Here is a 121,896-nt window from a genome sequence, read left to right as displayed (position 1 = left end):
AAATTAAATTATTTACCCCACCCCACCATTTTCCTTAAACACTTCTAGCTTCTGGGATTCAGGTTTTATGTCCATAAGGAAAGATGGCCTTGGGCCCACCCATCAGATTGCTACCTTATTTCACCAATTTTAAGGCACACATTTTCCACGCACGTTATCTCTGAAACTGAAATGCATCTTACAACTGATGGCGTATTATAGAGAGCACAGTTACTTTCTTTTAGTGGCACATAAGTGCACATGATACCATTAATGGAGTTTCAAATTTGAAGAGATACTGGTATCTTTTCTGCCCCAACTTGCCTCAAGGCCCCATTTTTTCTGAGTTGGAACTTAGCTGTATACAATAAAAGTAATCATGTGGTTTCTTCCTCCTTGTGGGCAATTGTGTGAAGTAAAAATGGAGTCCAGATAGTTTCTGTGGGTGCACCTCGAGCCATTGCCTTTCTAAACAGAGTCATTGGTAGGGCACTCCAGAACCTTACTTAAAAAATATATTTTTTTTGTAACCTGCTTTAGATTTGAGTAGACTGTCCTTTATCTCATCGAGCAGATATTTGTCATGGTATACGTTACTAGATTATGGTCACTCTACAGTTTTAATATAAAGACCCTATTTTTGGCTCTTTTGTTAAAAAATTTGGTGTGTTTCAAGTAATGTGCATTACTCTACCCTCTTTCCCAGAGAGTAACCATGAACTTTTTTTTTTTTTTTGGAAAAGTAACAATAAACACTAGATGTTGCTATTTCGATTTTGAAAGTAGTATAAGTAGCTCAAATGTTATTACTCTTATCAGTTTATAAAAATAACAGCTCTGGTATTTTTGCAGTCACAAGTGGCCAATGCTTAAATCAGTTAAGAACTCAGGAACTTTCAGATACTCTATATCCTTTGGTTGGGTGTGAAGAAATCAATCTTTTCTTAAAAAAACAAAACAAACAAAAAACTACCCAAGGTTGCAAAAAAAAATTAAAATTAAAAGACAAAAAGAGAGGCTGTCCTGTTCAGCACATATATATGCAAGCAGACTGATCATCATGAATGTAGGTTTATTTCATTAAAAAACAAAACAAACAGATCCATCCCCCAAGAGCACTGTGTCATTTAAAGCAGCAGCAGTCACAAGGCACTTCCAGCAAAAGAGAAATGCAACAGTGAGAAATACAGTGTGTAATTTAAAAAGACATTGAAGACCATTTGTTAATATGAACATAGGTTAGAAAAATGACTTTTGTACAATTTTATCCTTTACCATTAGTTAGCAAGAGGAGTGTAGAGTGTAGTACTTATGGGCTGCCTTGTGGCACATAGCACACAACTTTAAGCCATTTACCTTGGTTTGCCCGGGAAAAAAATATAGCTCAAGTACAGTTTAAAAATTTTATTTTTAGTGCTTTCACATCTTTTTTTAGATATTTGGAATTCATAAGCTTAAAAAAAAAACACCTCATTTTCCTTAGCCTGGTAGGTATATGTCCCTAGGCAAACCCACTGTACAAAAAAAGAATACATTCAAGATACCCTAAAATACCAAAGACATGATTTATAATTTGGAATCCTCACAATAACCCTCTTCCTAAAACAGATCAGAAGTCAACACATAATAAATGTAAAGATCAACTAAATATATTAAAATAGTATTTGATTTAAATTATTGCTCACTTTGGATGCATAATGAATATTCTCTGGTTAAGGATGCTAAGACTAGCTGTTAGAAATGGTCTAACATCAATATTTTGTGTATATAAAAATTCTTTTATAATGAAAAGTTTATAATAATCACACAAAAAGTGTTCCTTTATATATTAGCCACCATTTAGCTTCACATGATGAAGACTGGAAACTGGCTGAATCAAATCTTCAGTAATAAATCTTGTATCATATGTACTGACTTTAATGTTTCAAAGTCATTTTTACATGAACTAGGGTGTTAAGGAGTGCTTACAGCATCTTTACTATTGAAAGGGAGAGAAGAGACACTGAAGGTCCATTTTTAAACAATAACAAAAAAGAATATAAAATAGTAGTATAACAAAACATTTAAAGAGTACTAAATAGCACAATTTAAATACCACTTACGCACTGTCATTAGTTTTCCTCTTTAAAAAATCAGTTCCTGGGCTTTTAGCTACATTTTCTTTTTTTAGAAATAGTAAGCATCTTCCGCACAGTCACACATTTGGTCCGTATCCACACGGGAAACACCTACAAGCTCTCCTTTAGGTTCTCCGTGGCCAGCCTGAGGTCTCTGAGAAGCCCACACTCCACAGCAACACAGAGGGGTTCTGTTTCCTTGTGTGGAAGGCTTCCCATCAGGCCCTGAGACACAGCCTAAAGCAGAATGGCCTGGGCCACCTCTTTGATCGTGGCAGCGGCTTCCTCCAGTTCTTCTTCTGTTTGCTCCACTGTGACCACAACTCTAATACTGAGAAACAATAAAGGAGACAAAAAATTATCAAGTGAGAGCCTATGCCAAGGATCAGCAGCCTACTGCCCAAGGGCCACATCCAGCCCACCACTTGTTTTTGCCAATGAAGTTTGTTTGAACACAGCCCCACTCACTTGTTATATACCGTCTAAAGCTGTTTTCCCACCACAACGGCAGCACTGAGTGGTAGTGACAGGAACCCTACAGGCTGTAAGCCTACAACATTTGCCCTCTGGCCCTTCACATAAGAAGTTTACTGCTCCCTACCCTCTACCATTTGTATGTGTCTAGTCTAAGTATCCTGGTGGTGGGGCTCTGCTTATTTAGAGTAGCCCCAAAGCAGCAGTACCAGGCCTGAAGCAGGAGTTCAGCAGTTCTCAAATCAGGGAATAAGTGCTGGTTGTCCACACTTACAGTTTAATAAATAATGGGGAGGTTCCACAGTACTTTCAGGCAAGACAGAAAATTTCAAGCTTTTAGAAAGCTGAAGGGATAGCTTGACAGGGCAATACTACCTCTTACCACTTTCCCGTTCATTTGCAAACATCCTGTTCATCTACTGAGCTGGACTGAGCTAGGCATGGAGTACAGAGAGGCACAGAGCAAGCATGGCTCCTGTCCTCATGAATCTATGGTCTCACACTGGGGTTAAGTGCAATGAAAAATGAAAGGGGCGTCCCTGACAGAACACAACAGAGAGCAGAAGAAAAATGCAGAACAGAACTCAAAATCACGTAAAAGGACCAGACTTCATGGTCTGACAAAGACTGGAGGAACCCTAGAAACTATGGCCCCCGGATATACTGTTACCCCAGAACTGAAACCGTTCCTGAAGCCTACTATTCCGACAAAGATTAGACAGGACTATAAAACAAATACTACACGTGAGCAATGTGCTTCTTCTTAGTTCAATCGGATACATGAGACCAAATGGGCAGCTCCTGTCCAAAAGCAGGATGAGAAGGCAGGAAAGGACAGGAACTGGTTGAATGGACACAGGGAACCCAGGGTAGAAAGAGGGAGTGTGCTCTCACATTGTGGGGACTGCGACTAATGTCTCAAAATGATGTGTATAAATTTTTGTATGAGAGATTAACTTGAGCTGTAAACTTTCACCTAAACCACAATTAAAAAAAAAGAGAGGGGTGGAATCTGTAAGGCGCTTTCCAGAGCTGCCAGAGTGGTCTTCCAAAGTCCAAGACTGGCATTCTGACCGTGCACAACATTCACGCTCCTTAGTGGGTGCATCCCTGATGTGGCATCTGCTGCTTCTCCAGGCTCCCTCCCTCTGGTATCTTTGCAACTTGTGCTTTGGGTTTCCAAGATGCACGTGTAGGTCTTCAAACCATTGTAAGCCCCAGGGCAAAGCTCACAGCAGGCCATCTCTGGACGCTCACTGTGTGTCTGACAAACACACCCTTAGTTCTCAAGGGTCTGCTGAAGCGGCACCTGCCTCGGGAAGCCTGAGCATCCTCCCCGGCCAGAGCTAACCACACTTTCCTCCTCCTGTGGCTGTGCTGACCAGGGCTGTGCCCCAGACACTTCCTGGTTTGTGTGTCTACCTCCCCCGACTATGCTGTAAGCTCTCTGAAGTCAGAATCAAGTCTCCTTCAATAACTTCTACCTTCGTATGTTTTATTAAATGAATGCCAGCTTAAAATTGTGTGTGAATCAAGGCACGTTCTCACATTGGCCTTCTTGATAGACTTCCCCAGTGTTGCTTTGCTTTACTCTAGCTGTTTCAGTAAAAGTTTGCAGGATGAAGTACCACAAAGTGCTCTGGCCGGCAGAGGCGATGGTGGCTGCACAAGCTGCTGGCGTAACGTGCGGAACGTTAAGTACACGGGAGATATGTGCTGGCTGGAGCTTCAGTCTGACCCAGTGATTCTTAGGGTCCTGGACACTTCTTTAGGCTAAGTAGGAGGGCACATGCGAGGCCTGAGGGACTTTTCAGTTACAATCTGAAAACATCCAGTTTAAGAATAGAAAATAGGTGATATGCCGTATTTTAAGGAAACACTTATCCTGTGATAGTCTTGAAATTTTCCAAACATAATACATTTCATGCAGACTTTGTAAGAAAAAAAGGTTATATTTAATATCAACCAACCTCGGAGGAGGAAGCCACTTCTCTTCTCTCTCCAAGTAGCGCGCCTGAGTTAACGCGACACTCCTGTTCATGCACTGCATGAAGAAAAAAGGACACATTTACGACCCAAACGTCAGACACCGTGCTAATTAACACAGCAACATACACTGAAATGCTAGCCCTCGACGGCAGTTTTAACTCGTTTTTCCAATTATAACCGCTAGAAAACAAAACTAAAATACCGCAACATAATCTAGAGCAGCACAGGTCTCCAGAACTTTCTGCGACAATGGATGTGTTCATTCTGCTCGGTCCTATACAGGGGCCATTTGTCACATGTGGCTACTGAACACTGAGATGTGGCTAATGCAACCGAGAAGCTGAGTTTTTAATTTTCCTTACCTTTAATTAATTTAATTAGTGGCAGGTAGCTAGTGGCTACCTTACTAGACAGAGCAGCTTAGAACATGTGGAAACGGTATGAGCACAGCCCTCCCTGGAGGCTAACAAAACAAAGAGCTAAACAAAGCATAACATCTGCAGAACTACTACAGACAATTGTCAACTAGTCAAATGTAGGCAATAACTATTAAAAAATTCTCTAATTAAAAAAAACAACATAAAAATCAGAGCGAGGTACTGGGTATGGAGGTTTCTTTCTGCCATGATAAAAACATTCCGGAATCAGACACTGAGGGTTGCACAAACTTGTGAATATACTAAAAACCACTGAATTGCACACTTTTAAAAGGGTGAACCTATGGTATGTGAGTTATCTAAATTAAAAAAAAAATATATCAGAGCAAGGGATGGTAATAGCCTAAAAGGAGAAAACAATTATTCCAAGTCCCTTGGAATCCATTTTATAAACTGCAAAGCATGTTTTTCCCTTCTAGGAAGAGATGAAAAATAATGCCAGGCAATGATTACAGATTCCTGCTGATTATGGATTCTGGAACTGCACTTGGAAAAGCTAACTCTTTCTGAAAACATCTGTACTGGCTGTTTCTAGCCCTGGCTGGTTAAGAATCATTCTAAACCATAACTTAGAGTTTGTAAAAAGAGTGTTTTGTCAAGCAACTCAAGCTTGGCAAAACCTCTCAGTTCCACAAAGCTTAAACAGGAGTTACAGTACCGTAATTCTTTTCTCTTCCTCAAATATTGAGGGTAGGGGGTAGGGGAGAAGAACAAAAGAAAATAAGATTTTGAAGTTGCCAATAGTTATATTTAAGACAGAAGCTGTAACTATGCAAAGAAGTTATAAAATCTCTTTCCTTCTTAGACATTAAAAGTTTCCAAAACCATGTTTTGTTCCCTACCCAGACACCCTCACTTCTCACCAAACTCTCAAGATGATTTTGTTAAGTCAGTCAGTCTCCACGGGGGCCCATAGGTATAATTTTGGGATTTGTGAGTTCTCTGCAAGATTCTCATTTCCTTTTTGCTATGAGGATAATCTACTTAAGCAGAGCACATTATCATCAAGTCATTCATTCGCATACCCTATGTGTCTCTCACTGGAACAAAGCTGCAGTCAGGCTTTTAAATGTTGCTGTACAATGAAAACAGGACCAAGCTGGGTTTCATATGGAATGGATCCACTGGCATCTAGAGGAGCCGACACCACATGGCATGGAGTGTGTGTGGGTAACAGTCCTGAGATGGCTCAGTGGAGACTCAGGGAGAACGACACACGCATCTGACAGGGACGGCTCCACAACCATCAGACCCTAGTGGCAATCAATTTAAAAAAAAACGCACCTGTCACACTCAGGTAATATAATGAATTTGAATTTTACTGGCTTGCCCATTTAGTTTGTATTTAATTCACAAATTTGTTTTGGTATTATATTTCTGTGAGAAGTCTAATCACGAGAATACTATACTTTTATGTCTGTCCATATTTAAGTAACATAGCAATAAAAATAAAAAGACAGTCAAAGGGGTCTGTGGGACATGTTTTCCCTTTAAAGAGCATCTACCATTTTTCAAGTTTGCAAAGCTGTGCCTGAGGGGACATCTGTGACATTTCCTCACCCGACAGTACAAGAGTCATTCCTGATAATCCATAACTTGACATGTTTTTTTAAATTAGGAATCTCACATTCTGAGTTTGGTTTTATTCTTGTTTTTTTGATACAACTGACTCCAGGAGGCCACAGACTGCATGAAGTTCTCATGACTCTGCCATTGCAGATTATGTGGTTCAAACAGTGTAGGGTGTCTGAAGCAGGCTTGATGCCAGAGGCCAGCTCCATATGCTGGTCCCCAAACTAACAGCCATGTGTCCATGGACCAGGATGTCACCTCCCGCCTCCCCCCCCACCCCGGTCATGGAGCAGGCATGAAGTCTTGAGATGCTGTATGGATGAAGCCAGCACAAGCTGGACGTGGAGAAGGCACCAACAGGTGGCACCATCGTTATTACTACAGGACTCTAGCTGGCAGCCTGGAGTCGGAGCAGGAGCCTTTGGAAGGAATTGTTAGCAGGACAAGTAAGCAAAATGGTACGTATCTTCATTCTACAATACATGTGACATGCATTTTAGATTCAAGTAAAGGTGGTGTCATCGCTGGGGAGGCGTGTTTACAGTGGGCAGTACCACTTTCCATTTGCTAAAACTGCACAAAGTCAGAGGGGAGGACTCCAGGTGCAGCTCTACTGAACGGAAAGGGCACGTGGCTTTCCATGGCCACGCCCTTCTTAGTAACTCAGTTCTAACTAGTAGTAAAATCATTATCAGAAGATTAAAAAAAAATGCAGTAAACCTCTCATTTTAGGCATGTTAAAGAAGTGGTTCTAGCTTCCTCGCATCTTGATTACAAGAGTGCTCTGACTTCAGGACTCTCGCGTGCTGATACTTGAAGGGTAGCCGACAACCTGTTTCTGAGCCCTGCTGGGGTTAACTTCCGGATCAGGAGCTGTCCAGTAGTGCCCGTGATGGCTATGCACCCTGCCTTCCCAGCTACAATCTGTAACAGCTTGGTTTTGTGAATAGGTAGACAAATGAAATTTCTGTAGGCTAATTATTTGGGGTAGAAGCAAAGTTTACTTATTTAAATACAATGCCACACAGAATGCAACAACTTTGGTGGCCCAATCAGAGGAACTAGAGCCTGTCACTACAGACATGACATAAACCTAACTGGGCAGAGCAGACAGTAGGAAGGACCTCAAGCACCAGAAAAGGTCCATGTGAGAAGAGGGGCAACTGGCAACTTTCTCTGTATCTTACCTCTTGAGAAAGAGGTCTTTCTTAACAGTGATGTTTAAAAATTGCTTGAGGTGGAATAAAAGTAGGGTGGGGAGAGTCACTTAACCAACTAGATACTTACTTGATTTACAATTTCCTGAAGTAGTTTAACATCATCTTCTCGAGACCCAGTGCTGTTTTCTAGCTGTAGGTGAAATGCTGGAGAAAACGACTCCCCCACCACTTTTAATCCAGAAATGCTGAAGGAGGGAAATACACACAGGCATATAAATTCCTTCCAGGTGCAAAGATCTCTCACAAATAAATAATTCCAAAGAGTCTGCGCTAGAGAGGCCCACTGTATGTAACAGAAACTGTGACTTTTACTGGAAACATCAGAGTATCTGTGGTGGAATTCCAATTCTGACCAAAAAAAGGTAAAAATACATACTCGGGGATGAGCTAACATTACAAACACTGTATTCTGATCACCAGCAGTATGTTTAGATTTAAGTATTCTTTTTATTTGCATATTCAGTTTTAAATTTTACTTACGATTATTTTCTTTCTTATCTGCTTTTTTAGGGAAAACAAAGGTTTCTTTGGGGGTGGAGGTAGGGTGAAAGGTGATATTTTCAAATGAGTATTTCAGATGTCACAAGAACTATATGCCATATTATATAGTCAGGTTCTTTTAAAATCCATTTTATCCAAAAGTGAAAACAGTGTTTTGCTGTTTGATTTCTGACTTACCTCCTAGAACACAAATGATGTCACATGCCTATGTGACATTAAGCTAAGTAGACTGCCTTCATTTAGTTTGTTTCACCTGGAAAGACTTGCTTGTCCTTTAGAATGAAATCAGCACAAAACACATGACACAGCAAATCTGATTCCTCCCAGTTCAGCACTCAACAAGTTTTTACTGAATGACTACCCTGTGCCATGCCCTGTGCTAGGTGCTGGAAACTAACCTCATCTGATTCTCAAATCACCCATACCTAAACGCAAACCAAACCCGTTCCTGTAGAGTTGATTCCAACTCATAGTGACTCTACAGGACAGAGCAGAACTGCCCCACAGGTTTCCAAGGAATGGCTGGTGCATTTGAACTGCCAACCTTTAGTTAGCAGCTGTAGCTCTTAACCACTGTGCCACCAGGGCTCCAAACCACCCATAAGCATTATTAATTTGTGTGTCTTTCTTTAAATGTAGTATGTCATGTTAAGATTTCTCAGTAAACTGGCCTTCAGAATTGAATCATGGAATTTTCTGGAACCTTCTTGATTAAAAAAAAAAAAAAGATTAGTTTTTACTAATGTAGAAATAAGTCATATACTTTCAAAACTCATTTTCTATGTAATTTTTGGATGCATTAAACTTATAAAAAGTAAAACGTAATTTTTTTTTTTAAGGTCATATACTCTCAGAGGAGAACTTAAAAATTTGTTGATCAAATAGCAGTGCATATGACTCAAACGGCCTGGATTTTCCTTAGTAGACACAGGGCACCTGAAGCCCAGTCTAGCTTGTGCTTTGATCAGAGGGGCTCATCTCACAGGCTGGGGAGGGCAGGCCAGTGGGAGATGGAATGAAACAAAACGCCCTCTTTCTGCCTGGCTAGATTAAAATTTAAAACCAAATGGACACAAGAGTTTTAGCTCAAGTTCAGAAACTTAGAGCCAATTACACGCTATAAAGAAACATTTTGGAGAATACATATTATTTTATCCAAAAGGGTAAATATCAAGTACTGGGCTAGGTATTAGTGACAGAACAATCAACAACACAAACATGGTCTCCGTTCTTTTATGCTTACAGTCTAGGGAGAGTTAGACACAAACAATTATATTACACTTGGGGAATCTTTCTGTCAAACTACTATAGGCTTTTGACTTCCTCTCTCAAACTCAATCTTAGAGATGAGAAGTGAATTACTGATTAGAGGAAAATTTTAAAATTACTTAGACTAAACGTTGAAACTAATACCTGTGAAAATGTTTATATAAATTTAATGGAAAAAAAGAAATGAAAACGATAAGCAAAATTTATCTACACAAGAGGAAGAACACAAATGGAAAAGAGAGAAACAAAATAAAATGGGAAAATATAGACCCGAAAGAGATCATCATAGTCTGCCCCTCGACCCAAAGGCCTCGAGCCTAGAAAGCCGTCAAGGAGAGTCTGCACAGCTTTTAAGAAACAATGAAGCACTGCCTTATTCACCTGCTCCATACAACAGAAAGAGTGGAAAGAGTCCCCAGTTATTGAGGCTACTGTAACACTGCTGCTTATGTTACATAAGGTTGGTGTAACAAGAGATTATAGGCCCATTATAGGTAAAGGCCCATTTAAATTATAGGTAGAGATATTAAAATTCAAATAGTCACTAAACCAATGTAAACCTGTTGCCACTGAGACGATTCCAACCCATGGCGACCCCACGTGTTACAACTAGAACTGCTCCATAGGGTTTTTCTGGCTGTGATCCTTGCAGAAGCAGATAACAGGCCTTTCTTCTGTGGTGCCACTGGGTAGGCTCAAACTGCCAACCTTTAGGTCACCCGCCAAACGCAAACTGTGCCACTCAGGAGCCTTTAATGATAGATCAACTGTGGAAAAATATACTGTAATCAAGTAGGGATTATCTCAGGTTACTTAGTGAAGAAATGATTTTATCTTGGGAATAAGAGAAGGATGTCTGCTCTGACTACCATACAGTGCTGGAGACCTGGACCAATGCAATAAAAGAAGAAAACAAATAAGATGTATAAGAATTGAGAGAGGAAGAGAGCGAACCATAACTGCAGGTAACAGGATGTCTATGCACGTGATCATAACAGAACCAAATTACTAAGAGCTTAGAAAGGCTGCTGGATATAAGATCAGCTCAGAGAAATAAAAAATCCGCAACAGTCAAACAGAAAATATAAAAGACAAACCTTTTCACAATAGCAACAAAACCTATAGGATATCTAGAAATTTCCCTTAAAGGTCTCCTAAAGGTAAAAGGGTTTTGTGGAGAAAAATTTTAAATTCCATTAAAGGACACAAAAGAAGATTCAAGTAAGTCGGGAGACTGTGTTCATGGATTGTAAGTCCCTCCACACTCAGCAGAGAATTTAACGCAACTCCAATTAAAATTCCAGCAATATTTTTAAAGGAACTTGAAATTACTCCAAAACATACATGGTAATAGGAACACTACACACTAATAAGAACAGAGTCTGAAGTTTGACTGAATAAATCCACTGAAACAGAAGAGAGAGTTCAAAAACGGACCCAGGTATAAACGAGGAACTGATGGGTAACAGAGATGGCACCACAAAACAGCAGAAGAAACCATGTGGTGTCTGGATGGCGTTTAGAAACCGACCTCATTAGTCTTAAACCAGCCAAAAGGACCCTCTCTTGACCCCATTTCTTCCTCCAGCCACTGCCCCATTTCTCTGCTCCTCTTAATGGCAAACCTTGTAAAAATAGTCACCTAAGCTGTCTGGGTTTTAAGCTGTGTTCAATTCCTCTCTTCCCATGGCCTTGAACCTATTTCAGTGACCCTTTTGGCCCTACCCCTCTCCTGGAACCGCTCCTCAGGTCACCGATACCCCCATATAATGGAACCAAAGGTCACGTCTCAGTTCTCGGCAGCATCTGATATGCTGACCCCATAAGTACCTCCTTCACTTGGATCCCAGGACCCCAGACTCTTCTTCACTGGCCACCCCTTCCTTCTCAGTCTCCTTTGCTGGTTCCTAACCTCTTGATACTGAAATACTTGAAATATAACTTATCTCTAGCTCAGTGCTTTCCCTGGAACTTCACACTTGTAGATACAGCTGCCGCTACTCCCTACTTGCTGTCTGATGGACATTTCGTACGTAACACATCCAACAGTGGATTTCCCCCAAGAAGCCTGTCTCTTCCACAGTTCCACCCACCTCAGTCACTAGCAACTCCATCTTTTTAGTTGCTCAGACCAAAAGCCTTAGATCAGCCTTGAGTCTTCTCTTTCTCACTCACCCCACATATCAAGGCAGCTGGCTTTACCTTCATATCCAGAATCCAAACCCTTCTCGCTGCTACCACCAAGGTCAGAGTCACCATCACCTTTAGCCTGCATCATGGCAACAATCTCCTAACCTGTCTCCTTGCTTCTGTCCTTTCCACCACATAATCTAGTTTTCCACACTACGGCAAGAACAATTTTGCTAAGACATGACTTAAGTCACGTCATGTCACTCTTTTGCTCAAAATCATGCCATGGCTCCCCATCTGAGAGTAGAAGGCAAGGTCCCTGCCTTGGCCTATAAGGCCCTGAATGGTCTGGCCCTCATCTCACTGGATTCTCTCACTCTCGCGCCTCTTGCCACCTGGCCTCTGCTGTTTTGTCTGCTGTTCCGTCTAGATATCTAGATACTGCATGACTTGCTCCCACACATCTTTCAGTGTGTGTTTAGTGAGGTGACTGTGGAGTCATCCAAGTGTAGATTTGAGTGGGCAACTAAGTGTAAGACCTGGAGCCCCTGGGGACATAGCATACTGCAGGTGTCATGAAATGATCAGAGGCCCCAGGTGTGGAACAAGACAATTCTCTAAGAAGGTAACAGAGCAGGAAAGGGGATCAGGACTAAGCCCTGATGAGGGTGTTGAAAGAAAGCCTCCAAAGGAGACCAAGGTGAAGCAATCAAAAGAGGTAGATGAAAAACCAAAAGTGTGGTGTAACAGATTCCAAGTAAAGAGGTGCAAGAAGGAAAGAGTAGCCAGTGGTACTGACAGTGACCAATGGATTGAGCAAGGCCATAGTCACGGGTGACCCTACAGGAACAGTTTAGGTAAGGCATAAGAACAGAAGCTGGATTTCAGTCATTTTCAGTATAAATGAGAGATGAGGATGTAGAGAAAGCAAACACAGCTCTTGAGAAGACTACAAAGGAAAGCAGGGACATGGGGGCAGTTACTAGAGGGGGGTCATGGGAAAGAGGAACTTAAAATGAGAGAGGAGAGTGTACCTGAGTGCTAGTAAGTTGACCCTGGAGAGGGAAGAGACTGATACGAAGGAGAGGGGACAACCAAAAGCACAGAGTCCTTAAGAAGGAAGGTCATATGATGGTTGGAGGAACATTTCCTCAGCTATTATAGAAGGAAAGACTGGTTTAGACACCGTAGGTGTGTAGATTCGTTTGGGAAAAGGAGGGCATTCCCAAGTGATGGCATGAGGCAAGGACATCAGCACAAGTGGACGGAGTGAAGACAGGGGGTTAAGGACTGGAGGAAAGAAAATGTGTGAGATAGCTGGGGAAAGTGAAGACTGGACTTAAAAAATAAACACACTAACACTGCTGGACAGAGTGGAGGGTATTTGAGGCTGGTGGTCATGAATCTACAGCGACTCCCATGTGCCGGGCTGTGTCAGTATATTAATACTTCAGGCAACCAATGTAACTGGAACCAATACAAGTAATATGTCCCTACCACAAACTACGCAGGAACTTTTGTTACTACCACACAGACACACCCAGAACTTTGTTTTTGCCCCTCCTTTATCTGGAACAGCTGTGATCTACTCATTCATCGATTATTCTTTTCTTATTGTCAAGTCTCAAGAATCCATATCTGGTAGTAGAGAGAGGGGACTTTCATGACCAAAAAGGTATTTTCGACCTTAAGAAGGGAAAAAAGAAACACCTAGGGCAATGAGAGATATTTTCTGTCATATCACCAATCTCAAATCTCAACCAATCTCAAATTTTCTTCAACTCTAGAGGAATCTTAAAGAGCTAGTTTTTTATAGTTCAAAACAAAACAAACAACCCCCCCTCCCCAAACTTTTATAAGGTTCACATCAATTTCTCTTGTTTCTTTTTCTGGTATTAAGTTAAATAAAATAGAATCTAGTAATTTATTAAAATGTAACATGGAGAGCATGAATCCAGTTATTTATTTATATAATATGTAATTATGTCCCTTTATCTGTGTAGACTGGAGAGATTCTCCAGTGTTTACCCTGGTTATTTCTAGTGACTTGCTACTTCCATCTTTGTATCTTCTCTATTGCTATAATATTTTATTAATGCGCTTGTGTCATTCTTAGAAAAACAAAGTCAAGATTCCTTAAAATAATAGCAAAACAGATAGTTTGGTTTTACACAAATAGACCAATTTCAGTGAATCAAGTTTTTGGTTTCTTAGTTTCAAGTCAATCAAACTGACCTCAGCCTATCCAGTGTTCTCAGCACCAAAGAGGTTTTCACAAGCTCTTTAAATGCAGCGCAGACGAACTTTACATTGGCAGACAACAATAAAACTTACCCTTGTAATGCTTTATGAATTTGTTCACACTTTTCCTTCAACAACGCAAAAATACCTGAATGAAACAGAAAGCACTGATAGTACATTTGGAACATCTGATATTATTAATCTAAAAATATTCTTGAAGACCCCGCTCATCAATTTAAAATGTGGCAAATCCTTTTACATAATGAACAGAGAGCCAGTAACTGGCGCTCCTCTACAGGCCTGGGCTTTCGTCTCTGGCACGCACCTGGGAACCTGGTCCCTTCTCACCTTGTGCCCCACTTTCAGCAGAATCTGGAATAGGGGCTCTCCAAGCAGAACAGTGACTCGTGCTCTTATCAAGAGTCTACAGATAATCTAGCTAAGGTGGTCGGGAAAAAATGCTGCAAATCTATTTTACTTATCTCTGAACCCCAAACAACTCTGTAAAAAGTAGACACTACAGTAATTTTTATACTGTTTCCTTGATATTTTCCTTTTGTTCAAGGAAAATTAAAAAAAATCTAATACTATCTCCAAGGAGGCAGGAGTGTCAGGTCATCTGAAAGCAAGCATATGAATGTGCAGAAACACAGCCACACATTCTAGCTCCATGAATTAAAATCCACACTGAAAATTTAGAAAAAGAACTACCAGGTAAGGCCTGCTTCTCCCTTTATGTTTTCAGCTTTGGTAAGCTGACTTTATCACAGCTAAAGCCACATCTTTAATTCACAGTTGACTTTTCATTTTGTCAAAACAACCCCTGGGTTTAGAGTCATTATTTTACAGTCAAACTTTTATTTTAGCTGAGCAATTTTCAGAAAATTAATAGCTGGAAAGAATTCTTGTAAAAAATTTGTTCACAAGAAAAAGCTGGGCTTCAAACTGAATGTGTACTAAATGAACAGTAAAATGAAATCCTTTGAAAAGGGGCAAAATTTCTTCAAAGTTTAAATGTTTTGACTTTTTAAAAATTAAACATCAAGTTAAATTTTTTTCATTTCTTCAAAGATGGCTAGTATTGCCATACTCAAGGAAAAAGGAAAGAGGTAATTAGGAAACCCAGAAAAATTTTCTATTTAAAATCTTTTGTTGGCACAATGTGGGGAACATAGTGTCACTGAATTATAAACATAAAAATGGCTGAAATGACAAACGTTTTGCTGTATATGTTTCATCACAATTAAAAAAAAAAAACTTTTGTTAAGGAGGGAAGGGCAGAGGCAATGGGGAGCACACAATCTATCAGATTACACCCACTCTTCACTTATGGACATGGCTAGGTTCCAAAGATGAGGTGGTTATGTGAAAATGGAGGATGGCTACATCACATCACAACATGGAGGATGACTGCCAAAACACTGAGAATCGTGGCCCAGCCAAGTTGACACGCACCTTAACCACACAGCCAGCGTTACTCTTGCCTTGCACCTGAAGATTTGTTACTGCCACACATATGTCGTTAATGTGCAAAATAGCCGGACAGTAGATTTTTTGCTATCGTCATAACTGGGATAGTCGGTAAGTGAGGAGTGGATGTGCTTGTGCTGTGACAGCCTTTCTATCTACTTCATAAAGATCTAAGTTGTCTGCTGTAAAAGCAACATCGCTTGAGGGCAGCATCTTCTGTGAATTGGGATACGTGACTCTCGATTGCAGCTCTTTTGCCAGAGGTTTCCTGGGTTACCTCACCTTTCTGCTCCTTTATTTCCAAAGCATGGAACTACCTACTTCATGTTGTTTCGGTAAAGGTATTTTATCCTTTGGTGTTATGCTCGTAACTGGAATTCCTAAAGGAAATGAAACAGCACTTCCTCATGATGATTACTCAGTTGTCACACTCAAATATCTGACTTCTGAAAATACTTTGTTGTTTTCATATTTTTTTTGGTACAAATGAGATAGAAGCCTGTAAACCTCATTTCAATAAACCCCGTAACATAAGGGCCTGCTAAGAGCAGGACATGGGTGGGCCCATCAAGCAAGTTCTCTACTGGTGAACCAGGTCTGCCTTGATACCAAGTGATGCTCCAAAGGCTCAAGGGAAAGCCAGGCAACAGCTATAAAATTAAATATACCAAAAAGCAGCACACTTCACCTAGTTTCTCAACAAAGTATAAACCACATAATGAATGGGACATTTTTACAGGAATGGGAATGTTAGGAGGACACTCCTCCTTTCAGCATCTCCACACAGCAGACGGAGCCAGCCACGCTTGGGCTCCAGCTCTGAGAACAAGAGAGGTGCTCCAACCCGAATACCCGAGGCAGGAACAACTTCTTCTCTGACATACTTCCTATGGTGCCAGGTGATATAATTGAGAGCCAGAGTTTGGTCCGAAAAATAATCTCCTCTAGCTAGGTCCTGCAGAGACCAAGCTAGTAACATGACTAAAATAACCTGAGAGCTCTCTGATTTCCTGGTTTAAAAGAACATACCTGGATTCTCTTCCATGATGTTGAGAGCCTCAATCGCAGCGGCAGCTAACAGGGGAGGTAATGAAGCTGAGAAGCAGTAGCCCTGGCCAGAAAGTCGCTGAAAAGAAACAAGTTTGCAGCATAAATACCCTTCTCTGTTTTTTTGGGTAAGCATTCTCAGGCAGCGATCCCTGTACCACCTACTGAATAATGTGCACAAATGGTGATGTGGAAAGATCCAGGTATGGATCAAAGTCATACATGTAACAAAATTAAAACTTTATTTTAAAGGGAGGTAATTTCTAAATATAAATATTTCCAGTGATTTTTAAAAAGCAGACTTCTAAGTAAAAACTGTGTAATAAACTAGGTTAGAGTGAAATTTACAAGTTACATTTTGAGGTGACCAATGAAGCAGTTTCAGTTTATGGCCCTGTTATTGAAAGAAGCCTACCTGATGATCAATTACGAAGGACCTGCCACAACAGAAACCCCCGACAGAAGCAAGGGAGTTTTCCATGTTTGCACTGATAAGATCAATGTCGTCGATCTGCCAGAAAAGAGGGAGCCAGTGGTAGTTATTCCTCAATATAAAGAAAAAACGGTACCGTCAAGCATAGAGACAAAACCGGCACTTATCGTATCTATTGACATCTGGATTCAAACAAACTACTTATGTGAAAATCAAGGGCAAACCACACAGAATCTATTGCTAAAAGGATGGATGTTTCAAGACCTATCTCCGAAAATGTCTCACTTTATTTTATTTTTTTGCCATTTCATCAAGCACTGACACTTATACTTACAGTGGAAGAGAAAAATTCAAAGAAGATAAAATCCAAAACTGTTAACAGGTTTTACTGAAAAGGAAACAAAGCTGGCACCTCAGGGACAAAACGACCACATCTACTGGCTTCAAAATCACATGGCCACCAAAGTAACCCTAACCATCACCTCAGGGAGCAGACACCAGCGTTTAGGAGCCCCGCCGAGGTCACAGGACTACAGCTACACTGACGACCTGGTACACAGCAGCCACTCTGTGTTTTTTAATGGGTACTTGCTATAAACTCTTTAAGAAGAAAGGAATTAATGCGGGGTGCTGTACATCACTTTGTGTCCTAGGTATTCACATACATACTGAGATTTTCAGAAATGAAGGGGTATATTAAAAATATTCGCAAGTACCAAATAAGATTACTTTCTCACTAAAAACAGTGGTCTAGCTGGCCTATTCCGCAGAAGGTAACTGAGATAAATAAAAATAAATCTATCAAAAGCACTTTATTTCTATGTTCAATTTACCTTCCTTGCATCATTTCGTAAATGAAATTAAGTTATCCAAACATCATGTCAACTGAATCTATGGCCGAACTGGACCAACTGGGCACTGGATGAACCTAACCTGCCCTGTGGACTTCTGAGTTCCTATCTTCCCAACTCCCCAGCACTCCTTTGATCTACACCTTCTGCTCCAGCCCCCAGCATGTCTTAGGAGTCTGCTTAAATCTAACTTCATGTGATCTTCATTCGGCTGTTTGTCTGTAGAACTGATGGGGCGTGGGATGCAGATAATCTGTGGTGATTTTATGTTTTATAGTTCAACTCTGTAACACAGGTTGCAAACTTTCATGTGGGTGCTTTGGAGAAAAAGCTTCCTTCACCTCTACCACACCGCAGGGTGGCAGATGAAGACAGGCTCTCAGGACGGCCAACATGCTTCCCTCAGAGGCTCCGGGACATAATCCACAGGGAGCTGTGGGCTCTTTGGGTTCATTTCCCTTCAGCAAAGGAAAACAGGACAGACTCTCTCCAATAGTCTGTGACCCTGAAGGGCTTTGCTGAATCCACACCACTGATGTTTCTGAATAAATAAATATCAATCAACTTCTCTCTCCCTCCCTCCCCAGGTGGTGCATGCAAATGGTTAAGTGCTGGACTATTAACTGAAAGGCTGGTGGTTCAAATCCACCGAGAGACAACTTGGAAGTAAGGCCTGGCAATCTGCTTCTGAAAGTTCTGAAAACTCTATGGAGCAATTCTACTCTGTCACACAGGGTTACTGTGAGTCAGAATCAACTCAATAGCAACTAATAACATACATACATATATACGGCAGCAACTAGTTACTAACCATACACCCACAAACTGTGTACAGAATTTAGGTACTAGAAATAATATCCTTTCAATGTCATTATAAACACTTTTTAAAAGACTGTCTTGGGAATTCTTATTGATTTGAAGGAAAAAAAAAAAAAAAAAAGGAAGGCAGTGTAACTCTCTGGAGACATTAAAAGCCAAGACTGAATGCTACCAGTTGGAAAGAACATAAATTCCAAGATTAGCTGCTTTGGTTTCACAGGTTCAGAGGCAAGACGGGGGCCCTGGCCTGGCTGACCACCTGTAACCTGGGGTCAGTGAGGTGACAGATATGGCCTCCCATAGCGTCCCAAATCGATGATGAGCACTGACTTGTGCCTATAGAAATACGCTGATGGGAAGAGAACCCCAAGTGTTCTACATGTGGGAATGTTCCACAAAATGAGAACTTACATTGATTCCATAGTGTTCAGTGACTCCCCGGCCGTGCTCACCTAGAACTCCAAATGAAAGGCTTTCCTCCAGAAAGATTCTTGCTTTATATTTATATTTTAACTTAACCTGAGTGTTAAATAAAACAGAACTTAAAAATACTGATTAGCAGGACATACAACAGATTGAGAAGGAAAAAATTAACCTTAAAAAAGAGAAACAAACAAACATGTACTTTAGATGTTCTAAAATAATTTAGTTTAACTCAGGTAATGGAGGCAGTATAACTTGGGGAGAATTACACCTTTTCAACATAGACTATATTCCACCCATTAATACGAATGAGATACTACATAGTTTCTAGAAACCATTTAATAACATTACAACAGTATTGGTACCCAAATAGATAACTCAGTGAAAAAAACAGAGAAATCTCAGAGTCAAACCCTAATTTGTATCATGTAATCTTTATATACTCAATGCTTACGTGTATCTGACGTGTTCTTGCATTCTGATTTTGTTTCACTGCCCTGGCTGTATGTTTGCCCATCAGTACCTCACTGCTCTGTTATTGTAGACACAGAGTTCTAGTATCTTTTGGTCCACCTCCCCACATTATTCCCTTCTATGAATCTTTGCCACTCTTACAAAAACAGGAAGTGGAAAGCAAATACAGCTGATTTATGCTACTCATAGTAGGTATGTTCTATAGAGTCACCATGAATACTGAATTAATGAATACTGAATGTCCGCTCCTAGGGGAAATATAGGCTTAGGTTCCCGAGAACCTCTGGTCACAACATTTTTGTCAAATGATCAAACCTTGTTTTGCATATTTGTTTAAAAACCCTTTGTTTAACATATATTGTTGACTTATTATCATTGAACTCATGGACAGTACCGCTATAACTCATGCCTTCATGAAGCTTGTTTAACACACATAGTTTCTCCATAAGACACCTGGATGTTTCTTGTACCTAAGAACACTAGACACTTTAGCACTAGGCTTGGGGCCACTGCAAACAGCACAATCACTAATGAAAAGCACAAAAATGTGAACAGTGTGGTACTAAACAGACTGCAAAAAGGACACTTGCTTACAACATAAGGGCTGAAACAAGAAGGCAGAAATCAGTCTTGACCTTAGCTGGGAATGTGTGCACTGGGTGACTCAAATTTTCTGTTGCTCTGTACATGTATACAAACAACCACAAAAGCGCTCTGAGTATTGATTTGGGGGTTATAAATAAACGCTGGTGAGCAGGCACATTTGTAAATATGGAATTGTGAATTATGAGGATTGACAGTGTATCTTTTGTTAATAATTAGGCTGTATGTAGACTTCCTCAGGAAGTAGTGAAAATAATACATGAAATCCTTGCTTCGAACCCTTATTCAGTTCAGGGATGCAGAGCATCAGCTCTCAACGGTCAAATGCAAGGCTGGCTCAATATGCAAAAAGCAATCAAGGGAATGAAGGAAAATCACAAGATCATCTCGATGGCCAGAGATTAAAGCGTTTGAAAAAATCCAATAACCTTTCATGAAAACACTCAAAAAACTAGGTGTAGAAAGGAACTTCTTCAACCTAACACAGGGCAGGTACTTATAAAAAACCCACCGCTAACATCCTATGCAACGGTGAAAGTCTGAACAAGCCTTCTCCTTAAAGGGGAATAAGGAAATAAGACAAGGATGTCTACTTTTGCCACTTCAAGTCAACACTATACCAGAAGTTCTGGCCAGAGCAAATAGGCAAGAAAAAGAAATAAAAGGCATCCAAACTGGAAAATAAGAGGTACAACTACCTCCATTTGCAGATGATGTGATTTTACATATAGAAAAATCCTAAGAAATTTAACAAAAATACTATTAGATATAATAAATTCAGTAAAGTTGCACAATACAAGATCAATAAACAAATATCAGTTGTATTTCCATACACTAGCAAAAAGGAAACTAAGAAAATAATCCCATTTATAATAACATCAAAAAGAATAAAACACTCAGGAATAAATTTAACTACAGAGGTCCAAGAGTTTACACTGAAAACTACAAAATGTTGCTGAAAGAAATTAAAGAAAACCTAACAACAACAAAAAAAAGTTCATGGATTCAAGACCTAATACTAAGATGGCAATATTCTTCAAAGTGATCTACATATTCAATACAATCCCTACCAAAATCCCAATGGTCTGTGTGCAAAAATGGAAAAGCTGATCTTAAAAGTCATATATGCAATGTCAAGGGATCCCAGGAAGCCAAATCAATCTTGAAGAAAGAAGAGCAAATTTGGAAGACTCACCTTTCTAACTGCAAAACTTGTTACAAAGTTAACAGTATTAAAACAGTGTGGTACTGGTATAAAAATAGACATACGGACCAATGGAACAGAGCTGAAAGTTCATAAATACACCTTCATATGTGGTCAACTGACTTTTGACAAGGATGCCAAGACTATTCAATAGGGAAAGGACAGTCCTTTAACAAAGGGAGTGAAAAAGAATGATGTTGGACCCCTGCCTTACAACACGTACAAAAATCAACTCAAAATGGATCAATGACTTAAATATAAGAATTAAAACCATAAAACTTTAAAAAGAAAATATAGGAGGGTCTATCTTCATCTTTTGTACAGTTTTATATGAATGAAAGCATACAGTATATATTGTGTGAAACTCAGTGAAAGCAATATGCTGCCTTTAGAAAGTATAACCATAGTTTTTTTTTTAATTGAGGTGAAATTCATATAACATAAAATTTATCATTTTAAAGTGTACAGCTAAGTGACATTTAGTATGTTCACAGTATTGTGCAGCCGTCCACTCTTACCAAGTTCCAAAACCTTTCCATTGCTCCCAAAGGAAACCCTGTGCTCATTAGGTAGTTACTTCCCATTCCTCCGCTCCCCCAGCCCCTGGCAACCAGCAATCTGTTTTTTGTCTCTATGGATTTACTTATTCTGGACATTTCACGTGAAGGAATTATACAATAGGAGATCTTTTGTGTCTGGCTTCTCTCACTTAGCATAATGTTTTCAAGGTTCATCCACATTGTGGTGTGTCCTATGAATACTTCATCCCTTTTTATGGCTGAGTTTTTTTTTTTTTTAATCATCCACTGTATGCTAAGACCACATTTTATTCATTCATTTATCTGCTGATGGACATTTCGGTTGTTTCCACCTTTCGGCTGTTGTGACTAGTGCTGCTATGAACACTCATGTACAAGTACTGGAACACCTGTTGTCCATTCTCTTGGATATATTCAGGAGTACAGTTACTGGGTCACGTGGTAATTCTATGTTTATCTTATTGAGGAACTGACAAACTGTTCTCTGTAGCAGCTACGCCATTTTACGCTCCCAGCAGCAATGTCTAAGGGTTCCGGTTTGTCCACATTCTTGCCAAGACTTGTTATTTTTATTACAGCCATTCTAGTGAGTGAAGTGGTATCTCACTGCAGTGTGGATCTGCATTTCCCCAGTGACTAAGGCCAGTTGAGCATCTCTTCATATGCAAATTAGCCATTTGTGTATCTTCTTTGGAGAAATGTCTATTTAAGTCCTTTGCTCATTTTTTAATTGATTTGTTTGTCTTTTTGTTGTTGAGCTTGAGAATTCTTTATATATTCTGGATAGTAGACCTTATCAGAGAGATGGTTTGCAAATATTTTCTCCCATTCTGTCACTTTATTAATTATGTTCTTTGATGCACAAAAGTTTTTTATTTTCATGAAATCCGATTTATGTATTTTTTTCCTTTGTTGCTTGTGCTTTTGGTATCATATCTGAAAATCTACTACTTAATTCAAAGTCGTGAAGACAGACCCCTTATATTTTCTTTTAAAAGTTTTATGGTTTTAATGTTTATATTTAAGTCATTGATGGGTGAATACATCTGCTGAAACTTAGCAAACTGTATACTTAAAATAGGTGTATTTTATTACATGTCAATTATACTCCAGTAAAGTTGATTTTATAAAGCTGAATCTTAATTACTCTTTAAAGGCCAGAGCTGGTATTTAATGTTAATCTACTTCCCTGGTATGATCAAAAAGTGTTATGAATCTATTATTATGCAAAATGATACAGATGTTATATATCACAAGGGGAGTAAACAAAGCATATCTGCCAAATAGTCTAAATACTAAACTAATTAACAAATATTGTTGCTTACCAATTCTGGAAGAGGACAAATAGCTCCAGTATTCATATACAACCCTTCCACTACAATGAAACGTCGAGTTACACGAGCCTTGCGAGGATTCTTTAAAAGAAAAACAGACCCAGACATCTTAAATGTCAGTAACTCAAACATAAAACCGCTAGCTGTTCCTCAGCACTTTAACCATATGAGATTTATCAGTCAAAACACATAGAATCTAAATGAATTTAAAAATTATAAGTTTGGAATTCTGTTATTTTGAGATTAAGACAGTGCACCTTCTCTCAGGCACGTTTATCAGTCCACAAAACCGAGGTGACACCTCCCCCCCCCCAAAATTATTTAGGCACTCTCAGAGGATTCAAACACAAACACACAAAACCCGCCAACCCCAGAAGGATGGGGAAGGAGCCTGAGGGGACTTCCTGGAGGAGATGGGAATGTTTTACATAATGACAGGGTTTAGGATACCTGGTATCATACAGGTAGAATCCTTGGTCACAACTGTATGGATAATACTTCTGCATTTGAGTATCCACACATTTTAGCTAAAGTAAAAAGGATTGCAATGATGAAAACAATCACAGAGATGGGTGAGGAGCAGATGGAGGTATAGAGAATACAAGAACGGCAGGAAGCTGCGGTAATGAACTGTTAAATCTAGAAGGGTCTGAGGGCCTTCATTACACTACTATGTCTCCTCTGTACATGCCGGGAATTTTCCATAATGAAAAGTTAAATACCAGACAAACCCCGCTCTCCCTCATCTACCAAAAAACAAAGGAAACCCTCTTCCTTCCTTACTCCCCACCAATCTATCACTGGGGATCTTTTCATCTGGACAAAGTAAAACTGGATTCTGACCTGGTCCAGTGCTGTTCAAAGGTGGTGGTGTGGGAGGGGCATTTCAAACAACATGCACCCCCCCGCCCCCGCCAGGAAGGCAAGTCACTAATACACCACGCACATGTGGACATTTTGGTGGATGCCTCAGGTATGTCAGGCTGAAAAAAAAAACTGGGAATCGCAGATGTGTGGTAGTCAAAGTTCGCTGTCACTTTCCAACTCAAAGGCTTTTGGCCTCTAAACTTCTGCTATAATGAACAATTAGAAACTCAAATATGAGACCAATATTTCTAGGGGTGTTTTAGAGCCATGGTGCTAAAAAAAAAGTGTTGAAGCTTGCAAAAGCATGGATCATTGACATTGGTCAATCATCTTCACTCTTTCTGCCATTAACTCAAAAAACAAAACGACAACAAAACAAATGCTGTGGAGCTAACAATATAGATTTCTTAGGAACCATTGATGAAGACAGTGCCACCTTCATTTCAACATGGTGGGCATCTTGGCTTGCCTTGTGTTTCTTTAAATAAAGTCTTCTTGTTATTTCTACACTGAGCTTAAAATACTCCCAAGCTTAAAAACCTTGGGAAATCCAAAAGAATAAAAAAAATTTTTTTAATTAGCTATAGACATCATGCTTGAGGGTCATCGAAAAAGAGGAAGACCCTCAACGAGACAGACTAACACAGTGGCTGCAACAACGGGCTCACATATAATGATTGTGCGGATGGCGCAGGACCAGGAAGTGTTTTGTTCTGTTGTACATGGGGTGGCTATGAGTCAGAACTGGCTTGACAGCACCTAACAACAACACAGTCGCACCAAAAAAAAAAAAAAACCTCCAATGCTATCAAATCGATTCTGATTCATGGCAACCTCATGTATTACACCCCCCAAAAAACAAATTCACTGCTGTTGAGTCGATTCTGACTCATAACGACCCTACAGGACAGAGCAGAACTGCCCCAAAGGGTTTCCAAGGCTGTAATTCTTTATGGAAGCAGACTGCCATACCTTTCTCCTGTGGAGTGGCTGGTGAGTTTTAACTGCTGAATTTTCGGTAAGGCTGGGTACTAAATCACTGCGCCAGCAGGGCACCTTGTGTCATACCACATGGTGATAACTTCTGTCTTTCTTGTACATACATATATTTACAGATTAAAAAGAAAGAATGTTGCCATTTAGTCAACTCTGACTCCTGGCAACTCTGGGCACCCACAGAATTTTCAATGGCCTTTCTTCCAAGGTGCCTCTGTGTAGACTCAAACTTCCAACCTTTTGGATAGGAGCTGAGCATGTTAGCCATTCGCACCACCCAGGGACTCCATCTATAAGTTCATTCGCCCAAAACCAGGATTTTACTGTAAGTAGCTTTAAAATTCAGTTTTTTTGATGGGTCAAACAGTACTGTTTATAATCTTTTTTGTAAATTGTACTTACTTTGTTGTTGTTGAGAATAGACACAGCAAAACATACATCAACGGTTTCTACATGTACAATTTAGTGACAGTGACAACATTCTCCAAATAGCACAACCATTCTCACTTGCTTTTCTGAGTGGTTCCTCCCTCATTAACATGAATTCACTGCCCTCTAAAGTTCCTATCTAATCTTTCAAGTTGCTGTTGTCACTTTGATCCCATACAGATAGTTCTAAGAGCATAATGCTCATGACAGAGCCTTTTTTTTTTTTTTTTTTACTATTAAGCTAGGCTACTGTTTGGTTTTCAGATGGCTTAAGGGGGTATTTCTGGTTAAAGGTTTTAAGATTATCTCAGGGCAATAGTTTTAGGAGTTCATCCACCCTCCATGGCTCCAGGAAGTCTATAGTCCATGACAATTTGAAATTTTGTTCTATATTTTTCCCCTTTTGATTCTTCTATGGAATTTTTGATCATAATGTTCAGTAATGGTAGCCAGGAGCCATTCAGTTGTTCTGGTCTCATGGCAAGGGAGGTAGTTGTTCATGGAGGCAATTAGCCACACATTCCATGTCCTCCTCCTTTCTCTGTTGTTCCAGGTGAATAGAGACCAATTGTTGTGCATTGGATGGCTGCTTGCAAGCTTTTAAGACACCAGGCACTACACAATGAACTAGGAGGAGAACAGAAGCATTAAACACGTTATGAAGCCAATTAACTGGGATGTCCCATGGAACCAGGACCCTAAACCTCCAAACCAAGGAACCAAATCCCATGAGGTGTTTAGCTGTACATAAACAGCCTCAGCAACTACTCTTTTTTTTGTCATTGTAAATTTATCACGCAACTTTTACCAGTTCAAGTTAAAAAAAAAAAACAGCTGTATTTTCACATTACTTAATATTATTTACACCAGGATTTTAATGGGGATATAATATTCTAGCTTGTGGATAAACCATAAATTATTTAACTATTTCCTTAATGTTTGATTTAGGTTGTTTCTCTCATTTTGCTTTTTTTACCACACACAGTGATTATTCTTCAATCGTTGACACCGTGTCTCATTATTTTCTAAGGATATAGGTCAAAGAGTATGAATGCTTAAGGACCCTGGGATATGTCTGCCCATTTACCTTCTAGAAGGGCTGTGCCAATTTAAACTGTTCCCAGTGTTACAGGGCTATCTGCTGTGAAACCACACTTGCACTGTCACTGATTATCATTATTGAAAACGTTCCCTAATTTGACAGGCAAAAGCTTCTAGCCTACTTTCTTTCATCCTTAGTGAGGCTACTTTTTCATTTGTTTCATTTCACTATGTCATTTGTATTTCTTCTACGAATCATTGTACATATCGGCTGCCCAGTTTTTATGGGGATCTCAGTTATCTCACATGTTTGAATGCATTCTTCATATATTTAGAATATTAAATGTTACAAATATTCCTTTTCTCCCTTTTAGAAGAATTAATGTGCAACCACAGAACCAGGTATGAAAAGAGATGAAAAAACACCTATGAATCATAATACCTGGGAAGTTGGCAAAGTCAGTTCAATCCAAACCTAGACTAACTCCAATATTTAAATTTATTTTTGAAGGGAAGGAAAGTGTCCAAGTAGAAAACATTCCAAAAGTAACAATCAGACTTATTAATGTGAAAGAGAAGTGGAAAACAATATTTCAAAAAATTGAAATGTTATTTAGAAAGCCAACTATTGGCAGTAAAATAAGTTACAAATCAATTAGCAAAAAAGTAAAAACTATTACAGTAGAATACATTTCAAGACACTTAATTTTACTCCTTATTGTAATGCATAAAAAGTCTCGTGGATTATAATCTTGTAAAAAACACACACACAAAACTTGAATGTGATGCTTTCCACGTTTATATAATACTAACCCGACAATATAAACTTCAAAGCAGACTTGTTCACTGACTGGACTTTACAAGGCAGTAATTTTCAATCTGCCAGTTAACAACCTATTAATTAATTAGAGTAGGTATATCTTTCTATTTTTTTATATCTTTCTATAATTTGCAGAAAAAAATTAATTAGTGGAATGATCTCAGTTTTTTAGATTTTCCCTAGAGAATTTTCTAAATAGTTTAAAGACATTTGCCTAACCCAGAGCCTCGTATAAAGTGGTGAGCCTATGTATATTCATCTGAGAGGCTGACTATTCTTGGGGAGCTAGCTGCATTTAGGCTGAAACTGAAAAACAAAGACAGCAGGGTCCTAAATGAAAAAATGCAAGTATTTGGGAAAATGGAAGTTAACACAAAAGTAAGGACTGTGATAAGCACTTTTACCAGCTATTCTGGTTATGAATGAGTTGCATCAGCAAAGTCCACTCAAAAGTGGTGCTTGAGACAAAGGATGTGGTGACCAGGCTCCCAGCGAGGCCCATGAAGATTGGGGCCTGCTACAGAGCCATACACTGTAACTACTTCCTCAAACACGTTGTTGGGGGTTCGGGGGACGGGGGAGAAGGAAGTAGAATTCTAACCAGTGAAGCTTTGAACACATTTCCTTTGTTACTCTCTCTAATCACAACATCGAAGAGCTAGTTCCAGATAACCACCACCAGGGACTATGTAAGGCTCTTGAGAAGCAAGAAGTGAACACAGGGCAGCTGTAAGATGTAAGCAAACCATATCCGAGGCAGCAGCTTTCCGTAGTATCACCTGCTCAGAGCTCCAGGGTGGAGGAGGGGGTGGTAAGAAGAATATCACTTTGTTCGTAAATTCATAAATTCAGACCTGTCCCCACTGTTTCTTCCAGTTAATTAACATACAATTTATACTGATAAGAGGAAACCCTGGTGGTGCAGTGGTTAAGTGCTACGGCTGCTAACCAAAAGGTCAGCAGTTCGAATCCGCCAGGCGCTCCTTGGGAACTCTATGGGGCAGTTCTACTCTGTCCTATAGGGTCGCTATGAGTCAGAATCGACTCGAAGGCAGTGGGTTTGGTTTTATACTGATAAGAATACGTCTATTTTGAATTCAACAGGTACAGGTACATCTCTTTAAAGCCCTAATGAGTGTTGGTATTACCGTATATTTACACAAATAACATGTACTTTCTATGATTGTTTGCCAACTGTGCCCTCTGCTTGCGAGGTATTTTCATAAGCACTTATACTCCAATTTTTTTTTGACATGTTGCTGTAATAAAAAGATTAGCATAGTACACTTATGGAAATACCTCGTGGATGCAGGGCATGGCTGGCAAACAAATGTAGGTGCATTATCTGCATAAAAATACAGCATTACTAAATAGTTGACAGTGTACATCTCCCCTACTTCCCAAGCGCATGCTAATTTTTTTCTCTTTCTCTTTTAAAAAGCTGCCTGCGTTATCTTTCCCCAAATTTACCATATGCAGTTATGACACTGACAAGGCAATTACAATCAGACTTGGCTCTCTAACTTAGTGTATTTAATAAGCAGGAACACCCTTATTTAATATCAATATGTGACCCACAGGCAAGTTTTCATGACAAATTACCATTTCATAAATAATTTAGCTGGTTAGAAAGTACAAAAGAACTATATAATTTTCTTCAAAAGAATCATACCTTTTGATCTTCAATCTCTTGTTCTTTCAGCAGTCGCTCCAGGTCAGCCATATCATTATGTTTAAATAACTTAATGTCACTACGTGATGCCTGTAATCCTTTCTGAATAGCAAAGCAGGCAGCTTTATCTCTGCAAGGAAGAGAGACCCACCAAACTGGGGTTAAGTGGCCTTGTAAAACTCAGAAAAGGAATGCTCGCTTTTTTAAGCAGATTGATCTCCAATTTAGTTAACTTGAACATGGTATAAAAATAAAACATGCTTGAACATTTATACATCATTGCTTGTACCGCATCCTGCAAGTCCTTTTCACATAACATTAATAACCGTATTTAATCTGTTCTAAGAAGGATATTTTTACCTCTGAAATTAGCATGCATCTTACCACTGATGGCATATCAGTTTAACTCACAGCACTTTTCTCTTTCAAAGACATACTTAAAATAATGGTGCTTCTCACCATTAGTAGCTCTTCGATTTTACTGTCACATTACCCCACCATTACCTTTCCATGAGAAGCAATACTAAATACAATCCAAGGGACAACTCTGGGTCTTGAAGGTTAACCTTCAGTAAGATCTTCTGAATTGGGTTCGCCAGGGGAAATTTTTAAAAATTAAATTGCATTGTTTAAAAGTGTATGCAGGAGACTTAAAAAGCTGGCGTAGACGTCCCTTTCCCTGTTCTTTTCTGACGCTGTATATAAACCAAACACAGACTTGAAGCTGATGATACTGGCAAACTGGAAATGCCAACAGGAGTAGGAAAAAAAGCCCCAGCAAAATCCTCTCTTTCTAGCCAAGGGACCAGAAAAGGAGCAGCCTAGCAAGACAAAATCTTTTAGACAATACCATTCTACTGTAGTCAAACACTACCGAAAAACCCATAGCCCCACCTCCACCCATGCCAGCAAAGGCTGAGTGAGGAGCCTAGACTTCAACCCTTGTGAGGCTATAGTGAGGCACCCCAAAGCCCCTATCAGAGTGTTGCTGGGAAAGGTTGAGCAGTGACCTGGGAATTTTATCTAGATCAGCCAGTTACAAGCACCTGCCCCTCCCACACACTGGTGTCAGCGAAGACCACATGCAGAGCCTCAAAATTCCACCCCACCTGGCAGTGACAAGATACCTGCCCCGCCACCCGGATGGAGTGGTATGAGAAAAAGCTCAGTGCACAGTCGGGGCTACCATCGAAGCCCTGTGGTCATGGGAAAACCTGCGCTTCTACTTCTCTCTGGCAGCAGTGAGGAGTCAGTTCCCGTTCCCCTGTTGGAGCAGTGCCAGAGAAAGCCCGTTAAAAAAGGTTAAACGAGGTACAGGCTACTATAGCATAGTATGAAAATGTCCAGGTTGCCATAAAATATTTCTTGTGATACCAAGAACCAGGAAGATACCAAAAAAAAAAAGAAAGAAAAGAATTAACAGATGGCAAATCCAAGATGACAAAGATGTTAGGATTAACTGACCATTTTAAAGCAGCCATGATAAAAAGGTTTCAGTGAGCAATTATGGGCATGCTTGAAACAAAAAATCAGAAAGCTAAAGCAAAGAAATAGAAGATATAAACAGGACTCCAGTGGAAATCTTAAGAAGGGAAAAACACAATAACCATTTCCTGCCAAAAAAAAAAAAAAAAAAAAACCTTAGTGAATAAGCTCAATAGCAGAATGGAGACAGGAGGAAGTCAGTGAACTGAACAAGGTAACAACAGAAGTTATTCAAGCTGAACCAAACAGAGAAAACAGACTGCAGACTGGAAAGAAATAAACAGAGCCTCAGGGACCTACGGGACTATGACATAAGATCTAACATTAACGTCATCGGGTTCCAGAAGGACTGTGAGAGGGTGGGGAGAAAAAAATTACTTAAAAAAAAAAAAAACCCGCTAAAAACTCTTAAGATTTGGGAAGAGGTTTAAGCCTACAATTCAAGAACTTAAGTGATCTCCGGCAAGGTAAACATAAACAAATAAATGCCAAAATACATCACAGTCAAACTCCTAAAAACTCATGACAGAAAAAAAGTCTTGAAAGCACCCAGATAAAACTGACACTTTATCTACAGAGGAAAAACAATTTGGATGATAGCAAATTTCTCATTAGAAACCACGAAGGCCAGAAAAAAGTGGCACAATAATTTGGGATGTCTGGAAGAAAAGAACAGTCAACGAAAAGTCTTATGCTGCTGTTAGCTGCCAGTGAGTACATTCAAATTTATGGCAACCCCCACGTGTACAGAATAGTACTGCTCTATAGCGTTTTCAAAGATACGACCTTTTGGAAGATTTCCAGGTCTTAATTGAAAGCTTGGCGATTTGAACCCAACATCTGTTCCATAAAGATTGTCATTAGCTGTCAGGTGCTGTTGAGCTGGGTCTGACTCATAGCTACCCTATGTAAAACAGAATAAAACAACGCCCGCTCCTATGCAATCCTCACAATCATTGCTATGTTTGAGCCCATTGTTGCAGCCACTGTGTCAATCCATCTCATTAAGAGCCTTCCTCTTTTCTGCAGACCCTCTAACTTACAAGGATGACATCCTTCACCAGGGATCTGATAACAGGTCCAAGGTACCTGAGACAAAGTCTCGCCATTTTCCCTTCTAAGGAGTACTCTGGCTGTACTTCTTCCAAGACAGATTTGTTCATTCTTTTGGCAGTCCATGGTCTATATTCAATGTTCTTTGCCAACACCATAATTAAATGCTTCAACTCTTCTTTGGTCCTCCTTATTCACTGTGCAGCTTTCACACGCATATGAAAATACCACGGTTTTGGTCAGGTGCACCACAGTCCTCAATGTGACATCTTTGCTTTTCAACACTTTAAAGAGGTCTTTTGCAGCAGATTTGCCCACTGCAAAATGTCATTTGATTTCTTGACTGCTGCTTCCATGGGTGTTGACTGTGGATCCAAATAAAAGGAAATCCTTGACAACTTCACTCGTTTCTCCATTAATCATGACGTTGCTTATTGGTTCAGTTGTGAAGGTTTCTGTTTTATGTTGAGGTGTAATCCATACTGAAGGGTGTAGTCTTTGATCTTTATCACTAAGTACTTCAAGTCCTCTTCATTTTCAGCAAGCAATGTTGTGTCATCTGTATATCACAGGTTGTTAATGAGTCTTCCTCCAATCCTGATGCCCTGTTCTTCATATAGTCCAGCTTCTCAGATTATTTGCTCAGCATACAAATTGAGTAAGTAAGGTAAAAGGATACAACCCTGACTCATACCACTCCTGATTTTAAACCATACAATGTCCCTTTGTTCTGTTCGAACAACTGACTCTTGGTTTATGTACAGGTTCCACACGAACACAATTAGGTGTTCTGGAAGTCCCATTCTTCACAATGTTGTCCATAATTTGTTATTATCCACACAGTTGAATGCTTTTGCATAGTCAATAAAACACAGGTAAACACCTTTCTAGTACTCTCTGCTTTCAGTCAAGATCCATCTGACATGGAACAATGACATCCCTGGTTCCACATCCTCTTCTGAATTCGACTTGAATTTCTGGCAGTACCTTGCTGATATACTGCAATCATTTTTTAATGATCTTCAGCAAAATTTTACTTGTGTGTGATATTAATGATACTGTTCAATACTTTCCACACACTGTTGGACTACCTTCCTTTGGAATGGGCACAAATACAGATCTCTTCCAGTCGGCTGTCCAGGTAAGCCGTCTTCCAAATTTCTTGGTATAGATGAGTAAGCAGCTCCAGCACTGTGTTCATTTGTTGAAACATCTCAACCGGCATCCCGTCAATTCCTGGAGCTTTGTTTTTCCCCACTGCCTTCGGTGTACCTTGGACTTCTTCCTTCAGTACCATCGGTTCTTGTTCATATGCTACCACCTGAAATAGCTGAGCATTGACCAATTCTCTTTGGTACAGTGATTCTGTGTTTTTCCTCCATCTTCTTTTGCTGCTTCCTGTGTTGTTCAATATTTTTCCCACAGAATTCTTCAGTATTACAACTCGAGGCCTGAGTTTTTTCTTCAGGTTCTTTAAGCTTGAGAAATGCTGAAAGTGTTCTTCCCTTATGGTTTTCTAGCTCTACTTCTTTGCACATTTCATCACAATATTTACTCTGTCTTCTCAAGCTGCCCTCTAAAATCTTCTGTTCAGCATTTTTATTCATCATTTCTTCCGTTTGCTTTAGCTACTTGACATTCAAGAGCAAGTTTCAGAGTCTCTTCTAATATTCATTTTGATCTTCTTTTTTCCCCCTCTTTTTAATGTCCTTTTTCTTTCTTCATGTATGACGTCCTTTATGTCATCCAACAACTTGTCTGGTCTTCGGTCATCAGTGTTCAATGTGTCAAATCTGTTTTGAGATGGTCTCTAAATTCAGATGGGATATACTCAGGGTTGCACTTTGGCTCTCTTGGCCTTGTCCTAATGTTCTTCAGCTTCAGCTTGAACGTGCATATGAGCAATTGATGGTCTGTTCCATGGTCGGCCCCTGGCCCTGTTGTGACTCATGATATTGAGCTTCTCCATCATCTCTTTCCACAGATGTAGTCGATTTGATTCCTGTGTATTCCATCTGGCGAGATCCATGTGTACAGCCACTGTTTATGTTGTTGAAAAAAGATATTTGCAATGAATAGGAGTCTTGCAAAATTCTATCATGTGGTCTTTGGCATCATTTCTATCACCGATGCCGTATTTTTCAACTACTGATTCTTCTTGTTTCCGACTTTTGCATTCCAAACACCAGTAACTATCAATGCATCTTGATTACATGTTTCATCAATTTCAGACTGGAGAAGTTGGTAAAAATCTTCAGTTTCTTCATCTTCGGCACTAATGGTTCGTGCGTAAATTTGAATAATAGTCATATTAACTGGTTTTCCTTGTAGGTGTATGGATATTATTCTATCACTGACAGCACTGTATGTTAGGACTGATCTTCCGACTCAAAATGGCCAATACCAGTTCATTTCAGCTTACTAATGCCTAGGATATTTATACCGAAGCATTCCACTTCATTTTTGACAATTTCCAATTTTCCGAGATTCATATTTTGTACATTCCATATTCTGATTATTAACGGATGTTTGCAGCTATTTATTCTCATTTTGAGTCATGCCACATCAGCAGAAAAAAAGAAAAAGCTTACTCTGTCCACGTCATCAAGGTTGACTCTACTGTGAGGAGGCAGCTCTTCCCCAGTTGTATTCTGAGTGTCTTCTGACCTGAGGGGTTCGCCTTCCGCTACTATAGTAGACAATGTTCCACTGTTGTACAGAAGGTTTTCATCGGCTAATGTTTCCAGAAGGAGACCACCAGGTCCTTCTTCCTAGTCCATCTTAGACTGGAAGCTCTGCTTAAACCTGTCTTTCAAGGGCGATCCTGCTGGTACTGAAATACCGGTAGCACAGCTTCCAGCATCATAGCTGCATGCAAGCCACTACAGTACAATAGACAGATGAGTGGTGGCCGTAAAAATTACAGGCTAGGAAATCCTATGGAGCAGTTCTACTCCGTCCTGTAGGGTCACTATGAGTCAGAATTGACTCGATGGCAATGGGTGTGTCTTCCAAGGTGCTTCTGGGAGGATTCAAAGTGCCAACCTTCTGGCTGGTAGTTGAGCGCACAACTGTTTATACCACCCAGTGCCTCCAAGAATACTATACTTAGCAAAAATATCCTTCGGGAATAAAGGGGAAATCAAGACATTCTCAGTTGAGGAAAAACTAAGAGAATCTGTCACTAGCAAACCTATTCTAAAAAGAAGGCTAAAGGAAGTTCTCTAAAAAGAAAATAAACGATCCCAGCTCCCCCAAAAAGGAAAAAAAGAAAAAAAAAAGCACAATAGAAGGATTATTGCAGTTTTAGGAAGCATGAACACACAAGGAAAAATATGGACAAACACAATAGACTTTTCTTCCCTACAACAGTTTGATATGTTCCGCAATGTAAATAGTGGAAATATTTAAAACAATATGATTACAAAAGAGGGCAAAAAAGGATGTAAAGAAAGGAAAAGGTTTCTCTATTTCACTTGAACTAGTACCAGTAAACTATGATAACTTATGTATATATAAGGTAGTACTTAGAGCAATGTTTCAAAAAGCTATACAAAGAGAAACACTCAAAAGCACTATATATATAAAAGAAAATTCTAGAATTTCTTCAAGTAACCCACAGAAGGGCAGAAAAAAGAAAACAGAAACAATAAGGCAGAACAAACAGAAAACAAAAAATAAAACAACAGGCTTAAACCCTAATACATCAATGATTATAATAAATGTAAATAAACTAAATTATTCAATTTAACCCTTTCAGGACCGGCAGTATATATACCTACCACTTACTTTTGGTTCCTGTGGGGTTCATTGGGAAGTTACTGTCCCACTGATAATATGTGTTGAGGGCAGGTGGGGCCCTATATAACAGTTTGCAATGGAAAAAACAGGTGTGCACCACAAACTACTGTTTTTACAGGGTATTGTACGAGTTGATACTGAATCACTGAATTTTTCATAGGAAAAACATGAATTTTGAAACATTTTATTTGGGACACATATGTACCTTTGGACTCTGAGGGTACCATTTGTGGAATGAGGCATAAAACAAAAACCACTTTATCTACCGAAATTCAGATACACTGAATGATTAAGCATGCCCTCCATTACTGAAAACAGTATTAACAAAAAATTAAAAGAAAAAAACAACTGGGTCATGAAAGGGTTAAAGACAGAGCCTGAGTGAATTAATACAATTCAACTATATGCTGTCTATAAGAAACTCACTTCAAATATAATATATATTATAGGCAGGCTGAAAGTAAAAGGATGAGAGAACATGTACCAAGCATACATTAATCAAAGGAAAGCAGGAGTGGCTATACTGACCAACAAGTTGCCATTGAATTGGCTCCAACTCATGGCAACACTATGTGTGTGTCAAGAGAACAGTACTGCAAAAGGTTTTCAATGGCTGATTTTCTGGGAAGTAGATTGCCAGGCCTTTCTTCTCTGGTGCTTCTGGGTAGACTTGAACCTCTAACCTTTCTGTTAGCAGCCAAGGGCATTATCCGTTTACACCACTCAGGGACTCCAAAACCAAAAATAACCAAACCCATTGGCATCAAGTTGATTCCGACTCATAGCGATCCTACAGACCAGAGTAGAATGGCCCCACAGAGTTTCCAAGGAGCGGCTGGTGGATTCCAACTGCCGACCTTTTGATTAGCAGCCGTAGCACTTAACCACTATGCCACCAGGGTTTTCCAGGCACTCTAGTGCCTGTATTAATTTCGGGTAAGTTAACTTCAGGGCAAAGAAAATTACCAGAGACAGAAGCGGGCATTAGATAATGATGAATGGGTCAATCCACCAAGAAAACTTAGCAATCTTCCCAAATGTGTATGCACGAAATAACAGAGCTTCAAAATATATGAAGCAAAAACTTATAAAACTGAAAGGAGAAACAGACAAATCTGTAACAACAGTTGGAGACTTCACCACCTCTCTCAACAGCTGATAGAACAACTAGACAGAAAATAAGCAAGGACACGGAAGAACTCGGCAACATCACTGACGAACAATATGTGAGCAACACCTATAAAACACTCCACTCGCTGACAGCAGAATACACATTTTCTTTAAGTATCCATGGAACATAAACCAAGACAGACCACACCACGGGCTATAAAACAAGCCACAACAAACTGAAAGTCTCCGAACACTTGGAAACTAAACAACACACTTCTATGTAATCCACGGGTCAAAGAGAAAGTCTAAAGGCAAATAAAAAATACAATGAACTGAATGAAAATGAAAATACAATATCTTGCAATATGTGGGACACAGCTAACGCAGTGCTGAGGAGGAGATTTTTTTTTTTTAAATAATCTTTATTGTGCTTCAAGTTAAAGTCCACAAATCAAGTCAGTCTCCCACACAAAAACCCACATACACCCTGCTACATACTCCCAACTACTCTCCCCGCAATGAGACAGCCTGCTCTCTCCCTCCACCCTCTCTTCCTGTGTCCATTTCGCCAGCCTCCAACCCCCCCCACCCCCCCATCTCCCCTCCAGGCAGGAGATGCCAACATAGTCTCAAGTGTCCACCCAATCCAAGAAGCTCACTCCTCACCAGCATCCCTCTCCAACCCACCATCCAGTCCAATCCCTGTCTGAAGAGCTGGCTTCAGGAATGGTTCCTGTCCCAGGCCAACAGAAGGTCTGGGGGCCATAACCACCGGGGTCAAGAAGGAGATTCTTAGCATTAAACGCATACTTAGCACTAAATGCATATGTTAAAAACAGGAAAAGCCCCAAATCAATATTCTAAGCTCCCACCTCAAGAGCTGGGGTGGGGGAAGGGGGTGGGGACCAAAATAAACCGTAAATAAGCAGAAGGCAAAAATAATAAATAGCAGAAATCGATGAAATTGAAAATAAAAATACAACAGAGAAGTATCAATGAAACAGAGCTGATTCTTTGAAAAGATCAATAAAATTAACAAACCTCTAGCCAGAGTAACAAAGAAAAAAAAGACACAAATTACCATATCAGTAATGAAACAGTGAACATCGTTAGACTCTGCAGACATCAGAAGAATAAGGAAATACTAGGAACAAGTCTATTTAATTTGACAACTCAGGAGAAATGGACCAATTCCTTGAAAAACACAAACTACCTCAACTTACCTAACATGAAACAAATTTGAATAGCCCTGTAACTATTCCACAGAAACTGAATTCATAATTAAAATACTTCTAAAAAAGAAAGCTCCAGACCTAGATAGTTTCACTGGAGAAATGTTTACAAAATGAACAATTGTATATAATCTCCTTCAGAAAACAGAAGAGGATGGAATACTTTCCAATTCATTTTATAAAACTAGTATTAAGTTGATACCAAAATCAAAAAAGTGCAAAAAGAGAACAATATCCCTCACGAATACAGACATGAAAATCCTTAAGAAAATATCAGCAAGCAGAATTAAGCAATATATAAACCCCACGACCAAGTGAGGTTTATTCCAGTGATCTAAGACCGGTTAAATATTAGAAAATCAATCAACTTAATCCATCATATTAACAGACTAAAAAATAAAAACCATACAATCATGTCAATTGATGCAGAAAAACCATTTAAAAAATTCAACACCCATTTGTGATTAAAAACTCTTAAGAAACACAGGAATGGGGGTGAATATCCTTAACCTGACGAAGGGTGTCTACAAAAAACCTACAGCTAACGTTACACAGAATGGTAAAAGACTGAACGCTTTTCTCCCGTGATCAGAAATAGGCCAGGGTATCTGCTCTAACTACTCCTATTCCACACAATCTTGGCAGTTTTAGCCAGTGCAGTGAGGCAAGGAAAGGAAATAGAAGGCATACCGGTTGGAAAAGAAGAAATACATCTATGCCTACTTGCAGATGGTATGACTGTCCATGTAGAAAATCTTATCTTTAAAAAAACAAGAAAAAAAAAAAATCTCCTAGAACAAGCAAGTGAATTCAGTAAGGCCACGGGATACAAGATCAACATACAAAAATCGATTGTACTTCTCTGTACTAACAATGAACAACACGTGGACACCAAAACTAAAAAATACAATACCATTTACAATCATTCAAAAAAACGTTAAATCTAAGTCTAACGAAATACGTAGAGGACTTGTAAGCTAAAAACCAAAATATACTGATGAAAGAAAACAAGAAAGATCTAAACAAAGAGACATAATACCTTGTTCATGGATTAGAAAACTCAACGTAGAAAAGATGTCAATTTTCCCCAAATTAATATACAGTTTTAAGGCAATTCCTACCAAAATCTCAGCAACATCTTTTTATAGATACACACAAGATTATTTTAAAGTTCATATGGAAAGGCAAAGGAACTAAAACCATTTTGAAAAATAGTAATAATATGGGAAAAATCATTCTACCTGATTTCAAGACTTCTTATATATATAATTACAGTAATCAATATTACATGTACTGGCAGAGGGACAGACATGTTGATAAAGGAAACAGTATATATGCTGAGCAAATAATTCGAGAAGCTGGGCTGTATGAAGAAGAACATGGCATCAGGATTGGAGGAAGACTCATTAACAACCTGTATTATGCAGATGACACAACTTTGCCTGCTGAACGTGAAGAGGACTTGAAGCACTTACTGATGAAGATCAAAGACCACAGCCTTCAGCATGGATTACACCTCAACATAAAGAAAACAAAAATCCTCACAACTGGACCAATGAGCAACATTATGATAAACGGAGAAAAGACCGAAGTTGTCAAGGACTTCATCGTACTTGGATCCACAATCAATGCCTGTGGAAGCAGTAGTCAGGAAAACATACTGCATCGGGCAAATCTGCAAAAGACTTCTTTAAAGTGTTGAAAAGCAAAGATGTCACTTTGTGGGCTAATGTGTGCTTGATTCAAGCCATGGTATTTTCAATTGCCTCATATGCATGTGAAAGCTGGACAATGAATAAGGGAGACTAAGAAGAATTGATGCCTCTGAATTATGATGTTGGTGGAGAATACTGAATATACCATCAACTGTCAGAAGAATGAACAAATCTGTCTTGGAGGAAGGACAGCAAAAATGCTCCTTAGGAGCAAAGATGGTGAGACTTCATCTCCTGTACTTTGGACATGTTATCAGGAGGGACCAGTCCCTGAAGAAGGACATCATGCTTGGTAGAGGCTCAGTGAAAAAGAGGAAGACCCTCAATGCGATGGACTGACACAGTGGCTGCAACAATGGGTTCAAACATAAGGATTGTGAGGATGGCACAGGACCGGGCAGTGTTTCATTCTGTGTACACAGGGTCACTGTGAGACAGAGCCAACTCAATGGCAGCTAACAACGACAACAATATAAACCTACACAAATAAGCCAAACTCATTTTTGACAAAGTACAAAAGCAATCCAATGGAAGAAAGTGAGCCTTTTGAACAAAAGGTGCTGGAGAAAATGAACATCCACAGGCAAAAAAATAAACTTTGACGAGTCTCAAAACGTATACAAAAATTAACTCAAAATGGATCATGGATTTAAATGTAAAATGTAAAACTATAAAAACTTTTAGGAAAAAAACAGAGAAACTTTTCCAGATTTAAGGCTAGGCAAAGACTTCTTAGACTTGACACCAAAAGCATGATGTACAAAAGGAAAAACTGATAAACTGTACTTCATCCAAAAAAACAAAAAAACCTTTTCTTTTCCTTAGACTCTATTAAGAGGATGAAAAGACAAGTTACAGAGTGGGAGAAAATATTTGTATATCACATGTCTGTGGTTCGAACTCTCCAGCATCTCCATGGAATAAAAGACCTGGCAACCTGCTCTTAGAAAGACGACAGCCTAGGAAACCCTACGGGGCAATCCTACACTGTCCTAGAGGATCAGTGTGAGTTGGATTCAGCTCGACAGCACACAGCAACAACTGAATGGTAAGTGCTATCCTAAGCAACGGACTTCCAACAGGAAACAGAAGGAAATAATCACAGAAATATAAAATTATAAACTGTTGTAAAGGCTATAAAAGAAAAGCATAGTGTGAGGCAAGCGGAGCAAAGAGCCAGGAATGTGTGTGGCCTGAGAAGCAGAGTGACTCTGCCAAGTAGCGTAACTGCCTTTGTGGTCAGAAATTCACAAGGATACCAACCTCTCTGTAAGATTTTCTCCACGAACAGCAAGGAATCCTGACCTGGTTTGAGAAGTTGGGGAAAGCTTCTCTGTGGAGGTGACCTATGTGTAGGAATCTGAAGGAGGAGATGAGAGGAGGGACAACATTCTAGGCAAAGGGACTAGCATGTGCAAAGGGCCTGAGGTGGGAGGATATATACTAACATAAGGCTGGTGAGGCTGCAACACAACCATCTGAGGAAAAATGGTCAAGGTGAGCCTGAAAAGGTAGTCCGGAATACAAAGGATCATAGTGAGGACATGGGTTTTTATTTTAGGATCAATGGAAGCTGTGACATTATGTTTTATATTCTTTATATTCTTAAAAAAGATTACTCTGGCTATGGTGTTAAAAAAGGAAAGGAGGAAGCACCAGTAAATTTCAGGAGACCTAAACTTAAAAGGGTCACTCAAAAGATGACAGTAGCTTGAACTGGAGTGGTGGATGCTTGTGAATGGTGTCACCAGCTGCCTGTGATCCACGCTACTCTTGGCTCTTGTCCTTCATAGTCAACAGCAGTATCGGACATCCAGTGCAGATAGAGAACATTTGCAGATTGGGTTGTGGGAAGTTAAAGGAGTTCCCAACTCATGGCTTCCATTTTTTCAATAGGGTATAAAGCCAGATGAGCAGAGGGCAGACGTCTGAGAAGAGGAGAGTTGGAGAAGTGCAGTGACTTTGCCAGGTATTGTGAATGCCTGTGTGAGGTGCGACCATGGGCTCACAGGCACCAAACTGTCTGGCTCTAAGACCTTCTCCAGATTGATGGAACTGCACAGGGATGGGTGGTATGGCCTTCTAGACACCAACAAATTAAATAACAATGGCAGCCAACTGAGTACTAACACCTTTAAGCATTCATTTAATAAAGGTCTCACAGATTTTGTAGGATTACTTGGCTGGTACAACTACATAGTTATTGGAAAAAAATCAATATTGCTTGTCGCAGATAACCTTGTTACAGACTTGAATTGTGTCCCCCCAAAATATGTGTCGTAAATCCTAACATCTATACCTGTGGCTATAATTCTATTTGGGAATGGGTTGTCTTTGTTATGTTAATGAGAAAGGATCAGTGCAGATTGTGTCTTAAATCAATCTCTTCGGAGATGTAAAAGAGATCAAACAGGCAAGCTACAAGAGCAGAGATAAGGGAAGAAAGATGCCAAGACACAAGAAGATCACCCAGAAGCAGAAGCTCAGAAGAGACAAGAACCTTCCTTCAGAGCTGACAGAAACAGAACACCTTCCCCTAGAGCCAGTGCCCTGAATTCAGACTTCTGGCTTCCTAAACCACGAGAAAAGAAATCTGTTTGTTAAAGCCACCCACTTGTGGTATTTCTGTTACAGCAGCACTAGGTAACTACATTAACCTCTAGTAAAGGAATTCTCTAAGAGGGTCAATATTATTTCCAAAGGAATTTTGATTGGAAATTCAGGTAAAGGTTACTTACACAAACACAATGTCCCCCCTCTTCGAGTAGGCAGGAATAGCACTGGCAATTGTGGCAAATCCATACGAGTATAAAATGGCCTCTTCTGTCTTCATAAATTTTGCCAGGCGGTCTTCCAAATCCAAATGCACATCTATTTCAATGGGAAAATGTTACACAGTTAAATTGTCTTATAATTCTTTCCCCCCCACTAAAGAACAAAGAAAGTTTACTTGTTAATACTTTCACCTTATGATCAAAAATTGCTTTTAAATCATAAATTATATAAAATCTATTAAAAATAATTTGGGATCCAAACTACTTCTAAAACATATGAACTGACTGATGTCAGCAAACTAGGTGCTAAGAAAGCTGTCAACCAGCTTTTAATATGAGGGAAAAAAAGTGGTTAATTAAAAAACAAACAAAAACACCTATATATTCTACATGGAGACAGTGACACTTGCTTTGCGCTTTAGAGGTCAATCCTCTAACAGTCTGTTTCAGTCTTTAGCTGCAGCACCTGCCAGCACTCTGTAGAACTGGGTTTCTGTCTGCATTTCTTTCTAAGTGTACTGGGGGATTTAAATTAATAGTACAAAAAGAAATACAGCCCTGTTACAGAAGGAACTTCAGAAGAATACCGATATAATAGTGAGGATAAATCTGTAATTACTAATCTGATGCATTTTTATTTTCCTCTTCAGTCATGGTTTACCCTTTCACCCCCCTGGCTAAGCCATGAGGCCCTGGAACAGAGGCTAGTGATAACTAGGATAAACAGGCCAATGGCTGCCAATGAACCTTAAAGTCTAAAAGTGGCCTTAAAATGAGGCACTATCAAGGAGAGAAAAGGATTTAAAAAATTCCTTTAGCTCTCTTACCACAGTAGGAAAGATAACGGATTTTCCATGTGCCCTGTGCAAGGAGAACTCAGAATCTGAAATGGGAAGAATGACACCAGGCCCCTTTAGCCCTGAGGAATTGTGAGGAAAAGGGGAAACAGGAAGTCCAGGTGGTGGCAGGGGATCCAGACATTCCCAAGCTGGGGGGAGGCAGAAAGGGCCTATGAACTGGCAGAGCCCTCGGGTCCAGACACAGGGGCCCCAGGGGTAGGGGCACTGCTCCAAAAGGCCAGAGAGCACCCGCTGCACCTCAGCCCCAGCTCTCACTCCAGGGAACAAACAGCACTGCTCCTCTGCTGTTGAGACCAGGGACAATGCAGAACTCACTACCTACAGCTGCACTGGACACACCCGTCCCACGCCCAGAGGTCATCTTGGGGAGGAGGAGGAGGGACAGGTCTCAAAGGACTGAGATACATAACAGAGAGGACTTAAACCAGCTTGGGTACAAAGCTGGACTTTGGGTGGACTACATAATTACACTGTAAGGGGCAGAGATACAGTTAATTGTCAGGTGTAAGGTTTAAGTTTCCCTACTGCTTTCCTGGGACAGACAGGTAAGTAACATTAGTTTCACTATAGGAAACAAGCAATCTCTTAGCATATCTGAACCAAATGTGAAAAATGTGTAAACCCACTCACTGATTTATCAGACACATGCTAATCTTACTGTGGTGCTTTTTAACTAGTAAAAGGAAAAAATTCAGAATTATCAAAGTTATAACTCACAAAGAACTATATTCTAAAAGCAATTAGGTTGGAAGAGTGATCAAATTTTCAGTTAATTTACTTATTAGTCAAGCATTTAGGTATACCAAATACAGACCAGTTACTCTGACAAGCCCTGAATTGGGGCTTGACAAAGCGATACAAGTAAAATAGGGACACCACACAGCTATGATCACTCTTTCCCCGTGGAGGAGAAGTCCGGAGGGCAGGCAGAAGGCAAAGCTGAGCCACTAGTCTAACCAGTCTGAGTGCTTCGGGTCCTGCCTGCCCTCAGAACTAGAATGCACCCAGAGTAATTTCTGACTAAAGACAATACTTGGTTGTGAAACCAAGGCAGGGTGAGGGAAGCAGCTGCTGAGCAGGAGCTAGGACAGATGATTCAAACCCCTAATTTGATGGCAAGGTATGGTGAGGAACTGGAAAACTTTGTGATATCCAGAAAATAAAATAAACTGAGGCCCAGTTTACTTGCAGACTTCTGAAAGGATGTTCTAGAATTGTTAAAATGGACAATTTACCCCATCCCAATCAAGTAATGATAAAAATTAAACATGGTTCTTTGAACCATTTATAAATTACAGTGTATGCAAGCTTAATCTGTCATGATACCAAAAAAAAAAAAAACAAACAACACACGAAGTATCATCTGGTTTTCGTTATTGATCATATGTAGTCATTTTGTAGAAGTGATACTTCGATTACACCCACGACACAGAGTTTAGAAAGATGTTTCCCAGTTGATCAAAATGGTACCGAAAGGGTACTTAGCTAGCTCTTAAATATCTGGTCTGAGGCAGCGCTGGTCTCTTTTGTGATTCTTACCCAAATGTTCTAAGTTGTTCTAAACCTGAGAAACTGAGGCTCATGCTAAGGTCCCATGACTGGCAGGAAGAAGCGGCAGATCTAGGAACTGTATGGTCAAATGTTCTTCCTACTATATTATGCAATCATGGTTTATATAACACAGAAAGAAAATACTAACAAGTAAACAAATGAACAACTCTTTACGATTGGTTCTAGAATACAATTAAATATCCATTACTCTCACCATAAAAACATGGCCCTAATTATCTTGATCTAATTTAAGTTCAAGATCAGAGTCTACTAGGCAATACATATGCAAAGCAGATCCTGGTACACCAAGGACAAACAACAGGTAAACAAGATTTGAATGTTGTAATGGGTTGAATAGTGTCCCCCTACCCCCCCCCCCCCCGAATTCACGGATACCCAGGATCTGTGAATGTCACTTTATTTAGAAACAGGGTCTTTGTAGATGTAATCAAATTAAGGCGAGATCATACTGGATTAGGATGGACCTTAATTCTAATGACTGATTTCTTATAAGGAGAGGGAAACCTGGAGACACAGAGACACACAGGAGAAGATGGCCATGAGAAGAGAAGGCCAGAGGTGTGATGCATCTAAAGCCAAGGAACAACAAGGATTGCTGCCCACCACCAGAGCCTTCAGAGGGATCATGGCTCTGCCCACACATTGATTTCAGACTTCTTGCCTCCAGAGCTGAAAAGGAATAAATTCCATTGTTTTAAGCTACCCACTTTGTGATAATGTATTATGGCAGACACAGAAACTAAGACAATGTATTAAAAATTAAACAAACAAAAAGTTCAATAACAATCACAAATGCACAAGGATCCCAGCCTTAAAAAGGAAAGAAAGGCCCCACAACCTAATAAAAATTTGTTCAGTTCTAAAATACATATGAAAACAGTAAAATAAGACAGAGCTTCCAAGGAGCGCCTGGTGGATTCGATCTGCTGACCTTTTGCTTAGCAGCCATAGCACTTAATGACTACGCCACCAGGGTTTCCATAAAATAAGAATGTGAAAAAAATTCTGCTCCAATAGTCCTTAAAAGATTATTTTAAGAATTTGTTTAATTCTACCTCCCAGGTCTTTAAGAGCTTGCGGGGCGGCGGGGGTGGGGGGGGGGTGGGGGTGGTGGAACGGGACAACATTTAGCCCAAGAAATTAGAGGAATTTTAACTCATCTGTTCCTCAATTCTCTTTTTCTGAATTAGCCATCTATCTTATGTTGCTGTGAAGTAAAAAGAAAATGCTTTATTAAGGAAATTTACTTTTATAATAAATGATTTACATTCATTATCTAAAAAGTTAAGAAAAGAGCTTAAAGAGGGAGTGGGATTTGAAAACAGATACCTGAATGTAATATTTCCAGGAGAAATCAAATGGGACAAGATTAAAAGCAACCCTTTGGGGGCCCAGAGAAAGAGACCCTAAACCTCCAACTAAACTCTTCAAGAATACAGAAGCAAAGGGGTTCTCATGTCTGCTTATCGTTCAGTGCAAAGGTCAAATGTAACCTACATATTTAGAATAATTGTGCAGAGTATTTTGGAGATCTCTTTGCCTTAGCTGACCTCAAGTAGCTTCTCTGATTTTAGCAAATGAAACTTTATAAAATTTCAAGGTATCTTACTATAGCTACAATTATTCAAGCCAGTACTTCCAGCAAAAGTAACAACAAAAAAATCCTGTTGGAAAACCAAGATGTACAGTATGTTCAATGTACATATAAAGAAAGGGAAAAAGATCACAAGTAAACACGGGCAACTGCTAAGAAGGAAAGGGGAAAGTTTACCAGAACAACCAAGAACTGAAGAAAACATTATATCTAAGTTTTTTGCTGTCCTGTTATAAAACTGTAACAATGCAAATTAACTTGCAAGATGCTACAGACTTTTTGTTAAAATATTGTAGTTTTAGTGAAAGTACACATAGAAACAGTTTCCCCTTTAACAATTTCTACACATAGTGTTCAGTGCCATTTTAGCAGGTGGTATCTCATTGTAGTTTTGATTTGCATCTCTCAACTCGACAGCAGTGGGTTTTTTAATGGCTAATGACAGTGAATGCCTTTTCATGTGTTTGTTGCCCGATTCAATGCCCTCTTTGGTAAACTGTCTATTCATATCCTTTGCCCATTTTTTGACTGGATTATTTGTCCTTTTGTTGTTAAGCTGTAGAAATATCTCTATATGTTAGATAGTAGACCCTTATCGATTAGTGTTCTGAAGATTGTTTCTCAGACTGTAGGCTGTCTCTTTATTCTTTTGATAAAGTCTTTTGATAAGTGTATTTAATTTTTATGAAGTCCCAGTTATCTAATTTGTCTTCTGCTGTTCCTGCATTGGTAGTTGTATTTGATAATCTATCATTTAAAAAAATGAGGTTCCATACTTTTGCCCCTATGTTTTCTTCCAAGAACTTTATTCCCTTAGCTTTAACATTTAGGTCCTTGATCCCACTTTGAGTTAGTGTTTGTGTATTGTGTGAGGTATGTATCCTGTGTCATTTTTCTGCATGTGGATACCCAAATTTGCCAGCACCATTTTGTTGAAGAGACCGTTTCCTCTCCACTGTACGGACTTTGACCTCTTGTGGAAAATCAGGTATCCACAGATGGATGGATTTTTTCTGGATTTTCAATTTTACTCCCTTGGTCTGGGCGTCCATTGTTTAACCAGTACCAGGCTGTTTTGATTTCTGTAGCTATAGAATATGTTTTGAAATCAGGAAGTGTGAGGCTTCCTACTTTGTTCTTCAAGATTCCTTTTGGGGCCTTTCTCTATTCCATAAAGTTGGTGGTTAGTTTTTTCCATTTCAGTAAGGAATGCTGGTAGGATTTTGATAGGGGTTGTACTGTATCTATGGATTCCTTTGGAGTACTGACATTCTCACAATATTATGTCTTCCAATCTATGAGCACGGAATGTCCTTCCATTTATATAGGTCTTAGTCTCTTGCAGCAGTGTTTTATAGTTTTCATTGTATAAGTCCTTTACATCCTTGGTTAGGATTACTCCTAGGTATTTTACTTTCTCAGGTTCTATTGTAAAATGGTATTGTTTTCTTGATTTCCTTTTCAGATTTATCTTTGTTGGTGTAAAGAAACTCAATGAATTTTTGTGTTGACTTCAGACCTTACAATATCAATGAATTCATCTATTAGTTCCAGTAGCTTTCCTGTGGAATCTTTGGGGTTTTCTATGTACTGGATATGTCATCTGCAAATAGAGATAGTTTTACTTCTTTCTTTTCAACATTCTTTATTTCTTTTTCCTGCCTTACTGCTCTGGCTAGGACTTCTAGTACAATATTGAATAGAAGTTGATAGTGGGCATCCTTGTCTCGTTCCTAGTCTCAGGGTGAAGGCTCTCAGTCTTTCTCCACCGAGTATAATGCTGGCAGTTGGTTTTTCATATATACCCTTCATCATGTTAAGGAATTTTCCTTCCATATTTATATTGCTGAGAGCTCTTACCAGGACTGGGTGTTGGATTTTATCAAATTGCTTTTGTGCATCTATTGAGATGATCATGTGGTTTTTTACCTTTCTGGTCTATCACACAGACTGATTTTCTAATGTTGCATCATCCTCGAATAACTGGAATAAATCCCATTTGGTCATCGTATGTAATTCTTTCACTAGAATTTTGTTGAGCATTTTTGCATCTATATTCATGAGAGATATTGGTCTGTAATTTTCTTTTCTGATATCTTTGGTATCAGGGTAATGCTGGCCTCACAGGATGCATTAGGAAGTACTCTTTCTTCTTCTATGTTTGAAAGAGTCTGAGTAGGGTTGATATCAATTCTTCTCTGAATGTTTGGTAAAATTCCCCAGCAAAGCCATCTGGTCCAGGGCTTTTCTTGTTGGGAAGTTTTGATGACTGATTCAGTATTTTCTCTTGTTATGGGTCTGTACAGTGCAGCAGATTGCTTCATATGGTCCTTTTAGCCACAGTCTTTGTAAACCCCGTACAATGATTGGGTGGGACTATGCAAATAAGGTACTTGAGGCCCACCAAGGGGATTGGACAGCTTGCTGATAACACAAATAAGGTACTGGAACCCTCCAAGGGTAGAGTCATGCAAATAAGGTGTATAGAACCCTAACGAGGGAATTGGTCAGTTTAATCCTGCTACGCTTAAAAGAGAGCCAATCCCAGACAGTGGGAGACCTCACTACCACCAAGAACAAAAGCCATGAGTGGAGTGCATCCTTTGGACCTGGGGTCCCTATACTGAGAACGTCCTAGACCCAGGAGACAGAGAGAGCTATAAGATCAGAGATGGTGCAAGACGGTGACAAACAGCAGCAGGAGAACCAGGAGGCCAGCACGAGATGACATGGAGGGCTCTCCAGCCCACAGAGCAAGGTGGTTACAGTAGGATTGCTGACCCATAGAGCGAAAGAGCTGAGTGCCTTTGGGCAGGAGACTTCCTGATAGACTGGGGTGCCTCTGAACACTTATCAGGGAGCTAAACAGCTTTGAAGCACTTGTCCAAGCAGGACAGAGGCCAGCCCAAGGGGCTCAGGGGCCAAGGAGAGGCCTGCCTGCAGGTATGGCTGAGGAGCTGTTCTGACTGAAGGACTGTATCCTGAGTCATTTCTGATCCTGAATTATAACTGTTACTTCCCTAACAAACCCCATAATCATGAGTATGGTCTGTGAGAAATCTGTGGCCATCGCAATGAATTATAGAATCCAGCAGAGAAGTAGAGTGTGCTGTGGAAGGAACAGCTAGTGTCAGAATTGGTAGAAAGGTTGGAGAGAGGAGGCATGTTTGACCTCCGCCACATACCAATCAGCCTTGGGCTGATGCTGATGGTGATTCTCTCCTCTATCTCATGAAATCAGAGGAGATCATATGACCCTGACACCATTTTTACAATCTGTTTAGATTTTCTACCTCTATTTGCGTTAGGTTAGGTAGGTTATGTGTTTCTAGGAATTTGTTCATTTCACCTAAGTTTTCAAGTTTGTTGGAGTACAGTTTTTTCATAGTCTGTTATGACCTTTTTATCTTAGTTGGATCGGTTGTAATGTCTCCCATTTCATTTTTTATTTTGGCTATTTGCATCTTCTCACTTTTTTCATGTCAGTCTAGCCTGTGGTTTGTCTATTTTATTGATTCAAAGAACCAACTTCCTGTCTTGTTAATCCTTTTTTTCTGTTTTTCTACTCTTAATTTCATTCATTTCTGCTCTGATCTTTATTATTTCTTTCTTCTGGTACCTTTGATCTTCTTTTGCTCTTCCTTTTCTATTTCCTCAAGTTGTACAGTTAAACTATTTGGGATTTTTCTTCTTTTTAATGTAGGCATTTATTGCTATGAGTTTCCCTCTGAACACTGCTTTTACTGCATACCAAAAATTTGTATATTGTTTTCATTTTTATTTGATTCTAAATATTTTTTTAATTTCACTTTTGATTTCTTCTATAGGCTTTTTTTTTTTTTTAAGTTGTGTGTTATTTAATTTACAGGTATTTTTTCTTATTTTTCCTGTTACTGATTTCTAGCTTCTTTCCTCTATGGTCAGATAACATTCTTTGTATAATTGCAATCTTATAAAATTTTTTGAGATTTCCTTCTGGAGAATGAAATCTCAAAAAATTTTATAAGATTGCCAATTGGTTAACAGTGTTATTCAAATCATGTTTTTCTTTCCAGTTATTTGATCCATCATTAAAAGCGGTGTATTAAAGTCTCCTACAATTACTGCGGATCTATTTCTCTAATTCTGTCAGAATTTGCTTTATAAATTTTGGGGCTCTGTTAGGTGCATAGATATCTATATAACTGTTAAATTTTCTTGGTGAACTGACCCTTTTACCATTATATAGTGTCCTCTTTGTCTCTTATAGTGGATTCTGACTTAAAGTCTACTTTGTCAGGTATTACTACTACCATGCCATCTCTCTTTTGGTTACTGTTTGCTTGGAATTTTTTTTCCAACCTTTCACTTTTAATCAATTTATGTCTTTGTGTCTAAGGTGTGTTTTTTGTAGACAATATATGGATGGGTCATGTTTCCTTATCCGTTCTGTCACTCTCTGTCTCTTGACTGGAGCGTTTAATGAACTTACGTTCACTGTAATTATCAACAGAGAATTTACTTCAGCCATTGTATTATATTTTTTGGGGGAGATTAGTGGTTTCTTTGTTCTTCTTTACTTTCAGTGCTGAGTTCTGTTTAAATATAGATTGTATTTTCCTTTTAATTATTGTTTTTGTGATTGCTGAGTATTTTTGTTCCCCTTCTTTACTTTGGTGAGCAGTTTTATTTACTTTCTTTGTGGCTACCATGAAGATTACACTTAACATTTAAAACAACCTGTTACATCTTGAAACCGCCTTAACTTCCTCATCATACCAAAATTTTACATCTATACTAATCATCCCCCGTTTTATTTTGATGTTGACATCAATTCTAATTTTGTGTCTCGGTTTTCCTGCAATGTAAGTTTAAATTTATTTTATTGTTGTATGTATTCGGGGGTTGTTAAGCATCATTACTTTTCTTTCTGAAGGACTGCTTTCAGTATTTCTTGTAAAGCCGGCCTGGTAGTAACAAATTCTGTTTATTTTTGTTTATCTGGGAATGTTTTAATTTCACTCTTGTTCTTGAATAATTTTGCTGGATATGTTATTTCTGGCTGACAATTCTTTTCTTTCAGCACCTTACACATGTCGTCTCACTGCCTTCTTACTTGCATAGTTTCTGAAGAGAAGTTGGCACTTAACCTTACTGGGGTCTCCTTGTATGCAATAATTTGCTTTCCTTGTGCTGCTCTTAAAATTTTCTCCTTGTCCTCAGTTCTTGAGAGTTTGATTATGAGGTTCTTTTAGGATTCGTCCTGTATGGAGCTTGTTGCAGTTTCTGAATGGGAAAATTCCTGTCTTTCATGTTGTTTGGGAAGTTTTCTGAGATTATGTGATGATTCTTTTTGAGCCTACCTCTCTGTCATCTTGGTCTGGAAACTCCATTAAGCATAAATTACTCCTTTTAACGGACTCCCACATACCCCTTAGGGTTAATTTTTCTTCATTCTTATTTGTTTGCTTTTCAAACTGAGCAATCTCAGAGATCCTCTCTTCGAGTTGACTGGTCCTGTCTTATGTCATTTTAATTCTACTTCTGTGCCCTTCCATGGTGTTCATTTGTTACTTTATTTTTAAAAAAAAGTTCCAGTATTTCTAATAGTTTTTTCTTTTAAGATGTCTAATTTTCCATTGACTTTTTTTTTTTGATCTTGTATTGTTTTCCTGATTTCCTTTAGCTCTTTGACCGTGTCTTGCTTTATCTCTTTAAGCATTTTTTAGGACTAATACTTTGAAATACCTGTTGAGCAATTCTGTTTGTTTTTTCTTCAGGGATTATTTCTGACCCCTTGCTTTTTTTGTTTGTGTGTGCCATCCTTTTCTGTTTCTTCATGTGTCTTACAACTGTCTGTTGCCCATAAGACATTAAGATTCATTTACTTATTTAAAATTTTTAGAAGTTCAGGAACTTAGCTTCTTCCCCTTCTCTTTAGAATGCTCTTTTTGCTTATTACTATTACCAGGGTCCAAAGGGTCTCCTGTTCTAGTCCATAACTGTCCCACAGCATGCTCAGGTATTTTGGCAGGTGTTATTTCAAGCTCACTTCTCTGTGGCTGGGTGCTTCCAGCATTGGGGCAGAGTGTGTGTGATTTGGTATTGGGCTTGGGTGGGAGTGTCTGCAGTGCTGGGCTAGGATGAGGCATGGCAGCTACACTGGTCTGGGGCAGGCCACTTACTAAGGCACCGGTCGGTGGTATGGCTAGGTGTTGTATTGGACCAGGGGTGGGTTCTGTAGGCAGTGTGCAGGACCAGGGTCAAGGATGCTGGCTCTGCTTAGGTCAGAGGTGGTGCCTCAGGTACTGCGCCAGTCTGTATGGGACTCTGGGCATGACGCCAGTCCCAAGGTAGCACCACAGCTGTTATGCTGGCCCTGATCGGGTGCTTCAGGTTTCTGGGTGTGACGTGTGCTCCTGTGGGGTCAGGTTTGGGTGAGCATGTCCACAGCGTCTGGGCAGTTGGTCTTGGAGTGCTGGGTTGGATGGGCACATGTATAACATTAGGTTGGGAGGGTGTAGAGGGTTCAGCCAAGCTGGACACGAGCTGCCTGGGCAGTGTTCTTGCCACGGGAGTCCAGACAGAATTCCCACCTCAGGCTAGTCTGTTGCTGGTGGGGAGCTCGGCCTATGGGTGGCTCCCACCATAGATGGCTGGGGTAGCCTCTGATGGATGGCTGGGGAGCCATCTCCAGCAGAAGGGCTTCCTGGGTGATGTGTGTTCAAGAGGCTAATTCCTGATGATTACGCTTTGTTGTACTTCCCCCACCACCCCAGCCAGGGAAGCACAAACTCGTGCCACACTGCTGCACTTTCTCTTCCCGTCCCCCATGGTACTTGTTCCAGCCTTCCTGTTCCTGGTCTGGGATTTCCTATAGCTCAGTCCCTACTACTCTCCTCAGGCAGCACTCCCCGAGGATTCCTGGGATTTCACTCTACGCTACACCTGAGCCCCGCTCTCTCCCAAGTTGGCCCGGTCCTGGTGTGTGCCCTGCCTACCCTGTCACTCTGTTCCGGAGCCAATTTCTTAATTTCCTTGTCTCGGTCTGTTTTCTCTGCGTTGATCCCTCTGTTCGCTCTCTGCTCACAGGTTCCTCTCCTCTCTACCACAAGAGGGCAGCGATAAGCAGGGCTTCTGAGTCAGGTGTGTACAACTGGCCAAACTGCTTTCCCACTGCATATATTCTACCTTCCTCTTGATTCTGCCTTCTTTTTGGTTTTTCAACTTTTTAGCTGTTGTCTGAGGCTCTGAGATCTTTGGTTGTATCACTTCTTAGTTGTCTACTTCTGACATTGCTGCAGGGGGGCATGATTATGCAACCAGCTATGCTGTCATCTTGCCTCCTTTTGTCAGTCTGTTTTAACCTTCAACCACGATTTTAGGATAAGGATGACTCTGCAACCAATAAGGTAGTTTACAGAGAATCTGACACACAACTGTGTGTTCATTATGCTGTCTCTAGTGGCCCATTTAGACAGTTGAAAGATCAAACCCAATTTAAATTTAAAACACATTCACTTCAAAAGAAACAAAACAACGCATATGATATGCTACCATTTTATAAAAATAGCAAGCAAATACATATAGGGAAGTGGTATGCATATGCCAAAAAAGATCTCTGGAAGAATTAACAAGAAACTAATGATAGTAACTGTCTTTTCTGGGAGGTGAGATGGGGAATGGAAAGAGGATAGGAACAGCAGTTAGAAGACTTTTCTCTCTACCTCTATATACATTTTGAAGTTTACATCATGAACTGATTACCCAGTTGAAAAAGTTAATAAAAAAATAAAAACATTATAATCCAAAGACCCCATGTTTGAAAGCAATTAACATCCTATTATGCATATTAAATTTCAAGTGATTCAAATGGAAACTCAACTAGGATATTTTAACATTTCCACAGCTTTGGGAAAACTGGTCTTGCAGATTTGAAACTTTTTCCCCCCATGATCTGATTAAACAATAATCTCTATCTGTCTTCCCAGATTAACTCACAAGCTGGTACCAAGGTCACATATACAAATAAAACTCTCTAGAAAGAGAACCTTTTCAGAAAGCAGTTTCTTTACCAGGCAAGTAGGTCACAGAAAGATAGCCTTGTTGATCAGATTGCAACAAACCAAACCCACCGCCGTCAAGTTGATTCCAACCCATAGCGACTTGACAAGGACAGAGTAGAACTGCCCCATAGGGTTTCCAAGGCTTTGGTCTTTAGGGAAGAAGACTGCCACATCTTTCTCCTGCAAAGTGGCTGGTGGATTTGATCCACTGACCTTTTGGTTAGCAGCTGAGTGCTGTAACTACTGTGCCATGAGGGCTCTGGGTTACAACCAACCCTATTTAAAAAAAAAAAAAGAGAATTTGACCTGAGCACTTCTAAGTCTTTGATCTTGCCACCAAGACTGGAACTAAGGAGGGATACTTGGTTTCTAGGTTCAGTGTTGAAATTAATGAGCTGTGTGACTGTAAGTCACTTAACTTCTCTGGGCTTCCTGTATAGTTGGGATGTTGGAACATAAAATCTTTACGATTCTTTCCAGCTGTAGGAGTCTCGGGCATTAACTCTTCTCATCTGTTTCCAATACAAATAATTTAACCACCAAACAAGTAAAGAAATAAAAAAAGGTGCTCCCTTACATAAAAGTGTCATAGCTGTTAAAACAAAAAACCTAAAAGACCCAGAAATAAAAATGAAAATAGAAGATATAAGATACTTCCCTTTCTCTACTTTCTCTACACCCCTACATTTTTTAAAGCAGAATGTTATTTCCAGTAATATATTCACTTGAACAATTGTTTAATGACATTTTCAGAATAATAATAAACACTTAACAAATATAACCATAAAATGCCAAGGTCTTCTTTGTTGACTCTGAGTTAAGAGTTCACATTATTTGATATCACACACTCTAAAAATATTTAATTAGCCTGTCCCTGGGTCATACATACACAAGAAAGTCAATGATCCTTCAACTCCGTTTCCAAAAATAAAAAAAGCTATTAACTTATCCCCCTCCAAATGTGTCCTTGCTTTTCTAACCGGCACACGGCTGCCCAGTTATTTCCCACCCTCCTTTGTGGCTCAGCACAGCTGGGATTATGTCCCCACCAATAGAGTGGGAGCGGGAGAAATGTACGACGTCATCTTACCTGCCTAAGAGGATACTGCAACCCTGCATTTTTGTTCCTCCACACTTACCACCTGGCTTTGCCCATGCAAAGTATCCCTGGGATACTCAAACAATGTGGGAGAACTAGGTCACTGGAAGATTATGAAAAGCAGAGCCACCCACACCTGGACCCTTCACCTGAGAACTGTCAGGCATGACAGGAACAAATCTTCTCACTCCACTGTCTCTTGGGCATCTGCAACAGCAGCTCAGCTTCTGCCCTAATACAGCACAACCCGAGGTGTGTCTACAGTTCCCCTCTCCACAAGTTACATTCAACCCCACACCAACATATCCCCTAACAATGGTTTCAAACCACAAAATAATCTAAAAAGTTAGAAACGAATAGCACGCACCAGCTTAACAGCACAACTAATTAAAGATATTTTTTCCAAGGTGTTCTTAAATAGTAAAGTTAAATCTTAACTCTCCAAAGTAGTAGTATGAAAAATACAAGAGAAACTTACCAAATGTGCCATAAAATCCTCTAGGTCCACAAGCCCCCACGCCATACTTTTTTAGAGATGCTAAAGCTGCTGCCTTTATACAATTAAAAAAACTATACTTTAATAGTTTATCTTTAAGAGTACAAAACTGACATTTTCTATTCTTTAACCCACATAGCTTCTTTCTTTCTTAAAACTACAACAATTCTAACAGGATTTAAAGAAAAACAGATGTAAAGATTTAGATATACAACTTAAAATACGGGAAAGCTGTATAAGCTCGATTCTCAAAACCTGGTTAACCCAATGCCTTTGTGCTTTTTTTGCACTGTGGGCTTTATAGAGAAGTGTTCAATAGCTCACAATCACAGTAAGAAGTGGGGCAATCTCCTATGCATTTCTCAGACTTTTAACTGGTCTGGCTTGTGTTCCCTGGCTCTCACCAAACACTACGCTGCACTAGAAGCTCCCGCCTCCCCCTGCCCAAATCCAGATTACGATTCTGTACAGCAAACATGTATACAGGCCTTTCTGACATTCTGCCAATTCTCTCTTATTTTATATCCAGTTTAAGTTGGTAATGTTATCTGTCCATTTCAGCATTATGTGCTACTCACCTTTATCCTAGGGTTATCTAACAATCCAAGAAAATTAAATGAGGCAAAGTTTATACATTCTTTTCCATTCACCACAATGTTGTGGCTTGGAGGGCTAGGGATAAAAAGACAACAGTGGTATGGTTCAACACACATTCTTACTATATGGGACACACACATATCATATATTACACTACCCTGGTTTCAGGAATGATCTAGAAGTGATGCCACTCTACCCTATTTGCATAGTGATCTCTCTCTTTTATTTTGTGGTTTTAAAAAGTAAAATTAGAAAAGAGTGTATTAAAAATCAGTTACCCATCTATTAATTCTATTCTTAATAGGCAATCCTGTCCCATTTAAATAAAAAAGAAAAATGAGCTAGAATTCCAGTGGGTATGTAGCAAATACTTGCTTTGGTTTTAAAACTTGCTTGAGAAAACAGTAGCTAAATAAAGTACCTCAGAAAAAATCTGGAATAAGATACTCAGGAAGGAAAGATAAAAAGATTAAGACCCAAAGCGTAAATAGGGAGAACAAAACAAGATCTTACATAGCTCAGTGGTTTTATAATTTAAAAAAAAAAAAAATTTTTTTTTGTTTTTGTTTTTATAGGAAACCACTGGAAGAGTAAGTGGGATATGATCCCAATTTCTAAAGTTAATGCCAGAATGCTCTTTAACAGTGACTCTCCACCTAGAAGCCATTATCAACTACCTGTCACTCAAGGAGATAAACTAAGAGATTGATTACTCTTAACAAATCCCCACTGAAAGGTATAATAGAGAATATAGTTTAGAAAAAAAGGAATTTTAACTCCAAAGTTGTCATCTGGATAAACAAAAAACCAAACCCGTTGCTGTCAAGTTGATTCCAACTCAAAGTGACCCTACAGGACAGAGAACTGCCCCTTAGGGTTTCCAAGGAGCACCTGGTGGATTCAAACTGTCAACCTTTTGGTTAGCAGCTGTAACTCCCAAGCACTAAACCACCAGGGTTGGATAAATACCCAAAGGTCAGCAAAGAAACTGTTAGATATGTGAAAGTAAGGAAGTGGTGATTCTCAAAAACAACGATCCTAAGGGATGTAAAACATGCAGGACCTAAATACCATACAACATCATCATAAAGGACGGCAGAGGTGTGAGGGTGAGAAATGAGTGGAGTAGAACTACACCTACTTCTCACCAACAATCTCATTATTCAACATTTTGTATTTATGACAACAGTTAAAAATCTACCATGAGACTATTTCACGCATTAACGACATACGTCTGGCAGTAAAGAACGCCAAGGTATGAGGTGAGAGTAATGCTGGCCGTGATGGTTAAGGTATGTGTCAACTTGGCTAAGCCATGATTCTTAGTGGGCTGGCAGTTATGTGGTGACGTAATTTGGCAGTTATGTAATGATGTAGTCATCTTCCATTTTGTGACTGATATGGTCATCCCTCATTTTCACATAATGCCAATTTTCACGTAATGACCTTGTCTTGGGAACCTAACCACGTTGTTAAGTGAGGTGTGGGAGTAGTCTAGTAAGCCTATATTGCTCAATAAGGAGAGAGAGATTAAATTTTGACTGAAAATACATTAAACATTAAGGGAGAGGGAAGAATGATGTAAACAATTAAGAAAAACGAAGACCAAGTTACACAGAAAGCAAGAAAAAGAAATGAAAAAAGTAAAACCATAGTTTTTAGAAAAGAAAATAAGATTATAGAAATACTATCTATAACACATCTTCCCCTAACTATAATCCCTCAGATAACACAGAATTGTTGTTAGTTGCTGCTGAGTCGATTCTAACTGATTTTGACCCCACGTCATTCCTTGAAGTTGTCAAGGATTTCAATCTTGTCAGATCAACAATCGATGCCCATGGAAGTAGCAGTTCAAGAAATCAAACCATGTATTGCATTGGTTAAATCTGCTGCAAAAGGCTTCTTTAAAGTTCTAAAAAGCAAAGAAATCATTTTGATGACTAAGATGTACCTGACCGAAGCCATGGTCTTTTCAATTGCCTCATGTACCTGTGAAAGCTGGACAATGAAAAAGAAAGACAAAAAAATAATTGATGCATTTGAACTACAGTGTTGAAGAATAGTGAATACGCTAAGGACTGCCAGAAAAATGAACAAATGTGTCTTGGAAGAAATATAGCCTAAACGCTCCTTAGAAGAATGACGAGACTTTCTCACACATACTTTGGACATGCTGTCAGGATGGATGAGTCAGTCCATGGAGAAGGACATCGTGCTTGTTAAAGTACAGGGTCAGCGAAAAAGAGGAAGACCCTCAATGAGACAGATTGACACGGTGGCTGCAACAATGGGCTGAAGCATAACAACGATTGTGAAGATGGCGCAGGACCAGCCAGTGTTTTGTTCTGTTGTACACAGGGTCGCTAAGAGTTGGAACTGACTTGACAGCACCTAACAATAACAGTAACATCCTGAACAACAATAAATAAATAAAATTATATGTAACAAAGAAAAACGTACAAGAAAGGAAATGTAATCACACAGCATTGGCTGACTTCATGAATAATATTAATGTTGGCACAAACAAGTAAACATTAAATAATGTATATTTAAGGCACATTATGTTAGAACTGAACTCTCTTGGGAAGAAGCGAGGAACAAGGTCCTTGCATGTAGCTAAGCAGCCAGTTACCCGGGCGTCCTGCTGAGGGTGCAGAGGGAACTACACCACAGCTCAAGTGCCTTATCAGGTTGTCGCTTTTTCTGGAGGAAGGCACCTTTTCCAAATTCACTCAAAGGCACCATAGAGGCTACTGGGGACTGGACAAACCAAGTATTAGTGTGTTTTTAGACACCCAGCCCTTGACTCCTACAATTCATGGATAAAAAAAAAAAACTCAAGAAATAAGAGCATAAGCAAGTTCCTTAAAAAAAGTAAATACCAGAAAAAAGCTACAGAAATAATAGAAAGCAATTATTTCTAGAGAGTGGGGTGATGAGGAATGGCAAGGTGGATTGCAGTTTTCTGTCATAAAAATTTCAAGTTATGCACATTCGTAAGTATTTAAAAGGATCTATCAGTGTACTTTAGTCCAGTAACTGAGCAGAGGAGAAATGCTGTATGATCATCTCAGTAGAGGCAAAAACAGCATTTGATAAAATATCCTAACTTATAAAACAAACAAAAAAGATCCCTTAGCGAAGTAGGAAGAGAAAGGAATACCCATAACTGAGTAATGGCTCTCTCTTAAAAACCATCAGAGACAGGACTAGGAGGCCATTATTGCCCCTCCTGTTCAACACTGTACGGGAGTCACTGTATGCAGTGCAGTAAGACGAGGAAAAGGAATAAAAAAATTCCTCATAACAGAGACAAAAACTGTGAGGTACCTAGAAATGGATCTATTGAAAGATACACAGTCACTGTCAAGTTCCTGGCGGCAATATTGCGCTTCAATTACATGACATCACCACAGGAGGTAACTGGATGAAGGGTAGACGGGATTGCTCTGCATTATTCTTATGACTGCATGTGAATGTACAAATATTCCAAAATAAAGTAAAAAAAACCAAGATATGTGAAACTTTTATGGAGAATATTATACAGTTTTACAGTACTCAAGTATATGAGTGATATACTATGTGTGTGAGTGGTGAGTATCAGCAAGACACCAATTCTCTCAAATTAACCCATACACTCATTGCCTTTCTAATTAAAAAGCCAAATCCATTTTTCTGGGTCAAATTTGATCAGCTAAACCTAAACTCATAGTGAAGAATAAAGAATGGCCTAGACAATTTTGAACCACAGACAGTAGGAGCAATCATTCTAGTCAAGGATTTTTATAGAACTACAGTGTTTACATGAATAATGTTCTGGCACAGGGAAGGACAAACACACCAAGAGAGAAGAAATAAAAACCAAAACAGACCCTTGATAACAGAGCCTGGTATACAATAGAAGGGAATTTTCTAATCAGCAGGTAAAGAATGGGCTGTCCATGCATTCCCCAGAGACACGTGGGGGATGATTCTCAGCCCCTTGCCTTGTCAGAGCGTGACCCCCTGCTGCTACCTGATACCAGTACCTACACCAATCACCCCTGCCTCTCTAAGACTGTAGGACAGAGCCTGTACCACACACTTGATGATCAGCTACCTGGAAACCTGAGCTGAATTCATACAAGAAAACTGAATGGACTCCTAGACTGATATACCTGATAACACCTCTAGCCAGCTGGGGACAAGATGTCAGAGCTTCAAAGGCGAAAATAATCAAGCCAGCTCACTCAAGCAACCCATCTGGGTATATCAAAACAAAACAAAGCAAGAAGCTATGACACAGTAAGCAAGCATAAACTAATACAATACTCATAGAAGGTTCGGAGACAACAGTCAATCTCAAGTCACATAAAGAAACAAGCCATGATCACCTCAACAGGCTCTCAAAACAAAGAATCCAGGGATCTTCTAGATGAAAGTGCATTCCTGGAATTGCCAAAGCCAGAATACAAAAGATTAATATACAGAACCCTTTAAGACATCAGAAAGGAAATGAAGCAAAACACAGAACAAGCCAAGGAACACAGATAAAGCAACTGAAGAAATTAGAAACATTATTCAGGAACACAATGCAAAATTTAATAAGTTGGAAAAATCCATAGACAGACAGCAATCAAATTCGGAAGATGAACAATAAAATTACAGAAGTAGACAACTCAATAGAAAGTCAGAGGACAAGAACTGAGCAAGTGGAAGGCAGAATTTCTGAACTTGAAGATAAAGCATTTGGCACCAATATATTTGAAAAAAAATCAGATAAAAGAATTTAAAAAAATGAAGAAATCTTAAGGATCATCTGGGATTCTATCAAGAGAAATAACGTACGAGTGATTGGAGTACTAGAATGGGGAGGGATAACAGAAAATACAGAGAGAACTGCTGAAGATTTCTTGGCAGAAAACTCACCTGATATCATGAAAAATGAGAAGATATCTATCCAAGATGCTAATGAGGTACATTTTAAAAGAAAGTCACCAAGACATATTATAATCACACTTGCCAAAACAAAAGATAGAGAATTTTAAGAGCACCTAGGGATAAATAAAAAGTCACCTACAAAGGAGAGTCAATAAGAATAAACTTGGACTACTCAACAGAAATCATGCAGGTAAGAAGGCATGATTTCTGTTCAATGGGATGACTTATATAAAAAACTGAAGGAAAAAAACTGCCAGCCAAGAATCATATATCCAGCAAAACTGTCTCTCAAATATGAAGGTAAAATTAGGACATTTTCAGATAAACAGAAGTTTAGGGAATTCGTAAAAACCAAACCAAAATTACAAGAAATACTGAAGGGAATTCTTTGGTTAGAAAATCAATAATATCATGTATCAACCCAAGACTACAACACTGGGAAGAGCAATCAGGAGTCAACCCGGACAGGGAAATCACAAAAATAAATCAAGACAAAAAAATACTCAAAACAAGTAAACAGCAATGTTATCATGTAAAAGAAAACAACATTAAAACAATAAAGAGGGACTAAAAAATAGAAGTAACAGATCTTCCATATGGAGAGGAAGACAAGGCGATACAAAGAAATAAAAGTTAGGTTCAAATTTAGAAAAATAAATAAATAAATAAATAATAAGGTAATGACAAAGTAGACAAACTCTCCTACACATCAAAATAAAATACAAGAAAAAATAGAGACAGCAGAAACAAAATAAAGAACAAGTATGAAGAAAGGACAACATATATAATCTACTCAGCACATAAGTGGGGTAAAGGAATTGGTCAACACACAAAAAAAAAAAACATCAAAATGATGGCACTAAATTCATACCTAGCCATAAATATGCTGAATGTAAACGGACTAAATGCATCAATAAAGAGAGGGGCAGAATGGATTAAAAAACAAGATCTGTCTATATGCTGCCTACAAGAGACACACTTTAGACTTAGAGACACAAACAAACTAAAACTCAAAGGATGGAAAAAAATATATCAAGCAAAAAAAAATCAAAAAACAGCAGAAGTGGCAATATTAATTTCTGACAAAACAGACTTTAAAGTTAAATCCATCATAAAGGATACGGAAGGACACTATATAATGATCAAAGGAACAAAATACCAAGACGATATTAGCATATTAAATACTTATGTACCCAATGACAGGGCTGCAAGATACATAAAACAAACTCTATTAGCATTGAAAAGTGAGATAGTCAGCTCCACAATTACAGTAGGAGACTTTAATGTACCACTTTCGGTGAAGGACAGGACATCCAGAAAGAAGCTCGATAAAGACATGGAAGATCTAAATGCCACAATCAACCAACTTGATCTCACAGACACATACAGAACGGTCCACTGAACAGCAGCCAAGTATACTTTCTTTTCTAGTGCACATGGAACATTCTCTAAAATAGACCATGTATTAGGTCATAAAGCAAGCCTTAGCAGAATCCAAAACACTGAAATATTACAAAGCATGTTTTCTGACCATAAGGCCATAAAAGTGGAAATCAGTAACAGAAAAAGCTGGGAAAAAAAATCAAACACTTGGAAACTGAACAATACCCTACTCAAAAAACGACTGGGTTACAGAAGACATTAAGGATGGAATAAACAAATTCACAGAAACCAATGAGAATGAAAACTCTTCCTGTCAGAACCTTTGGGACACAGTGAAAACAGTGCTTAGAGATCAATTTATATCAATAAATGTACGTATACAAAAAGGGCAAAAATAAAATAATTATCCCTACAACTTGAACAAATATAAAGAGAGCAACAAAAGAAACCCTCAGGCACCAAGGAAAACAAACAATAATAATTGCAGCAGAACTAAATGAAACAGGAAACATAAAAGCAACTGAAAGAATCAACAAGACCAAAAGCTGGTTCTTTGAAAAAATCAACAAAATTGATAAACCGTTGGCCAAACTGACAAAAGAAAAACAAAAGAGGAAGTAAATAACCCAAATAAGAAATGAGATGGGTGATATTACAACATACCCAACTGAAATTAAAAGAATCATATCAGATTACTATGAAACATTGTACTCTAACAAATTTGAAAACCTATAAAAACAGATGAATTCCTAGAAACACATTACCTACCTAAACTAACACAAACAGAGGTAGAACAACTAAATATACCCATAACAAAAGAAGAGATTGAAAAGGTAATCGAAAAACTACCAACAAAAAAAAGCGCTGGTCTGGACAGCTTCAGTGCAGAGTTCTACCGAACTTTCAGAGAAATACCTACTACTAAAGGTATTTCAGAGCATAGAAAAGGACGGAATACTACCGAACTCATTCTATGAAGCCAGCATATCCCTGATACCAAAACCAGGCAAAGACACCACACACACACACAAAATTACAGACCTATAACCGTCATGAACTTAGATGCAAAAATCCTCAACAAAATTCTAGCCAATAGAAATCAAAAAAATAATTCACCATAACCAAGTGGGATTCATACTAGGTATGTAAAGATGGTTCAATAGTAGAAATAATCAATGTAATCCATCATATAAATAAAACAAAAGACAGGAATCACATGATCTTATCAACTGATGCAGAAAAGACATTTGACAAAGCTCATTCATGATAAAAACTCTCATCGAAATAGGAATAGAAGGAAAATTCCACAACATAATGAAGAGTATTTATACAAAGCCAATAGCCAACATCATCCTAAATGGAGAGAGCCTGAAAGCATTCCCATTGAGATCTGGAACCAGACAAGGATGCCCTTTATCACCACTTACTCAACATTGTGCTGGAGGTCCTAGCCAGAGCAATTAGGCTAGATAAAGAAATAAAGGGCATCCAGATTGGCAAGGAAGAAGTAAAAGTATCTCTATTTGTGGATGACATGACCTTATACACAGAAAACCCTAAGAAATCCTCCAGAAAACTACTGAAACTAATAGAAGAGTTCAGCAGAGTATCGGGACACAAGATAAAGACACAAAAATCAGTTGGATTCCTCTATACCAACAAAAAGAACATCCAAGAGGAAATCACCAAATCAATACCATTTACAGTAGCCCCCAAGAAAATCAAATACTTAGGAATAAATCTTACCAGAGATGTAAAAGACCTATACAAAGAAAACCACAAAATTCTTCTGCAAGAAACCAAGAGACCTACATAAGTGGAAAAACATACCTTGCTCATGGATAGAAAGACTTAACACTATAAAAATATCTACTGTACAAAAAGCGATCTGTAGATTTAATGCGATTCCAATCCAAATTCCAATGACATTTTTTAATGAGATGGAGAAACAAATCACAACTTCATATGGAAGGGAAAGAGGCCTCAGATAAGTAAGGCATTACTGAAAAAGAAGAACAAAGTGGGAGGCCTCACTCTACCTGATTTTAGAACCTATTATGCCGCCATAGTAGTCAAAACAGCCTGGTACTGGTACAACAACAGATACATAGGCCAATGGAACAGAATTGAGATTCCAGACATAAATCCATCCAGATATGGGCAGCTGATATTTGACAAAGGCCCAAAATCAGTTAAATGGGGAAAAGACCGTCTTTTTAACAAATGGTGCTGACCTAACTGGATATCCATCTGTAAAAAAAGGAAACAAGACCATACCTCACACCATGCACAAAAATGGGCTCAAAATGGATCAGAGACCTAAACATAAAATCTAAAACTATAAAGATCATGGAAGAAAAAAATAAGGACGTTAGGAGCCCTAATACACGGCATAAACAGTATATAAAACATTACAAACAATGCAGAAAAAAAACCAGATAACTCGGAGCTCCTAAAAATCAAACACCTACACTCATCCAAAGATTCACTAAAAGAGTAAAAAAGATTACCTACAGACTGGGAGAAAGCTTTTAGCTATGACATTTCCGACCAGCGCCTGATCTCTAAAATCTACATGATACTGCAAAAAAACAAATAACCCAATTAAAAAATGGGCAAAAGATATGAACAGACACTTCGCTAAAGAAGACATTCAGGTAGCTAACAGATACATGAGGAAATGCTCACGATCATTAGGCATCAGAGAAATGCAAATCAAAACTACAATGAGATTCCACCTCATTCCAACGAGGCTGGCCTTAATCCAAAAACGATAACTGTTGGAGAGGTTGTGGACAGACTGGAACACTTGCACACTGCTGGTGAGAATGTAAAGTAGTACAACCATTTTGGAAATCGATTTGACGCTTCCTTAAAAAGCTAGAAAGAGAACTACCATACGATCCAGCAATCTCACTCCTTGGAATATATCCTAGAGAAATAAGAGCCTTTACACCAACAGATATATGCACACCCATGTTCACTGCAGCACTGTTTACAATAGCAAAAAGCTGGAAGGAACCAAGATGCCCATCAACAGATGAATGGATAAATTATGGTACATTCACACAATGGAATATTTCACATCGATAAAGAACAGTGATGAATCTCTGAAACACTTCATAACATGGAGGAAACTGGAAGGCACTATGCTGAATGAAATTAGTTGCAAAAGGACAAATATTGTATAAGACCAATATTATAAGAACTCGAGAAAGTTTAATGGTTATGAGAGGGGGGAGGGAAGGACAGTGGGAGAGGGGTATTCACTAATTAGTAGGTAAGAGCTGCTTTAGATGACGAGAAAGACAACACACAATTCAGGCAAGGTCAGCATAATTGGACTAAACCAAAAGCGAAGAAGTTTCCTGAACAAACTGAATGCTTCAAAGGCCAACGTAGCAGGGGTGGGGTTTTGCGGACCATGGTTTCAGAGGACATCTAAGTCAACTGCCATAATAAAATCTATTAAGAAAACATTCTGCATCCCACTTTGGATGTGGTGTCTGGGGTCTTAAACACTAACAAGTGGCCATCTAAGATGCATCAATTGGTCTCAACTCACCTGGACCAATGGAGAATGAAGAACACCAATGACACAAGGTAATTACGAGCCTAAGAGACAGAAATGCCCACATAAACCAGAGACTACCTCAGCCTGAGCCCAGAAGAACTAGATGGTGCCCAGCTACAACTGATGAGTGCCCTGACAGGGAACACAACAGAGAACCCCTGAGGGAGCAGGAGAGTAATGGGCTGCAGACCCCAAATTCTCGTAAAAAGACCAGACTTAATGGTCTGACTGAGACTAGAAGGACCCTGGTGTTCATGGCCCCAGACCTTCTGTTGGCCCAGGACAGGAACCATTCCTAAAGCCAACTTTTCAGACAGAGATTGGAGTGGAGAGTGGGATGGAAAGGGAAGCTGGTAAGGCGTGAGCTTCTTGGATTAGGTGGACACTTGAGACTATGTTGGCTTCTCCTACCTGGAGAGGAGAGGGTAGAAGCAGTTAGAAACTGGCAAAATGGACAGGAAAAGAGAGAGTGAAGGGAGGAAGCGGGCTGTCTCATTGGAGGGAGAGCAACTAGGTGTATGTAGCAAGGTGTATATAATTTTTTTGTGAGAGAAACTGACTTGATTAGTAAACTTTCACTTAAAGCACAATTAAAAAAAAAAAAAAAAAAAGAATGGGCTGTCCAACTAATAATGCTAGCACAGCTGACCACCACAGGAAAACAGGACCTTTGGGACAGGGAAGGATTTAAGAATGGTATCTAACTCAGTTAACATATAAAACTTTTATAAGACTAAAGGCATCTGTAGAAGCTTCTCTTAGATCAGATCAGAAGTAGCAGATGGATACACTTAGAATATCCTGCACCACAGTAGTAACGATATAGTAATGATTTTAGAGGCTACAGGTATAGATGCTTAAAAGTTTAAATAAAAGCAAAGGGAAAACATCCACCAAGTTCAAGACAGTGGTTACCTTGTGTGAGAGGCAAGAGGAAGAGTTCCTTTAGCTATATTTGTGATGTAGTTCTTTTTAAAAATACATTCGATGTTAATATAGCAAAATGCTAATGCCTATTAATTCTGTTTGGCGGGCATGTGATATTTTCTATATACTTAAAATACATCTTAGTTTAAACAGTAACACATCCGGTAAAATGAAGATAATCGATAGAACTGAAAGCCAAAGTAGATCAGACATTGGGAATAGGAGGAAGGCAGCATAAGTGAGTTAAAAGTTCCAAAATTCATACGGTAGGGTTCAATGGGTGTTACCTATAGTAGACCATTCAAGAAACAAGAGTCTAAGCACATTATTAATATCCAGCTTTATGAGGGTAACCTATGACAAACCTAAAATCAGGAACAAATAAGGTGCGAAAAAAAGCTGTTGCTTTTCATTTTAAGTGTTTCCGACCATTTGAAATATTACTACACACATGCATTAATTAGTGAAAAAACAGCCTTTTATTGGCTAAAAAAAAAATTCCCAAATTGTGGACTTTAAAAAATGTCCATTCCCTTAAAGGAAATTTAATATTTGGAACTAAAGCAGTTAAGTTTCTGACCTGCAGACATTTCTAGATGTTTTATTTCAATTAAAAAGAAATACTGTACGAACCACTATATACTTTGGCAAATATACCTACAGAAAAGCAAATACAAGTCCTTTGAGCATCGAAATTGATTTACCCTGAAACAATGTTGTAGTTCAGAGCAGGATGGTCTTTGGAGATAGGAGGAACAAGAGGTTCTGGTTGCCACTCTTCAATCAACTCTTCCCTTTCCTATGGGAGAAAAGAATTACAATGCAGCACAGAGCCAGCCCTCTGCATCCATCCAGCAGGGTAGAAGAGGAGTTACAATGTAGCACAGAGCCAGCCCTCTGCATTGGATCCAGCAGGGTAGAAGAGGAGTTACAATGTAGCACAGAGCCAACCCTCTGCATCCATCCAGCAGGGTAGAAGAGGAGTTACAATGTAGCACAGAGCCAGCCCTCTACATCAGATCCGGCAGGGTAGAAGAGGAGTTACAATGTAGCACAGAGCCAGCCCTCTACATCAGATCCGGCAGGGTAGAAGAGGAGTTACAATGTAGCACAGAGCCAGCCCTCTACATCAGATCCGGCAGGGTAGAAGAGGAGTTACAATGTAGCACAGAGTCAGCCCTCTGCATCCTATCCAACAGGGTAGAAGGAGTTACAATGTAGCAGAGCCAGCCCTCTGCAGACTATCCAGCAGGGTAGAAAAGGAGTTACAATGTAGCACAGATCCAGCAGGGTAGAAAAGGAGTTACAATGTAGCACAGAGCCACCCCTCTGCATCAGATCCAGCAGGGTAGAAGAGGAGTTACAATGTAGCACAGAGCGAGCACTCTGCATCCACTCCAGCAGATATCTCAACTGACTACAGTAATGGAGACATAACGAATATGCGTTAGAAATGCTCTGTCTAGCTGTCGTGGCTAGAAAGGAAACAGAATCAATATTGAGTTTTATGAATGAACACCCTCACCTCTTTCTTATAACATGCTAAAGAGTTATTTTCCATGTAGAGTTTTGTGGGTAACTTGAAAGTTGGAGAAAATTTTATTATTTTTATGTTCAGGAGTTTTCAGTGTGGGAAGCAGGACATGTAACTGCTACTGATAGTAAGAAAAGAGAAAATCCGAAACACAAAGGTAAGAAGCCTGGCTTCAGGTCAGTGAGCTCAGCCTCTATTCCCAGCTACTACAGATACATCACAGCCTAAGTTCTTACAGCAGTGACTGTTAGGTGAAGGGCTAGGCCAGATCACAAAGCCCCGTTTCTATAAGCCATCTTCAGGGATTTGGAAGTAGCTGAAATATGGAAAAAGGCTCTTTTATAATAATTATTGCAATGGGATTTAGTTGTTTTGAAATTTATCATGAAACATCCACCATTTTATACTCTTTACCTTTACGCATTACACGTATCTTGACTATTTTTTTCTTATGCTTTCTTGAACAAATCAGAGAAAAACCTTTGAAAATGTCCTCTGAATATATAGAGTAAGATGAAGCAACTAAATTAACTTGACAGCCACAGCAACTTTTACCTTATAGATATGATTGCTCCTTAGAGTTCTAGTTCAATATTTCTGTGAAATGCTTAAGTGCAATTTTTCTCCTGATGGGTTCCTCCAGGGCAGGACCAAGAATGTAATCACCTGCCACTCAGGCACTCAAAAATATCTGTTGAATAAATCAACCAATACATTTTTCCATCTGCTTCTACCAATAACTCCATGAAGAAAACCAGGAGCCCACAGAAGGCCAGGAAAACAATGAGGCACATCAATACTGGCTACTATGAAGACAGCTGTTAAAATCAATTCAAAACCCCCTGACATTCAAGGGACTCTAGAGGCCTATAAAATTCAGAAGGGCATTTCTTCTATGCTGCTACAAAGATAAGCTTTAAAAACAATAAGTTTTTTTTTTCTTCTGCAGCTTTTAGGGTAAGGGGTCAGTGATTACTCAGTCCTGCTCTGTGTTTTGCTTTCAGAGATTATTCTAAAATTATGTTTAGATATCATCCCTTTAAAATGTGCCTAGGTGTGGAATGATAAGTTTAAACTCAAACTGAGCATATTAGGAATGATCAACCCCTTAAAAAGCTGGGCTAGGACTCTGTTTTATGACTACATAATCACTTACGAGTTCCTAAATGTGAAGAAAGAAAAGTAGAGACAGGATTTCTGGCATGGACGGCCCAACCCTACTGCCATGCTACTGAGAGTGTTCCATGGCATGTTCATCCCACAAGGTGTTCATCATCATAGAAAAAAAAGAGAAGAATTTATGGACAAGTTTAGGGCATTCCTCCAGGCAGAGACTCAAATGTCCATGAAGTATTAAACGCTACAAGAAAATCGTACAATAAGAAATCTGTTTCACTCTATTTTACCCAGATTTCCAAAATTTATTTGCCCCAAGAACCATTTTGCTGTATAATTACTACTAACATAGACCCCAAGGGGACACTGCCCTACTGTTTAATGATTAATATAATGATCAGGACAGCAGTGGCCGCACTCAGTGAAGCCCTGGAACCAAGGACCTATAGTAATTATGTCCCATTTGCACTATCTCCTGTGAATACTCCAGGAGGTAAAGAAAACCCAGTGCTCCACCTCTGTGCCACACTCAGTGCTGCCTTGTGTTCCAAAAAACATCTCTTGCAGTCCCTTCCTCCCTAAGGATTCTGTCGCAATGCTATGGGGGCTGGAAAACGAAACAATCCAAGCCAGAGACACCACACTGTAGTCAAACTGCTCCTTCCTCCCTGTACCTGGGGCAGTTGCTGGACAGGGCTAAGCGTTTCTAACCTAGTGAGCTGACAGGCTTCTTTCCCAGAAGGCTTCTCACCCCCTCACACTAACAGATCCCAGGCAGGTGGCTCCACAGACTCCTCCAGCCACTTCTGCTTCCTAACAGAACACATTGACACTCAATTTGGGGGTTGGGGAAGGATTCTTTCAAACCCCGAACCTCCTTTATGAAGTCCATGGGGAAAATTTTCCCTCAGGCATAAGCAACAGCTGTGCTTTCCCCAAGCAACTCAAATAATCTCACATACTGGCATTCTAAATCCAGGAGTTGTTCAGGCTGTTTACCCCTAGCAAAGGACCACAGGATCATAATATGGCTTTCACGTAGGTAGGTATTTACTTTATCCCTGGCTTCACTTTGTTTTGCCTACCCTCATACTTCATTCCCCTTAATTTCCTCACATTATAAAAAAACATTTTAAGGTATATAATTGAGCCACCACAAGTCCTTTTTTGGAAAGACATAGCAACTGTAATCATACATCAAATAAAAGAGAAACTTGATTTCTTACCTTGACTGTAAGATCCGATCGTTCTTGTAACTTGTAAGTTTTAGAGAAAAGAAGTCTAATTATCCAGAGTATTAGAATTCCTTCCAAAATAAGATGATAAGCAGGAGCCTAAAAGTGAGTCGAAAACAAAACAAGAAATGCAACAAACACTTCCAAAACCTGCACATAAACTCAGTGCACCTGCACATACTCCCTCCTGCGCCTTTTGACCTCTTAATTCTCACAATTTACTCTCAAAGTTCCTTTCATTTCTACTCATTCCTTTCCCCATTTCTAATGGTAGATGATTTCTCCTGTGTAAGAAAAGCCTCCAACACTGCAGTTTAAAAACCTTTCAGGAATTAAAAAAAAAAAATTTTTTTTAACGAAATCTGACACAAAATCCCAGCATCTAAAACAAAAGCAACTACCAGATCTTTCCAGTAATTTAAATTTTTACTGGTGGGAAATGACTGTAACAAAATGTTTCACTGCTTAATAAGCCTTCTACCATCCAATTTACTCTTAGATGAGTTAAGAGAGTTATTTGGAAACCAGTTTCTATAATTCTTAAATAATTTTAGGCATTTTACTATACTTTCTGTATCCTTAGTAAGCAAGCTTCTTTAAATCCCTCTTGGAACATGTCAGAGAAAAAAAGACTTTAAAGGAATAGCAGACCTCTTACCTACCGTGTTTTCTAAAAGTATGTAGTGTTTTCTATGACAATAGGCGTAATATCCATCTCAGGTCTTATTTTCAAGTGGAAGTTTCCAAGCTGAAAGCCATGCTGATTTTTATGTTTTGTACAACTAGACACAGCAAGTGCTTCGGGAAGATACCACATATCAACTAAAACCCCAGCCAGTCAGTTAGGGGGTGCTTTACTCCTGGTGGCGTACTGGTTAAGTGCTACAGCTGCTAACCAAAGGGTCGGCAGTTTGAATCCGCTAGGCGTTTCTTGGAAACTCTGGGGGGCAGTTCTACTCTGTCCTATAGGGTTGTTATGAGTCGAAATCGACTCAACGGCACTGCGTTTGGTTTTTGGTTTTTGTTACTCCAGTGGGTTGTCACTGGAAGGTCATTTAAAGACGTCTTGAGAAATTTAAGCACAAATTATATTCAAACACTACACTGAAACAAGGTGATGACGATTCACCATAGTTTAAAAAACATCCAGAATTTGGAGGCTTAAGGAAACTGCCGACAAATTCATATGCTAACTTTCAAGTCAATGCAGAAAAAACCTTAAAACTACACTACGCGTCACATACACGCATGCACACACACAAACAGCTATTCTTTTCCGAGTATACTGTGCTGTGGTACATAATAAGACTCCTTAAAATCTACAGAATTTGGGAACAAGAACAGAAAGCTCTTTAATATGATTTGTGCCTGATTCCCCTTGAATGTAATTCACTTAGGACTAAGGACTCTGGTCTAAACACCCTTTTGGTTTTCTCATAAACTGAGATTCTAGCAGGCAAATATCTGCCCGGTCACTAGCTAAACACTACTCTGAACAAAGAAATCATCCAAGGGAAGGCTAAGAGACTACTTCTTTAGTAAATTATTAAAAACCACAAATGCTGCTCCTTTTCCTCATCAGGAACTGTTACCTACGGGAGGACTTCTCAGAAGTCTCACTCTTGGTTGGTTTCATTGTATCATAAACTACATCAGTCTTCAAAAAGCGAGTGAACATTCCAGAAAATGAACGGAAAATTAAAAAAAAAAAATCATTTGATTTTAGTGGCTCTTATCTTACTCAATATAATTAACCTAACGTCGGAGATCACTTTAACAATACAGGCAGGTAGGAGAGAGCCTTATCTTCTCTCTCAACCATTTTTCAAGAAAAAATTCTTGCAATAGAGGACACCATCATTATCCCTGCCAGTAAACAGCAAATTAACTTCTAAAAAACTTGTCACAAAAAAGTGAAATTCCCTTTGACTGAGGGTAAGCTCTGTAAGCACAGGGACTTCTGCATGTTTTTTCATTGTCCTATCCCTAGAGTCTATATCTGTGTTGTCCATATCCTGGCAGCAGTCACACGTGCCTGTTTAAATCTACCTTTAAATAAAATTAAAACTTCAATTGCTCAGTTCCACTAGCCACATTTCAAGTGTCTAACAGACACAAGGAAACGCCGGTGGCATAGTGGTTAAGTACTACAGCTGCTAACCAAAAGGTCGGCCGGTCGAACCCACCAGGCACTTCTTGGAAACTCAATGGGGCAGTGCCACTTTGTCTTATAGGGTCAATTTGAGTAGGAAATGACTCCATGGCAACGGGTTTGGTTTAATAGACACATGTAGTTAGTGGCTACTGTAATGAACAGTTCAGATACATAAAGGCAGACACTGTCTAGTACAAAACAGAATTTCAGCAAGTGTATGTTAAATGAATGAACACTCTCTATGACGGACGTTTTGATTTCATATTAACTTACACACCTGAAATACTGAGCCTTTCAAAAAAGTTTTAACTACTCTTCCTTTAAAAATCTACAGAAACAGTTGTATCACAAGATAGAAAACGGGACGTGTGCGGAAGAAGGACAAACTATTCCATATCCGTAAATAATACGGTTTCTTTTCTAACCCGCACCCCCGACAAAAGACTCCGATTTATTATAATTCTTCCCACTATTCACTACTGGAAACCCTGGTGGCGTAATGGTTAAAAGCTATGGCTGCTAACCAAAAGTTCGGCAGTTCGAATCCACCAGGCGCTCCTTGGAAACCTTATGGGGCAGTTCTACTCTGACCTTTAGGGTCGCTATCAGTTGGAATCCACTCGACGGCAACGGCTTTGGTTTGGTTTCGGTATTAACTACCACACAGTTTCAAGACCCTGATTTCCCTAAGGCCTCCCCAGACTGGGATTTTCCACTCAATTTTCACCATCTCGTCTTACCGCAAGTCCCACTCTAGTTTTTGAGTACCAGCCTCTCTCCTGCGCCCAGAGAGGGCAAGGGCCCTTTCCGTTTCCCCCGTAAACTCGCCGCTGGGCCTGGGCGCACCCGGGAGCCCTTCCAGAGAGGCACGCCGAGTCCGGGCGTGACCGAGCCAGCCCTGCCGAGGCCTCAGACCGCACTTTCGCACGAGCCACCACACCCACGTGTGGCCGTGGGCCGCACGAGCCGCGCAGCTCACCTCGTACAGCGCCTGTACCATTTCCACGAGCACCCACTGCTCCGTGGCGGTCGCCATAGTCGCCGGCGGGGGCTCCTTCCGTAAGGCGGGTTACGGAAACGTCAAATTGTGCGCGGCGCCGCCCAGTGACGTCTTCGCGCTTGCGGGGACGGGACGTCCGAGGGGTGGGCACCGCCTCCTCGCGCTTGCGCACTGAACCGCTAGCGGCCTCGGCGGGAAGGAAAAGGTCAGGGGCTCTAATAGGGCGTCTATTTGAAAAAAAAAGGGTTGGAGAGAGTGAGAGTGAACGGGCGGGGTCGTCCCACTCTTATTTACCACTCATCCATTAGTTGCTAGGTCGCGTGCTGGACTTCGGGATGGAGAGATTAGTAATAAATAGAAGGAAGTGTTTTTAAGGTAATTATTTACTCTTAAATTACATAACTAATCCATGAATGTGCTACCATAAAAAAACACAAAAATAGCCCACTCGTATAGCACTTACTATGTGTCAGGTATAGTCTAAGCCTTCACAGGATTTTAAATCATTTAGCAGCCTGGTGTGGAACTTTATAGAAACTCCTGTGCATGCAAATATATATGGAGGTGCACACATTTATTTGGATGGATTTCTTAAAAATAATTGAGCATAGGAACAGTACTGTTCTACAACTTGCTTTTCTCAATTACTTTTATTTGTAGGCTTTTTTTCTGTCTACACATGCTGTATTTTTTTGAGTGGCTGAAAACTACTTCTTGGAATGGTTTGTTATATATATTTCTTGTTCCATTTTATTTAAACATTTCCCCATTAACGAACACTTATGTTGTTTCCACTTTTCCCCCTATTACAAACAATGCTGCCATACACACCCATATGTATCTTTCTGTCAGTATTGAAGTATTTCTGACTGCTTTTCTCAGAGAGGAATTTTATTCAAAGGTGAGCTAAATACTGCCATTACCTTTGAGTCCATTCTGACTCATAGCAACCCTGTAGCATAGAGTAGAACTGCCCCACAGGATTTCCAAGGAACTGCTGACCTTTTGGTTAGCAGCATAGTAGCTCTTAACCGCTATACCACCAGGGTTTCCAAATACTGCCATCCTGTTCTCCAAAACACCTCAAACAATTCAAGTTGTATGAAAGCTTATCCACACTGTAGCTAATGGAGGATATTATCAATTAAAAAAATTTTTTGCCAATTTATTGGAAATAAAATGATCAATTAGTTTTATTGTCCATGCTTCTGATTACTGATGAGGTTGAGCAACTAACATGTTTTTTGGCACTTGCACTCCTTCTATGAATCACCAAATCATATTATTTGCTCATTTTTCTTTTGGTTATTTTTTCTTTTTTTTACAGCATCTATACATTCTGAATATATTTTGTTGTTTGTATGTGATGATTATTTTTGTCCAGTTTCTGTCTAGTTTATGTTATTTTTTTGTCTGATCCACATTTTAATTTTTATGTCATCTATCTGTTTATTGACTCCGGTTTGCCATGTATATCACAGGGTTATATAGCACCTATGTTTTCCTCCAAAACTTGCATAGGTTCATTGTTGTTTACAGTTAACTCTAATTATTCTGGGAATTATATTTTTCTGTGAGAGAACTGAATCTTAATTATTTTTTTTCTGAAAGGATAACAAGTTTTCCCAAAACCATGTGTATGACTGAATAGCCCTGATTGTCCCTGATAATGTGAATCAGCACCAGTACTATGTGTTATATTTCCATGTAGAATTGGCACTATCTAGCAAATGATGTCAGTGCTCTGCCCACATTCTCCTGGCTCCATTACTATGCACATGTCCTCCCCTGGTTCTTTCTTTCCCAACAGCTTGCACCTGCGTTTTTCAGAGGCTTATCTTCAGGCTGCTGGAAGCCATTTTTCCTGCTCTCATGGAGAGTTAGAAGTGTCCGAGAATTTATATTCTGTCCTGGGCTGGGCAGCCCTTAGCCAGACATGACTGATGGTCGTTGGGATATATATATTGTACCTCCCTAGCTGTTGGCTGAGTACCTCTCTCAGTTCTTAGAGGCCACTGTCAGGTCCTTGCCATGTGGCTCTGTCCTCTCACAACTTGGTAGCTTGCTTCTCGAAGATGAGCAGGAGAGTGTCGTTGGTTTTGAATTTTTCTCTTTAGGAAGGGCCCAGTTTTAAGAGTTCACCTGATGAGGTCAGGCCCACCCAGGATAATCTCCCTCAAACTCACAGTCCACTAATTGGTAGCCTAATCATGGAAGTGAAATACAGTCAAATTCATAGGTTCCACCAGCACACATGAGAAGGAGATTATAAAGGACATGTACATCGGGAGGCATGGATTTTAGGATTCTGCCTCCCACACAGCTTTGTAGATAAGTTTATTTATTTTTATTGTACTTTAGATGAAGGTTTATAGAACAAACTAGTTTCTTATTAAACAGCTAGTACACATATTGTTTTATGACATTGGTTAACAACCCCACGACAAGTCAACACTCTCTTGACCTTGGGTGCCCTATTACCAGCTTTCCTGTCCTCTTCTCTCTTCTTGTCCTTGCCGGTGGGCTGTTGTGCCCTTTAGTCTCATTTTATGGGCCTGTCTAATCTCTGGCTGAAGGGTGAACCTTGGGAGTGACTTCATTACTGAGCTAAAAGGGTGTGTGGGGGCCATACTCTCCGGGTTTCTCTAGTCTCTGTCGGGCCAGTAAGTCTAATCTTTTTTTGTGTGAGTTAGAATTTTGTTCTACAGTTTTCTCCAGCTGTCTGGAACCCTCTATTGTGATCCCTGTCAGAGCAGTCAGTGGTGGTAGCTGGGCACCATCTAGTTGCGCTATACCTAATATGCTGGAGGCCGTGTAGTTGTGGTCCATTAGACCTTTGGACTAATCTTTCCCTTGTATGCTCAGTTTTCTTCATTATTCCTTGCTCCCGAAGGGAAGAGACCAGTGGATTATCTTAGATAGCCACTCATAGGCATTTAAGACCCCAGACGCTACTCATCAAAGTAGAATATAGAACATTTTCTTTATAAACTATGTTATGCCAATTGAGCTAGATTTTTCCCAAGACCATGGTCCCTACAGCCCTCAGTCCAGCAATTCGGTCCATCAGGGAGTTTGGATGTGTCTATGGAGCTTCCATGACCTTGCCTTGTACAAGTTGTGCTGGCTTTCCCAGCATTGTGTACTGTCTTACCCTTTACCAAAGTTGCCACTTACGTAGACAAGTTGTTTTTTTCCCCGCTATTTATGGATAAAGATTCTTAGATATCTGCTTATCCTTGGCAATCTGAAATTAGGATATTTCTAGATGTGAGGACTTTTCATTTATCCTGCTGTGTACAGATAATTCCTGACTTATGACATATTCAAGTTATGAGGACCACACTTAAAGCCTTCTATGGAACAGCTCATACATGATGAGGAAGGGACATTGACAGATCAGAACTTAATGAATTTTGAAGAGGAAGGAAATATTGAAGAAGAAGGAAATAAAGAGGAAGGAGAGAATTTGTCAAAAAAGTTTTACAGTGACAGGATTAGCTGGAGTTTTTTCTAAATTAAATCTGGGGTTTCAATTGCTTGAAAACATGGACCCAAATGCTGATAGCTTTGCTAAATTCGATAGGCAGATTTGGGAAGCAGTGAGATGTTACTCAGAAATACATGAAGAAAAAAAAGGACCATACAGATAACTCTCATTAATTTTCTAACAGAAACTCCATCCCCATTCCCAGGGATAATTCAGATGATCCAGAATCTTCCACAAGTGGAGTTATTACTGAAACTGACCAAATGCCAACATTGTCCAATTCTTCTTCATTGTCAGAGTAAATTTTTATGATTTGTGTATTTTTTTATGTGTACAAAAAAACAAAAACAAATTATATCGTTAACGTTTCCAACCCCCAAAGACAAATTAAGATTGGATTTATGAGGATACTGATAATAAAATACAATAATAATGAAAACTACAAGTTTTTTATAGATATCTGTTTGGGCTGCAAGAATCCATGGAGAGACAGCAAACAGAAATCCAGAAGATTAACAATAAAATTTCAGAATTAGACAACTCAAAAGAAAGTCGTTGGAGCAGAACTGAGGCAATGAAAGTCAGAATTAGTGAAATTGAAGGTAAAGCACTTGACACCAACTTATTTGAGTAAAAGCAAAAAAAGAGTTGAAAAAAAAAAGAAGAAACTTAAGAATTATGTGGGACTCTATCAAGAGGAATAACCTAGGAGTGATTGGAGTGCCAGAATAAGGGGGGATAGCAGAAGATATAGAGAGAATTGTTGAAGAGTTGTTTGCAGAAAAATGCCCTGATATCGTGAAAGATGTTGTTAGGTGCTGTAGAATCGTATCCGACTCGTAATGACCCTATGCAAAACAGAACAAAACACTGCCCGGTCCTGAGCCATCCTTAAAATTGTTGTTATGCTTGAGCTCATTGTTGCAGCCACTGTGTCAGTCCACCTCGTTGAGGGTCTTCCTCTTTTCTGCTGACCCTGTACTCTACCAAGCATGATGTCCTCCTCCAGGGACTGATCCCTCCTGACAACATGTCCGAAGTATGTAAGACACAGTCTCACCATCCTTGCTTCTAAGGAGCATTCTGGTTGTACTTCTTCTAAGACAGGTTTGTCCATTCTTTTGGCAGTCCATGGTATATTCAGTATTCTTTGCCAGTACCACAATTCAGAGGCATCAGTTCTTCTTTTGTCTTCCTTATTCATTGTCCAGCTTTCACATGCATATGATGTGATTGAAAATACCATGGCTTGGATCAGGCACACATTAGTCTTCAAGGTGCCATCTTTACTCTTCAACACTTTAAAGAGGTCCTTTGCAGCAGATTTCTATGAGTTGGAATTGACTTGATGGCACTGGGTTTGGTTTTTTGGTTTTTTGCAGGAGATTTACCCAATGCAACGCGTCTTTTGATTTCTTGACTGCTGCTTCCATGGGTGTTGATTGTGGATCCAAGTAAAATGAAATCCTTGACAACTTCAGTCTTTTCTCCATTTATCATGATGTTGCTCATTGGTCCAGTTGTGAAGATTTTTGTTTTCTTTACTGAAGGCTGTGGTCTTTGATCTTCATTATTAAGTGCTTCAAGTCCTTTTCACTTTCAGCAAGCAAGGTTGTGTCATCTGCATAACACAGGTTGTTAATGACTCTTCCTCCAATCCTGATGCCCTGTTCTTCTTCATATAGTCCAGCTTCTTGTATTATTTGCTCAGCATACAGATTGAATAGGTATGGTGAAAGAATACAACCCTGATGCACACCTTTCCTGACTTTAAACCACTCAGTATCCCCTTGTTCTGTCTGAACAACAGCCTCTTGATCTATGCACAGATTCCTCATGAGCACAATTAAGTGTTCTGAAATTCCCATTCTTTGCAATGTTATCCATAATTTGTTATGATCCACACATTCGAATGCCTCTGCTTTCAGCCAGGATCCATCTGACATCAGCAATGATATCCCTGGTTCCATGTCCTCTTCTGAAACTGGCCTGAATTTCTGGCAGTTCCCTGTCGGTATACTGCTGCAGCCATTTTTGAATGATCTTCAGCAAAATTTTGCTTGTGTGTGATAGTAATGATATTGTTCTATAATTTCCACATTTGGTTGGATCACCTTTCTTGGGAATAGGCATAAATATGAATCTCTGCCAGTCAGTTGGCCAGGAAACTGTCTTCCATATTTGTTGGCATAGACGAGTGAGCACCTCCAGCCCTGCATCTGTTTGTTGAAACATCTCAATTGATATTCCATCAGTTCCTGAAGCCTAGTTTTTTGCCAATGCCTTCAGAGCAGCTTGGACTTCTTCCTTCAGTACCGTCGGTTTCTGATCATATGCCACCTCTTGAAACGGTTGAATATCGACGAATTCTTTTTGGTATAATGACTCTGTGTATTCTTTCTATCTTCTTTTGACGCTTCCTGCATTGTTTAATGTTTTCCCCATAGAATCCTTCACGATTACAACTGGAGGCTTGAATTTTTTCTTCAGTTCTTTCAGCTTGAGAAATGCCGAGCGTGTTCTTCCCTCTTGGTTTTCTATCTCCAGCTCTTTGCACATGTCATTATAATACTTTGTCTTCTTGAGAGGCCCTTTGAAATCTTCTGTTCAGTTCTTTTACTTCATCAGTTCTTCCTTTTGTTTTAGCTGCTTGGCGTTCAAGAGCAAGTTTCAGAGTCTCCTCTGACATCCATTTTGGTCTTTTCTTTCTTTCCTGTCTTTTCAATGACATCTTGCTTTCTTCATGGATGATGTCCTTGATGTCATTCCACAACTCGTCTGGTCTTTGGTCAGTAGTGTTCAATGCATCAAATCTATTCTTCAGATGATCTCTAAATTCAGGTGGGATGTACTGAAGGTCATGTTTTGGCTCTCGTGGACTTGCTCTGATTTTCTTCAGTTTCACCTTGAGCTTGCATATGAGCAATTGATGGTATGATCCACAGTCAGCCCCGGCCTTTTTCTGACTGATGATATTGAGCTTTTCCATTGTCTCTTTCCACAGATGTAGTCAATTTGATTTCTGTGTGTTCCATCTGGCGAGGTGCGTGTGTATAGTTGCCGCTTATGTTGGTGAAAGATGAGAAGATATATATCCAAGATGCTCATAGAACCCCATACAAGGTAAATCCCAAAATAAAGTCACCGAGGCATAATCAAACTTGCCAAAACCAAAGATAAAGAGAGAATTTTAAGAGTGGCTAGAGATAAACAAAAAGTTATCTACAAACAAGAGTCAGTAAGACAGGTTGGACTACTCAGCAGAAACCATGCAGGCAAGAAGGCAATGGGATGATATATATAAAGCCTTGAAGGAAAAAAATTGCCACCCAAGAATTATATATCCAGCACAACTGTCTCTCCAATAGGATGATGAAATTCCCAGAGACACAAAAGTTTAGCGAGTTTGCAAAAACCAAACCAAAATAACAAGAAATACTAAAGGGAGTTCTCCAGTTAGAAATCAATAACATGAGGTAACAACCCAAGACTAGAACACAGGACAGAGCAACCAGATACTAACCCAGGTAGGGAAATCACAAAAATAAAGCTAAAACACTGATAATAGGGAAACAGAGACGTCAATATGTAAAAAATGACAACATTAACATAAAAAAGAGGCACTAAAAAAAAAGGTAGTCATATGGAGAGGATGTGAAGACGATATAAAAAAATAAAAGTTTGCTTTAAACTTAGAAAAATCAGGGTAAATTTTAAGGTAACCACAAAGGAAACTAACAATCCTGCACATCAAAATAAAAAACAAGGAAAACATAACCACTCAGCAAATACAAAATCAACAACAATGAAAAAGATGGAAAAAATACATAAAGAAAAACAACTCAGCACAGAAAACTACATGGAACAAACTGTGAACAACCCACACAAAAAGATATCAGTAATACAGCACTAAACTCATACCTATCCATAATTATGCTGAATGTAAACGGACTAAATGCACCAATAAAGAGACAGAGACAGAATCGATAAAAAAGTGCAATCCATCTATATTCTGCCTACAGGAGACACACCTTAGGCTTAAAGGCACAAACTAAAACTCAAAGGATGGAAAAAAATATCTAAAGCAAACAACAATCAAAAAAGCAGGAGCTTTTTAGCAACATTAATTTCTGGCAAAATAGACTTTAAAGTAAGATCTACCATAAAGGATAAGGAAGGACACTATATAATGATTAAAGGGTGAATACAGCAGAAGGACATAACCATAATAAATATTACACACCCAATGACAGGGCTCCAAAATACATAAAGCAAACTCTGACAGCACTGAAAAGAGAGACAGCTCCACAGTAATAGTTGGAGACTTCAACAGACCACTTTCGGTGAAGGACAGAACATTCAGAAAGAAGCTCAATAAAGACATGGAAGATCTAAATGCCACAATCAACCAACTCGTCCTTATAGGCATATACAGAACACTCTACCCAATAGCATCCGTATATACTTTCTTTTCCGGTGCACATGAACATTCTCCAGAATAGACCACATATTAGACCGTAAAGGAAGCCTTAACAGAATCTAAAACATCACAAAGCATCTTTTGTGACCATAAAACCATAAAAGTTGAAATCAATAACGGAAAAAGGAAGGGAAAAAAAAAAAAAAAACAAGACATGAAAACTGAACAACAGCTTGCTCATCTCCACAGCAACTGGTTTAGTTAGACATCCAAATGGGGATGTCCCACAGGCAGTTGGATGTGTGAATCTGAAGTCTAGAGGAGAGGCCAGGAATAGGAATAGAAAGTTGATAGTCCAGTGTAGTCACCAGATGATATTTTATACCATCAGAAAATGAGCGTAGATACAGGAGAGTAGATACAAGAGAGAAGAAGTATGAAAACTGTGCCCTGGAGTACTTTCTGAGTGTATTAATAATATTTACTTTAAAATTGTCCTCTGTGTTTTCTATGAACACATTTTCTCATATTATTTTTGTTTGATCATATTAAAATATTAATTTCTAGTTATAATACAATAGTACAGAAAAGAAACAGAATTTCTAAAATTTTAAAATTTAATTTCTTTTTCTTAGTCTGTTCCCCTAAGAGAGAGTGAATAAGGTCAACTTTAATATAGTAACAGATTTATGTATATAATCTCTAGAAAGACTTTATTGAAGCTCTTTAAAAACTTACTTAAATTATCGGGATTTTACTAACTCTTAAATGTGAATGGTCATCTGAGAGTCACCACAGAGTTGAGGAAAACCTCTAACATGAAAGACAAGGACCAACACAAGCACAGAATAAATAGAACTTGGCAACATTGGCTTATTAGTTGTGAAAAATGTACCATATTAACATAAGATGTTGATAATAATCCCATAAATTTACTACGGCCTGTGAAATATATGTATTGGAACTCTGCACTCTCTTCACAAGTTTTCTGTAATTCTAAAACTATTTTAAAATTAAAAGAAAAGAACTTGGGGAAACTGTTAATGCAAAGACAAGGAAAAATATATAATTAAAATTATCAGCAAAAAGAATATATTCCGTTCATGAGACAAGAGCTATATATTATAAAAAAGAACATCTAGATAACAAAAAAGAGCTCTTGAGAATTAAAAATACGGGAATGGAAAAGAAAAAAAAAATGCATTAAAATCTCAGAAGGCAAAGTTAAATCTCCCAGAAAGTAGCACAAAAATAAAGACAAAATAGGGAGAAAAGAAGCTAATGTGAGACAATCAGCTCATGAATTGCAAGATTCAAATACTGAAGTTCCAGAAAGAGAGTGTGTAGGAGAAAGTGGTGAGGAAGTTATCTAAGAAACAATATGAGAAAATTCACAGAAGGACATGAGTTTCCAGATTCAGAGGCTCCACGAAGTGCCTATTGTTGTTAGGAGCCGTAAAGTTGGTGTTGACTCATGGCCACCCTATGTACAACAGAATGAAACACTACTGGTCCTGTGCCATCCTCACAATCGTTGCTGTGATTGAGCCCATTGTTGCAGCCACTGTGTCAGTCCATCTTGTTGAGGGTCTTCCTCTTTTTTGCCGACCCTCTACTTTACCAAGCATGATGTCCTTCTCTGGGGACTGATCCCTCCCGATAACATGTCCAAAGTACACAAGATGAAGTCTGTCCATCCCTGCTTTTAAGAAGCATTCTGGCTTTGCTTCTTCCAAGACAGATTTGTTCATTTTCTGGAAGTCCATAGTATATCGAATATTCTCTGTCAACACCGTAATTCAAATGCATCAGTTCTTCTTTAGTCTTCCTTATTCATTGTCCAGCTTTCGCATGCATATAAGGCAATTGAAAATACCATGGCTTGGGTCAGGCACACATTAGTCTTCAGGGTGACATCTTTGCTTTTCAACACTTTAAAGAGGTCCTTTGCAGTAGATTTTCCCAATGCAATGTGTCGTTTGATTTCTTGACTGCTGCTTCCATGGGCGTCAGTTGCGGAGCCAAGTAAAATAAAGTCCTGTACAACTTAAGTCTTTTCTCTGTTTATCATGATATTACTTATTGGTCCAGTTGTGAGGATTTTTGTTTTCTTTATGTTGAGGTGTAATCCATACTGAAGGCGGTAGCCTTTGATCTTCATCGGTAAGCTCTTCAAGTCCTCATTACTTTAAGCAAGTAAGGTTGTGTTATTTGCATAAGCCGGTTGTTAGAGCCTTCCTCCAGTCTTGATGCTGCATTCTTCTTCATATAGTCCAGCTTCTCAATTTATTTGCTCAGTGTACAGACTGAATAAGTACGGTGAAAGGATACAACCCTAACGCACACTTTTCCTGATGTGAAAACACGCAGTATCCCCTTGTTCTGTTGGAATGACTGTCTGTCTCTTTGTCTATGTATAGGTTCCACATGAGCATAGTTAAGTGTTCTGGAATTCCCATTCTTCATGTTATCCATAATTTGCTATGATCCACACAGTCAAATGCCTTTGCATAGTCAATAAAACACAGGCAAACACCTTTCTGCTATTCTCTGCCTGCAGCCAAGGTCCCTCTGACATCAGCAATGATACCCCTGGTTCCGCATCCTCTTCTGAATCTGATTTGAATTTCTGGCAGTTTTCTGTCAATGTACTGCTATTGTTTTTGAATTCTCTTCAGCAAAATTTTACATATGTGTGATATTAATGATATTCAATAATTTCTATGTTCTGTTGGATCACCTTTCTTTGGAATGGGCAGAAATACGAATCACTTCCAGTTGTTTGCCCAGATAGCTAGCTTCCAAATTTCTTGGCCAAAGCAAGTGAGCACTTCCAGCATTGTGTCCATTTGTTGAAACGTCTCAGCTGGTATTCCGTCAATCCCTGAAGCCTTGTTTTTCACGAAGTGCAGCTTGAACCTCTTCTTTCAATACCATCGGTTCTTAACCATATGCTACCTCCTGGATTGGTTGGACGTCAACCGATTCCTTTTGGTGCAGTGACTATGTGTATTTCTTCCATCTTCTTTTGATGCTTCCTGCATCATTAAATATTTTGCCCATAGAATCCTTCAATTTTGCAGCTCAAGGCTTGAATTTTTTCTTCAGTTCTTTCACTTTGAGAAATGCCAAGTATGTTCTTCCCTTTTGTTTTTCTAACTTCAGGTCTCTGCAGATGTCATTGTAATACTTTACTTTGTCTTCTTGTGCCACCCTTTGAAATCTTCTGTTTGGCTCTTTTACTTCAGTGAAGTGCCTAACACAGTATAAAAAGTCCACACTAGTTACACATATAAGGTTAAAGAATAATGGGAAGAAAGAAACCTTCCAACACTTTCAACAGGGGGAGAAAAACGGATGCGTTACAAAAAAAAAAAAAAGACAACCAGATAGAATAATGGCATCAAACTTCTCATTAGCAGTATTAGAAGTCAGATGGTGGGCAATACCTTTAGACATCTCATGGAAGTTGTTTCCAACCAAGGATTCTATACCTAACTATCAATCAGTAATGAAAGTAAATAATGACATGCAATGCATATATAGAACAGGTTAGGTTAAGCCACCATAACAACCAACCTGCAAATCTTTGTAGCTTATAACAATAAAAGCTTATTTCTTGCTTATACTGACACTGCGAATTTGGGGGGGAGGTTCTACAACATGTCTCCCTTTTTCATAACCGAGATGCAGTGCTATTAATTACTTTTGTGTGTGGCTTTTCTAGCCATGGCCCTGTAACTCCCACCCAGGTGATTGTGTGATAGGGTAATCGTGGCCTACTAGGGGGATTGGTCAGTTTTGCCCTGAAAGAGAGCCAATTCCAGAGCAGGGAGGAGCCCACCAACACCAAAGAAGGAGAGACCAGCAGGAGAGCCCAGCAGCTGGAGATAGCGCAGTGGACTTCCCAGCCCACGGAAAGAGAAAGCTGAGTGCCTTTGGGCCGAGACTGAGGGCCAGGAAGAGACATGGCTGAGAGCGCAGCTGGGGAGAGGCTATCCTGAGGGAAGAGCTGTATCCTTAGTGTTCTTGAGCCTGAATTGTAACTGTTACTTCCCTAATAAACCCCATAATTGTGAGTATGGTGTGTGAGTTCTGTGTGACTATTGCAATGAATTATTGAACCCAGTAGAGAGTGCAATGGGAGGGATATTTGGTATCAGAGTTAGTAGAGATGGAGAGAGAAGGTGTGTCAGACCTCCACCTCATAGGAATCAGCCTAGGGCTCTTGATCTTGGTTCTCCTTCCCCCTTGTGGGGTCGGAGGAGGTCAGACACCTACCCCATGCCATTTTTACATCAGGCTAACAAAACATCCACCATCTTGATTATTACCTATCGTGTGTCAGAGAGAAAGCTCTGTGGAGTGTCACTCTGGCAATTAAGTGCTCTGGTATGGAAGTGACATGTCACTTCTACTTAACGTGGCCAAGAAGTGTAATCTTATCCCATGCCTGGAAAACAGAGTCATAAATATTGGTGAATAGCACTAATGGCTCCCACACAAGTTTTTAAAATTTTATCTTCCATGCACCCTTTTTCCAGAAACCCCTGGGTTATGTGCTGCTTCTATATAAGTAAGCAAAACAAAAAAGAAGTTGGCGTGGGAGACCTCACACAGAAAGGAAGGGAAGGGATGACAGCTGTGGAGCAAAGCTAAAGTGTGACCAGGCCAATTGGATTACGGGTGTGGAGGGCTCCATAAGGAGTGGTCCTAAGCAGGGGAGAATGGTACTGATAGATCACGTGATAGGTTCAAGTGCATAGAAAATTGGATTGAGAGAGATTTGAAAATTTGCGTGAAGACCTAGCCAGAGATTCAAGGAAAACCAAGCATATTTAAAAAAAAAAAACAAAAAAACAAGGCGGTTAAATCCAGGAGAAAAATTACTGATAGGCAATGCAATCACTATTTTTCTCTACAGTAAATAGCACTTATACAAAGTCATAATAATTAAAGTACTAGAAATGGACTTAATTAAAAATTTTTGTTAGGACTGTATTGAGAGAATGGGAGGAGGGAAAATGTGTGTAAGATGCCTAAAACTTTATCTTCTGTAGTAAGTTATTAATGAACAATAGCTAAAACTAAACATTGTAAACAGCACTGTAGCACGCTGTTTAAAAATAGGAAATTATCAGAAGAAATAACTAAAAAAAGATTGTCTTTTGGAAATGGCAATCTGGCATGGGGGAAAGTGGGCCAGGGATTGATTTTTTCTCATAAGCTTGTACTGTAACATGTTATAAACATCTCAAACTGTAAATATGTATTACTTGGATAAAAATTAAAATTAAACCAAAGCTGTATCTTTAATTGCCCAATTATATTTTACTAAAACGTTTAGCATTCTTTGCCAGCCTCCTGTTCTTAGTGGTTTACATATGGAGTAGCGTCTTATTGTGGGGTGGGAAAGGATTTCTGTTTGGATTTAAAGTCAACTCATCAGTTTAATAAAATTGACTCTGAAAAAATTTTAAATTGCCCATAAAACATATAGTTTTGTTACGCACTCTTGAATCCACCCCTGCATCTCTTCCTTAGATAATGTTTCTTAAGGGCCCTCAACTCATTATCTTTTTATGTTAAAAAAAAAAAAAAGAACAATCTCGCTGCCATCAAGATGATCCCGACTCATAACCATCCCATGGGACAGAGTAGAACTGCCGTATAGGGTTTCCAGGGAGCAGCTGGTGGATTTGAACTGCTGATCTTTTGGTTAGCAGCCAAGCTCTTAGCCACTGTGCCACCAGGGCTCCTTTTATGTTTTAAGGGTATAAAATTGAGTTACTCAGATTCCTAAGTTTATAAATCATTTATAGTTCATCCGTCCATCCGTCCATCCATCTATCTATCTGTCCATCTGTCCATCCATCCATCCACCCATCCATTCATCCATTCATTACTCCTTTTTGTCCAAGGTCCTCACTGCCATTCTCATCCCTTGAGCCTCTGGGCACCCATTCTAATGTTTGTGAGCATACTTGTAGCCTTGGGAAGTATGCAGCGACACTCATCATTCACATCATTTGTGTAAGGTTTGAAAAGTGAGGTTCACTTCATCCCTTTTTGTCTCCAGTCCTGTGGTTCAACAAAAGCCATTGAAGATCCTGGTTATTTTGAGATCTTTGCTCAGCTGCCCAGATTATCAACTTCCTTTTAAGGCCAATATTAAGATCACTTTAAGACCAATATTCTTTACTAGTCATAAAACAGCAGCCGTTGGTAATCAATTCTGCATGGTTCAATGTTCATGTCCAGGCTAAGAGGGAGACTGGCTTCCTGAGGGTTGTCCTTTAAGAGCAAGGAAACAACTTGCTCAGAGGCCCTTAGCAACTCTCTGCTCGAGTCTCATTGGCCCTAAGTGGCTTGAGCCTGCCCATTCCTGATTCAGTCAGCATAAAGGGGAGATGGAATGACCATAACAAGGTCCACTCTTGAACTGTGGTCTATCACTTAGACCCCATTGTTGCTACACAGTGGGTGGGACAGAATGGGTCCTGGGGAGTTATCCACAATCCTCTATAGCCACCTAACTGGGCTCCTCCTTTTTATTTGTTTTCTTCCAGTCTATTCAACATCACCCTGGTGGCACGGTGATTAAGAACATGGCTACTAACCAAAAGATTGGCAGTTCAAATCTACCAGCCACTCCTTGGAAACCCTATGGGATAGTTCTTCTCTGCTATGAGTTGGAATCAACTCAACAGCAATGGGTTTGTTTTGTTTGGTTATTCAACATTGCAACCATCTGACTCATCCCAGGCCTTTCTTCCGAGTCAGGAGTCAAGGTAAAAAACAAACAAACAAAAAAACCCAAACCCATTGCCGTTGAGTTGATTCCAACTCATAGCGACCCTATAGGGCAGAGTAGAGCTGTCCCACAGAGTTCCCAAGGAGTGCCTACTGGATTTGAACTGCCAGCCTTTTGGTTAACAGCCATAGCACTGAACCACTACAGCACCAGGGTTTCCATGGAGTCGAGGTAGAGTCTATCAAATGTGAAATGGGTAGAGAGCAAAGTAAGAACCAATCATCAGCATTTGTGTTAGTGGTACAACTGGGAAGGTTCCCAAACTCCTCCCAAACTATAACACCAGCGAGTCCCTCCTTGATCCAAAGCCTGGACCCATCGCTGAGTAGGATTACATTTGATTTTTAAGATGAAACTTTCTCTCTCCCTATTGTGCTTTAGATGAAGGTTTATACAGCAAATTAGTTTCTCATTAAACACTTAGTACACATATTATTTTGTGACATTGGTTGCCAACCCCATGACATATCAAAACTCTCCCCTTCTTGACCTTGGCCTCCCCATTTCCATTTGTCCAGCTTTCCTGTCCCCTCCTGCCTTCTCATCCTTGCCCCTGGGCTAGTGTGCCCATTTAGTCTCTTATACATGGTTGAGCTTTGTGTATTATTGTTTGTTTTATGGGCTTGTCTAATCTTTGGCTGAAGGGCGAACCTCAGGAGTGACTTCAGTACTGACCTAAAAGGGTGCCCAGGGGCCATACTCTCAGGGTTTCTCCAGTCTCTGTCAGACCAGTAAGTCTGATCTATTTTTGTGTGTGTGTGAGTTTGTGTTTTGTTCTACATTTTTCTTCAGCTCTGTCCGGGACCTTCTGTTGTGATCCCTGTCAGAGTAGTTGGTGGTGATAACCCTTCATCATCTAGTTGTACTGGACTCAGTCTGGTGGAGGCTGTGGTAGTTGTGGCCCATTAGTCCTTTGGACTAATCTTTCTCTTGTGTTTTCTTCATTCTCCCTTGCTCCAGATGAGGTGGGGGCAGTGGAGTATCTTAGATGTCCGCTCACAATATTTTAAGACCCCAGATGCCTACTCACCAAAGTAGGAAAACATGAAACTCTCTCGTGCTTCTCATCTGAAACCTCAAACTCTCAAACAGTGTCACTGGTTTTTATGGCACAGACTGCAGGGCATTAACAACCACTCTTTCTGCATTACAAATGTGTGAGTGTGCAGGTGTGTGGCAATGCTAGTCCTGAACCTACGTGACAGCGTGTTGTTTGCGTGGGAAAAGGTGAATGTGCCAAGAAATATTGGGAGCCTCATGTATCTTCTTGAAGGGTTTCTGGAGTAAAAACATTCAGGATTTACAAGAAGCAGGACGAGTTTGACAACATCCCCTTCTCCTTTGCTGTGTTCCCTTGAGCTGAGTTTCCTAATAGCAGGTTTACGTCATAGTGTTTCGGAGGTTTACAAGGCTACCCATTCTAACACTGTGTTCCCTTTTTTATCCCTGTGATTAAATATGCATTTAAATCCTGGATCTCCCCAATCCCAACAATGAGTTCAGACACATGAGTTCTAAAATATTTTAGAATTCCAATGGGAATGAGCAGGTAGTTAGAAATTTACTGACCAAAGTGTCCAACACACTTTTGCATGCCCTGTAAGGAAAATCAGCAACGTAATCACTGTAAAGATAACTACAGCAAAATGTCTTTCACATCTTTGCTACTTGTGGTTATGTTTGTATTGTGTAAGTAAGGCCTGAGTGCACCCTTGCTGTAAGTGATACATGGAATACTTAAATATATAGATGAAAATTCACAAGCCCTTTTCGCCCACTCACCTAGCCTTACTTCCCTTCCCATCAGAGGTGAACACTTAAAATTTGGTGTGTATTTTTCTGGACCTTTTTCAGTGTATTGACATTCATATATTTACATACATACACATACACACGTGGCTTTTAGAAAGCATTAGTGTGCATTGCCACATTCTTTTATTTGTTCATTCAGAAACGTGACACAGACTGTAAGGAAAATAAAAGTAAACAAAACCATATCTGGTTCTCATGAAACTGTCTTGGGCGAAAGAGAGCTATTAATCCAATATTTGCACAAATATATATAAGATCTTACCCCTGGCATGTGCTGTGAAGGAGTAGAGGGGAGCGTGCTGGGGCAGAGGGAATAACATGTGCAAAGGCATTTCAAGGAACTGAAGCCAACAGGTGTGAGCAGAGCAGAGGGCACAGGGCAAGGTGTGGAAGGAAATGTTCTGTGACTCCCTTGTTAAAGGTTAAAAAGTCTTAGAGATACTTCCTTGTCAGTATTTATACAATAGATCATTTAGATGTCCTGTTCACAGACAAAAACTGCACAGAGGAATTTTGCAAACAGTGAGTTATACTGGAAAATTAAGCAGATGCTGTATGCATTGGAGATGTGTGTGTGTAAGGGTGTGAGCATGTATGTTTGCGTGTGATGAGCACACCCTGTGGAATGACGCAGGGTGGAAAGTGGAAATTATTCGTTCATTTGTTCGGTAAGTATTTACTGAGCACCTACTACCTGCTAGGCGCTGTTTTAGGTCGTGGGGTACAGAACTAATTAGAGAGAGGAGTCAAGGTCTCCACTCTCACAAAGCTTGTTTTTAAGGGTAGGAGACAATTACTAGAAGAGGCAAAATGAATGAGGGCATAATACAATCCAGAGTTGATAAGTAGTACTGGAGGTGATTGCTATTCCTACGAGCCACCTGCACTTTTTTTCTTTAGGTAACTCAAATCTGGGCTGAGGAAAAGAGGTAAATGAATGTACTGGCCTCAGGGAGCAGAAAAATCCAAGATCTGGCAACAATGTGCTGGATGAGGTCATTAAAACCAAGTTTTCCTTATTCTTTATTATCAGCGTTACCTGATTCTTGAGCCTCGTCTTGGACTTCATCAGCATCTCTGTTGTAGCAAGCCAGCCAGGGGATTCTGTTTGAGGACTACTGCCCTAGTGCCCCTTGGTGGTCCTCCAACACTGAAGAAAGGCTTGGGAGTGCATGTGCGTGTGTGCGTGTGTGCGTGTGTGTAGGGACTCTTAAAAGACGCCAGAAGGTTAGAGAGAGGGCTGGGGAGGAGATTTTGAGTTCGAATGCTCACGTTTCAGAAGAGATGTGAATACACATTGGACTTGCTGTTTGCTTGCTTCGCCTTTGCCTTCCATGCGCTCCATGACTTGGCAACCAGGCTGCCCTCACTAAGACTGAATGGATTTGTACTTCCATCCCTAGAATCTGAAATGCCTGTTACACAGAATGCACGCCTACACTGAGTATTTTGCTGGTCTGATGCTAGAGAAATGATGCATCATGGTAGATTTAATTGATTTTTCCCCATTTAGTAGTGAGATGGGAATCCCTGGGTAGAACAAACAGTTAACACTGAAAGTTTGGAAGTTCGAACCTACTCAGATGTGCCTTCAATGACAGACCTGGCGATCTGGTTCTGAAAGATCACAGCCTTCAGAACCCTCTGGAGCAGTTCAACTCTGCACATATGGCGTGACCATGAGTCAGACTTGACTCGAGGGCAACTAACAACAGCAGCAGTGAGACAGAGCATGTTTCTGCTTATTACCCATTTGTATGATATCTTCCCATCACTCCTCTGCCAGTCCGTTGTACCGTGGTGGCTTGAATGTTGCTGTGACACTGGAAGCTATGCCACTGGTATTTTAAATACCAGCAGGGTAACCCATGGCGGACAGGTTTCAGCGAGCTTCCAAACTAAGACAGACTAGGAAGAAAGGCCTCGCCATCTTATTCTGGAAATCAGCCGGTGAAACCCCTATGGATCACAACAGGATATTGCCTGATACAGTGCTGGAAGATGAGGCCCCTAGGTGGGAAGGTGCTCAAAATACACCGTGGCCACAGGAATGGACTTGAGTATCCCAATGACCGTGAAAATGGCATAGCAGCAGGTGATGTTTCATTGTGTTATACATGGGGTTGCCATTAAGTCAGAGCCAACTCAACGCAACTAACAGTAAAAATGAGAACAACAACTAAATGTCTTCAGTAAATTGTTTTTAAAATACCTTTTGCCCATTTTTCCATAGTTATTTTTCTTTTTTGCATTCGCTGTATATATTTTGTACTTTTATTTCTTTATATATATATATATAATGTATATTCTCTTTCATGGTGTCACTTTTTTTTTTAGTTTTATTTTAGTATCTATTATTATACATCATTTGAAATTTTTTATGTACTCAAATCTGCCATTTTCCCCCATTTTGAGCCCTTGAGTTTGTGTCTTGCAAAGAAAGCCTTTCTTCAAACTTAAATTGAAAAAAATCCTGTGTTTTCTTAAAATATTTCTATAGTATTTATGTTTGTTTTTAACTGGAATTTATTAAATTTATTTTTGTGTGCAGTGTGAAGGAAGGATCTAGCTCTTTTCTTTCTCCTGCAAATACCTGAATAGTTAATAAGGATAAGCAATTCTCTTGTCATCAGAGGAATGAATTCTGGACAACAGAGGGATACCAACTTTCTCCCGACAGGTGGTTAGAAAGCGGAGTGGACGCTCTGAAGTGCTGGTGATGGTGTGGGCAAGCAGGAGGTCAGTGTGGGGAAGGATGGGCATTCCTGCCTCTCTTCTCTAGAGCTGCCTGCCTGCACTTGGTGAAACGCCGTGCTTACCTCCCTCAGATCACGCAGTTCTACTCCTGAGTACATATGCTTGCTGGAAATTTCTCATACAAGGCCATAGGGGACACACATGATGATAGCCAATAGATTATTTGCAGTCTATTTGAAGGGAAATAAATGAGTAAAGCCTGGTGGTTGTGGTAGCAGAAGCTGTCTGTGCCCCCTGTGCCACCATGCCCCCAGGACCTACCCTTTCTGTGTCAGCACCTGCAGCTCTTTGCCAGAAGCCTTTTTGGGCTGCTGGAGCCCCTTTGCCTGTATCCCAGGCAGGCCAGACGTGCCACAGAAGAAACTGGCTGCCCACATACCCTCACTGGCTCCTTCTCTCTCCTGTCCCTTTCCCCCCAACTTAGGTAATTTCTAAAATGAACTACTTGCACTCATGACCTTGCTCGGGGTTTCCCTCTCTAGGGGTCTCAAATAAAGCAGCATACTCCGTGGAGTGCCAGGCAGCTACAAAAAGCAACTTAAACACACACACATATACTCACACACACTCACCCATCAGCATGGATAGAGCTTTAAAGTAAAGAACTTAATGGCAAAAGTTGGAAACAGAATGAGATTTGAAAATATATGCCATTTATGTCAATAAAAATTGCATACATATAGATAAAATAACAGGATCTATTTTATGAGTATACACGTAAAACTAAGGAGCCCTAGTGGAGCAGTGGTTAAGAGCTCAGCTGCTAATTAAAAGGTCAGCAGTTCAAATCCACCAGCTGCTCCTTGGGAACTATATGGAGCAATTCCACTCTGTCCTGTAGGGTTGCTATGAGTCAGAATTGACCTGTAAACAATCGGTTTGGTTTGTTGTGGGTTTTTTTGTAAAACTAAAGACATACACATGGAACAGATTAGAGGAAGAAAAGGGAGTGAAAAAAGAGGGATAAAGTGTAAATAATAACACGCTGTGAACTGAGGCTTATGGCTTTATATGTATTTACATATATATGTATATATTTATATCATGTACTAATATATAAACATATTTTACTTTTTTAAGAGAGATAAAAGTGAAAGAGAAAACAATACCTTCTGTCATTTTTGGGGCTTTTCATTCTCAGCCTGCTGTTCCAATCTGACCCTTGATGTCCATTTCTTAAGAGGGTTGCATCATGACAGTTTTAGTTGTGAATTGTACAGCCTGCCAGCACTGCGCTCCTCAGCCTTCCTCCTCCTCATCCCTCACCTCTACACTGTGTTCACACTCACAGAGTTCTAGACCTGTAGACATCTGGGACTCTGGCTCAGCTCCCATATTACCAGTGAGAAAATCGGGGTCATAAGTTAACGGTTATACCTATTCACGTTCTCACTTGGTGTTAAGTCTCTCAGAGGGGGCCTGCTCTCAGAGTCTAAATGAGGAATAAGTGAGAGTGGACGTTGTCATTGGGGGTCATCTCAGGTGTGAGCACGGGCAGCGGGCTGTCTTGCCTCCAGGACCTGCCCATGAAAGTGTATAGACACACACCTGCCTCTCGGCCTGCCTGTCGCAGGAGATGTGGTTTCTTCAAGGAAATAATTCCAGGAAAGAAAGCTCACCAGCAGAGACCTGGGGAGCCCGTGTAGGGAATATCTGATGATAACGTCTGATTATTACTTAACATGGAGTAGAAAACAGAAAAAAAACTTGGCTGACAAATCCTTCTGAGAGTTTCTGCCCTCGGTGTTCTGTACTTTCACCTGCTGCCTGACGAGGAATGAGTGTTCCCGTGTATTTAATCAGGAATTCACCTGGAACCTTCAGATGCAGCCAGCCTGCAGCAGAAGGCCCTGAGTGAACTCAGAATTATAGCTGTGAGTCTGCTCCTTTTGTGACTGGATGATAGTTGTGTAGAAATGTGGTGGGTGGCAGGTTGATACATTTCCTTTTTCCCCTTTTTCTTTCTTGTGTTTGATATGCTTTAGAGCATTTAGACATGTAAGGTGCTTGTAAAGTCTAAAGAATCCCTGGTGGCACAGTGGTTAAGTGCTCAGCTGCTAACTGAAAGGTCAGTGGTTCGAACCCACCAGCCACTCAGCAGGAGAAAGATGTGGCAGTCTGATTCTGTAAAAATTACAACCTTGGAAATCCTACAGGGCAGTTCTCCTCTGTCCTACAGGGTTGCTGTGAGTTGGAGTCAACTCAACAACAAAGGGAACCAGCCCATTGACCCATTGCTGTCAAGTTGATTCCAACTTACAGGAACCCCACAGGACAGAGTAGAACAGCCCCCTTAGGGTTTCCAAAGCTGTAAATCTTTAAGGAAGTGGACTGCCACATCTTTCTCCCATGAAAGGGAACCAAGGGAACCGGTGAGCTTTGTGCGCCACCTAGTGGCCCACTGTGAGACCAGGTCTTTGATCTAGCGCTAAACGGGGAAACCCAGAAATGCCGAGAAAGAAGTTTCGCAAACTCGGAAAAGCAGCAGGACAAAACGAACACTAACAATTGGACAGTCTTTAGAACACCTGTGTGAATCCCGTCCGAAAATTTATTTTAGTTTTTATTATTTTAAAAATTTGTTGTCAGGTGCCCTTGAGTCGGCTCTGACTCATAGAAAACCCACTGGCCTCGAGTCGGCTCTGACTCATAGAGATCCCACATACAACAAATACAGCAGAACGGAATATTGCCTGGTCCTGCATCATCCTCACAATCGTTGCTGCACTTGAGCCCATTGTTGCAGCCACTGTGTCAGTCCATCTCATTGAGGATCTTCCTCTTTTTCGCTGACCCACTACCAAGCGTGATGTCCTTCTCCAGGGACTGGTCTCTCCTGGTAACATCCAAAGTAGGCAAGACCAAGTCTCATCCTCCTTGCTTCCAAGGAGCATTCTCTCTGTGTTTCTTCCGAGACAGATTTGTTTGTTCTTCTGGCAGACAGTGGTATATTCAGTATTCTTCACCAGCACCACAGTTCAAATGCATCAATTCTTCTGCCTTCCTTTTTCCTTAGAGGTACTTTGGTCAGGCACACCTTAGTCCTTAAAGTGACGTTTTTGGTTTTTAGCACTTTAAAGAGGTCTTTTGCAGCATATTTGCCCAATGTAATACATCATTTGATTTCTTGACTGCTGCTTTCATGGGCATTGATTGTTGATCCAAGAAGAATGAGATCCTTGACAACTTGACAATTTCGATTTCTTCATCATTTATCATAATGTTTTTTATTGGTCCAGTTGTGATTTTTTTGCTTTCTTTATATAGAGATGTAATCCATACTGAAGGCTGTGGTCTTTGATCTTCATCAGTAAGTGCTTTAAGTCCTCTTCATTTTTTTCAAGCAAGATTGTGTCATCTACATGTCACAGGTGTTAATTTGTCTTCCTCCAATCCTGATGCCACGTTCTTCTTCACGTGCCCTAGCTTCTTGGATTATTTACTCAGCATACAGATTGAATAAGTAAAGCAAAAGGATACAACCCTGCTGTACACCTTTTCTGATTTTAAATTGCTATTTTGATCACTTGCTGGAGCCATCTTTTCCTGCTTTTTTATATGTTTTGATAATTTCTACTGTCTCCAAGGCAGTAAGGTATTATTTTCTTTATTGATGTTGTTTGTTTCATCCTGCTTCTTTGTTTTCTTTTGATATGTCAGGGCAGGTGGGCCCGGTGTGTTTGCTGCTTGTGGGCATGATGGCTTTCACCATTTGTGGGTGGGGCAGCAGCAGGCAGGGCGAGCCCACTTTGCTGTACACTGGTTTGTCAAGGTGGCTGAGGGCAGACTGGTTGAGCACTGCCTGCCTCCTGATATTGGTCCAGTGGTATGGGAGAATTCACAGCCCTTCACCTGATATAGGTGTGGATGTCAGATGAGGAGTGGTGCAGGAGGGGAGGTGCTACAGGTCTGAGCACTGGGGACGCTCTAGCTGTGGCAGGATGGTGAGGGCCAGTGGGAAGGGGTGGTAGTGTATGAGGCTAGGTGGGAGGTAGAAGGAAAAAGAAAATAAAAAGTAAAAATAAAATAAATGGCATGGTGAGGGCTGGTGGGAAGTAGGGGGAGGTGGTGTACAGGGCTAGGTGGGAGGTAGAAAGAAAAGTAAGAAAGGAAAAAAGAAAAAAATGGTGGCACTGTGGGGACAAGTGAGTGGGAGCAGGGCAGACCCAGGGCCTGGTGGAAAGAAAGGGAGGTGGTGTACAGGGCCAGGTGGGAGAGAGAAAGAAAAGGAAAAAAAGAGAAAAGAAAAAAAAGGGGGGCGTGGTGGGAGCTGGCATGTGGGGGTGGGGCTGGTCCAGGGTGGTGGTGGGGTGGTGGCTCTGTAGCTGCCGCTGTGGTGCAGTGGGGGCTGTTGAAAAGGGGTGGAGGTGGTGTATAGGGCAGGGGGGGGGAAGAAAAGGAAGAAGGGAAATAAAGAAAAAAAATGGCACGGGGGAGCTGGAGGTGGGGCAGGGTGGCCTCAGGGCAGCAGCGGACTGGTGGCCCTCTAGGCACAGCAGTGTGCAGGGTCCGGGGGCTGGGGGGTGAGGTGGTATATGGAGCTAGGTGCCAGGGAGAAAGAAAAGGAAGAAGGAGGGGGAAACTTGTTGCTCAACAGGGGCCAGTGAGTGGGGGTTGGGCAGACCCAGTGGCTTGTTGGAGGGAGGGGAAATGATGTGCAGGTCTAGATGGGAGGGAGAAAGAAAAGAAAGTAGATAAACAAAAAAAGCAAAGATAAATGGCAGTGCTGCAGGAACTGGCAGGTGAGGGCGGGGCAGACTTGGGGTGGCAGCTGGCTGCTGGCTCTCTACCCAGGGTGGTGCGGCATGGCCTGGTGGGAAGAGGTGGAGGTGGTGTGCAGGGTGGAAGGGTGAGGGATGGGAAAGTGTGTTTCTTTGGTTACCGGGTGCTCTGTCTCCTGTTGGGAACTCCAAGTTGCCTTCCTGTACTCCCTGTCTGGGGTTGTTGCTGGCTGTGCTCTAAGATGGCATGTTAGTTGGCAGGGGATCTCCGCTCCATAACTCTCCTCGTTCTCTGTTTTTCTTCAGTTTCTTCTTCCTTTTGGTGTTTGATCTAGTTCTTTATTCTTTCATTTGATGCTTAGAGTTCCAGGATTGATGTTTGTATCCGTTTTGCTTAGTTTTTCAGGTCTTTCCTGCAGGGAATGACATGGTGCATCTGTCTTGGGTGCCATGGTGGCTTCACCTCTCTATTCTTGTATTTTTGGTTACTTGGCTCTCTTTTCTGAATGCCTAGTACATTACATTTTTATTAATTATCAGATACTATATATATAAATACAGAGATTCTGGATGATATTGTTTTTTCTCCAGAGAGGATTTTCTCCTGGTAGGAAAATAGAATCAGGATACAAAACAAAACAAAAAAATTCAAACCTATTGCCAATGAGTCAGTTCCTATTCATAGCTACACTATAGGACAGAGAAGAACTGACTAATAGAGTTTCCAAGGGTGTATATATTTTTTTCCTTTTTTTGAATTGTGCTTTAGGGAAACTTTACAGAGCAAATCAGTTTCTCATTCAAAAATTTATACACAAATTGTTTTGTGACATTGGTTGCAATCCTCATGATGTGTCAACACTCTGCCCTTACACACTTCAATTCCCTGTTTGCATCTGTCCATTTTTCCTGTCCCTTCCTGCCTTCTTGTCATTGCTTTTGGGCAAGTATTGCACTTTTAGTCTCACATAGATGATTGAACTAAGAAGCATATTTCTAACCTGTGTTATTATTTGTTTTATAGACCTGTCTAATCTTTGGCTGAAGGGTGAACTTCGAGAGTGACTTCAATTCTGAGTCGAGGGGGTGTTCAGTGGCCATAGTCTCAGGAGTTCTTCTAGTCATGGTCAGACCAGTAAGTCTGGTGTTCTGGTGTTTTGTTTTGTGTGTGTGTCTGTGTGTGTGTGAATTTGAATTTTGTTCTACATTTTTCTCTCACTCTGTCTGGGACCCATTATCATGATGCCTGTCAGAATGGTTGTTGGTGGTAGCCGGGCACCATCTAGTTCTTCTGGGCTCAGGCTGGTGGAAGCTGTGGTTCACATGGTCCATTTGTCCTTTAGACTAATATTTCACTTGTGTCTTTGGTTTTCTTCATTCTGTTTTGTTTTGGCCCAGAAGGGACCAGTAGATATATCTTAGATGACTGCTCAAAAGCTTTTAACAGGTTTTGTAGTAGTGGTCTCATACACTATTTGTCCTTAAACCAAAAATATTCCCTGAAGTCTTCTTAAAACTGAACAATAGTTTAGCTTAACTAGTAAAAAAAAAAAAAAAAAGTCTGCCTTGAGCATTATGCTCTTTAAGAACTATCTATATAGGATCAAAGTGAAATGACTGAACCAACTCCTACTTTCAACAAGCTGTTCATCACAATCACCTTCGCTTGCTGCAGGTGCAGCTTTTAAATTGACTTATTTCACTCAGCATAATGCCCTCCAGATTCATCATTGTTCTTTATCATTGTGTAGTATCCCACTATGCGTGTGTACCATAGTTTGTTTATCCATCTGTTGATGGGCGCTTAGGTTGTTTCCATCTTTTTGCTGTTGTGAATAATGCTGCAATGAGCATGGGTATGCATATGTCTATTCGTGTGATGGCTCTTATTTCTCTAGGATATATTCCTAGGGGTGGGATTTCTGGATTGTATAGCCAGAGTAATTAGGACAGAAAAAGAAAGAAAAGGTATCCAAATTGGAAAAGAAGAGGTAAAATCATCTCTATTTGCAGATGACGTGATCCTGTACATAGAAAATCCTAAAGGATCTACCAAAAAGCCTTTAGAACCAACAGAGTAATTTAGCAAAGTTGCAGGATACAAGGTTGGATTTCTATACATCAGCAATGAGAAATATAAAAAGGAGATTAAGAACACAACTCTACTTACAATAGCATCTAAGAGAATAAAATATCTAAGAATAAGTTGACTTAGGGATGTGGAAGACTTATAAAGAGAAAATTATAAAACACTGCTGAAAGAGCCTAAAGAAGATCTAAATAGATGGAAAGAGGTCCCATGCTCATGGATGGGAAGCCTTAATATAGTCAAGATGTCAATCCTACCTGAAGAGACCCACAGATATAATGCAATTCCAATCAAAATTTCAACAGCATACTTTACAGAAATGGAAAAAGTAATCCTCAGTTTTATACAGAAAAACAAGAGACCCCAAATAGCCAAAGCAATTCTGAAGAAGAACAAAGTAGGTTGTAAGATGTTTCGGGAACTCACTTTTCTTTATCGCGGAATAATATTCTGTTGTATGTATATACTATATTTTACTCCGCGATAAAGAAAAGTGAGTTCCCGAAACATCTTACAACCTGGAGGACATTATGTTGAGGAAATAAGTCAAGCACAAAAAAGCAAATACTGTTATGTTTTCACTTTTATGAAATTACATGAATAGGTAAATAATATACAGATACTAATGTTCACTAGTGATTGCGGGGGTGAGGGAAGAAGGAGAAGTACCCTCTAGGCAGTAGTCACTTGTTGTTTATAGAAACGGGAAAGGTGGCGCCTAATATAGGTGAAGTTCGCACAGCATGATCGATGTAACTGATAAGCTGTACCAAGGGAAAAGTGAAGAGTGGGCAGATGCTAGGTTGTATATGGTTTTGCAACAATAACAACAACTTTAAAGGAGGAAGCTACAGATGCTGATACTAATAAGACATAACCAATCACCTCATGGGATTAGCTTTCTTGGTTTGGGGATTTAGGGCTATGGCCTCATGGAACAATCCAGTCAATTGGCATAACATACTTTCTAAAGTTTACATTCTACCTCTCGGGATAATAAGTAGTGCTTGGGGCCTTAAAAGCTTATGAGCAGCCACCTAAGATACAACTATTTATATTTATTCATCTGGAATAAAAGGGAAATAAGGAAACCCAAGAATCAGAGACGGAACTGGACTACAGGACTAATTGTCTTCATGAACCACTGCCTCCTTCACCTTGAGACCAGAAGAACTAGAATAGTGTCTGGCTACCACTACTGAACGTTCTGATCAGGAACACAATAGACGTATCCTAGTAAAAAAGAAGAAAAATGTGGAACAGAATATCAAATTCTTAAGGAATCCAGACTTACTGGACCTTTTGAGGCTGGAGGAGTCCCCAAGACTATGACCCTGAGTTGCTCTTCAAACCTTGAATTGAAACTATTCCCTGACGTCACCCTTAAACTAAACAACAGTTCAGCCTAAAGAGTAAAGATTGTCAGTCTTGAGTAGTGTATTTAGTTTTGTTTTGTTTTTAATTATCTATATAAGACCAATAAGACCAAAGGGTCAACAGCTATCTTAAAGCGTAGATGAGAAGATTGGGGGGCAGGGAGATGACAGAAACAGAAGTGAAACAACTAGAACAGAAAAAATGAGACTACTGAGACAAAGTCAAGGTTGTAAGCGTTGGTCATTATGTTTAGAAACTGTGCAATGGGACCAGGTTTTGCTGTGTATATTTTCACCCAAAACAAAATTGCAGAGCAAAAAGAATTCAGTGAAATTGAATAGAAAAGTAGAGAAAATGAATGAAACAAAAATAGGTTCTTTGAAAAGATCAGTAGAATCAACAAACTTCTAGTAAAACTGACCAAAAATGACATAAATTACTAATATCAGTAATGAAACAGAAGATAGCACAACAGACTTTGCAGACACAGAAAGACAATAAGAGAATACTGGGACAAACCTGCACAAATATAAATGAAGCCCTGGTGGCACAGTGTTTAAGCATTTGGCTGCTAACAAAAGGTCAGCGGTTCGAACCCAACAGCCACACCATGGGACAAAGATGTGGCAGTCTGGTTCAGTAAGGATACACAGACCTGGAAACCCTGTGGGACAGCTCTACAGACCAATTCCTCAAAAAGTACAAGCTGAGAGAGAGGCAGGGCTGAGACTGTGGAATAGTCAGACGCTGCCTGTCCTATCTCTTAACAACAAAGATCTGAAAAAACAAGTGAATCGATTATAGGACAATCTAGGAACCCTAATCATCAAAGACAAAGCTGAAGAATCAGACTGAGCAGCAGGGGGAAGGAGAGACAATTCAAAAGCAGCAGAGAAGTACAGATGGCCAGATTGCCAGTGCCCTGCTAGCTGAGTCTGTGCAGCACACATGAGCTAAGGCACCAGCAGCCTTCAAAGATGAGCCCCAGCACAATAGGGTGCAGCCAAGCAGCAGAGAATCTGCATGCACCTCCAGAACCAAGTAAGAGCGACACCAGACCTGCGAAAGTTAAGTGCAAGCTTCTAACCTATGGCAGGGGTGAAATAACCCCTCCACCTCCCAGACTTTCACAGTGAAAAAGCGTCTCCTTTCTCTCACCCACCCCCCACCTTGCTCTTCTCAGACACCAGTCCAGCAGCATTCAACAACACCATGCCCCCAAAGCCAGGAACTCAGGGCTCTCCACTCCCACATCAGTCTCACAGTATTCAAATATACCACACACCCTAAGCTGGGAACTCAGGGCTCTTTGCTCCCACACCAGTCTGGCAGCATTCAAAAACACCAAGCCCCCTAAGCCAGGAACTCAGGGCCCTCCACTCTGATACAGGTCTCACGCCATTCAAAAACACCACGTCCCCTAAGCCAGGAACTCAGGGCTGGTCAGGAGGCCTAGCCTGGAGGCCCCACCACTGCCATAAGGGGTCCATGGACTTGCAGCGCCCTTTGCCCCTGCCCAGACCTGTGTGGGCCGAGTCAACACCACATATCCTCATTAGCATAAAAGAGCAGAACCTGAAGCCCATTTTCAACTGCAGCAGCCAAGGGAGAGCTGTATATTCATGACATTAGACACTGCCCTGCCCCCTAAGCAGGAGCCTCTCCCACCCACACCAGGGGGCTTGAGGGCTGGCAGTACAACCCACTCCATCTAGCCACCCACAATAGGGGTCTGAGAATATGCAGTGCCTCCCAGTCCCTAGAGCCAACACCACTGGGTGCCCAAGGACCTGCTGCAATACACCCCCACTATGTACTCTAGGGGACAGGGACACGCCCTCCATCCAGGCACCCAGGGGTAGCCGTCAGCTCCCTGCCTTGCCTCACACGTAGCTCCCCACTGCAGCCAGATACTTGTGCTTGCTCTGAACACCCATAAGCAGCCCTGACTGTCTAGGACTGTAGGTGAGAGTCTGCACCACATACTCGGTGATCAATGACCTGGACACCTGAGCTTTATCCGCACAAGAAAAGTGAAGAGACTCCTGAGCTCACATACTTAGTAGCTGCTCTGATCGCCTAGAGACAGGATGTGAGAACTTCAGAGATGCCAACAACCAAATTAGCTTACGTACCCAGCCTACTTTTGCATATCAAAACAAAATAAAACAAAAAGTCAGGAAGCAGTAACAAGAATACAATAAATAACTATAATAACTTATTGATGCCTCAGAGACAACAGTCAATATCAATTCACATAAAGAAGCAGGTCAAGATGGCTCCAGCAAGAGACCAAAATAAAGAACAAGGAAACTTTCTAGGAGAAGATAAAGCAATGTAACTAACAGAGAAAGAATTTGAAAGAATAATATACAGAGCTCTCAAGAGATCAGGAAGGAGATCAGCCAAAACTCAGACCAAAGAGGTGGGGCCGAGATGGCAGAGTAGTCAGATGCTTCCGGTGTGGTTCCTCTTACAACAAAGACCTGAAAAAACAAGTGAATTGATAATATATGACAATCTAGGAGCCCTGAACCTCAAAGACAAAATTGAGGAGTCAGGGTGAGCAGCAGAGGGAGGAAGGGACAGTTCAGAAGCAGCAAGGATTTGCCAGACCTGACCTGGCCAGCACCCTGCAGGATGAAGCAAGCAGTAGCACTTGGGGTGCAATTTCCACAATGGGAGAGATCGAGTAGCTGAGAGTCTATACAGGCCTCCAGAACCAGGGAGAAGTAACACTGAGTCTGCAAAAATTAAGTGCAACAATGTAACCTACCGAGCGAGATAAAAAAAAAAACCCTACCCCACTCTGAGAAGTACCTCTCTACAATTTACATGCCCCCTCCCCACTCTGCTCCAGACCCAGTCTGGCTTCAGTGATTGCTGTGCCCTTTGGGCGGGAAGTGGGACCTGTTGCATGCTCCGAGCCATTCTCCCAGCTTTGGAGAGTGAACAAATTTTCAAATAGGAAAAAATAATCTGCCAATTCCCCTAAGTGGAAACTCAGGGCAGACACAGCCCCTTTGCCTAGACACAGGCATAAGGGGTCCACAGACTTTGAATGTCTTTCACCCCTGCATAGACCTGTGTCGGCCCATTTCAACAGCACAGGCACTCATTAGCACAGTACAACAGGATATTTATCTAATGCCTATTTTCAACAGCAACAACTAAGGAGCAGTGTCAGGTTTTGATATTTGACACCACCCTACCCATTAAGCAGGGTCTTCATCTACCCACATCAGGGACTTGAGGACTAGTGGCTCCACCCACTCCACCTAGCTACCCACAACATTAGTCTGAGAATTAGTGGTGCCTCCCAGTCCTCACAGCCAACAGCACTGGGTACTGAAAGTCCAGCTGCAAAACCCACCCACCTGTGTGTTCTAGGGAACAGGGAAATGCCTTCCACTCAGGTACTCCAGTGCAGCCATCAGGCCCCTACCTTCCTCAGCACATAACCTACTACTGCAGCCAGATAGCTGTGACTACTCCAATCACCCCTACATAGACCTGTCCTTCTAGGGCTGTAGGTGAGAGCCTGCACCACACACTTGGTGACCAATGACCTGGACACCTGGCCTGAATCCACACAAGAAACGTAAATGGACTCCCAGGCTCACGTACCTAGTATGGCTCTAACCACCTGGTGACAGGACATGAGAGCTAAAAAGACACCAATAATCAAAGTAGCTCACATGACCAGCCTATTTGGGCATATTAAAACAAAACAAAACAAGAAGCTAGGACACAATAAGCAAACATAAAATAAATAAATATAATAACTTATTGATGGCTTGGAGACAGTCAACATCAAATCACATAAAGAGGCAGACCATGATGGCTTCAGCAAGCCAACAAAACAAAAAACCCAAAAACTTCCTGGAGGAATAGAAGTTCTTGGAGTTACCAGAGGTAGAATTCAAAAGATTAATATACAGACCTCTTCAAGAGATCAGGAAGGAGATCAGGCAAAATGTAGACTAAGTCAAGGAACACACAAAGGAACAGAGGAACTTAAGAATGTTACACAATAGCATAATGACAAACTTAACAGATTGCAAGAAGTCATAGAGACACAGCAAACAGAAATCCAAAAGATTAACAATAGAATGTCAGAATTAGACAATAGAAAGTCATAGGGGCAGAATTGAAGCTATGGAAGTCAGAATTAGTGAGACTGAAGACAAAGCACTTGACAACAATTTATTTGAGGAAAAAGCAGACAAAAATTTTTTAAAACTAAGAAAACTTAAGAATTATGTGGGACTCTATCAAGAAGAATAACCTACAAGTGACCAGAGTATCAGAACAGGGACAAATAACAGAAAATACAGAGAAAACTGCTGAGGATTTCTTGGTAGAAAACTTCCCTGATATCATGAAAGACGATACAGTATCTATGAAGAAGTTCAACAAAACCCACACAGGGTAGATCCCAAAAGAAAGTCACAAAGACATATAATCAAATTGCCAAAACCAAAGATAAAGACAGAATCTTAAGAGTGGATATGGATAAACAGAAAGTCATCTACAAAGGAGAGTCAATAAGACTAAGCACTGACTATTCACGAGAAACCACGCAGGCAAGAAAGCAATGGGTTGACATATATAAAGCCTTGAAGGAAAAAAATTGCCAGCCAACAATTACATACCCAGCAAAACTGTCTCTCAAATATGATGGTGAAATTAGGGCATTTCCAGATAAAAAGAAGTTAAGGGAATTTGTAAAAACCAAACCAAAATTTAAAAAAATATTAAAGGAAGTCCTTTGGTTAGAAAATCAATAACATCAGTAACAACCTAAGACTAGAATACAGCACAGAACAACCAAATTTCAACCCAGATAGGGAAGTCACAAAAATAAAACAAAGCTAAAACACTGAAAATAGGGAAACAGAGATGTCAATATGTAAAAGATGACAACACTAAAACAAAAAAGAGGGACTAAATAATGTAGCCATAGAACTTTCATATGGAGAGGAAGTCAAGGCAATATTAATAATAGATGGGCTTAAACTTAGAAAAACAGAGGCAAATATTAAGGTAACCACAAAGGAAACTAAAAATCCCACACATCAAAAAAATAAATAAATAAAGACTCAGCAAATGCAAAATCAACAACCATAAAAAAGATGAAAAGAAAATACAGGAAAAACAACTCAGCACAGAAAATTAAGTGGAACAAAGAAATTGTCAACAACACATACACACAAAAAAATGCATCACAGTGATAGTACTAAGCTCATAAATACCTATCAATAATTACGATAAATGTAAATGGACTAAATGCACCAATAAAGAGACAGAGTGACAGAATGGATTAAAAAACATGATCTGTCTATATTCTGCCTATAAAAGGCACACTTAGACTTACAGACACAAACAAACTAAAACTCATAGGATGGAAAAAATATATATCAAGCAAGCAACAATCAAAAAAGAGCAGGAGTGGCAATATTAATTTCAGATGAAGTAGACATCGAAGTAAAATCCAACACAAAGGATAAGGAAAAAAAAAAGAAGGACACTATATAATGATTAATGGGTCAATATACCAGTAGGATATAACCATAATAAATATTTACACACCCAATGACAGGGCTCCAAAATAAAATAAACTCCAACAGCATTGAAAAGAGAGATAGACAGCTCCACAATAATAGTAGGAGACTTCAACACACCAGTTTCGGTGAAGGACAAAACATCTAGAATGAAGTTTAATAAAGACACGGAAGATCTAAATGCCACAATCAACCAACTTGACCTCATATACATATACAGAACCCTCTACCAAACAGCAGCCAAGTATACTTTCTTTTCCGACGCACATGGAACATTCTCAGAATTGACCACATATTAGACCACAAAGCAAACCATAACAGAATCCAAAACATCAAAATATTATAAAGCATCTTTTCTGACAATAGAGCCATAAAAGTACAAATCAATAACAGAAAAAGCAAGGAAAAAAAATCAAACAAATGGAAACTGAACAACACCTTGCTCAAAAACTACTAGGTAATAGAAGAAATTAAGGCCAGAATAAAGAGATTCATATAATAAAATGAGAATGAAAACACTTCCTACCAGAACCTTTGGGACACAGCGAAAGCACTGCTCAGAGGTCAATTTAGAGCAAAAAATGCACACATCCAAAAAGAAGAAAAGGCCAAAATCAAAGAATTATCCATATAACTCAAACAAAAAAAAGAGAGCAGCAAAATAAGCCCTCAGGAGCCATAAGAAAGTAAATAATAAACATTGGAGCAGAATTAAATGAAATAAAGAACAGAAAAACAATTGAAAGAGTTAACAAGACCAAAAGCTACTTCTTTGAAAAGATCAAGAAAAGAAAGAAACCACTGGCCAAAATGACAAAAGAAAAACAGGAGAGGAAGCAAATAACCTGAATAAGAAATGAGACGGGCGATATCACAACAGACCTAATTGAAATTAAAAGAATAATAACAGAATAGTATGAAAAATTGTACTCTAACAAATTTGAAACCTAGAGGAAATGGAGAAATTTCTAGAGGCATACTACCCACCTAAACTAACACAACACAGAACAACTAAATTAACCCATAACAAAAGAAGAGATTGAAAAGGCAATTTTAAAACTCCCAGGAAAAAAAAAAAAAAAAAAAAAAGCCCTGGCCCTGATGACTTCACTGGAAAATTCTACCAAACTTTCAGAGAAAAGTTAACACCACTACTACTAAAGGTATTTCAGAGCATAGAAAAGGATAGAATACTCCCAAACTCATTCTATGAAGCCAGCATAACCCTGATATCAAAACCAGGTAAAGACACCACAAAAAAAAAGAAAATTACAGACCAATATCCCTCATGAACTTAGAAGCAAAATCCTCAACAAAATTCGAGCCAACAGAATTCAAGAACATATCAAAAAAATAATTCACCATGACCAAGTGGGATGCATACTAGGTTTGCAAGGATGGTTTGACATTAGAAAAACAATGTAATCCATCACATAAATAAAACAAAAGAAAAGAACCACATGATGCAGAAAAGGCATTTGACTAAATCCAACACCGATTCCTGATAAAAACTCTCAGCAAAATAAGAATAGAAGGGAAATTTCTCAACATAATAAAGGCCATTTATACAAAGCCAACACCAACGTCATCCTAAATATAAAACAATAAAGATCACAGAAGAAAAATCAGGGAAGACACTAGAAGCCTTAATACATGCCATAAACAGAATACAAAACATAACAATGCACAAACACCAGAAGAGAAACTAGATAACTGGGAGCTCCTTAAAGTCAAACACTTATGCTCATCAAAAGACTTCACCAGAAGACAATCTACAGACCAGGAAAAAAATTTTGGCTATGATATATTGATAAGGGTCTAATCTCTAAAACCTACAAGATACTGCAAAACTTCAACAACAAATAACCCTGATAAACAATGAGCAAAGGATATGAACAGTCACTTCACCAAAGAAGACACTCAGGTGGCTAACAGATACATGAGGAAATGCTCACAACCATTAGCCATTACAGAAATGGAAATAAAAACTACAATGAGATACCACCTCACCCCAATAACATTAACTCAAAAACTACAAAATAATAAATGTTGATGAGGTTGTAGAGAGACTGGAACACTTATACACTGCTGGTGGGAATGTAAAATGGTACAATTACTTTGGAAAATGATATGGTGCATCCTCAAAAAGTTAGAAATAGAAATATCATTGAAAAAAACCAAACCCATTGCCATCAAGTCGATTCCGACTTATAGCGACCCAATAGGACAGAGTAGAACTGCCCCATAGGGTTTCCAAGGAGTGCCTGGCGGCTTCGAACTGCCAATCTTTTGGTTAGCAGCTGTAGCTCTTAACCACTATGCCCCCAGGGTTTCCAGAAGTATCATATGATCCAGCAATCCCACTCCTTGGAATATATCCTAGAAAAATAAGAGCTGTCACATGAATAGATATGTGCACACCCATGTTCACTGCAGCACTGATCACAATAGCAAAAAGATGGAAACAACCTAGGTGCTTATCAACAGACAAATGGATAAACAAATTATGGTATATTCACACAATGGAATATTATACAGTGATAAAGAACAATGATGAATCTGTGAAACATCTCACAACATGGATGAATCTAGAAGGCATTAAGCTGAGTGAAATCAGTCAGTCGCAAAAGTAAAAATATTGTATGAGACCACTATTATAAGAACTCGAGATAAGCTTTAAGCACAGAAGAAAACATTCTTTGATGGTTATGAGGGTGGTGTGGGAGGGAGAGGGAAATGCATTCACTAGATAGCAGACAAGAACTATCTTAGGTGAAGGAAAGGATAACACACAACACAGGTGAAGTTGGCACAACTGGGCTAAACCAAAAGCTAAGAAGTTTTCTGAACTCAACCAAACACTTTGAGGGACAGAGTAGAAGGGCACGAGTCTGGGTACCATGGTTTCAGGAAACATCTAGGTCAATTGGTATAACAAAGTTTATTAAGAAAATGTTCTGCCTCCCACTTTGGTGAGTGGTGTCTGGGGACTTAAACCCTAGCAAGTGGCCATCTAAGATGCATCAATTGGTCCCAACCTACCTGGAGCAAAGGAGAATGAAGAATACCAACGACACATAGAAAATATTAGTGCAGGAGACAAAAGGGCCACATAAACCTGAAACTTCATCAGCCTGAGATCAGCTGAACTGGATGGTGCCCATCTACCATTAATGACCGGCCTGACAGGGAACACAACAGAGAATCCTTTGACAGAGCAGGAGAAAAGTGGGATGCGGAACTCAAATTCACATAAAAAGGCCAGGCTTAATGGTCTGACTGAGTCTAGAGGAACCCCAGAAGACATGGCCCCCAGACTCTCTGTTAACCCAGATCTAAAACCATTCCAGAAACCAACTCTTCAGACAAGGATTAGATGGGACCATAAAACATAAACTAATACTCATGAAGAATGTGCTTCTTAGTTGAAGTAGATATGTGAGACTAAATGAGCAGCTCCTGTCCAACAGGCGAGATGAGAAGGCAGAAGGGTATAGAAGCTGGCTGAATGGACACAGGAAACCCAGGGTGGAAAGGGGGAGGGTGCTGTCACATTACAGGCATTGCAACTGGGGTCACATAAAATATGTGTATAAATTTTTGTATGAGAAATTAACTTGAGCTGTAAACTTTCATCTAAAGCACAGTGGGAAAAAAAGAACTCAGACCAAGCCGAAGAACACAAAGACAGAAAAAATAGAATTCAGGAAAACAATACAAGAACAAAATGACAGAATAAACAGGCTACTAGAAACCATACAGAGGCAGCAACTAGATATCCAAAATATTAACAATAAAATTTCAGAAGTAGAAAACTCAACAGAAAGTCATAGGAGCAAAATTGAGACAATGAAAGTCAGGATTAGTTAGATTGAAGATAAATCCCTTCACATCAATTTATTCATGGAAAATCAGAAAAAAGAATTAAAAAAAAAAAAATGAAGAAAGCCTAAGAATTATGTGGGATACTATAAAGAGGAAAAACCTACAAGTGATTGGAGTACCAGCACAGGGGAGCATAACAGAAAACACAGAGAGAATTGTTGAAGATTTGCTGGCAGAAAACTACCCTAATATCATGAAAGACAAGAAAATATCTATCCAAGAAGCTCAATGAACCTCATATAGGTTAGACCCCAAAAGAAAGTCACCAAGATGTACCATAATCAAACTTGCCAAAACCAAAGGCAAAGACAGAATCTTGAAAGTGACTTGGGAGAAACGAAAAGTTGCCTACAAAGGAGAACCAACAAGACTAAACTCTGACTACTCAGCAGAAACCATATAGGAAAGAAGGCAATGGGATGACATATATGAAGCCTCAATGGAAAAAACTGCCAAACAAGAATTATATATCCAGCAAAATTGTCTTTCAAAAATGATGGCAAAATTAGGTCATTTCCAGATAAACAAAGTTAAGAAAGCTTGTAAAACCAAACCAAAATTACAAGAAATATTATAGGGAGTCCTCTGTTTAGAGAACAAAAAATATCAGATGAAAACCCAAGACTAGGACACAGGACAGATCAACGAGTTACCAACCCAAATAGGGAATTCACAAAAACAAATCAAAGCTAAAAGTGTGAAAATAGGGAACCAGAGACATCAATACATAAACAATGAAAATGTTAAAACAAAAAAAGAAAGAATAAAAACAGTGTGGTCATAGAACTTCCATAGGGAGAAGTTAAGGTGATATCAAGAAATGGAAGATTGGCTTAAACTTATAAAATAAAGGTAAATTTCAAGGTAACCATAAAGAAATTTAGCAAATCTACCCATCAAAATAAAAAGGAATAAAAACATAAAGATGCAGCAAACACAAAATCAACAATAATGAGAAAGATGAAAAGGAAATACACAAACGTAAAGAACTCAGCACAGAAAATTAAATGGAACAAAGCAACTGTCAACACCACAAAAAAAAGCAGCAAAATGACAGCAATAAACTCAGACCTATTAATAAATACACTGAAAGTAAATGGACTAAATGCATTAGTAAAAAGGCAGAGAGCTGCAAAATGGGTTAAAAAAAAACATGATTCATCTATATGCTGTCTACAAGAGACACACCTTAGACACAATAACATAAACAAAAACTCAAAGGATGGAAAATATATATCAAGCAAACGTCAACCAAAAAAGAGCAGAACTGGCAATATCAATCTCTGATAAAATAGGCTTTAAAGCAAAATCCACCATAAAGCATAAGGAAGGACATTATATAATGATTAAATGGTCAATATACCAAGAGGGCATAACCATAATACACATATACACACCCAATAACAGGGCTCCAAAATGCATAAAACAAACTCTGTCGTTGTTGTTGTTAGGTGCTGTCGAGTCGGTTCTGACTCATAGTGACCCTATGCACAACAGAACGAAACCCTGCCTGGTCCTGAGCCATCGTTACAATCGTTGTTATGCTTGAGCTCATTGTTGCAGCCACTGTGTCAATCCAGCTCGTTTTGGGTCTTCCTCTTTTCCGCTGACCCTGTACTCTGCCAAGCATGATGTCCTTATCCAGGGACTGATCCCTCCTGACAATATGTCCAAAGTATGTAAGATGCAGTCTTGCCACCTTTGCCTCGAAGGAGCATTCTGGCTGTACTTCTAAGACAGATTTGTTCATTCTTTTTAGCAGTCCATGATATATCCAATATTCCTCACCAACACCTCAATTCAAAGGTGTCAATTCTTCTTCGGTCTTCCTTATTCATTGTCCAGCTTTCACATGCATATGATGCGATTGAAAATACCATGGCTTGGGTCAGGTGCACCTTAGTCTTCAAGGTGACATCTTTGCTCTTCAACACTTTAAAGAGGTCCTTTGCAGCACATTTACCCAATGCAATGCATCTTTTGATTTCTTGACTGCTGCTTCCATGGGTGTTGATTATGGATCCAAGTTTATCATGATGTTGCTCATTGGTCCAGTTGTGAGGATTTTTGTTTCTTTATGTTGAGGTTCAATCCATACTGAAGGCTGTGGTCTTTGATCTTCATTAGTAAGCACTTCAAGTTCTCTTCACTTTCAGCAAGCAAGGGTGTGTCATCTGCATAATGCAGGCTGTTAATGAGTCTTCCTCCAATCCGGATGCCCCATTCTTCTTCATATTGTCCAGCTTCTCATATTATTATAGTCCAGCTCAGCATACAGATTAAATAGGTACGGTGAAAGAATACAACCCTGACACACACCTTTCCTGACTTTAAACCAATCAGTATCCCCTTGTTCTGTCCAAACAACAGCCTCTTGATCTATGTAAAGGTTCCTTATGAGCACAATCAAGTGTTCTGGAATTCCCATTCTTTGTAATGTTATCCACAATTTGTTATGATCCACACAGTTGAATGAAAGCTGGACAATGAATAAGGAAGACCGCAGAAGAGTTGACGCCTTTGAGTTGTGGTGTTGGCGAAGAATATTGACTATACCATGGAATGCCAACAGGATGAACAAATCTGTCTTGGAAGAAGTGTGGCCAGAATGCTCCGTAGTGGCAAGGATGGCGAGACTGCATCTTACATACTTTGGACATGTTGTCAGGAGGGATCAGTCCCTGGATAAGGACATCATGCTTGGCAGAATACAGGGTCAGCGGAAAAGAGGAAGACCCAAAACAAGCTGGATTGACACAGTGGCTGCAACAATGAGCTCAAGCATAACAACGATTGTAAGGATGGCGCAGGACTAGGCAGTGTTTCGTTCTGTTGTGCATAGGGTCATTATGAGTCAGAACTGACTCGACGGCACCTAACAACAACAACAACACACAGTTGAATGCCTTTGCATAGTCAATAAAACATAGGTAAACATCCTTCTGGTATTCTTTGCTTTCAGCCAGGGTCCACCTGACATCAGCAATGATATCCCTGGTTCCATGTTCTCTTCTGAAACTGGCCTGAATTTCTGGCAGTTCCCTGTCAATATACTCCATTGAAAAGAAAAACAGATGGCTCCACAATAATACTCCACTTCAACACATCACTTTTGGTGAAGGACAGAATGTCTAGAAAGAAACTCAATAAAGATACAAAAGATCTAAATGCTACAACCAATCAACTTGACCTCACAGGCATATGCAGAACACTCCACCCAATAGCAGTAAGGTATACCTTCTTTTTGAATGCACACAGAACATTCTCCAGAATAAACCACATTTTAGGCCACAAAGCAAGCCTTAACAGAATCCAAAATATCAAAATATAACAAAGCATCTTTTCTGATCATAATACTACAAAAGTAGAAATCAATAACAGAAAGAGAAAGGAAAAAATATCAAATACTTGGGAACTGAACAACACCTTGCTTAAAAACTACTGGGTTAGAGAAGTAATCAAGGATGGAATAAAGAAATTCATGGAATCAAATGAGAATGGAAACACTTCCTACCAGAACCTTTAGGACACAGCAAAAGCAGTGCTCAGAGGTCAATTTATAGCAATAAATGCATACATAAAAAAAGAAGAAAGAGCCAAAATCACCGTACAACTCAAATAGAAAGACAGCAGCAAAAGAAAAAAAAAAAAAAAAGCCCTTGTGCACCAGAAGAAAGGAAATAATAAAGATTAGAGCAGAAATAAATGAAATAGAGAATAGAAAAACAATTGAAGGAATCAACAAGACCAAAAATTTATTCTTTGAAAACATCAATAATATCAACAAACCACTGGCCAAACTGAGAAAAGAAAAACAGAAGAGGCAGCAAATAACCTAAATAAGAAATGAGATGGCTGATATCACAATAGAGCAAATGAAATAAAAAGGATCATAACAGAATACTATAAAAAACTGTGCTTCAACACATTTGAAAACCTAGAGGAAATGGACAAATTTCTAGACATACACTACGACCTAAACTAACACAAACCAAGGTAGAAAAACTAAGTAAACCCATAACAAAAGAAGGGATTGAAGAGGTAATTAAAAAAAAAAAAAAAAGACTCCCAAGGGAAAAAAAAAAAGCCCTGGCCCTGACAGCTTCACTGGAGAATTCCACCAAACTTTCAGAGAAAAGTTAACACCACTACTACTAAAGCTCTATTTCAGAGCATAGAAAAGGAAGGAATATTCCTGAACTCATTCTATGAAGCTAGCATATCCGTGATACCAAATCCAGGTAGAGACGCCAGAAAAAAAGGAAATTACAGACCAATATCCCTCACAAACACAGACACAAAAATCCTCAACAAAATTCTATCCAGTAGAATTCAACAGCATATCAAAAAATAATTCACTATGACCAAGTTGGATTCATACCAGGTATGGTGGAATGGTTTGACATTGGAAAACCAATCAACGTAATCCATCACATAAATAAAACAAAAGAACCACATGATCTTATCAATCGATACAGAAAAAGTATCTGACAAAGTACAACACTTATTCCTGATTAAAAAAACTCTCAGCAAAATAGGAATAGAAGGGAAATTTCTCAACGTAATAAAGGGCATTTATACAAAGCAAACAGCCAACATCATTCTAAACAGAGAGAGACTAAAAGCATTCCCCTTGAGAAAGGAAATCAGGTAAGGATGACTTTTATCATCACTCTTATTCAACATTTTGCTGGAGGTCCTAGCCAGAGCAACAAGGTAAGACAAAGAAATAAAAGGCATCCAAACTGGTAAGGAAGAAGTAAAAGTATCCCTATTTGCAGATGATATGATCTTATATACAGAAGACACTAAAGCATCCACAAGAAAGATACTGGAACTAATAGAAGATTTCAGCCAAGGAGCAGGATACAAGATTAACATACAAAAATCAGTAGGATTCCTCTACACTGACAAAAAGAACTTAGAAAAGGATATCATCAAATCAATACCATTTACAATAAAATAGCCCCCAAGAAATAAAGTACTTAGGAATAAACCTAGCTAGGGACATTTTTTTTTTTTTTAGGGACATAAAAGGCCTATACACAGAAGACTACAAAACACTACTGCAAGAAAACAAAAGAAATCTACATAAGTGGAAGAACATATCATGCTCATGGGTAGGAAGACTGAACATTGTGAAAATGTCAATTCTACCCAAAGCAATTTACAGGTACAGTGGAATCCTGATCCAAATTTCAATGGCATTTTTTAACGAGATGGAGAAACAAATCACCAGCTTTATATGGGACGGGAATAGGCCCAGATAAGTAAAGAATTACTGAAGAAGAATAAAGTTGGAAGCTTCACACTACCTGGTTTTGTACTGCCACAGCAGTGAAAACAGCTTGATACTGGTACAACAACAGACACACAGACCAGTGCAACAGATTTGGGAACCCAGATGTAAATCCATCCACCTGTGAGCAGCTGATATTTGACAAAGGCTTGAAGTCCATTAAATGGGGAAAAGGCAGTCTCTTTAACAAATGGTGCTGGTATAACTGGATATTCATCTGCAATCTCACACCATACACAAAAACTAAATCAAAATGTATCAAAGACCTAAATATAAAATCTAAAACAATAAAGATCATGGAAGAAAAAATAGGAACAACACTAGGGGCCCTAATTCATGGCATAAATAGTATACAAACCATAGCCAACAATGCACAAACACAAGAACAGAAAGTAGATAACTGGGAGCGCCTAAAAATCAAACACTTATGCTTATCAAAAGACTTCACTAAAAGAGTGAAATGAGAACCTACAGACTGGGAAAAAAATTTGGCCGTGACATATCTGATAAGGGTCTAATCTCTAAAATCTGCAAGATACTGCGAAACCTCAACAACAAAAAGACAAATAATCCAATTAAAAAATGGGCAAGGGATTTGAACAGACACTTCACCAAAGAAGACATTCAGATGGCTAACAGACAAATGAAGAAATGCTCACGATCATTAATCACTAGAAAAATGCAAATCAAAACTACATTGAGATACCATCTCACCCTGATAATGCTGGCACTAATCCAAAAAAACACTAAATAACAAATGTTGGAGAGTTTGTGGGGAGATTGGAACTCCTGTGCACTGCTGGTGGGAATGTAAAATGGTACAACCACTTTGGAAAACAATATGGTGGATCCTCAAAAAGCCAGAAATAGAAGTATCATACGATCCAGTAATCCCACTCATACAAATATATCCAAAAGAAGTAAGAGCCATTCCATGAACAGACATATGCACACCCATGTTTATTGCAGCACTATTCACAACAGCAAAAAGATGGAAACAGCCTAAATGCCCAACAACAGACAAATGGATAAACAAATTGTGGTACATACACAATGGAATACTATGCAATGATAAAGAACAATGATGAGTCCTCGAAACATCTCACAAAGATAAGTCTGGAAGGCACTATGCTGAGTGAAATCAGTCAGTCACAAAAGAACAGATATTGCATAAGTACGCTATTATAAGAATTCCAGAAAAGATTTACACACAGAAAAAAGTATCCCTTGATGGTTATGAGGGTGGGGAGAGGTGGGGAAGGAAAATCACTAACTTCATAGTAGACAAGGGTCGACTTCGGTGAAGCGAAGGACGACACACAATAAAGGGGAAGTCAGCACAACTGGACCAAAGCAAAAGCAAAGAAGTTTCCTAGGCACATCCAAACACTTAGAGGGACAGAGTAGTTGGGGCTGGGGCCTGGGAACCATAGTTTTGGGGGACATCTAGGTCAACTGGCATAACATAGTTTATAAAGAAAATGTTCTGCATCTCACCTTGGTGAGTAGCGTCTGCTTAAAAACTTGTGAGTGGCCATCTAAGACACTCGGAGCAAAGGAGAATGAAGAACACCAAAGACACAAGGAAAATACTCGCCCGAAGGACTAAAGGACCATATGAACCAGAGACTCCACCAGCCTGAGGCCAGAAAAATTAGATGGTGCTTGGCTACCACCAAGACCGCCTGGACAGGGAACACAACAGAGAGAGCAGTTCTACTCACATGCCTGTGAAAGCTGGACAATGAATAAGGTAGACTGAAGAGGAACTGATGTTTTTGAATTATGCTGTTGGGGAAGAATATTGAATATACCACGGACTGCCAGAAGAACGAACAAATCCGTTTTGGAAGAAGTGCAGCCAGGGAGCTCCTTAGAAACAAGGATGGCCAGACTTCGTCTCACACACTTTGAACATATTATCAGGAGGAACCAGTTGCTGGAGGACATCATGCTTGGTAAAGTAGAAGGTCAGCAAAAGAGGGGAAGACCCTCAAGGAGATTGGTTGACACAGTGGCTGCAACAATGGGCTCAAGCATAACACTGATTGTGAGGATGGCGCAGGACTGGGCAGTCTCGTTCTGTTGTACATAGGGTCACTATGAGTTTGAACTGACTCAACAGCACCTAACCACAACAACATATCAAAACTTATTAAATGTTAATTAAGTCATGAAAATAATGACAGAATTGTCACTGTCAGGCCATGTTCTCTCAATGGTTTGTACTGATCACTTCATAGTTCACCTAACTATGTTTCCTGTTCTTGTTAATCCTCAATTCAGAAGAGACACCGTCATTTACTTCCTTGTTTAAATGCAGTTAGAATTTTGTCTTTTTTCATTGACTTAAAGGAATAATTTTCTCATTTGAGTTTCAAATCTTCCTGTATTGTCAGTGAAGTTCAATATTCTCTAATAGACCGTCCCTAATTAAGCAATATATTTGATTAGGAGAGAAATCTCACTCTTTTTACAGCGAAATTCATTCATCGCTCTTGTTGCTACAAGTGAATAGTTGGAAGCAAAGCTGTCCCAAGGAGGCACCTGAACTCAGTCGGCTTCATCTCCTCTATGTGAGGAAGGAGATGTGGACCCCGAACTGAAGTAAAAATTGATTTTTAGATTCTGTTCAAATATGTTCTCAACTGGATCAGTCTACCAAAAAAAGTGAGAAAAAACGTAAGAGATCATTGCATAGAATTCATGGCTCTTGATCTAAGTCATGAACATTATAATATTTCTCAGGAATGGGTAACAAAACTATACTTTTTGTATTTTTGTTAGAAATATTTCAACATATGAGGCTGTAGCCATAATGCTACAATAGTGGACACAAAAGTAAACTGCACGGTTGAGCTCTTCCCTTCAGCACTGAGCTCTACTTCCTGTTCCACATTTTCATTCCACATGGAAGTATAATGCCATCAAAAGAAACTGGGCAGGGGATTCCATTCAGAGTGTGTAAAAGAGAAATAAACTAGCAATTAAAGAGCAGCATTCTTTTCCTGAGGATACCTGTATTAAGCACGAAATGCAAGTAAAGGAAATCAATCAATCAATGTTGTGGGTTTGGATATGAATGCAAACCTTCTACTTCTTTTGCGGCATAGAAATACTGGCAGTTGCAGTCAACAACTTTTATGTTAAGAATTTTTTTTTTCACTCAGTTTGGAAGATCATATGGTGTATAATTTAATAATTCCCGTAGCTATAAATTTTCTTTAAAAAAATGCAGAGGCAGCTCTGGAATTTCTGCAGAGGAGAGAGTTAGGGTGAAAATTTGTTGAGAAGAAGAAGAAAGGGCTCTGAGGGAGTCATCTTTGGATTGTATGTACATAGCAAGCACAGTGGTTTGTACGTAACTGGAGAATAAAACTCGTGTGTTCCGCTATTTTCTTTACACTTACTATTTAATGTTCTTAAAATGATGGTGGTGGTGGTGGTGATAGCAATTGTAATTGTGGAATTAGGAATCTGGGGAGCTGGTAGAGATTATAGGAAGGCTAACATGGCCCCAATCACACCTTAGACTTGAAGCCACCACCTGAAAATGAGTTCTATGAGTACATATGAGCAAGTTCTTGCGTTAATAGGGCAAAATCTGTTTAGGGAGTGCAGTGCAATGGCTTTCTTATATATATGGCCTTTCTGGCCTTGGGTTTATAATTCTGCCAAAAAAAATTGGTTGCGCCACAGCCTGTCCTGTGATTGCTCTATTTTATGCATCTTGCAGGAATTGGTCAGTCTACTATGCAAATATGGTGTAATATCACCAAATAGGATTAAATGATCTTTTGGTAACTGGTTGATTACTATTCAAATTAAGTGATTGTGGTCTACTAAGGGGATTGGTCAGGTGTGCCATCCTGCTAGGCTTAGAAAGGCCAATCCCACAGAAGCTGAGGAGGACCTCAATACCATCAAGAAGAGCCTGGAGTGGAGTATGCCGTTTGGACATGGGGTCCCGGCACTGAGAACCAGGACAGAATTGTAACACTGAAGGCTATGTTAGACAGTGAGAAATAGTGGCAAGCACAGCACAGCCCAGTATCAGAGAAACACTGGCACTAGTAAGAGCAGCAGGAACCAGGAGACCAGTGCAAGGTGGCTGCAGTAAGCTTGCTGACTCACAGAGCGACAAAGAGCTGAGAACCTTCAGGCAGGAGGCTTCCTGGCATAGTGGAGTGTCTCTGGGCACTTGTTGGCGGAGACAAAAAGAGCCATAACACTTGCCCGAGCAGGGCAGTGGCCCAGTGAGGCCTGGAGGTGGGTATGGCCAAGAGAAGGGCTGTCTGGCTGAAGGCATGGCCAAGAAGGAGCCGAGAGCCATCTTGGTTGGAAGCTGTCCTGATTGAAGAACTGTATTCTGTCTCCTGAGTTGTATCCTATTCTAAGTTGATCCTGATCCCAAGTTGTAGCCTGTTATTTCCCTAGTAAACCATATGAGTATGGTCTGTGAGTTCTGTTTGGCTATTGAAGGGAATTATCAAACCCAGCAGAAAAGTAGAGAGAGCCATGGGTAGGATTGCTGGTGTCAGAAATGATGAAAAAGTTGGAGAGTAGAGGTATGTGTGACCTCCACCTCAGATGAACAAGCTATGCTGATCCTTATTCTCATCCTTCCGCCTGAAGGTAGGTGGGCTCAGATGTTACCAGATTACAGACAGTCAAGGCCAAAAAATATGTAGCAGAAATAATTATGGATATATAAAGCATAGTGCACTGTTTAATAAATTACTTCCTAACTTTGTATTCAATTCCCAACACCAACAGGTGGCTTTAATCCCAACATGGCCTATTTGCTCAAGTAGAGGAAGATATTTTCCACTGTCAATTCATATGACTACTGTTGTGAAATTATGATATGCTGTTCTTGTAAGATTTAATTGATGTTTAAAATTAAAAATTTTATTTTTTAAATTAATTTCTAGGACTATATTCTATGTGGCAAATATTTTAGAAATTCACAAGACTCCCAACAAAACAATTAAGCCTAACACTGTGGATTGGGATTTGTAAACGAGAAATATCTGCCTGACACTAATGCTAATAAGTTTATTTCCTGGTAGGACCATGAGCCTCATTGTGGAAAAGGTCATGATCATCTTGCATATCCGGCTCTCATTCTGTTTCCTGGCACAAGTGAAACTCAAGTCTTTCCACCTCCCTTAACTGCCACCTCTACACAAACCATTTCCCAAACCCTGACCACAGTCAGGAAACCCTTGGTGGCATACTGGATAAGTGCTACGGGCTGCTAACCAAAAGGTCGGTAATTCGAATCCGCCAGGCACTCCTTGGAAATTCTATGGGCCAGTTCTACTCTGTCCTATAGGGTCACTATGAGTCAGAATCGACTCAACGGCACTGGGTTTGGTTTTTGACCACAGTCAAACCCATTTGCACTCATCTCCCTCTCCTCCTCTAGGCTGTT

At 39.8% G+C, this 121,896-nt stretch overlaps 1 protein-coding gene across 2 annotated transcripts; it reads right to left on the bottom strand.

Annotated features, from left to right (window-relative positions):
- Nucleotides 1-1,034: 1,034 nt before the first annotated feature.
- SPTLC1 (serine palmitoyltransferase long chain base subunit 1) lies at nucleotides 1,035-74,319 on the bottom strand. 2 transcript variants are annotated; one of them, XM_049895415.1, is made up of 15 exons: nucleotides 74,211-74,319; nucleotides 71,068-71,175; nucleotides 67,896-67,990; nucleotides 56,366-56,459; nucleotides 55,770-55,842; nucleotides 42,086-42,218; nucleotides 28,952-29,081; nucleotides 23,118-23,207; nucleotides 18,961-19,068; nucleotides 16,862-16,957; nucleotides 16,429-16,525; nucleotides 14,023-14,077; nucleotides 7,856-7,973; nucleotides 4,541-4,614; nucleotides 1,035-2,427 (listed from the first exon to the last, which is right to left on the bottom strand). In XM_049895415.1, exons 1-15 carry the CDS (start codon nucleotides 74,265-74,267, stop codon nucleotides 2,334-2,336), a joined length of 1,422 nt encoding a protein of 473 aa, XP_049751372.1. In that variant the 5' UTR covers nucleotides 74,268-74,319; the 3' UTR covers nucleotides 1,035-2,333. The 2 variants fall into 2 exon arrangements, with proteins under 2 accessions (XP_049751372.1, XP_049751373.1); XM_049895416.1 differs by lacking the exons at nucleotides 55,770-55,842; nucleotides 56,366-56,459; nucleotides 67,896-67,990; nucleotides 74,211-74,319 and having other exon boundaries at nucleotides 71,068-71,149.
- Between the last annotated feature and the right edge of the window lie 47,577 nt (nucleotides 74,320-121,896).

This window comes from Elephas maximus, chromosome 9, assembly GCF_024166365.1.
Source record: "Elephas maximus indicus isolate mEleMax1 chromosome 9, mEleMax1 primary haplotype, whole genome shotgun sequence".
Lineage (NCBI taxonomy): Eukaryota > Metazoa > Chordata > Mammalia > Proboscidea > Elephantidae > Elephas > Elephas maximus.
The sequence above is the reverse complement of the archived record's forward strand: the minus strand, read 5'-3'. Positions and strand labels throughout refer to the sequence as shown.

What these genes read in the sequence shown, in the direction of transcription:
- SPTLC1 (XM_049895415.1), bottom strand. Translation starts at nt 74,267, where the DNA reads ATGGCGACCGCCACGGAGCAGTGGGTGCTCGTGGAAATGGTACAGGCG. An exon ending in AACTACAACATTGTTTCAGG is followed by an intron (nt 56,460 to 67,895) that starts GTAAATCAATTT and finishes TTTTATCCCTAG; the next exon opens with CCCTCCAAGCCACAACATTG. An exon ending in TTTGTCCTCTTCCAGAATTG is followed by an intron (nt 19,069 to 23,117) that starts GTAAGCAACAAT and finishes TTTAACACTCAG; the next exon opens with GTTAAGTTAAAATATAAATA.